Below are 144,179 nucleotides of genomic sequence, written 5' to 3'. Positions count from 1 at the left end.
TGGCTTCAGGACATTCTGTGGGGGAGGGTGAACAGCGAGCTGTTGTGTGCACATAGGCACCAATGATATAGGTAAAAAATGGGATGAGATCCTACAAGCTGATTTCAGAGAGTTAGGAGTTAAACTAAAAATAGGACCTCAAAGGTAGTAATCTCAGGATTGCTACCAGTACCATGAGCTAGTCCGAGTAGGAATGTCAGGATAGATAGGATGAATGCGTGGTTCGAGAGATGGTGCAAGAGGGAGGGATGCAAATTCCTGGGGCATTGGAACCAGTTCTGGGGGAGGTGGGACCAGTACAAACCGAATGGTCTGCACCTGGGCGGGACTGGAACCGCTGTCCTAGGGGGAGTGCTAGTGCTGTGGGGGAGGGTTTAAACTAATATGGTAGGGAGATGGGAACCGATGCAGGAAGTTGGAGGGAAGTAAAACAGGGCCAGAAACAAAAAGCAGTAAGGGGGAATGTGTAAGGCAGAGAAGCCATAGTCAAAAATCAAAAAGGGCCACTGTACAGGGTATAGTGACTGAGGAGAGTGTGAAAAGGGAGGTGGCCAATGCAGGATTGAGGATGCTGTACCTAAATGCGCGCAGTATACGGAACAAGGTAAATGAGCTTGTTGCGTACATTGAAATTGGCCGGTACAATGATGTGGGCATCACAGAGTTGTGGCTGCAAGGGGATCAGGACTGGTATCTAAATATCCAAGGATATATGTCCTACCGAAAGGACAGGCAGATGGGCAAAGGGGGCGGGGTTGCATTGTTAGTAAGGAATGAAGTTTAATCGATAGCAAGTAGCAATATAGGATCAGAAGGCATAGAATCTCTGTGGGCAAAGTTGAGGAATCATGAAGGTAAAATGACCCTGATGGGAGTTATGTACAGGCCCACTAGCAGTAGTCAGGATGTGGGGCAGAAGATAAATCAGGAGATAGAAAAGGCATGTAAAAAAGGCAATATTGCAATAATCATGGGGGACTTCAATATGCAGGTGGACTGGGAAAATCAGGTTCGTAGTGGATCCCAAGAAAAGGAATTTGTGGAATGCCTAAGAGATGGTTTTTCGGAGCAGCTTGTGACAGAGCCTACTCGGGAACGGACAATTCTGGATTTGGTGATGTGTAATGAGGCAGTCTTGATGAGGGAATTTAAGGTGAAGGAACCCTTAAGGAGCAGTGACCACAATATGATAGGATTTACCCTGCAGTTTGAGAGGGAGAAGCTGCAATCAGATGTGACGGTATTACAATTAAATAAGGGTAACTACAATGAGGGAGGAGCTGGCCAGAATTGATTGGAAAAGGAGCCGAGCAGGAAAGACGGTGGAACAGCAATGGCAGGAGTTGTTGGGGGTTATTAGGGAGACACAACAGAAATTCATCCCAAGGAGGAGGAAACATGCTAAGAGGAGGACAAGGCATCCATGGTTGATGAGGGAAGTCAAGGACAGCATAAAGGCTAAAGAAAAAGGCATACAAAATGGCGAGGATTAGTGGGAAACCAGAAGATTGGAAGCCTTTAAAAGCGAGCAGAGGACAACTAAAAAAGCAATAAGGGGGAAGAAGATGAAGTATGAAAATGAAATGAAAATCGCTTATTGTCACAAGTAGGCTTCAAATGAAGCTACTGTGAAAAGCCCCTAGTCACCACATTCCGGCGCCTGTTCGGGGAGGCTGTTACGGGAAGCCAGCTAGTAATATAAAGGAAGATAGGAAGAGATTTTTTTCAACATATAAAAGGCAAGAGAGAGGCAAAAATAGACATTGGACCACTAGAAAATGTGGCTGGAGAAGTAATAATAGGAAACAAATAAATGGCAGACGAACTGAATAGTTACTTTGCATCAGTCTTCACGGTGGAAGATACCATTGGAATGCCAGAGCTCCAGGAGAATCAGGGGGCAGAGGTGAGTGCAGTGACCATTACTAAGGAGAAGGCTCTTGGGAAACTGAAAGGTCAGAAGGTGGATACGTCACCTGGACCGGATGGACTACACCCCAGTGTCCTAAAAGAGACAGCTGAGGAAATTGTGGAGGCATTGGAAATGATCTTTCAGGAATCTCTGGAGGCAGGAAGGGTCCCAGAGGACTGGAAGGCGGCTCATGTAACACCACTGTTTAAGAAGGGAGGGAGGCAGAAGACGAGAAATTATAGGCCGGTTAACCTGACTTGGATCATTGGTAAGATTTTATAGTCTGTTATTAAAGATGAGATCGCGAAGTACGTGGAAGTGCATGGTAAAATAGGACTGAGTCAACACGGCTTTGTCAAAGGGAGGTCGTGTCTGACAAATCTGTCAGAGTTCTTTGAGGAGGTAACAAGGAAGTTAGACAAAGGAGAACCAGTGGACGTGATTTATTTAGATTTCCAGAAGGCCTTTGACAAGGTGCTGCATAGGAGACTCTTAATTAAGTTAAGAGCTCATGGTGTTCAGGGTAAGATTCTGGCATGGATAGAGGATTGGCTGATTGGTAGAAGACAGAGAGTGGGGATAAAGGGGTCTTTTTCAGGATGGCAGCCGGTGACTAGTGGTGTGCCTCGGGGGTCTTTTTACAAGATACATTAATGATCTGGAAGAAGGTACTGAAGACACTGTTGCTATGTTTGCAGATTATACAAAAATTTGTCGAGGGACAGCTAGTATTGAGGAAGCAAGGGGGCTACAGAAAGATTTGGACAAGCTAGAAGAGTGGGCAATGAAGTGGCAAATTAAATACAATGTGGGAAAGTGTGATGTTATGCACTTTGGAAGGAGGAATCTAGGCATAGACTATTTTCTAAATGGGGAAATGCTTCGGAAATCAGAAGCACAAAGGGACTTGGGAGTCCTTGTTCACAATTCTCTTCAGGGTAATGTGCAGGTTCAGTCAGCAGTTAAGAATGCAAATGCAATGTTAGCATTTATGTCATGAGGATTAGAATACAAGACCAGGGATGTACTTCTGAGGCTGTATAAGGCTCTGATCATACCCCATTTCGAGTATTGTGAGCAGTTTTGGGCCCCGTATCTAAAGAAGGATGTGCTGGCAGTGGTCAGTCCTATTCATTGGTGGTGAATCTGTGGAACACTTTGCCGCAGAAGGCTGTGGAGGCCAAATCATTGAGTGTCTTTAAGTCAGAGATAGATAGGATCTTGATTAATAAGGGGGTTCAAGAGCTATGGGGAGAAGGCAGGAAAATGGGGATGAGAAAATATCAGCCCTTATTGAATGGCGGAGCGGACTTGATGGGCCAAGTGGCCTAATTCTGCTCTTATGTCTTATGGTCTTATGGTCCCCTCTGAACAACCCCTGCTCATGCAACCTGAGTGCATCATCCAGGGTTGAAGCAACCAGGCAGATGCCAACCATACCCAACTGTATTCTGGAATCCACTATTTGCAGGGGGTAACTGTGACCTTCAGAGACATTGGCATTGGGTGCCTGATGCACTATCAATTACGACGAGACGAGAGTTGAATGTAATCGAGGCTTTATTACACAGAGATGTGTGGCCTCCTACAGCAGCTGACAAAATGGCTGCTGTTAAGAGAGCACACACATTTATACTCCACCTACTGGGCGGAGCCAGTAGGCAGGGATCTACCCCCGTAGCTGTAGTACAGGGGCCTTACTGTAAAACCCATACATATAATATAATACACACCAGGGACTACAGACAGATGTAACAGCCACAGCATCACTAGAGGGCAGCATCAGAGGCGGGTATAAAGGGTCCAGCCCAAGGGATGATCCGCCTGTTTCAGAAGCACGGGGCTAGTGAGCAGCAGCAGACAGAGACAGCTCAGCATAGGCAGCTTACCTTAGCTTCACTGGTCACACCTCTTGACTGTATTATATCTGGTTAAGCTCTGGAAACAGAACAAACCCATTGAATAAAGTATTTGTGTTAACTGGAAGTCTACAATCTTTATTCAGACTTAGAGAATAACATAAGTACCACATTCACCCCCTGATAAAAATGAGTCCAGCGGGGTTGGTGGAAACTCTATACATACAGATTGGCTTTTAAAAATTACAGAGAAGGTTACAAATTTAGACGATCCGACGCCTTGATCTGTTGTCGAGAGCGCCGCAGTGCTGGTGCGACTCAGGCATCGGCTGGGTCTTCGGTGACTCCGAAAGCGTGTCAAATTCCTCTTCATCCCCGGGTGGGAGCAAGGGGAGGACTGATTATCCTGGAGCAGGGGCTGCGGTGGGGTGCGCCGGGTAAGGGAGGGTGGCGCCGTGGCATGGGGGGATTGTGTGTGGGGAACCAGCTGGTGCCAGGTCCCTGAGGGAGACTGTGTTTTGGCGGCCGTCAGGGTACGCTACGTAGGCGCATTGCAGGTTGGCGTGGAGTAGCTGTACCCTCTCAACCAACGGGTCTGCCTTGTGGAGTCGCACGTGTTTACGGAGGAGAACGGGTCCTGGAGCTGGCAGCCACATTGGGAGCGAAACCCCGGAGGTGGACTTCCTGGGGAAGGCAAAGAGACGTTCATGGTGGGTTTCGTTAGTCGCAGTGCACAGGAGCGACCGAATGGAGTGAAGTGCGTTGGGGAGGACCTCCTGCCAGCGGGAGGCCGGGAGATTTCTGGACCGTAGGGCCAGCTGGACGGCCTTCCAGACCGTCCCATTCTCCCGCTCCACCTGCCCGTTTACCCTGGGGTTGTAGCTGGTCGTCCTGCTCGAGGCAATGCCCCTGCTGAGCAGGTATTGGCGCAGCTCATCGCTCATAAATGAGGATCCCCGGTTGCTGTGGACGTAGGCGGGGAAACCGAACAAGGTCAAGATGGTGTTGAGGGCTTTGATGATGGTGGCAGACGTCATATCGGGGCATGGGAGGGCAAAGGGGAATCGGGAATATTCATCGACCACACTGTGAAAGTACGTGTTGCGGTCGGTGGAGGGGAGGGCCCTTTGAAGTCCATGCTGAGGACTTCAAAGTGGCGGGAGGCCTTCACCAGGCACGCACGGTCTGGCCGGTAGAAGTGCGGTTTACACTCCGCGCAGACCTGGCAGTCTCTGGTGATAGCCCTGACTTCCTCGATGGAGTAGGGCAGATTGTGGGCCTTAATGAAGTGGTACGAAAGGGTGACTCCTCGGTGACAGAGATTGTCGTGCAGGGTCCGGAGTCGGTCCACTTGTGCACTGGTGCATGAACCTCGGGACAGGGCATTGGGGGGCTCGTTGAGTTTACCGAGGCGATACAAAGTCTCATAATTGTAGGTGGAGAGCTCGATCCTCCACCTCAAGATTTTATCATTTTCGATCTTACCCCACTGTGTGTTGTTAAACATGAAGGCAACCAACCGTTGGTCAGTGAGGAGAGTGAATCTCCTGCCGGCCAGGTAATGCCTCCAATATCGCACAGCTTCAACAATCGCTTGGGCCTCCTTTTCGATGGAGGAGTGCCGAATTTTGGAGGCATGGAGGGTGCGGAAAAAGAATGCCACGGGCCTGCCTACCTGGTTGAAGGTGGCAGCCAGAGCGACGTCTGATGCATCGCTCTCAACTTGGAAGGGGAGCGTCTCGTCGACCGCGTGCATCATGGTCTTGGCGATGTCGGCCTTGATATAGTTGAAGGCCTGGTGAGCCTCGGCCGTCAGTGGGAAAACGGTGGATTGAATGAGTGGGCGGGCCTTGTCCGTATAGTTTGGGACCCACTGGGTGTAATACGAAAAGAACCCCAGGCATCCTTTGAGGGCCTTGGGCAGTGGGGGAGGGGGAGCTCCATGAGGGGACGCATGCGATCGGGGTCGGGCCCTAGAACTCGGTTCTGAATCATGTAGCTGTGGATGGCTAATCGGTTCGTACTGAACACACACTTCTCCTTGTTGTAAGTGAGATTGAGGAGAGTGGCGGTTTGGAGAAATTTGGAAAGGTTAGCGTCGTGCTCCAGCTGGTCGTGGCCGCAGATGGTGACGTTGTTCAGGTACGGGAAAGTGGCCCGCAGTCCATACCAGTCAACCATTCGGTCCATCTCCCATTGGAAGTCCGAGACCCCGTTGGTGACGCCAAAGGGAACCCCAAGAAAGTGGTAAAGGCAGCCGTTTGCTTCAAACGCAGTGTATGGGTGGTCCACCTTATGGATGGGGAGCTGGTGGTAGGTGGATTTCAGGGCCACTGTCGAGAAGACCCGGTACTATGCAATCTGATTGACCATATCAGATATGCGTGGGAGGGGATACGCGTCGAACTGCGTGTACCGATTGATGGTCTGACTGTAGTCAATGACCATCCTGATTTTCTCCCCGGTTTTCACCACTACCACTTGGGCTCTCCAGAGGCTGTTGCTGGCCTCGATAATACCTTCCCGCAGCAGCGCTGTACCATCTGCTCCTGGTGGCGACGGGTTTGCAATCTGGGGTTAGGTTTGCAAAAAGGGAAGGCGGGTTAACCTTAAGGGTTGCGAGGCCGCAAACAGTAAGGATTGGTAGGGGCCCGCCATATTTCAGGGTTAGGCTCTGGAGGTTGCACTGGAAGTCCAGGCCAAGTAGCAAGGCAGTGCAGAGGTTGGGGAGGACAGAGAGCCACTGAACTCTACGCCCTGAACGGTGAGGGTGGTGATGTAGTGCCCCCCCCGGATCGCCACGAAGTGGGATCCGGAGACCAGGGAGATTCTTTGGTTAGCGGGGTGTACCGCAAGGGAGCAGCACCTTACTGTATCAGGGTGGATGCAGCTCTCAGTGCTCCCAGAGTCCAGTAGGCAGGATATCTCGTGCCCATTGACTTCACCGTTGTCGAAGTGCTCGCTGATTGTTCGAGCGTGACCGAAACGAGACGCGGCTGGTCGTCGGCGGTTGCAGGTGATGAGCAGCCTGCTGAGGTGCCCGACGGGCAGGGGTCCTGAGGCAGATAAGATGGCGGCGCCCACGGGCCGCACGTGTCCTGGGGCAGGCAAAATGGTGGCGCCCATTGGTTCTGAGGCAGGCAAGATGGTGGCGCCCACGGGCCACACGTGGTCTGAGGAGGGGAAGATGGCGGTGCCCACTGACTGCACGTGGGGGGTGCCGGGTGCCAGGACAAAAAGCAGCGATTGAGCGGGCCTGGCACACTGCACCGAAATGTCCATTCTTGCAACAGGTCTTGCAGAGCGCGCTCCGCACCTGGCAGTGCTGCCGGGGGAGTTTTGTCTGTCCGCAGAAGTAGCATTTGGGTCCCCCGGGGTTGGTTTTCTGCCGCGCGGCGCAGGCGTGGGGTTGGCTGAGGGCGGTCGCTGATGGGGTCCACAATGGGGTGGCCGCCGGTGGGGTCCACGATGCACGGGGGGGGGGGCATGCGGTCGGGGGCATAAGCCTGTACGTTGCGTGAGGCGACCGTAAGTGAGAGCATTAGTTTCTTGGTCGCCACGAGGTCAAGCGTGGCCCCTTCCCAGATGCGCTGGCGGATGTAGTCAGACCCTATGCCCGTAAAGAATGCATCTCTCATCAGCAGGTTCAAATGTTCAGTGGCCGAAACGGTCACAGTCTCTCACCAGGGCGTGTAGGGTATGCCAGAAATCTTCTACGGACTCACCGGGAAGTTGGTGGCGCGTGGATAGGAGATGCCTGGCGTAGATCTTGTTGGTCCGCTGAGCGTAATTCTCCTTTTGTAACGCATTGGCTTCTGCGTAAGTCGGCGCTTCCTGGACGAAGGGAAAAATGTTGGACCTCAGCCGTGTGTACAGAATCTGGAGCTTCTGTGCTTCTGGGATTGGGTCTGGCGCAGACCCGATGTATGCTTCAAAACAGGCTAGCCAATGTTTGAAGTCTTTTTTTGGTGTTGTCTGCTTGAGGATGCAGCTGCAGGCGATCCGGCTTGATGCAGAAGTCAATCTCTGAAAAATCTCTGTGTAATAAATTGATGCACTATCAGTTACGACAAGACGAGAGTAGAATGTAATTGAGGCTTTATTGCACAGAGACGTGTGGCCTCCGACAGCAGCTGATGAAATTGCTGCAGTATGGAGAGCACACACATTTATACTCCACCTACTGGGCAGAGTCAGCAGGCAGGGATCTACCCCCGTACCTGTAGTACAGGGGCCTTACCGTAAAACCCATATATACAATATAATACACAGTGGTGACTACCACAGTGCCCACCAATTCAGTTGGAGGTGATCTCTGGCCCAATCATGTGGCATAATGATTTAATGGTTAATTAGAGACGTGGAGCTGGATTCTCCATTGGCTGATGCCGGAATCCCGAACCACGATCAGGTGGTGAATACGACGTCAGCCAATAATCTATGTCAGCGCCGGGAACCCAGTGAAATGCCATGCTCCAGTGCCTTGATAGCTGGTTGAATGCTTTCCATGCCTCGTGCTGGAGTGGGTAGCAAATTGTGCAGTAAGGGCAGCCAAAGGAAAAGATATAAGGATATGCTTGAGGCCACCTGAGAGCCTGGAGATATTGACACTGACAGGGAGGACCACTCAACATTGCTCCACCTGGCCCATCAAAGAGCAAGCTGCATCGAGTCTCAGTGAGGCACAACGGCAGTGGAAGGAGAGGCAAGCCAACCCGAGGCTGGAAAGTCCACTCCCCTGTGCAATAATATTCCCTCACTGTGGAAGAACGTGTTGATCCAGAATCAGGCTCCATATGAAGACTCACCAAGTCTGACAGATCCTATCCTGATATCGAGGGGCCATTCCCACCTACGTCAATCCTACCCATTACTTACCTTCTCCCCGGCTTCTCGGAGTGGCTGGGACCTTTAAACTTACCAGCTTTATGCCATAAAAAGGGGACAGGTCTTTCTTTCCTCTGACTCTGCTGAACTCAACTGAGCATCAGGCCAACAACAAGGCCCAACTTCTGCTCCATTGCTCTCTTCGGTCTCCATACAGGCTAAACGGCGCATACCAAACATGGGCAAGCCAAGACCAGAGGAGGAATGGCCCCCAATGAATTCAAGGAGGTTCCTGCAGAGCTAGCCAGTGAGGACAGGATTGCTCCTGGGGCAACACAGAGCTTGGCCTCTCACAACAACCTAGGACAGATCTCAGCTCCATCACTTCACCCAATCCTGCAATTCACACGGAGTGCTCTGAGCTCTGAATCAGCTTCAGCTCATCCACTAAAACTGTCCTTTTGTCTGTTGCTGGAAGAAGCAGATCACAGCCAATTAGTCAGCCCAGCATCTCTCCGAGCCTGCGAAGCATGTCTAAGGATAAGGGGATCAGGAAGAACCATCACAGAGCTCACTGGCACCTCTATTTTAGGAACAAAGATACTTGCTGAGTGTTTCACCATCCGCTTGCTCAGAACAGGTATATCCTTCCTAATTATGGTAGTACGATGGTTAGCACTGTTGCTTCACTGTGTCAGGAGCTTGCCTTCGATTCCCGGCTTGGGCCACTATCTGTCACGTTCTCCCTTTGTCTGTGTGGGTTTCCTCCGGGTGCTCCGGCTTCCCCCCCAGAAGTCCCGAAAGACATGCTTGTTCGATGAATTGGACATTCTGAATTCTCCCTCAGAGTACCCGAACAGGCGCCGGAGTGTGGCGACTAGGGGACTTCCACAGTAACTTCATTGCAGTTTTAACGTAAGCCTACTTGTGACACTGATACAGATTATTATTATTTTGCGTGCTGTTGCTTACCACAACTCCACCATTTGTTCAACCCCAGTCACCTAGAAGCCAAGCAATAAAATAGATAAAAATTCAACCTTTACATTTTTTAGCTTTAATTGCTGTTTACAACATGAAATGAAGGTTACAGCTCCTAAAATATTGACTTGCACATGGTAAATATGTCAGTGTGTTTGAAATTGCAAAGGCACAATAGTTCTCATTCCAGCTTTGACCAATAAGCATGTGTATTTGAATTGACCGGCCAAATATTGGTCATGCCATGTTCCAGGTAATTGAATGTATCTCAGAAGGAAAAATAGTCGGAACACTCATGGATGCAAAAACAAATATAGTGACCTTCTCCGAATGATAATAGAATGGGGTGGCAGCAGCCTTGAGGAAATCCTTGGCCTATACTGAGCCAATTTAAGAAAAGCAATAAAAACTCATTTTAAATGTTCTAGTTAACTAAAGCAGGAAGTGATGTTTCGGAACAGATTTATCCACCCTTCTGCTTTGCACTGCCCTGAGGGTTGCAGCATTTTCTATTTTTATTTCATATTTTCAATCTGAATTGTTTATTTATTCTCTCATTCTCTGAGTTTACAGTTGGCACAGATTCTGGCTATATTGGCAGACAATTGACTCGAACAATACAGATTTCCATTCTGGTAAACTCGATCTTCAATCCTGGAATTGTGACCGATGTAGTTATATATTTAGTCATTTCATTGTGACTAATGTAGTTATATATTTAGTCATTTCATGACCATCTTTATAGTTGCAGGAGCCATCATAGGCTGGAAACATTAAAGGAGAAAGAATACGCTGGGGTGTATTTCCACAGTAAAATCCCTCCACCCCTCCAAACCCCCCCCCCCACCCCCCAACACACATTTCGATAACGTGAAGATCATTTTGAAATCTCCTAACCTGCAGGGGATTTTAAAATATTCATTGTTCCTATTCTCCACATGAGAGCACCTCATTCTACAGGTTTCTGTTCTTTCAAGGAGCCTCTAAGTTGGCAATAAAAGGTTCCACTGACAAGTGGGTATGTGGCACAATTGGTGTTGAATCTCTCCATGAAGACACTAACATGGGAATGCCAGCTTATTACCTCCTTCCACAGAGCAGGCAGATCAAAAATGCTGGGTCGCTGAACAGTGAAAATACAAGTCTTTTCCAGAATGTGATGATTTGTTCATAGTGACTGGATATAAAAACACATTAAAATAACAAGCTGCAATTTCCCTTTTGTTCATATTTTTGAGCTCCTCTGTTTCAGAATACTGGAGTGGAAGATGGTTTAGCAGATACACTGTTGTCATATTGCTGTACGAAGACATTCTAACTGACCGACCACCCAGGATTGTAAACAATTTTGGACGAACCAAAGCATCATATTATTGACATTCATAAAATTACTATTTGATCCTTCAGATGGAAACAACAGATACTTGTTTGAAAAACCTATTGGAAATATTGGCTTCCCAGGTACTCCGGACCAGCAATGTGGGAAACATCAATTGGCATCAACGTGTACCTCCAAAGCCTGATCCAAAATTTCACTAGGTTTCTTTGATTTCTTCCCACTTTGCTCCCAAACCAGACATATTAAACTTTATGATAACTCCAAACTCGTTGCCACTGAATTATGTCCTTATTAGCAAAGGAGAACATTTCCTTGCAGATATTTCTTCTTTTTCAGCCTTTTTCTAATTCTCACATTATATCTGTGTGTTAGAGGTATAGCTTTTAAGTTTTGTAAATTGAACTGTAAGCCTAAATTCAGTAGGAATATCCCTGGTGAACATTTAGAGGTTGGCAGACCACACAGACCTAGGATAATTGTAATTCAATATGTAACTTGTGTTTACTGAATAAAGTTAATGTAAAAGGGTGTGAGTCATGAAATGGCAGATGGTCTTACTTGGCTGAACACTGGAGACATGACATTTGCAAGTAATCCGGTAAAAGGTAAATTATTCATGTGGTTTTCCAGAATTAAGGAAACCTTTGCCAATAAAAGATAGTTAATTTGCATTTCTACCTGTGAGAAGGCTGGTTGTGTCACATTACCATGGAGATAGGTGGAGCTTAGTGTGATTCTTTGTTGTGAGTTTATTTTTGTCACTTCAGTTAGTTTATCAAGCCAATAAATACTGGTTGAGAGAAACAGCTGGAAATTTGGGCAGTTGGAGCTCAGTGATAAGATAGACAAAAAACAATGGGTGTTAGCCAGATCAGTAACCTGGCTGAGAAAATATGAAAGGTGTTTATTGTGTTTTACAATTCCCCACCCTCCTGATAGTGCTGCCCCCTCCCCCACCCATAGATATTTTTCCGGAGAATCCCGCCCTAAGTGTCCTAATTAACGTTAGATACTAGTGACAGCCGTCGGAAAACACCCGGCAATTCCTGCTCGCTACCTCACTGAGAAGCTTTTCCGTTAGATCGTGTCCTATGCCCCTTCAAGCAAGCGATCTGACAGGAAGTAAAGCAAAATAACTGAAAAACGTAACCTCAAAATGCCATTAAGACACTTGAGCGTGATCTTCCGGCCTCGTTATGCTCTCGTTCAAGCGAAACGAGGCCTGTGAACAGTGGGAAAGGCCGAAATCGAGAACTGTACAAGGCGCCAAACTGTTTGCGATGCAACTGGCCCATTTCCGTAGGCGAAATCGGGATCTCGCCACAGTGCGACGAGAAACCAATTATCACCACTTAAGCCCAATTTCCATACAATCAGCGGGAGCCACTCCATATCCAACAGCCTCCTATCATTCAGCGGCCTCCCCAGCAAGTGGTCACACTGGCGCTGATTAGTACTACGTAATTAGTATGGGCAGCACGGTAGCACAGTGGTTACCACAGTTGCTTCACAGTGCCAGGGTCCAAGGTTCGATTCCCGGCTTGGGTCACTGTCTGTGCAGAGTCTGCATGTTCTCCCCTTGCCTGCGTGGGTTTCCTCTAGGTGCTCCAGTTTCCTCCAACTGCCCACAGATGTGCAGGTTGGATGGATTGACCATGATAAATTGCCCTTAGTGTCCAAAAAGGTTGGATGGGGTTACTAGGTTACGGGGCTAGAATGGAGGTGTGGGCCTAAGTGGAGTGCTCTTTCCAAGTGCTGGTGCAGACTCGATGGGCTGATTGGCCTCCTTCTGCACTATAAATTCTATGATTCTATGATACTCCTTTTGAAAATTGTGAACAGGTCAGAAGTGCGTCTGTGGTTAACCAAGGAGGTGAGTAGTCATCTTTGCTCATAGGCCAAGAACCTGGGGTTACTGTGCTCGGTGGGTGGTGGGGGACTCTCGGCTGGGGATGGGGTGCCCTCAGCAGCTTTGGGCTGCCAAAGGAGGGATGGAGGCGCACGGTGGGGCAACTGGGGGGCAACCGCCCGCGGCACCAGCATGCCAACCCCTGGATCGTTTACCCATTCCGGCGGCAACCCTTGTCCTTGCCCATTTTCCCCACCGACCACCCAAAACCCGCCACCTCTCACCCCCCCCCCCCCACCCCCCGCCCCCTCCAACCCCCCCTCCCACTGACTGCCGAGACCTTTGGGCCATACAGCTAGAGGCTATTGCGAATCGTGGTTCGGTAATCACTGCACTGGATTACTCCCCATGTCTGCGTGGGTTTAGCCCCCACGACCCAAAGATGTGCAGGGTAAGTGGATTGGTCACGCTAAATTGCCCTTGATTGGAAAAAATAAATTGGGTATTCTAAATTTATTTTGAAAAAGTGAGCACTGCACACAAACCAAGTGGATTCTTAAGTCCGGCCCCCCTCCCGATGGTTATGGGGAGCTTTTCCTGAGGAGACATGGGTGGGGCATCGTTAGCCACACGCATGGTACGTAGTGGTGGGGAGGGGAGTGTGAAGGGAGAGTTGGGGGGGGGGGTGTTGAAAGGGGAGGGGGTGGTGAAGGCCAGTCGTCCTGGTTACATTCCCCGAGCTTCCAGCTGCCGCCACCTCATTCCAGGCTGGCTTGTGGCTGATTCTCCAGGGCCCTCAGGGGAACAGGACATCCCTTCTGGCCTCCACAACATTTAGCAGCCACCCCAGGTCAGTGTCACCGAATCTTGGTGCTGGTCTCCTCCATGCCATTGTTGCGAGCTGGCTGTTGTTAGCTGAGCAAATGCAGCTCAAGTGCTGCTCGACCTTGTTAGTGGGAGATTGGCGAATGCGGACCCTGCAAATCAGCTGGCGAGCCTTCATTTGGCGAAAAGCTCGTGAGTCCTCATTAAGTGGACCAATTTACATTGAATTATGTTGCCGGTCTCACTGGGCCGAGCGCCGGGAAGCTTGCGGCATTTCCTGCTCACTACCACACTGAGAAATTGTTTTGGAGAATCATGCCCTTGGGGCGTAATCCATCGGTCACATTGCGCTCTCACTTGAGCGTGGTGCGGCTGGTGAAACCCGGGAGAGCCCTCTCGCAGGCTTCCAAACACTCTTCACAGCTTGTGGGATTCACCCAAGTCCCATGAGACACGGATTCCCGCCCACAAGGAGCAGGACCAGACGGCATCGCCAAAGCTAGTATTAAACTGACTTTGGCGAACCTACCCGGTATCCATTACGCAATCCACCGGCCTCCCCAGTGAGGCCGCAGCCGCACCAACGTGGGCCATGCAGAACGGCACCCAGATGATGTGTTAGGCAGGCTGGGTGGACGTGTACTGCACTTGATGCAGTGTAGCGAGAGACAGACCTCCAACACTTGATAAGGTGCAACACGATTTTATTTAACGTCTTAACTACTATACATGTTCAACTGTGGGTTAAAACTCTACTGACTTGACTGGAGACCTAGTACTAGCCTGACCAGACTTACTAGCTACCGCGTGGTGTTTGAACTGGCTAGCTCACGAACTCTGACTGTCTCAGTGGCTGGGTCCCGACAGAGCGGGAAACCTAGTGCCCTCTGGCTTTATAGTGGTAGTGTCCTGTCTGGTGATTGGCTGCTCTGTTCTGTGTGCTCACTGGTCATCCTGTATGTCAATCACTGCCTGTCTGCACTCCATCATGTATAGATGTATATTATGACATCTTCCCCCCTTTTTTTTTAGATAATAAATATTAAGGTGCGTGTGCGTATGTATATGTGCGTGACTATATACAGAATGTGCTAAAATTAACTTATATACCTAGGAAGGTGTCGCTAGTGCAGATATAGGGCAGATGAAACGGTAAAACGATATTTACAGAGGTCAAAACGATGAGGTAACAAGATGCACAAAAGTTCAGTCTATAAATTTAGTCTTTGTGGTGGGCGACGAATTCTGGTTGACCGCCTCAAGGGTGGATCAGGGGCCACCTGCACTTGGATAGGCAGGACTGCCGCCAATGCGGTGGTCGCATGGATCGGCAGGATTGCTGGTAGATTGGTGGCCTCATTGTAGGGCACGTTCAGAAGAAACGTTGTGGGTGGCGGGGCATTTTGGTCAGATGGCAGGCGTGGAACTCTACGCAGTGCCCGTCTGTTGCGCCGTAGCAAGGAGCCATCAGCCATGCGGACGAGGAACGATCTCGGGGCCACTTGCTTGACCACCACAGCTGTGGCTGACCAGCCCCCGTCAGGCACGATCAGTTGGGACCAGCTCGGGTCGATCCGTGGCATGAGCGTCATATGCTGATTTCTGTTGGGCCCGAGACTGCTGCATTTTCTGTATGACCGTGGGGTGGTCAAGGTCTGGAACATGGATGGCTGGAACCGTGGTTCTCAGAGTGCGATTCATGAGCATCTGCGCTGCAGACAACCCAGTGGACAGCGGGGTTGCCCTGTATGCCAACATTGCCAGGTTGAAGTTGGAGCCTGAGTCTGCAGCCTTGCATAGCAACCTCTTAACAATATGGACCCCTTTTTCAGTCTTCCCGTTTGTCTGCGGGTAGTGGGGGCTGGAGGTTACGTGACGGAAGTTGTATGACCGTGCAAAATCAGACCATTCCTGACTGTAAAAACAGGGACGGTTGTCACTCATCACCGTAAGGGTGTGGGGGACTGGGTGGGGGATGGACCATTGGGAGAGTGGTGGCATATATTGATTAATAAACACCTTTCTGCACAACCAGTAGGAAACCTCTGTCACTTTCTTTCGCAATGCATTGCCGCGTGCAGGTGATGGGTGTGAGTGAGCACTCAGCAGACAGGCAAGGGTCAGACTATGGCATAGATTGCAGGCTTTGATCACTGCCTTCGACGTGAGGTCGGACAGTTACACCACTTCTGGGTAACTGGAGAAGTAATCGACCAGGAGGACATAGTCACGCCCCTTGGCGTGTAAAAGGTCGACACCGACTTTGGACCATGGGGAGGTCACTAGCTCACGTTGCTGCAAAGTTTCTTTGGGTTGCGCTGGCTGAAATTTCTGACATTTAGGGCAGTTGGGGACTGTGTTGGAAACGTCCTGGCTGATGCCCGGCCAATAGACTGCCTCCCGAGCTCTGTGTCGGCATTTCTCGACCCCCAGGTGACCTTCATGGAGTTGGCCGATCACCATAGCTCGCATGCTCTGCGGGATCACGATTTTGTCGAGCTTCATGAGGATGCCGTCCACCACCGTCAGGTTGTCCTTCACGTTGTAGGACTGGGGACATTGTCCCTTCTGCCAGCCATTTGTAAGGTGCTGCATCACACGCTGTAGCAGAGGATCCTTGGCCGTCTCCTCACGAATTTGGATGACCCTCTCATCAGAGGCCGGAAGGTTGGAGGCACACAGTTGCGCCTGCGCATGGCTTTGGCAGACAAAGTCAGTTTGCTCACACGGTGTGGTGATAGACCTGCAAAGGGCATCTGCAACAATGAGTTCTTTGCCTGGCATGTAGACAAGTTCAAAGTCATAGCGGCGTAGCTTGAGAAGGATTCGCTGTAACCGAGGCGTCATGTCATTTAAATCCTTCTGGATTATGTGGACTAGTGGCATGTGGCCCGTCACTACCGTGAATTTTGGCAGGCAATAAACATAGTCGTGAAACTTGTCAATTCCCGTTAGGAGGCCCAGGCATTCCTTCTCAATCTGAGCATACCGTTGCTCAGTGGGCATCATGGCTCTGGAAGCATACGCAACTGGAGCCCAGGACGAGGAGTCATCCCGTTGGAGAAGCACCACCCCAATACCGTCCTGGCTTGCGTCAGTGGATATCTTGGTTGGGTCGAAGAACGCCAGAACCGGGGCTGTGGTGAGCTTTGCCCTCAGCTCACGCCATTCTTTTTCATGAGCGGGCAGCCACTGGAATTCCGTCGACTTTTTGACAAGATGGCGGAGGGCTGTGGTGTGGGACGCAATATTGGGAATGAATTTCCCGAGGAAGTTGACCATCCCTAGAAAGCGGAGGACCGCCTTTTATCCTCTGGGGTCTTCATGGCGTTGACCGCCGAAACCTTGTCAGTATCTGGCCGCACGCCTTGCTGCGAGATGTGGTCACCCAGGAATTTGATGTCTGATTGACCGAACAAGCACTTGGCCCTGTTGAGCTGGAGACCATGCTCATGGATTCTATTGAATACCTGCTTGAGGCAAGCGATGTGTTCTTGGGGAGTTGTGGACCAGATGATGACATCGTCAACGTACACTCGCACCCCTTCGATGCCTTCCATCATCTGTTCCATTATGCGGTGAAATGCCTCTGAGGCAGAGATGATGCCAAAAGGCATCCGGTTGTAGCAGTAGCAACCGAACAGGGTATTGAATGTGCACAGCTTGCGGCTGGACGCGTCCAGCTGTATTTGCCAGATCCCCTTGGAGGCGTCAAACTTCGTGAAGAATTTGGCATGAGCCATCTCGCTGGTCAACTCTTCTTGTTTTGGTATCAGGTAATGCTCCCGCATGATGTTGCGGTTTAGATCCTTGGGGTCGATGCAGATCCGAAGCTCTCCTCTCTTGATGCAGACCATGGAGCTGACCCAGTCCGTGGGTTCTGTGACCTTTGATATGATGCCCTGGTACTGGAGGTCCTGTAATTGCTGCTTGATGCGATCCTTGAAGGGCGCCGGCACCCGACGTGGTGCATGAATTACAGGGGTGGCGTTTGGTTTGAGCAGGATTTTGTATCGGTATGGGAGCGTGCCCATTCCGTCGAACATGCTGTGGTACTGCGTGATGATGTCATCAACTTCAGCCTGGAAGTTTTCATCAGGTGAGGCCGTTGCATGCGACGATGACATGGTGTGGACTTGCTGAACCAGGTTTAGGAGTTTGCAGGCCCGAGCACCAAGCAGGGATGTTCTGCCAGGTCCTACGATCTCAAACCGCAGCGTCACTTTAATTGACTTATTGGACACTCCGAGTTGCCACGAGCCACTGGCATCTATGGCATTGCCATTGTAGGCAAGGAGCTGGAAGGCCGGCGGAAGAATACTTGGTCCAACGAGGATGGTGTCGAGATCTGATTTCAAGATGAGGTGCGCCGGTGTCCAGTTTGAACCGGATGCGAGCCTTGTTAACTGTGAGGACAGCACAGCACTCGTCGTCGGGATCCACGTCGAGGATCGAGAGGTGCTTCACTATCTTGGAGAAAGGCAGTGCATGCTTCATAATGATGCCCACCCGGTGTGGGGATTTGAGGCACTCAGCATCATGATCTGTTGGGCTGTTGGGGTTGGAGTCTGGCATGGCCTGCTGTATGGAACGGACACAATCTGTGCCTTGGCTGGGGTCGCTGGCTGCTGGGCAGTGGAGCAGATCTGCAAAGGGCTGCGTAGTGGCCAAGCTTGCCACAATGTAGACACCATCGTAATTTTGCCGGACATTGCAGCTTTGAATGGGCGGAGCCACAATTCGGACACGTCATGACGCCAACGCAGCACGTCCCGTGCACCATCGCACATGCGCAGTGCGGTCGAACGACGTATGCACCTGTGCAGTCTGGTCGTCGGTCTCGCCGTCCCTCGGTCATGGCGCGCATGCGCAAGAGCCCGGGAAAAGTCCGCGAAATGGCCACTCTCGTCGATGCTGAGGCCCTGCATTAAATTTGTGCAATAGCCTGCACCCGTTCCGCCTCGTGGGAGGCTAGTTTTGCATTCTCCGCCGCCCTGATGAGGGAGTACCGATTGTTAGCATGATCGTGGACAACGCACGTTTCGATGGCGATGGTGAGGGTGAACTGCTTGATTTTCAAAGCTCTCATTCACCTCAATGTCGCAGTGGCTGTCGAACTTCAGCAGGACTGTTAAATTTCGTCTTGTCTTTGCCTTCAGCGAATGTAAGGGAGTTGTAGATGTGGATGCTGTGGTCCCCAGCTGTGGAGAGGAATAGTGCGATCTTCCTGGCGTCCGATGCGGCCTCGAGGTCGGTGGCTTCGAGATAGAGTTGGAACTTTTGTTTGAAGATCTTCCAATTTGCACCGAGGTTGCCGGCGATGCGGAGCTGCGGAGGAGGGCGGACGTTTTCCATGTCACCGGATGGCTGCTTGCTGGTCAACGCTGATTCACTCAAGGTTGGTCGGTCAAATTGCAGTATCACTCACTTGTACCATGATGTGTTAGGCAGGCTGGGTCGACGTGTACTGCACTTGATGCAGTGTAGCGAGAGACAGACCTCCAACACTTGATAAGATGCAACACGATTTTATTTAATGTCTTAACTACTATACATGTTCAACTGTGGGTTGACACTCTACTGACTTGACTGGAGACCTAGTACTAGCCTGACCAGACTTACTAGCTACCGCATGGTGTTTGCACTGGCTAGCTCACGAACTCTGACTGTCTCAGAGGCAGGATCCCGAGAGAGCGGGAAACCTAGTGCCCTCTGGCTTTATAGTGGTAGTGTCCTGTCTGGTGATTGGCTGCTGTGTTCTGTGTGCTTACTGGTCATTCTGTGTGTCAATCACTGCCTGTCTGCACTCCATTATATACATAGATGTATATTATGACACCAGGGAGTCTCCCGGGCCATCGGAGACCCCTGAATCAGTGCAGAGTGGCTCTCTGAGCCTCCCCCTAGAAAGCAGGCACCTAGGCACTGCCGAGATGACACCTTGGCAGCGCAACCCTGGCACTGCCAAGCTGCTTGGATGGCACTGCCAAGCCTGGGTGCCATGTTGGCAGTTCAAAGTTGCCCCGGTACCAGGGTGGCACTGCCAAGGGTCAGGGCCAGTGGGGGATCATACGCTTAGAATTAAGGTGGAATGTGGGTTTGAAGGGTGGGGTTATGCAAGGCAGGTAAGCAGGGGGCTCTGGAAGGTTAGAGGGGGTGATGCGTGGAGATCCTGGAAGAGGGGGGTGTTTCAATGGGGCTTGTGGGGGCCTGATGTGAGGGGGACCCATAGCGGGGTGTCCTCATTTGGGGAGTGTGGGATAGTGCCCATGTGTGGGGTGGGGGGTGTGGCTGACCCACAAGCTCATTTAGAGATCTGGGCACTGATGTGTTGGGTACTCTAGATCTGTGGAGACTGTGTTTACCTTAGCAGTGACATAGACAGGCTACCAACACTTGTAATAGTACAACATATTTTATTAAGCTAGGAACTGTTGAACATACTTTCACTGTGGGTCGACCCTATGTTAGATTAAACTGAAGACCTATTCCTATCCTGACCAGTCTAAACTGTTAGCACATGGTGAAGGTCTGTGCTACAAGCTGCGAGCTCTGTCCTTCTCAGAGGCTGCATCCCGAATGAGCGGGAAAATGAAATGAAAATCGCTTATTGTCACGAGTAGGCTTCAAATGAAGTTACTGTGAAAAGCCCCTCGTCGCCACATTCCGGCGCCACATTCCGGAGGCTGTTACAGGAATCGAACCGTGCTGCTGGCCTGCTTGATCTGCTTTCAAAGCCAGCGATTTAGCCCTGTGCTAAACAGCCCCTAACTAGTGCCTAACTAGCCCCTAACTAACTAGGAAAACTAGTGCCCTCTGGCTTTATAGTGAGCGTGCCCTAACTGGTGATTGACTGCTGTGTTGTGTGTGTTATCCCCAAGGTAAGATTCATTAAAACCTGTTTCACACTAATGAGTTTCTGATGACCGTGGCACTTCAAGGAGGAGATTTAAAAGTGCCTCTTATTACCAGATATAAGGCAAAATTGGCTTCAATTGTTCATGATGAAAGGCTTTTTGTTATCTTGTAACAACATTAATGCATTGGGACCGAAGGAAATCCTGCTTGAAAACTATTTTTATGGAACAAAAGTGATGTCATGATACTTCTGGCAAAGTAACATGGGTGAAGCAGAACAGTTCTGGGGAACTTCCTTGTTTTATTTCCAATCTGTCCTTTAAGCTGGAACTGCACACGAAAAGTGAAATTGATGAAATGAGAACCAAAAAGTTCTTATTCAGATAAGCAGTGCTCTCCAACATCTTTGCAGTATTACAGAAAGAGAAGCAGGATTTTACCAAAAGAATTGTGTTTTACTACTAAGGCACAATAAATACCATGGAGAAAACAAACTTGCGCGAGTGTTAATTTGGCTGAAAGCGGCAGGATATTTAATAATAACCTGACCTGGTATAATGGTGAATTACTGGGTTTAACTGGCTGATTCAGTATTCTGCCCCCAAACCAGTTGCACAGTATGACTGTGGGACATGGGTTTGCATCAGAAATGGATACTACCGGTAGTTTGTGCTATTAATATGATATAATTGGATATTCTGAATTCCCCCTCTGTATACCCGAACAGGCACCGGAATGTGGCGACAAAGGGCTTTTCACAGTAACTTAATTGCAGTGTTAATGTAAGCCCACTTGTGACAATAAAGATAATCAATTAATATAACATCCACAGTTCTGCTGAGTCCTGCTCTGTGTCGAGCCTACATTAAGATGGAGGGAAGCGGTAGGCTGGGGATAAACTTTACAGAACCCATGAGAACGGGAAACCTGGCATGCCTTAAACATGACCTTGCTGGCGGGGTGCAAAATTTCAATTTCCTGGCAGCGGCTTGAGATGCCAAATAAAAGACAGGTGCGGGTTCGCAAAATGTTGGGCAAGTGGTTCACCCTGCTGCCTCACACCGCCAGGGACCCGGGTTCATTTGCGGCCTTGGCTGACTGTCTGTGTAGACTTTGCACTTTCTCCCCTTGTCTGGGTGGGTTTCCTCCGGGTGCTCCTGTTTCCTCCTACAGTCCAAAGATGTGCAGGTTAGGTGGATTGGCCGTGCTAAATTGCCCCTTAGTATCCAAAAGGCTTTCCTGGGTTACCGAGATAGGGTGGGGTTGTGAGCCACGGTCGGTTGCTATTTCCAAGGGTCGGTGCAGACTTGATGGGCCAAATGGCCTTCTTATGCATCTATGGGCGTGATCTTCTGGCCTTGTTACACTGCGCTCAAGCATAACGAGGACAGTGAATAGCGGAAGAGACCACAAACGTGACTTGTTGGCGATGCAACTGGCCTGCTCCAGTAGGCGAAATTGGAATCTCACCCTAGCATGGCGAGAAACCAATTACATTTATTAAGGCCCATTTACATACAACTAATGAGGGCCACCTGTCATCCAACGGCCTCCTCTCATTCACCGGCCTCACCAGCAAATGCTCACGCTGGCGCAGATTAATATCCTTTTTACAAACATAAATCTGACAGAAGGGCTTCCGTGACGAGCCGAGGAGGGGAGTACCATCTTTTCTCACAGGCAGAGACCCGAAGTGCTGGCCTTGCCACCCCATTGCTCAGTGGGGATCCTCAGCTGGGGTGGCGGACGCTCCGCAGGGGTGGGCTGCCATGGAAGGGTGGGGGAGAGGCGCTGGGGGTCAACTGGGGGGGCAATCACTTGCCGCACCGCCATGCCAATCCTTGGATCCCAACCCCATGCCGGGGCCACCCCACCCCCTGCCCATCTGCCCCACCAATCACCCATAATCCACACCGACAGCTGAGGCCTCTGGCTGTGCAGCTGAAGGCAAGCACGAATAGGGAATTGGCAATTGTTGTTCAGTGAGCACTTGACACATGCCAAGTGGATTCCCGTGGGTAGGCAGGCCATGTAGCATGTGGGAGTCATTGCACAGGATTCCAGTCAAACCTTGATGCCTGGAAACTGTATGGGAGTCAAAACCACACACGCAGCAGCCAACATCAGAACACCCAAGGGATGGGACACACTCCCGGGAGATGACCACGGCCGAAGAGCATGTGTGTGCCACGGGGATGGGGTGTTGCCAGGCAAAGGGTTCAGGGTTCAGCCCACATTGCGGAAGAAAGTGACAGAGGCATTATGTTTGTGCAAAGAGGTATCTAAGGTGCAGTACAATACCTCATTTCTGAAAATGCTGCCCCCTCAACCTCCCCAACCATCAACCCCACCCGTCCCCACCTCTTACCAAACCCCTCCCCCTACCCCAGTGCCCTCAGTGATCTACCACTACGGCTTGGTGTTTCCCAGAATGCACATCTGATGTCGGGGCAGCCAGCTGCTTACCTCATCCCGTGGCCTTCGATGCCCCTGGTGGAGTCATCTGGGGGCGCTGAGGACGGAGGGCCCTGGCTCGATTGTCGGCCGCACATGCACAGCCATGCCGCCCTGTCCCATGTGCTGACCCCAAGATGCAGCCGCATCAAACGGGTGGAACCTGGAAGTGCTGACGGCCACCCATGCCGCCCCATGAGACGGGTCACGGTTGGTACTCTGAGGCCCCTCCTCCCGGTTGGTGCCCATAGGACCCTGTGGTTCACCTTGGGATTGATCTGCTGGAGTGATGCTGACATCTCCCTCTGAACCTTATGGCCGCTCACTGTTGCCCCATCAACTCCAGGAAACTCTGTGTCAAGGGTGCAGCATCAGGCTGGGACTTAGCTGGCTCCAGTAATCCAGCAGACATCTGACTGCTGTCTTGCCTGGGGGTTCCTGCCTCCACCTGATGTACATCAGCAGCTGTGTGGTGTTCACCAGATTATGCCCCAGAAGCCTGACCACTAACATTTCCCACCGAGGTGTGTATATCTGCGTTGGTGGAGGGTGGGGATGACAGCTGTGCTGAGAAAAGAACAGCTGCATCCTCGGAGCTCTCCTACGAGAAGTTCTCCTGGGAGGATGGAGAGGGGGCCGTCCGGGAAGGGCAGGCAACGTCAGCTGGAGGAGCTGCAGTAAAATAGACATGTGGTCAGTGGGAGGGATGGGTCAGACAGTAAGGCAATCAGTACTAAAGTTTGACAGGTCCTCCAGTGGGGCCCGGTGGTTCCTCACCTCTGCGGCCTCCGCCAGCCTCCGCATGGGTGACCGCCTTGTCCTCAACCAAACAGGTCACCTCCAGAGAACCGTGCCCTATGATTATGTCAACCTGTGGCAGGTTTCTACTTTTCATACGTTTGTATGCCCTGAATACTCATTTGTGTGAAACAGGTTTATTAACAAATCTTTTACCGAAGAGATAAAGTTAGTCCCACACAAAAATCTAGTGACACCAGTGATGCACGATTAATGACTCCAGATGCGAGATTGGATGACAATTGAAGGCTTTATTGTACTAGATGTTTCCCCCAGCAGCGCAGGTACAGAATGCAGCTGCTAGGGAGACACAGGCTCTTATACTCCGCCTTACTGGGTGGAACCAGCAGGCCGGCTTCACCAATGATATTGCTGTCTCAGGTACCTCCCACACCAGTGGTCTTACAGCATCAACCTGGGTACGTAATACCCCTAATACCGACTACCACCCTGTTAAAAAGAGTCCGGCGGGGGTGGTGGTCTTGCGTTACACAGTGATAGAGGTTGAGGTTATGGTGGTACCCGGTATACATTAGTACAGTGTTTTGCCTCGTTACATGTCGCAACTATTTACAGTATTTATTTACATTCAAAATGAAGCAATTAGTCGATCGGGGACCCTGGTCGTCCCTTGCGATCATTGCAGTTTCGGCGGTGATGCTGGCACCTGCTTGGGCATCCGTGGCTCCCGGAACATGGCTTTGGCTTCTTCGGCAGCTTCATCACCCCTAGATGGGACTGGTGGGAGAACCGATCCGCCTGGGAAGGGGACGGCTGTGGGGTGCGCCGGTGGGAGGGAGGGTGGTGGGGGTGTGGGTGGGGATCCAGCGGGCGGCAGGTCCTGAAGGGAGCTGTATCCTGTCGGCCGTCGGGGTATGCCACGTAGGCATATTGAGGGTTAGCGTGAAGGAGGTGGACCCTCTCGACCAATGGGTCCGACTTGTGCGCCCGCATGTGTTTGCGGAGCAGAATTGATCTAAGAACTGCCAGCCAGGTTGGGAGCGAGGTCCCGGAGGAGGACTTCCTAGGGAAGACCAGGAGACGTTCGTGAGGTGTTTGGTTGGTCGTGGTACACAGCAGTGATCAGATGGAGTGGAGAGCATCAGGAAGGACCTCCTGCCAGCGGGAGACTGTGAGACTCCTGGACCGTAGGGCCAGTAGGACGGTCTTCCAGACCGTTCCATTCTCCCTCTCCACCTGTCCGTTTCCCCGGGGGTTGTAACTGGTCGTCCTGCTCGAGGCAATCCCCTTGCTGAGCAGGAATTGACGCAGTTCGTCGCTCATAAAGAAGGATCCCCTATCGCTGTATCGAACAGTGTAAAGATACTGTGGAGGGATTTTACGACGGTGGCTGCGGTCATGTCGGGGCAGGGGATGGCGAATGGGAACCGGGAGTACTCGTCAATCACGTTCAGGAAGTACATGTTGCAGTCGGTCGAGGGGAGGGGCCCTTTGAAGTCCATACTGAGGCGTTCAAAGGGACGGGAAGCCTTTATCAAGTGCGTTTCTCTGGCCTGTAGAAGTGCGGCTTGCACTCCGCGCAGATTTGGCAGTTACTGGTGGCGGTCCTGACCTCCTCGATGGAGCAGGGCAGGTTGCGGGTCTTGATGAAATGGAAGAATCGAGTGACCCCCGGTTGGCAGAGGTCCTTGTTGAGAGCCCGGAGTCGGTCCACTTGTGCGTTGGCACATGTGCCGCGGGATAGGGCATCAGGAGGCTCGTTTAGCTTCTCGAGATGATACAAGATCTCATAGTTGTAGGTGGAGAGCTCGATCCTCCGCCGTAAGATATTATCGTTCTTTATCTTGCCCCGCTGTGCATTAACGAACATGAAAGCAATCGACTGATGGTCAGTGAGGAGAGTGAATCTCCTGCCGGCCAGGTAATGCCTCCAGTGCCACACAGCTTCTACTATGGTTGTGCCTCCTTTTCAACTGAGGAACGGCGGATTTCTGAAGCGTAGAGGGTGCGTGAGAAGAAGGCCACGGGTCTACCCGCTTGGTTGAGGGTGGCCGCCAGAGCTACGACGGACACGTCGCTCTCGACTTGGAAGGGAAGGGATTCATCGATTGCGTGCATCGTGGCCTTTGCAATGTCCGCTTTGATGCGGCTGAAGGCCTGGCGGACCTCTGCCGACAGGGAAAACACCGTGGATTGAATTAGTGGGCGGGCCTTGTCCGCATAGTTGGGGACCCACTGGGCATAATAAGAGAAAAATCCCAGGCAGCTTTTCAGGACTTTGGAGCAGTGTGGGAGGGGAAACTCCATGAGGGGGCGCATGCATTCGGGATCTGGGCCTATAAATCCATCATGCACTACGTAGCCAAGGATGGCTAGACGGTCGGTGCTGAACACACATTTATCCTTGTTGTAAGTAAGGTTAAGGATTTTTGCGGTATGGAGGAATTTACGGAGGCTGGTGTCGTGGTCCTGCTGGCCGTGGCCGCAGATGGTGACGTTATCGAGGTACGGAAACGTGGCCCTTAAACCGAACCGGTCAACCATTCAGTCCATCTCCCGTTGGAAGACTGAGACTCCATTTGTGACACCGAAGGGAACCCTTAGGAACTGGTAGAGCCGCCCATCTGCTTTGAATGCAGTGTATTTGCGGTCGCTAGGGTGGATGGAGAGCTGATGGTAGGTGGACATTAGGTCCACCGTGGAAAAGACCTTGTATTGTGCAATCTGATTGACCAGATCAGATATGCGGGGGAGGGGGTACGCGTCGAGCTGCGTAAACCTGTTGATGGTCTGACTATAATCAATGACCATCCTATGCTTCTCCCCGGTCTTTACAACCACGACTTGAGCTCTCCAGGGGCTGCTGCTGGCCTCGGAAATACCTTCCTTCAGTAACCGCTGGACTTCCGACCTTATGAAGGTCCTGTCCTGGGCACTGTACTGTCTGCTCCTAGTGGCGAAGGGTTTGCAATTCGCGGTGAGGTTCGCAAAAAGGGAAGGCGGCTCGACCTTGAGGACGCGAGGCTGCAGACAGTGAGGGGGGGTGGTCTAGGGCCGCCAAATTTAAAAGTTAAACTTTGGAGGTTACATTGGAAATCTAACCCAAGGAGCGTGGCCTTGGTGTCGTGGTTCCCTCACAGAGGTGAGGGAAGACGTTGATGCATTATCAATGACCACAGAAATGAGGATGTAGTCCGAATTGAAGGCTTTAATCAACAAGATGTTTCCCCAGCAGCTCAAGTACAGAAAAGGAAGCTGCAGGGGAACCACGGGTTCTTATACCCTGCCTCAATGGGCGGAGCGACCTTACATTCTGACCAATGGGTTACAAACCAATGGTGGCTCAGCACGCCCAGGGACCGTAGTACCTCTAGTCATACTACCACAGACGTAGAGGAGGAACCTTTTAAATTCCCTTCCCTGGACTGTGAGGTTCTCTATGCAGAACCCTGTGATCTCTACAGAGTGAGATCCAGAGGCCAGGGAGATTCGTTGATTAACTGGGTGGATGGGAAGAGAACAGCGCCTTACTGTGTTGGGGTGTATGCAGCTCACTGTGCTCCCGGAGTCGATCAGGCAGGATGATTTATGCCCATTGATGAGCACGGTCATCGTCGCAGTCGAGAGCGTTCGGGGTCGAAACTGGTCCAGGGTCACCGAGGCAAGTCGTGGCAAAAGCTGGAGGTTTTCTTCGGGCAATGTGTGGTTATCCGAATCGGGGTCCTGAGACTCCAGCCAAGATGGCGGCGCCCACTGGTCGCACATGGCCAGGGGTGTGCAAGATGGCGGTGCCCATCCGTAGCTCATGGTCCCTGGAGGACAAGATGGCGGCGCCCGGGGCCCGCACGTGACTCGGGAAAAGGAAGATGGCGGCGCCCGCTGGCCGCAAGTGGCTCGTGGAGAGGGTTGGGGTGGTGGTCCCGGTTCGCCCCCGGAGACCACAGCGACCGCCCGGGCCTGGCATACCGCCACGAAATGGCCCTTTTTGCCGTACCCTTTGCAGGTGGAGGAGCGGGCCAGGCAGCGCTGCCAGGGGTGCTTGGCTTGCCCGCAAAAATAGCAGCGGGGCCCCCCGGGGTTGCCTGGTAGTCGCGCAGCACAAGCTTGTGGGGGGATAGGGGATGCATCGGGCTCGGCCGTGGGGGGGTTCCACGCTGCCCAAGGGGCTGCCGCGCGGTTGGGGACGTACACGTGGGCGTTTCGGGAGACCACATCCAGGGAGCTAGCAAGGGCCCGTGCCTCCTTGAGGCCTAGTGTCTCTTTCTCCAGCAACCTCTGGCGGATTTGGGAGGACAGCATACCTGCAATGAATGCGTCCCGGATCAAATGTTCTGTGTGGTCGCTGGCTGAAACTTGCGGGCAGTCACAGTTCCTACCTAACACCAGGAGCGCACGGTAGAATTCTTCCACGGAGGGATTTTTTGCCTCGTCGTTAGCAGATGTCGGGCGTAGACCTGGTTTACTGGGCGGATATAGTGTCCTTTCAGCAGGACCATTGCGGCCTTGAAATCGTCCGCATCCTCGGTGAGGGTGTAGATCTCTGGGCTCACCCTCGAGTGGAGAACTTACATCTTCTGGTCCTCTGTGGGTGTAGTTGTGGCCATCCTGAGGTACCCGTTGAAGCATGCCAGCCAATGTTTGAAGGTCGCTGCTGAGTTTGCCGCGTAGGGACTGAGTTGCAGACACTCCGGCTTGATTCGGAGCTCCATTCTTTAAAAACTAGTCCAATAAATTGATGCTCAATCAATGAATCCAGAAGTGAGATTGGATGACAATTGAAGGCTTTATTGGACTAGGTGTTTCCCCAGCAGCGCAGGTACAGAATGCTGCTTCTGGGGAAACACAGGCTCTTATACTCCGTCTTACTGGGCGGAACCAGCAGCCAGGCTTCACCAATGATATTGCTGTCTCAGGTACCTCCCACACCAATGGTCTTACAGCATCAACCTGGGTACCGTATTACCCCTAATAACGACTACCAGAACCAGGTTCATGGTCGGTGAAAGGCAGAGTGCACCAGTAGCTTTGGTGCAGTTGTGTTTGGGTTAAATGGATAAATGGTTATCACATTGAACTTTGTTGTACAAGTGGGGAGAGGTGTGGTAAGATGTGTGAGAATGCTGGGACGTTCCGAGGCGGGAAGGGCTTCGCGTCCTGGGGGTGGTGGTCCTATAAGCAGGTGGGGAGTTGTCATTCAGGCAAGGATGGTAAGATGGTGAAGAATCATACAAAATGAAAACATTCATGGCAAGAATCTCCAGAACAGTTTCCAAGTGCCGAAGCGAGCGGGAATTGCCGGCAACACTGTTCAATGTTAATTGGTCCACTTAACGAGGCCTCACGGGCTTCCTGCCCCAAATGCCAGCTCGCCTGCTGATTCACCGGGACTGTGCTCCCCAGATCCCCCCCCCCCCCCCCCCCCCCCCCCGCTCACAAGTTCGAGCCGCACTTAGGCTGCACTTGCTCAGCCAACCCCAGCCAACCCCAGCCAACTCGCAACAATGGCGCCGAGGAGACCGGCCCCAAGATTCAAGGATGCTGACCTGGGGTGGCTCCTGGACATGGTGGAGGCCGGGGGGGGGGGGGGATGTGCTGTTTCCCCGAGGGTTCCGGATGGTGAGCCACAAGGCAATTTGTGCTGCCTGGCATGAGACGGCTGTCAGCTCGGGCAGTGTGACCAAGAGGACTGGCCTCCAGTGTCGGAAGAAGGTCAACGTCTACACCGGGCAGCCAGAGTGAGTAGACACCAACGTCCCTCTGACAACCCCCCCCCCCCCAAGGGAGCATCCCCCCAAGCAACCCCCAACCCTCCCACAATCCCCCTCCCCCTTCCGCACTCCCTCCACCCACCCCAACCCTTCCTTCACATCCCCCCCCGCCACAACTGTGAACCACACATGTGGCTAGCGATGCCCTCTGTGTGTCCCCTCAGGAAAAGCTCTCCCATAATCAGCAGGGGAGGCCCTAGACTGGCGGTGTGGTGCTGGCCTTGAGAATCCTCACTTCCTTCGTGGAGCCCTGGAAGTGTCCGATGTGGGTGAGGACAGGGTGGTGACCCACGCGGAGGCTGGTGAACGCCACAGAGGTGAGGAACCACCAGGCTCCACCCGGCGGGTCTGTTAAACGTGAGTACTGATTGCCTCACTGATTGACCTATCCCACCCACTGACCACATATCCATTCTCCCATAGGTCCTCCAGCCAACGGTGCCAGCCCATCCCAGGCAGCTCCCTCCCCTGACCCCGAGGTGAACACCTTGGAGGAGAGCTCCAAGGTTGCCACTGTTATAGTCGCAGCACAGCTGTCATCTCCACCCTCCACCAGCTCAGATACACTCACCTCGGTGGGGTATGTTAGTGGACAGGCTTCTGGGGCACAATCTTGTGAGCACCACACTCCTGCTGATTGACAAAGAACAAAGGTAGCACGGTGGTTAGTACAATTGCTTCACAGCTCCAGGGTCCCAGGTTTGATTCCCGGTTTGGGTCACTGTCAGTGCGGAGTCTGCACGATCCCCTCTTGTCTACATGGGTTTCCTCCGGGTGCTCCGGTTTCCTCCCCCAGTCTAAAGATGTGCAGGTTAGGTGGATTGGCCATGCTAAATTGTCCTTAGTGTCCAAAATTGCCCTTAGTGTTGGGTGGGGTTACTGGGTTATGGGGATGGGGTGGAGGTGTGGGCTTGGGTAAGGTGCTTGTTCCAGGGGCCGGTGCAGACTCGATGGGCCGAATGGCCCCCTTCTGCACTGCAAGTTCTATGAAAATAGCACAGGATCAGGTCCTTTGGCCCTCCAAGCCTGCACCGACCATGGTACCTGCCTAAACTAAAGCCGTATGCACTTACGGAGTCCGTATCCTTCCATTCCCACCCTATTCATATATTTGTCTAGATGACCCTTAAATTCTGCTATTGTACCTGCTCCCACCACCTCCTCAGCAGCACGCTCGATATAGTTACCACCCTCTGTGTAAAAAACTTGCCTCGCACATCAATTCTAAAATTTTCCCCATGCACTTTAAACCTATGTCCCCTCGTACTTTACTCCTACGCTAGGAAAGAGCATCTGACTATCCACTCTGTCCAGGCCACCCATAATCCTGTAGACCTCTATCACGTCGCCTCTCAGCATCCGTCGTTCCAGTGAGAAGAGACCAAGTATCTAACCTCTCCTCATAGCTCATGCCCTTCATACCAGGCAACATCCTAGTAAACTGCTTCTGTACCCTCTCCAAAGCATCCACATCTTTCTGGCAGTGTGGCGACCAGATCATTCCAAATAAGGCCTAACTAAGGTCCTGCAAAGCTGCAACATATCTTGTCAATTTTTATATTCAATGCCCCGACTGATGAAGGCCAGCATGCCGTATGCCTTCTTGACCACCTGATCCACATGCGTTGCCACTTTCAGTGATCGGTGGACATGCACGCCTCGATCTCTCTGCCTGTCAATACTCGCAAGAGTTCTACCATTTATTGTGTAATTCCTATTTGCATTGGACCTTCCAAAATGCATTACCTCACACTTGTCCAGTCCAAAGATGTGCGGGTTAGGTGGATTGGCCATGCTAAATTGCCCGTAGTGTGCTAATAAAAGTAAAGTTAAGGGGGGGGGGTTGTTGGGTTACGGGTATAGGGTGGATACGTGGGTTTGAGTAGGGTGATCATGGCTCGGCACAACATTGAGGGCCGAAGGGCCTGTTCTGTGCTGTACTGTTCTATGTTCTATGTTCTAACCTCCATCTGCCATTTCTCCGCCCAAGACACTAACTAGTTTATATCCTGCGGTATCTTCTGACAATCCTCTTCACTATCCTCAACTCCAGTTGTATGCGAACTTACTAATCAGACCAGCTAAATTTTCTTCCAAATCATTTATATACACCATAAACATCAATGGCCCCAGAACTAATCTCGGTGGAATGCCGCTAGTCACAGCCTTCTATTCAGAAAAGCACACTTCTACTGGTACTCTCTGCCTTCTGCGCCCAAGCCAGATCTGTATCCAACTTGCCAACTCTCTGATCCCATGTGACTTCACCTTTTGTACCAGTCTACCATAAGGTACCTTGTCAAAGGCTTTAAGGAAGTCCATGTAAACAACATCTACAGTCTTTCCCTCATCTATCATCTTTGTCACTTCCTCGAAAAACTCGATCAAATTAGTGAGATACAACCTCCCCTGTCACTAATAAGTCCATTTGTTTCTAAATGTGAGTAAATCCTATCTCTAAGAATCTTTTCCAATAATTTCCCTACCACTGATGTAAGGCTCACTGGCCTATAATTTCCTGGATTATCCCTGCTGCCCTTCTTAAACAATGGAACAACATTGGCTACTCTCCAGTCCTCTGAAACTTCACCTGTAGCCAATGAGGATACAAAGATTACTGTCAAGGCCCCTCCTTTGCCTCACTCAGTATTCTGGGATAGATCCCATCAGGCCCTGGGGACTTACCTACTTTAATGCTTTTTAAGATGCCCAACACTTTCTCTTTATTGATATCAACATGACTCAGAATGTCTACACACTCTACCCTATACTCCTCATTCACCAAGTCCTTCTCTTTGGTGAATACCGTGGCAAAGTATTCATTTAGTATCTCTCCCATTTCCTCTGGTTCCATACATAGATTTCCTCCAATATCCTTGAATGGGCCAACCCATTTGCTGGCTACCCTCTTGCTTTTTACATATGTATAAAACACCTTCGGATTTTCCTTAATCCTGTTTGCCAACGACATTTCATGACCCCCATTAGGCTTCCAAACTTCCTACGTGCTTTATATTCTTCACGGGCTTCATCTGTCCGAAGCCTTTTAGACCTTCAATGCTTCATTTTTCTTTTTGACAATGTTCATAATATCCCTCGTTATCCAGGGTTTCCTATACTTGCCGCCCTTATCTTTCGTCAAGGGCCTGGATTCTCTGCACCTCGACGCCGAAATCGCGTTTGGCGACGGGGTTGAGAATCCGTTTTGGCGCACAAAATTGGGAGTGGCGTTGTTTCTTCAATACTCCGAAAATCGCCATACTTATGGAGTACGCCGCACCAGGTATCCAATCCAAAGACGTGCAGGTTAGGTGGATTGGCCATGAGAAATTGCCCTTAGTGACCAAAAAGGTTAGGAGGCGTTATTGGGTTGCGGGGATGGGGTGGAAGTGAGGGCTTAAGTGGGTCGGTGCAGACTCGATGGGCCGAATGGCCTCCTTCTGTACTGTATGTTCTATTGCCTGTATCTGCAGCAAAAGCTGCGAGCTTCCCGATAGGTCACTGCTAGCCCCCTGCAGGGTTGTGAATATGTGGCCCTTTCACACCAGTTTTTCTGTTGTGAAAGGCCACAGTTTTCACAATGGCGTGGGGACTTAGTCCCAAATACGGAGAATCCAGCCCCACAGTTTTCACAATGGCATGGGGACTTAGTCCCAAATACGGAGAATCCAGCCCCACAGTTTTCACAATGACGTGGGGACTTAGTCCCAAAAACGGAGAATCCAGCCCCACAGTTTTCACAATGGCGTGGGGACTTAGTCCCAAATACGGAGAATCCAGCCCTATAATTCTAATCAACTGAATTGAAAGCCTCCCACATGCTTGATGTTGATGTTCCCTCAAACAGCCTTGCCCAGTCAACACTTTCCAGATCCTGCCTCATGCTGTTGTAATGAGCCTTCCCCCAGTCTAACACCTTCACCTGAGAGGCAGCACGGTGGCACAAGTGGATAGCACTGTGGTTTTACAGCGCCAGGGTCCCAGGTTCGATTCCCTGCTGGGTCACTGTCTGTGCAGAGTCTGCACGTTCTCCCTGTCCCTGCTTGTCACGGTCGCAGATGGGCATGGTTGAGGCATTGCAGAGCATGGCCAGGTCACTGGGGGATGTGTCTCAGTCACTGAGGGGCATCGCCAAGGGCGTCGACACGATGGTGCAGACTATAGGGAACCATCAGGCCTGGCAAGCCAGTTGATGCAGGGGTAGCTGGGCACAAATCAGCTGCCCCTGCATCCCAAGGTGAACCCCAGGGCCCTAAGGGCTCCGACCGGGAGTAGGGGGCGCTGATGCCAACCCAGGCCCACCACATGGGGCGGCGAGGATGGCCACCAGCATTCCTGAGTTCTACCCCTCTGATGAGGCCGTGTCTCAGGGTCAGCACATGGGACAGGGCGGCACGGCTGTGCATGTGCTAATGACAAAAAAGCCGGGGCCCTCCAGCCCCAGAGGCCACCCACTAGGGGCATCAAAGGCCACGGGACAAGGTAAGCAGCTGGCTGCCCCCACCTCAGATGTGCATTCTGGGGAAACACCTAGACGTAGTGATAGAGCTTGGAGGTCCAAGCACATTGAGCGTCACTGAGGGCACTGGGATAGGGGGTGAGAAGGGGGTGGGGTTGGGAGCCGGATGGGGGGGGGGGTGGCACTATCAGAAATGGGGTATTGTACAGCACATTAAACAACTCTTTGAACAAAAATTATGCTGCCTCTGTCACTTTCTTCCACGATACAGGATGACCCCCAGACCCTTTGCCTGTCTCTCCAGGCAACCCCTGCTCTTCGCAGCTCTAACCCACCCTCCGGCCATGGTCATGTCCCAGGAGACGTTGCCAGCGCCAGCCCTAGGGTTGCTGGCGCCCCGGGCAAGCTGAACTTCGGCGCCCTCGGGGGGGGGGGGGGGGGGGGGGGGGGGGGGGGTGGGTGGGGGGGGGGGGGGGTGTCGGGGTGTGGTGTCGGGGGGGTGGTGTCGGGGGGGGTGTCGGCGGGGGGGGTGTCGGCGGGGGGGAGTGTCGGGGGGTTGTCGGGGGGGGTCGGGTAGGGGGCGGGGGGGGGGTCGGGGCGGGGGCGGGGGGGTCGGGGCAGGGGGGGTCGGGGCGGGGGCAGGGGGGGGGTCGGGTCGGGTCGGGGGGGGGGGTGCCAGAGATGGCTCCTCCCCTCCTCAGCTTGCCACAGAAGCCCTTCCGTCAAGTTCATGTTTTTAAAAAGGAGTACCAATCGACACCAGTGTGAGCACTTGGCGGAGAGTCCAGTGAGTGACAGGAGGCCTTTGGATGACGGATGGCTCTCATTATTAATTGTATGGAAATGGGCCTTAAGTGATGATAATTGGTTTCTTGCCACGCTACGGCAGGATTCCGAATTTGCCTACAGTACTGGGCCGGCTGCATTGCAAATTGTTTGGCACTTGGCATGGTACCCGTTTTTGGCCACTCCAGCTATTCACTGCGAGCGTCACGAGGCTGCAAAATTGCTCCCTAGCTCTGCTTTTCTCTGTCTACAGATGCTGTCATTCCTGTTGAGTTTTTCCAGTATTTTCTGTTTTTATTTATGGTAAGATGGAGGATAGGCCAAAAAGGAAGAGTTGGTGCTGCTAATATTTGGATCTTGTGGGTCGAATTAAGGGTGCTGGACAGTGAGGAAAGAGCTACAGACAAAGGAGAGGGTGGGATTAGATACCAGAGCAGGTCCAATGTCAGAGCTTGGTGAGGTGTCATGGAATGGGTCACAGGAGCAGAAGAAAGCATTGAGGGGGACAACAGGAGGGTTTATGGGTCAGAGTGGACATTGGGATGGGTAAGTCTGTATGCACAGAGAGAATGATGGAATGTACATGGAAAAGATAATAGGATCCAAGGTAGTGGCAGAGGTTCAAGGGTCACAGAGGGGAGGTGAAAGGTTATGGTGTGTGGGTCAAGGGTAATAGTGACAAAGATGAGGATGACAGGAAAAGTGTGGAAGGAGAGAAACAATTTGAAAGATCACATGCATCATAGTTTGTGTCCGGCAGCTTCTCTGAATATTACCTTGATTGAAGTGGAAGGAGAATCATTTTGGGTGGGTAGAATTCATGTTGAACGCAATTTATCAATTAAAGGACCTCTCTAATAATTAGTTAAATAAATGATAACCATGGACGATCATGTTCTCACATGTATGTCTGCTCTCTTCACATAACCATGGGTCACATTCACCCCATATTGCTGTCACCTTGGGAATAGGAAGAGGGAATGTGAAGGAGAGCTCATGCTGTTCAACAACAGAGACCACAAGGACAACAACAACACCAGAGGGGGAGCCTAGTCCACACACAGACATCCAGGACAGGTACTGGTGAAAACGCACACTGGTGTGTCAACTCAGCCAGAGGACACTTTGCGACACAGCGGCACAGTGGTTAGCACTGTTACCTCACAGAGCCAGTAATCTGGGTTTAGTTCCGGCCTTGGGTGGCTGTCTGTTGTAGTTTGTACATTCTCCCCATGTCTGGTGGGTTTCCCCCAGGTGCTCCGGTTTCTCTCACAGTTTAAAGGTTTGCAGGTTAGGTGGATTGGCCATGCTAAATTGCCCCTAAGTGGCCAAAAGGTTAGATGGGTTTACTGGGTTACAGAGATAGGGTGGGATTGTGGACCTGGTTAGGGTGCTCTTTCCAATAGTCGGTGCAGACTCGATGTGCCAAATGGCTTCCTTCCACACTGTAAGGATTCTATGATGACATCAATCTGTGGCAGGTCTCCACTTTTCAATATTTGCATTCCCTGAATGCTCATTTGTGAAACAGGTTTTAATAGTCTAGCCACCGAAGTTGGCCATTCCCTAAATACAAAATGGAGGAACGCAAAGCATACAGGTTAAAATGGACAATGTTTGCAGCACCAGCAGGCTGCACCAAGCAAATGTGGATTCTGTCTGCTAAGAGAGCAGACAGCACCGAAACGAACATTCCACATACTAATGAGGCAATCTCCGGGATAGTTAACATAGTAATGGAACAATCCCAGAGACAATGGACACAAATGGGAAAGTAACTGCAACATTGTATAGGATACCAGACACCCCAGCAGGGTCCGAAAAAAAGCACCTGAAAGCCCGCCCAGTAGCCAAGGAACCGCCTCAGTATTGGGGGGATTCAAACATATCGATTGGGAAGGGACCCAATCGATTCCCAGCAGGAAAAGGGTCCGCCCAAAGGGGCGTGGATCCCTGGGACCTATAAAAGACAGGTCCCACACTTAGTTCGTTCTTCTGAACCAGCCCTCCTCTCTGGACCAGCATTTCGACCAGTTTTGCCAAGAAGACCTTGAACGAGAGAGAGGAGAGGTTTGAGGACAGCAGCCGCCAGCAAGTAAGTGTCTCACAACGATCTCTACCAGAGATAGACACTCCTGACCCCTTTTTAACCTGTACCAACCTGAAGTCTGCAGACCAGAGCAGAGCAAGAGGCCTTGCCCCCTGATCCGGCAGTTCCTTCGAGATAAGTATTTGTTTATTTAGCGGTAGGAATAGTTTAATCCTCTTAGCGTGTGCATGGGTAGTTTTATAATTGTATTATAATAAACTCAGCCTTTGAACTTGCTAATTGGTGTATGCTTTTATTGCTTTGAACTTCACCTTGAAACTTATGGCGGTATCTTAACGATACCTGGCTAAGTAACGAAACAGAGCCAAATTGAGTGCACTCACACTCACCCAGAATGAGCAACAATAGCTCTTGCCCAAGGAATAAAGTTAGGGCCGCACAAGAATCATGTGACACCAGGTTCATGGTCGCTGAAAGGTGGAGTGTGCCAGTAGCTTTGGTGCAGTTGTGCCCAAGCTAAATGGATAAATAGTTATCACATTGAACTCTGTGGTACAAGTGGGGGGAGGTGTGGTAAGATGTGTGAGAATGCTGGGACGTTCAAAGGCGTACAGGGCTTAGCGTCCTGGGGGAGGTGGTCCTGTAAGCAGGTGGGCAGTTGTCATTCAGGCAAGGATGGTAAGATGGAGAAGAATCATACAAACTCAAAACATTAACTCTGCTTTTCTCGCTCCACAGATGCTGTCAAACCTGCCGGAGTCTTTCCAGTATTTTCTTTTTTTTTTGTTTCAATTATTTTTATTCTTCTCCTTTTTCACATTTTCTCCCAAATTTGCACCCACCAAAAGGGCACGAAAGAGACAAAGGATAAAAATCCCTGCGCACGAGAGATTGGTCTCTTTTGGACCAGCCTGTGTGCGACCAATTACAGCATATCAACTTGCCAAGTTCAAGGATAAGGCCAGCTGAGACAAAACTGAAGACTTCCAACCGACCACGTGGACCCAGGTAAAAGCCTTATCTCACACAGTGCTGGTCACTCGAAGTTAAGTAAAGGTCATCTTAGTTGTTAGGTGTAGTTTAGTACGGAGCCGCGTGTGTTATTGCATAGAGATACAAGTCTTGTGTTATAAATAAACTGTGTTTTTGAACTAACATACTGGTTGTGTGGTCATTTAGTCAATATAAGAAACAGTTTCTGGTTCACATAAAGGGTAAAAAGGCAACATTTATTGGCGACTCTGATGGGAGTCAGTAAATGTTACGCCGAGAGATCCCACAACTTTGAATTAAATTGGAGAAAACAAAAACAAACCACAAGAGTAAGTTTCATGGGCAGTGGGTGGCGCAGTGGGTTAACCTTGCTGCCTCACGGCACCAACGTCCCAGGTTTGATCCCGGCTCTGGGTCACTGTCTGTGTGGAGTTTGCACACTCTCCCCGTGTTTGGGTGGTTTTTGCCCCCACAACCCAAAAGATGTGCAAGGTTGGTGGACTGAACACGCTAAATTGCCCCTTAAATGGAAAAAAAGTTAATTGGGTACACAAATTTTTTTTTAAAAGAGTAAGTTTCATATCGACCAAATGACCAAATTTCGGAAGTGTGCACTAACCGCATGCGTAACTAACAGGGAAGGAGGGTAAGGTAAATTCGTCAGACTTGCATGCAAATCTAGAGGGATTGTGAACCGGAATATAGCCGTAAGCCGTACCCGTTGTTCGATCGACTCCTTATTTCCCCCCGTTCCAAATTTTAAGTAGAGAAGAGATGGCAGCGCAGATGATAGAGAGAATGATGAATCCACAGCAGCAACCCAAGGTTACAGTAGTTGATAAGTCACAGCAGTGCCCCATATGGGAGGATGTGTTGAGAAAGTATTTGAAGGGGAAAGGATGGCCCCTTTCGTCGAATTTTTGTGCAAACACTGAGACAGGTCCAGGAAAGATAGGACAAACTTGGTGGGAGGATTCATGTAAGATATGTAATAAAAATGCAGTAAAGTTTAGAAAGCCAGTGACAATAGCGTGCTGCTTGGTACAGTTGCGAGGCCCGAGGAGGTCATCGAGATGCTCCGCAGACAGTTAGTAGAGAAGGAGGAAGAGAATGAGAAACAGTAAAGAAAGTGAAAACATTATTGAGGAACTCCGGGAGAAGTTAGCCGCTAAAGACAGGGAAATCGCTGATGTTAAACGCGACCATCAGTCTTGCATAGTACACCTTAGCAGCTTCCAAACCCAGTATGACAAGGCCTATCAAGACACACAGCGCGCAGTCTTGATAAGAGTGGATACTGAACATCAGGTCACCCAATTAACAAAGAAATGAACCGATTTACAGGCAGCTTTAAGAGCGCTCCACCACTCCACTAAAGAACAAAGACAGAGCACCGTTGACCACGCTAAATGCCAGCAAAATATAGATAAGCTCCAGTTATTACTTTCTGTTCAGAATGGTTTTATGTGCACCTTCAGGACAAAAGAGACAGATAAGGAACAGATGGCAGATTGGGAAGAGTTAACTGAAAGCGCGCCAATGTATGTTAAAGGAGTGGAAAGTCAAAAGCAGCCGCCACGCATCCCAAAAAAGAAAGGCACCGTTGCACAGGTCGCACCAACCCCCACAGCTGCCCCGACACCCATGAATCCGATAACCGCAGAGAGAATGATTAGAAACCAAGTAGGTCCAGATATCACCTACACCACCCCACTTTCGGTAACCCAGTTAAGGGACGCTTGCGGTAAAATTACTCATTTCAGCCAACCGGAGACCCACATAGTTTCTTCGAGGAGGTGCGCCAGCAAAAGGTTATGTACAGATTAGATGAGAGGGAGGAAGTTAAATTGATAGTAATGAGTCTCAGCCAGTCAGTACGATCAGCTTTGCCAGACCCCCAAAACGTAGGAGGAGGAACCTAGAGGAAATGAAGACCGCAATATTAGATGCTATCAGATACAACAAAGGGGATCCAGTAGAGGGTTTGACCAAATGCAGGCAAAAGAAAGGGGCACATCCGACTGCCTTTGCCGGTCGTCTCTGGATACATTTCAAGGCAGTATACGGAAATTTAAACCGCGCTCACCTAGATGAGGAAGACACCACTAAATGGTCCCGTATTTTAGTTTTGCATGCCACAGAAACAGGTAAAAGGACTTTCATAAATTATGACCCGGCAGATACCACGCATAATGAGATTTGGGTACTCAGACACCTATCCAGGGCATGGGAACAGTCACTTCAGGATCAGATGGACCAGAACAGATTAGAAACCACAATGTACCCAGTCAGAACTAGCCAGGAACACGCATGGATAAATGAGGGCAGAAGAGAGGAACATTACCCCCAACAGTACCCCAGAGCACAAGCCCCAGCCCACGCACCACGAGGTTCATGTTACAATTGTGGACAAGTAGGACATTTTTCCCGCGATTTCACACAAAACCCCCCACACCACCAACGACCCCAACAGCCCAACCCCCAACCCAGAAACAATAGGCCAGATCACGATCACCAGCCGCGACAGCTAGAAGGCAACGTTCGTCCCATGCAAAACACCCAATCAGATAACCTCGCTTATAACGCCCGAGATTGACGGTGTCCAGAGTCTCCAACATGGGTCTGTGACACGTGCTGGGACAACGTCGGAAGTCCGGTAGTCACAGGCACAGCCCGGGGACAAGCAGTTGATTTTCTTTGGGACACGGGATTATCCCGAACCACACTAAACTCCGCAAACCTATTCCAAAAAACATCACAGATACCATCACAATTAGTGGATTCACAGGACACATGCAAGAAGGATACATCACAGCCCCTATATCCGTCCAAATAGGAAACATAGCCACGACCCACCCTGTTGTTCTGGTAGACCTACCTCTGACTGCAGAACACATCCTAGGCATAAACTTTATAAACTCCATAACCTCTCCTTCGACCCCGTAAACAAGTGTGTCTGGCAAATGTCCAAGACAGCTGGAGCCCCCGCCACGCTCTCAGTAGGAGATTACGAAAACAGGATTTGCTCAGTAGGGGACTATTGATTTAACACTTCAGCAATTAGCACAGACAATACCATTAGATGGGTATTAGCCACACACAGAGGTGTGTTTGCTCAACACAAGCACGACTGTGGGCACATTCCAGGTACAATTATGATCTCAGGTCCCAGCCCCAAACCACAGAAACGGTACTGATTGCCACAACAGGCTGAGGGCAAAATTGTAAAGGTAATTAACAGTCTGTTAAAACAAGGAGTGATTCGACCCGTAGTTTCACTCATAATGCCCTGATTTATCCCGTAAAGAAACAGACGGTTCATGGCGACTCACTATTGACTACCGCGAACTAAACAAAGTTACCCTTTTAACAGCCCCTACCGTCCAATTATCTATATGTTCGCCATTGTCATGAAATGCAGACACGCACATAATGAGATACAGGCAGGCAGCTAATGAACACAGAGAACAGGACATAACCAACCAGCAGGCAGAACACTTGCAGGTGGCTTCCCACTATAAAAGGCACAAGGCACTCACACTCCACTTCTTTCCTCTAGGGACATCTACAGAGTGTATATATCACGTAATGCATAGAGCACATGGCGAAGACCTAGTCTGGTTCAGTCAGACAGAGAGATCACACTTCGGTTAGCAGAGAGCCGAACTCACAGAGAACTGTGCTAACTGTGTGACAGGTTCAATAAATCAAATTTAACTAACTTCAGGGTCTGGAGTCTATTTCAGTCATAGCTGCATCCAGTTGCAGCCCGTGGTATCTCAGTGTGCTTAACACGACACCATTCTCTGACGATTTGGAGCTCAGAGTGCGTCGCAGAGCGGGTTGTCATCATCCTCCATGGGATGGACCACACCCGCTTTCACAAGCAACCGTGTGAGTCCAGCCCGTAGTGCCACAGGTGGATGTCTAATGGAAGGGTGGTGTGCATGCGGTGGTGTGGGAGCTAAGGGTGGTGGGTAGTGGGGGAGGTGCTTCTCATGGGTGTTGTGGGAGGTGGGGGTGGTGGGTGGTGAGGTGGTGCAGTACAGTGGTGTCAGTGCCCCTGCTCAGTGAGCCCCTACCCCCCTAGTTGGTGAAACGTGCAGCGATCAATGCCTCCTGTGCTCGCTGGCACTGCCAGTGGTGCCGTGCAGACTGCCGTCCGTATCCAGCCCCCATGTCGCATCGATTGCCCCCCCCCCGCCCCATCCTCCTCATCTGAAGAGGCATGCCCTTCCTCGTGCTCCTCCTGCCCCTCTGCCTTCCCCTCCTCCTCCTCGTCCGCCAGCACATCGCACCTCGGCTGGGCTATATTGTGGAGGACACAGCAGACCACAACGATGCGGCCGACACTCTCCGACGGGTACTGGAGGGCCCCCCCAGAGCGGTCCAGGCACCTGAAGCGCACTTTAGCAGGCCAAAACACCGCTCAACTGCACCCCTGGTCGCAGAATGGGCATTATTGCAGCGGGTCTCCGCATCAGTCTGTGGCCTCCGTATCGGCGTCATCAGCCACGACCGCAACGGGTAACCTCTGTCGCCCAGCAACCAGTCCCTCGGACATGGCGGGGATGAACGATTGTGCCAGGATAAATGAGTCATGCACATTGCCCGGGTAACAGGCGCAGACGTGCAGGATCTTCATCTTGTGGTCACAGACCACCTGAATGTTCATGGAGTAGGTCCCCTTCCTGTTTATGAACATGGCTCTGTTATCCGCTGGTGGACGCATGGCGACGTGCACCCCATCGATCGCCCCCTGTACCATGGGTATCCTGGCCACAACAGTGGCTCCCGCTGCCCGGGCATCCTAGTGGGCGCGGCCCACAGTGAGCTGGATGTAGCGCGCCGTGATGTAATACAGGGCGTCCGTCACTGCACGGATACACCGGTGCACCGATGCCTGGAAGATGCCGGACTGGTCCCCACTCGGCAACTGGAACAACCCCGTTGCGTAAAAGTTCAGGGCCACCGTAACCTTGATGGCCACGGGGAGAGGGTGTCCTCCCCCACTTCCACATGGTGCCAGGTGTGCCATCAGGTAGGAGATATGGCCGACGGTTTCCCGGCTCATCCTGAGTCTCCTCCTGCATGCCCTGTCCGGGAAATCCTGGAAGGACTTGTGGTGACGGTAGACATGAGGCCTCATTGGGCACCTCCGGTGCCGTGGCACTGCCACCACCTCCTCCTCTTCCTCCTCCCCCCTCAGTCCCTCCTCCACCTCATCGGTATTGTCATCCTGTATCTCGCCCTCGTCGTGGTCCTCCTCCTCCTGCGCCTGTCAGGCGGGTGGGCCTCCAACCTGACCGGCTGCCACCTGGCCATCTTCAGCCCGTCCCTCTGCTGCAGCCTCCGCCACCTGTCTGAGCCGCCTGCACCGACGCTGCCACAGGACTGCATGCAGTGCAGTGGCCTCTGCCACGCCAGCCAACATCGCTGGCTGGTGACCAAACATTTTGATCTGCAGGGTGTGAGGGGTAGACAACAGGTTTAACCACGCCGTATGACCCCCTCCACAACCAGATGCCATGGGCTACATGGCCGCCCTTTTTGGCAGCTTGCGCCCCAACCACGCATGCCCCCCACCCCTGCCCACACCCTCGGTGCCCCGGCTCCTGTTGCGCCTCCGTTGAATGGCATTGCTCTCACTGGGGTCTGCCGTGGGCGCTGCCCTGGACCTACCCGCCGGTGGGTGCCGCCAGGTGGGAGTGCCGCCCCCTGTGGTGGTCCGCACGCCCCTCCTCCCCCCCCGGCCCCCAGCCATGGCCGTGCCCGTCCTGCCAGCCCTAGGTTTTCCCCCACGCCGACCCCCACCTCCTGCTGCCTCATCGTCAGCCGCCACAACTGGCTGATGATTTTTAAAAGCAGGTTAGAACCGCGCCGGCGTGACCTTGGGTCCTGTTGGAACTGGACTTCCAGTGCAACCTCAGTAGCCTGACCCTGAAGTTCGACCCCCTCGCACCGCATGCAGCCTCGGGACCCCAAAGGTCGACACTCCCCCACTCTTCGCGAACCTCACCGCTGACTGTAAACCCATCGCCACCAGGAGCAGGCGATACACTGCCCAGGACAGGACTATTATCAAGTCAGAGGTCCAGCGGCTCTTGAGGGAAGGGATCATCGAGGCCAGTAATAGCCCCTGGAGAGCCCAAGTGGTGGTCATCAGGACCGGGGAAAAGAACCGGATGGTTGTAGACTACAGCCAAACCATAAACTGGTACACGCAACTCGATGCGTACCCCCTTCCCCGGATAGCAGACATGGTGAATCAGATTGCACACTACCGGGTGTTCTCCATCGTAGATCTGAAGTCTACGTACCATCAGCTCCCAATCCGCACAGAGGACCGCTACACAGCCTTTGAGGCAGACGGCTGCCACTTCCACTTCCTCTGGGTCCCCTTCGGCGTCACCAACGGGGTCTCGGTCTTCCAAAGAACGATGGACCGAATGGTGGACCAGTACGGGCTGAGGGCCACATTTCCATACTTGGACAACGTCACTATCTGCGGCCATGATCAGCAGGACTACGACGCCAACCTTCAGAAGTTTCTCCAGACCACCCAAGCCCTCAACCTCACTTATAACAAGGAGAAATGGGTTTTCCACACAACCCGACTGGCCATCCTTGGCTATGTCGTGGAAAATGGAGTCCTAGTGTCCAACCGCAACCGCATGTGCCCCCTCCTGCAAAACCCCCTTCCCCACTGCCCCAAGGCCCTGAAAAGATGCCTTGGGTTCTTTTCCTATTACGCCCAGTGGGTCCCCAACTATGCGGACAAAGCCCGCCCACTGATCAAAGCCACCATCTTCCAACTGACGGCTGAGGTCCGCCAGGCCTTCAGCCGCATCAAGGCAGATATTGCCAAAGCCGCGATGTGCACGTTGGATAAGTCAGAGGTCACCCTCACCGCTACCCTTAATCAGGCAGGCAGACCCATAGCCTTTTTCTCCCGTACCCTCAACGCCTCAGAGATTCGACACTCTTCAGTCGAAAAAGAAGCTCAAGCTATTTTGGAAGCTGTACGGCACTGGAGGCACTACCTCACTGGTAGGAGGTTCACCCTCGTCACCACCAACAGTCGGTAGCCTTCATGTTCGACAACACACAGCGGAGAAAGATGAAGAATGATAAAATCTTGAGGTGGAGGATAGAACTCTCCACCTATAATTACGATATCGTGTATCGTCCTGGGAAGATCAATGAGCCCCCAGATGCCTAGTCCCGCGGCACATGCGCCAGCGCACATGATGACTGACTCAGGGCCATCCATAACGACTTCTGGCCCTTCAAGCACCTCAGCATCGACGTCAAAGGGACCCTCCCCTCTACCAACTGCAACGCGTATCTTCTCAATGTCGTTGACGAGTACTCCCGCTTCCCCTTTGCAAACCCGTGCCCCGACATGACCGCGGCCACTGTCATTAAGGCCCGGCATAGTATCTTCACTTTGTTTGGTTTCCCCACTTAGGTCCAAAGTGACCGCAGCTCCTCGTTTATGAGCGACGAGTTGCGCCAGTACCTGCTCGGTAAGGGCATCGCCTCGAGCAGGACTACCAGTTACAACCCCCGGAGAAACAGACAGGTGGAGAGGGAAAACGCGACGGTATGGAAGGCCGTCCTCCTGGCCCTACGGTCTAGGAGTCTCCCAGTTTCCTGTTGGCAGGAGGTCCTCCCCGACACGCTCCACTCCATTAGGTCACTCCTTTGCACAGCCATGAATGAGACCCCTCATGATCGCCTATTTGTTTTCCCTTGGAAATCCACCTCCGGGGTCTCGCTTCCAGCCTGGCTGACGACCAGGGGGCCTGTACTCCTCTGAAAACACGTGAGGAGCCATAAGTCCGACCCCCTGGTCGAGAGGGTCCAGCTCCATCTCACCAACCCCCAGTATGCCTACGTGGCGCACCACGACAGCCTACAAGATACAGTCTCCCTCCGGGACCTGGCACCTGCAGGTTCCCCTACGACCATCACCGTCCTACACCGACATCGCCTCCGCCCCTGCATGGCCTACACACCCCTCCGACACCCCTTCCCCCCATCGCAGAGCTACGGAGTGAAGCTCCAGAAGACATGCTCCCGGAGTCAACACCCGTGCCCGCAGCGATGAGTTCAACACCCGTGCCCGCAGCGAAACCAGAGCTCGGGCGATCGCAGCACATGATCAAGGCACCAGACAGACTCAACCTGTGAGCCACTTCACCCCAGCTGGACTTCAATTTTTTTAATAGGGGGTGAATGTGGTGAATGTAATATGGCAATCATTCACCACTGTATTACATTACATTACATTGTACGACGTTGATGCCCTTGTGGGCTCCACCCCCTGGCTCCGCCCCCTCGGGGGAGGTATATAGATCTGCTGCCTGTAGGCGGCTCTCAGTAGAGAGCACTTGCAGGCAGACACAGTTCTAGCTGATTACAACCACTGTTCACTTCAACTCTCCGTCTCGTGTGAATTGATGGTCGCATCAGGCGCGTCACAAGTAAATTGTAACTTCAGCTTGGGATTGTGGTGAACCAACAGCTCTGACTTCCGTATAGCCTATTTTAGCTCATTGTGTGCATGCTCGCATTTTCTGACCAGAGCCATACATATTTGGCACATTATAAAGTGTGTAAAGGCTTCAATTGTGTTGCATCCATTCAGATGGGCCGAATGGCCTCCTTCTGCACTGTAACTTCTATGATTCTATGATGATCCTCCAAGTTCAGCACAAACTGAGATATGCAAATTTTTGGCTTCACTGATACTTATTTTGCAACCCACATTTTTGTCTTATTGAGATTTGAACTTAGCCCTTCCCCACAACAGTAGCACAATCTCAACCTGATCTTGCCACTCAAACCCCTGACGTCTCACATACTCAGGTCAACTTTGGGAACATTATGGCATTACTCTTTCTCGATATTGGGCGCAATTTAGCGGAAATTAAACAGAGTCCGGTGTCGAACGCATTTAGTCAGCAGCGCCGAGAATGACCCACTATTGAACAGAAGTCTGCTTCATTTTTGGGCTTCGGTGAGGAACACACTGCCGAGGCTGCACTCATTCCCATTAACCAGTTTTGAATGCCGCCCCGATCTCAAGACCCCCCCCACCACGGCTTCCGGATCCTCCCCCCCCCAACTCACCTATAAGAGGGTCATCGTGCCCCCCACAGCCCACCTTATAAGGACAGGCCAACCCCGGGCCCAATCCCGGATGCAGATAAAATGCCTCCCAGGCACCTTGGCACTGCCAACCTGGCACCACCTCTGCAGTGCCACCTGCGCATCTTGGCAGTGGTGCTAGGCTGGATAGCGGGGCAGGTAAATCTCACCAGTCGGGCGTGGCACGGCTGTTAGGTTATTACCCTACAGGAGGCCCAGGGGTCTGCAACTTCAAAGTGCCTGTGGCCTCACCTGAGTATGATTTATCCAGATGAGGGGGGTGGGGCTACCCCCTTTTTCCTCGCACTGCTGGGACATAAATACCCCGACCCAGATGTGAGCTGGGCATAGGAGACCCTTCTGGGAGGGAGTAGGAGGGAGGCAGTGGCATAGTGGTATTGTCACAAGACTAGTAATCCAGAGATCCTGGGTAATAATCTGTGGTCCTGGGTTTGAATCCTGTCATGGCAGATGCTGAAATTTGAATTCAATAAAAAATTTGGAATAAAAAGTCGAATGATAACGTGAAACATTGCCGATTGTCGGAAAAACCCATCTGTTCATTAATGTCCTTCAGGGAAGGAAATCTGCCGTCCTTACCCAGTCCGGCCTACATATGACTCCAGACCCACACAGCGATGTGGTTGATTCTTAACTGTCCCCCTCTGAAATGGCCTAGTAAGCCACTCAGTTCAAGGGCAATTAGAGATGGGTAACTAATGCTGGCATAGCCAGCAACACCCGCACTCTAAGAATGAATTTTTCAAAAAAGTGTAAATAGTAAGGAGAATAAATCAAAAACTTTCTGCAGTCATTGCTTCCGAGTGGTCACTTTCCTGAGACTTTACATCGCCTATCATCATTATGGTGGAAAAGCAGCAATAGCTTAACTTGGAAGGGAATTGACTAAAGCAGTGCAGCAGAATACACCACATAGCGCTACAACCGGTCCACAGCAGACACTCATTCCTGGAGCACCTCGGCATCAAGGATTCCTACGTCAGACTCCTATTCATTGACAGCAGCTCCACCTTCAACACCATAATCCCAGCCAAGCTCATATCAAAACTCCAAAACCTAGGACTTGGCTCCTCCCTCTGCAACTGGATCCTCGACTCCTGACTCATAGACCACTATCAGTAAGGATAAACAACGACACCTCCTGCATAATACTCCTCAATACCGGAACCCCGCAAGGCTGCATAATTAGTCCACTACGATACTCCCTGTACACACACGACTGCGTGGCAAATTTTGGCTCCAACTCGATCTGCAAGTTTGCTGATGACATGACCGGAATGTGTCGGATTTCAATTAACGATCAGTCAGAGTACAGGAGGGAGTTAAAGAACCTAGTGGAGTGGTGTAACAACAACAACCTCTCCCTCAATGCCAGCAAAGCTAAAGAGCTGGTCATTGACTTCAGGAAGCAAAGTACAGTAGTCCCCCGTTATACCGCGCTCCGCAATACCGCGGTTCGCGATATATGGCGGGGAGGCTTATGGACCCCAACTGTCAGCTTCCCTCTCCGGATCAAAGTGAGCCGGCCGCTGAAATTGACACTGCCGGCTGATTGGAGGGAGAGAGCAGCCGGCAGTGTCAATTTCAGCGGCCGGCTCACTTTGATCCGGAGAGGGAAGCTGCTCTCTCACTGAAACAATCAGCCGGCCGCTGAAATTGACACTGCCGGCTGCTCTCTCCCTCCAATCCAACTTTTAAGTTTTAATGTTTCTGATTGGAGGGAGAGAACAGCCGGCAGTGTCAATTTCAGCGGCCGGCTGATTGTTTCAGTGAGAGAGCAGCTTCCCTCTCCGGATCAAAGTGAGCCGGCCACTGAAATTGACACTGCCGGCTGCTCTCTCCCTCCAATCCAACTTTTAAGTTGTTAAAAATGCAGCAGTGCTTGTTTTAATTAGATCCACGATGGGGGTTTTTAATTTATTTTAAAAATCTATGCTAGCGCTTCCCATTGTGAGTCTACGGGGGTCTGACCTCTCCCCCCGCCCCCCGTAGACTCACAATGGCAAGCGCTAGCATAGATTTTTAAATAAATTTAAAACCCCCATCGTGGATATCCGCGGCTTGGATGCAACGCGGGTGGCTGTCTTGGACCCCAACACCCGCGTTATAAAGGGGGACTACTGTATCGTATACATACCTGTCAGCATCAACGGGGCCGAGGTGGAGATGGTTGACAGCTTCAAATTCCTAGGTGTACACACCATCAACAATCTGCCCTGGTCCATCCACATCGGCGCCACCACCAAGAAAGCACAACAGTGCCTATACTTCCTCAGAAAACTAAGGAAATTCAGCATGTCCTCATTGACTGTTACCAATTTTTACAGATGCACCATAGAAAGCATCCTATCTGACTGCATCACTGCCTGGAACTGCTCGGCCCAAGACAATAAGAAACTACAGAGAGTCATTAATACAGACCAGTCCATCACGCAAACCCGCTTCCCATCCATTGACTCCGTCTACAACTTCCGCCGCCTTGGAAAAGTGGGTAGCATAATCAAAGGCCACTCCGACCCGAGTTCTTCTCTCATCCAATCTCTTCCATCGGGCAGGAGATACAAAAGTCTAAGAACACGCACCAACAGATTCAAAAATAGCTTCTTCCCTGGTGTTACCAGACTCCTGAATGGCCCTCTTATGGACTGCATTGATCTCTCCACATATCTTCTCTATTGAGTAGCACGACACTGCAAATGCTTAACCCAATGTCTAGGTCTATATATTTACATTGCGAATGTATTGTATGTCCTATGCTATTTCATGCATGGAACAATCTGTCTGGACTGTAGGAAGAACAATACTTTTCGCTGTACCTTGGTACACATGATAATAAATCTAAATCCAATTAAATCACTGACTGGTTCATCAGGTGTAACCCTCCACAGCATGTTCATAGGCAGCACAGGTCCTTCGTGGACCTGTCAGAGGAACATCAGCCTGGGAGCAGTCAGGGCTGCCCTTTGATAGGTTGAGGACATACTTCTCAATAGAGCATTCAGACATTGATAACATTGGCATCATACTCAGGCTACAGAGGGTTAAAGCCATGGAGTTTAACCACATTCCTGGATTCCCAGGGTACAGAGTAACACATGTGACACTCATCCCTTGAAGGTACCAGCAGAACAGCTACTAACATACAGAAACAGGACAGGTTCCCATTCACTGTGAAGTCAAACGGAAATCCTGCATGTGAATGCCAGGCATATAGGCAACTGCCACATGCAGCCAGCAACAGGCAATAAACTTTTCAGGGGCCAATGGAGAGCATTCTTTCTCATGGCGCACCGGAATTTGTGGAGTAGCCTGTAGCTGCCTGTTTAACAACTCCTGGTTATGTGATTATGTACCCAATAACAGGCTTAAACGTCTGCAACATGTATGTAAATCAGGCTCTTTTCTGTTCAGATGGGAATACGAGCTGGCAATTTCAAGACCAGGATGCAAATTGGATCAATTAGGCAATGGGCGGAAGCGTTATTTAATAAAATCTCCTTTGCCTATCGCTCCAGTTATTACCATGAACAAAACAGTGTAGGTGGCACGGTGGCGCAGTTCTTAGCCCTGCTGCCTCACAACAAGGACTCAGGTTCGATCCCAGCCCCGAGTCACTGTCCGTGTGGAATTTGCACATTCTCCCCATATCTGTGTGGATCTCACCCCCACAACCCAAAGATGTACAGAGTATGTGGATTGGCCACGCTAAATTGCTCCTTCCTTTACTGGAAAAATATTGCTAAAAAATTAACAAAGCAGTGTGCAGTTGAAAATTAAACCAATATATCTTCCATTACAGTTTTCTTTAACTGTAATTTATCACAAACATGTATCAAAACAGGTTACAACAAATGAACACCCCGGGAAACATACTTACCAGCAATCAACTTATACAGTCTGTACATAATTGTTCCCCTTTCTCACCCCCCTCCGACTGCCCCCCATCCCCCCACCCCCGCAACAAACAGCTCCTCAAACACAGTCATAAACACCCCTCACCTTTTCTCAAAACCCTTCTGCAGAGCCCCTTTACTCATACTTTATCTTCTCCAACCACAGGAAGTTGTATAGGTCACCCATCCAAAGCGTTACCCCCGGTGGCAATGCGGACCACCGCTCAAGCAAAATTTGCCGCCATGCAATCAGAGAGGCAAAGGCCATGACATCGGCTTCCTCCTCTCCATGAGCTCCGGCTTCTCTGATACCCCGAATATCACCAGCAAAGGATCTGGGTCCACCTCCTCCTCCACTAACCTGACTACGACTGCGAACACTCCCGCCTAGAATCTTCCCAATTTTTCGCAACTCCAAAATATGTGCGAGTGATTCGCTGGCTCCCCGCCCACACCTCTCACATTCATCTGCTACCCCCTGAAAGAACCCACTCATTCTCGCCCGAGTCATATGCACCCTGTGCAGCACCTTAAACTGTATCAAGCTCATCCTTGTGCAGAAGGAGGTCACATCACCCTACGCAATGCCTCACTCCATACTCCCCAATTGATCTCCCCTCCCAACTCCCCTTCCCATTTTCCATTTTGGTTTTATCGACTTGTTCTTCCACCTTTTTTGACTGCAATGTCAAATGCATGCTGGGGTTCCTAGTTTATTTTTTCAATCTGTCTGTACTTTTCACAGAAAATTACAACATCCTGAACATTTGCAAACCAACAAATGAATTCCCCTTTTGAGTAAAGAGCACTTCCTCACCCCCAACCTTAAACTTCCACTTGTATACTATTTATATTAATGTAAGAACAGTTTCTAAATACAGGCAATTGTACAGACTCACACACAGCGCGATGGCAGTCCTATGTTGCTGTTGCACTTTCAGCAATCCTGCAAATACTAATTCCAGCTTGGAGGATGAGAAAAGTATAAGACCAGAAGGTTTGATGAGCCAGGCCGCAAGTGAATGCTCTGGAATTACAGTGCTTACTCACAAAGCACCAAGGCCACTGGATGACACTGTTCAACAGAGGGCACAAAGCTCAAGTTGTGTTTCAGCAAAGCCAAACATGAACAGGGAAGACAAAGAAATGTGCAAGAGTGAAGTACCACATTCCTCAGAGATCTATGTAGTTCAGTTTGATTACATGGCCAGGACCCAAGAGGAGCTGAGCGTGGGAAAAGGAGAGCGTCTGGAAATCCTCCGCAAAGAAGGGGACTGGTGGCTTGCTCAGAAATCTTGCGAAGGATCATACAAGCACAAGAAATACTGCTCTGGGTTTGTGCCTGTCGAAATACTAGCAAAAGAGAAGAGTTTGGAGGGAGAACCGTGAGTACTAACCCAAATGAAAAAAGATAGTTGGAGTTTTTTTAGAATTTACAGTGCCCAAGGAGGCCATTCAGCCCATCGAGTCTGCACCGGCTCTTGGAAAGAGCACCCTACCCAAAGTCAACAACTCCACCCTATCCCCATAACCCAGTAACCCCATCCAACACTAAGGGCAATTTTGCAAACTAAGGGCAATTTATCACGGCCAATCCACCTAACCTGCACATCTTTGGACTGTGGGAGGAAACCGGAGCACCTGGAGGAAACCCACGCACACACGGGGAGGATGTGCAGACTCCGCACAGACAGTGACCCAAGCCAGAATCGAACCTGGGACCCTGGAGCTGTGAAGCGATTGTGCTATCCACAATGCTACCGTGCTGCCCAGGATGTGATCATGGATGTGATCATGTGATCAAGTGGAAGGGTGCAGACGGAGATGCCGCTGCCTTCCTGCCTCCTTCCAATTATGTCCAGGGTTGGAGGACTGATGGGTGACCTTCCTGCCCAGATGTCAATTGAAGCCCTAGAGGACCATTTAAGGACCTCAGTCCACCACCACTGATATTCAACCAGCAGCGGGGAAAATACTCTCATTCACCTGATGGGTTTACCAGTGGCCAACCATCCCTCATTCACGATTGAGGGTCCTGGCATGGCAAAGGGAGCTCCGCAGGAAGCTACACTCCCATGCCCTTGCTTCCCACCCTCCTGCTGGTGACCCCTCTGCATGACTCCCAGGCCACCACTGCTCATCTGCATCTAGGGATCCATCACCATTCCCTGAAAACCCCACCGTAGCACCGGCAGCAGCTACCACTCCTGAAGGCACTGCCGTACTGTAGAGCTATCAGCTTCTGATTGGTCAGCAGTTCTTAGGGGCAGAATTTCCAATCTACAGGGGACTTAATTGGACATGAGGCATGATGCAGCCCAGATAAGTGTCTGATTGGAATTAAATATTAGTGTGGCCTCCCAGACAAAAGTGACATGGAGCTGCGCCACCATTACTCAAACTAGTGAGTGAGACCCCCATCACCATCATTAAATTCCAGTCAATATCCCATCTGCTGCATTTGAACTATGAATTGGTATTAATTGAGTACAAGAATAAAAGGTTTGGCTTTTAAAAGCAATTTGAATTACCAGTAACCAACCTATCACATAATAAGATACCTTCTTTTCCGACTTTTATTGCGATAAATAAACTAATGCCACAATTACTGAATATTCTTTTGGTAGGCAACTTAAACTTTAAATTACAGAGGAGAACATTCATTCCCTTTTAACATTTAACATGACCAAAAGAGTCTCCCATGGTCGGACTTTACATTGTCTCTCAAGTAGGCATTCATTTCTCCTGGCACCAGTCCAAAATTATTCTTAACGTTTAAGGGTTTACTTTTACTTTCCCACTCTGGTACCGTTTGACCCCAGAACTGTCTTTCATGGCAAAGGTATTCCTGATGATCCTTCCTTTATTTCAAGCTAAGTGAATCATCCAATCTCATTTTAAATCCTCCTGAATTTCGTTTTTTCAATCCGAGTGTGAACACCCACCCACATTCCTGCTGGGATGAACCACAGACCCTTGCTGCCTCTACCTCCCTCTCTCAGTGTCGGATCAAAGAGTCATAAAATCATAGAGGTCTACATCTTCGGCCCATTACTTCTGCACCATCCGAATACAACCACCTAACTATTCTAATCCCTTTTTCCAGCACTTGGCCCATAACCTTGTATGCTTTGGCAATGCAAGTGCACATCTAAATGTTATGAAGGTCTCTGCCCCCACAATTATGAGAGGCATCTATAGAGTAGACAGGAAGATATTTTTCCCCTTGATGGAGGGATCAAAGACCAGGGGGCATAGATTTAAGGTAAGGGATTTAGAGTGAATGTGAGGAAAAAGCTTTCCACCCAGAGGATGGTGCGAACAAGTTCAGTATAATCTTCCTGCTCTTACACTCTATGCTCCGGCTAATAATGGCAAATATACCATCTGCCTTCTTATTTTTGTTTGTTTTTTAAATTTTTTTTGAAATTTAGAGGACCCAATTCTTTTTTTTCCACCTAAGGAGCAGTTTAGCATGATCAATCCACCTACTCTGCACATCTTTGGGTTATGGGGGTGAAACCCACGCAGACATGGGGAGAATGTGCAAACTCCACATGGTCAGTGACCCGGGGCCAGGATCGAACCCAGGTCCTTGGCACCGTGAAGCAGCAGTGCTAACCACTGCGTCGCCGTGCCACCCAACCATATGACTTCTTAATTACTGTATCCACCTGCTCTGTTACCTTAAGGACAATGTATATGCACACCAAAGTCCCTCTGATCCTCGGTGCTTCCCAGGATCCTGCCATTTATTATGTATTCCCTTGTCTTCTTTTTCCTGCCCAAGGGCATTGCCTCACACTTATCCAGATCAAATTCCATTTGTCACTGATCAGTCCATCTGACCAGCCCTTGTACATCCTCCTGTAATCGAAGGCTCTTCTCCTCATTATTTACCACCCCACCAATTTCCGTATCATCTGCAAACTTACTGATTAGCCCTACGACATTCATATCTAAATTATTTATATAAAACATAAATAGCAAGGCCCCAACACTGATCCCCGCGGGATCCAACACTAATCTCTGCGGGACCCCACAGAACTCACACTTCCATTCGGAAAAACATGCCTCGGCCATCACCCTCTTGTTGCTCGTTCTACTGTTAGTGTGATTAACACGCCTCCATAAAGGACATGTGCTTAACACTGGTTTGGCTCTCTATCTGTATCTATGCTCTGGAGTCGCCAGGTGCCGTAAGAGACACCGTCACAAGTTATCAAGGTCAAGTTCAAAGCAATAAATCTAAACACCGATCAGTAAGTCCAAAACAATTAGTGTTTATTATAACAAATATAATAAATACTCATGCACACACTAAAGACTAATACTTATTCCTACTATCAAATGACTAAATACTTATCTAGACAGGGACAGGCAAGGTCAGGAGGGGCAAGGCCTTCTCCCGTTCTTGGTCTGCAACTTCTGGTTATTAAAGTCGGCAAGAGTATAAGCAATGCCTGGGTCACGTAGCGATCGTTGTTTTGGCACTTACGGATAGATGGCTGATGCTCAACGGCCGGTGATGAAAGACAGGATCTGGGGGCTGGAGTCGGAGGTCGGAGTCAGGATGCAACAGCCTAGGCCGGAGTCAGGAAGCAACAGACCGAATCATGTGCGGGACCTTCTTTTTATAGGTCCCAGGAGGTTTAGGCCCCCTTGGGGCGGTTCCCTCATCGATTGGGTCTTTCCCGATTGATACGTTTTGAACTCCCCTTTCCTGGGGTCATTTCTCGATGGCTGGGGCGGTCCCTAGGGCTCATTGTCCTGGTTTCTCTGGCGCCATCCTGGCTGGGTAGCTATAGAAAAGTATCGATTGATACTTAAAATGTTTCTATTGTATCTGGGACTGGGCCGGTATCATCTCATTAGTATGCAGATCGCTTTCCTATTTGCACCTTTGGCTGGGTTTCTGCAACTGCCTTGAAACCGGTTTTGTACGTGCAAAAATGCTACTGCAAGCTGTGTGTCCTTACTATGGCTGTTTTTCCCTGTATTCTTTGCGGTTCTCCATTTTGTAGACTGGTGTCCATCTTAGATGGCTACACTCTTCTTCCTGCCACTCAGCCAATTCTGGATCCAATTTGCTAAATTTCCTTGGTTCCCATGGGCTCTTAACTTTGCCATCAGTCTTCCACGTGGGACCTAATCAAAAGCCTGGTTGAAGTCCAAGTCAACTACGTCAAATGCATTTCCAAATGCAGATTAATTGAGTCTCTCAGAATTGCTTCCAATAGCTTCCCCACCACTGAGGTTAGACTGACAGGCCTGTACTTTCCTACTTTATCCCTTCTAACCTTCCTGAATAGTGGTACGACATTGGCTATCCTCCAGTCCCCCGGCATCTCTCCTGCAGCCAGAGAGAATAGAAAATTATTGCCAGCATCCCTGCTTTTTCCTCGCCTGCCTCACTCAAGAGCCAGGGATATATTTCATCTTGCCTCGGAGATTTGTCTAATTTTAAGCCTGCCAGATGACTCAGAACCTCCTCTCTGTCGATGTAATTCTCTTTCATTTTATTACCATCCTTCTCCCTGATGTCTATCCCCACACTCTCCCTCTCACGGGTGAACACTGGCACAAAATATTCATTTAGAACCCTACCTACATCCTCCGGTTCCACACACAAATTACCACTGTGGTCCTTAATGGGCCGAACTCTTTCCCTAGTTATCATTTTACACTTAATGTAGCTGTAAAACAAAGAACAAAGAACAATACAGCACAGGAACAGGCCCTTCGGCCCTCCTAGCCTGTACCGGTCATGATACCATCCTTGGCCAAAATCCTCAGCACTTCCTCGTGCCATATTCCTCTATACCCATCCTATCTATGTATTTATTGAGATGCTTTTTGAATGCCATTAATGTATCTGCATCCACAACCTCCCCTGGCAACTTGTTCCAGGCACTCACCATCCTTTATGCAGAAAGCCTGCCCCGCACATCTCCTCTAAACTTTTCTCCATGGACTTTAAACTTATGCCCCCTGGTGACTAACCCCTCCATCCCTCCACCTTATTGGCACAGTAGTACAGTGGCTTGCACAGTTGCCTCACAGTTCCAGGGTCCCAGGCTCGATTCCTGGCTTGGGTCACTGTCTGTGTCCAGTCTGCACGTTCTCCCTGTGTCTGCGTGGGTTTCCTCTGGGTGCTCCGGTTCCCTCCCACAAGTCCTAGAAGATGTGGGGCGCGATTCTCCGTGAGAGCGGAGAATCGCGAAGGCTGTCGTGAAAGCGGCCAACTTTCACGACGGCCTCAGAGCCCGCTCCCGGCACCTAATTCACCCCCACCCGGGGGGCTAGGAGCGGGGCTCCGTACTTATCGGCGGCAGGCCGAGAATGACACGCGGCCGGCACCTATATGACGTCAGCCGCGCATGCGCAGGTTAGCCGGCTTCAACCCGCGCATGCGCGGATGATGTCATGACGCAGACGGCACGAAGCCCGCGCATGCGCGGTGGCCGTCTTTCCCCTCAGCCGCCCCGCAAGACGTAACGGCTTGATCTTGCAGAGGTGAAATAGTGCATACGATTTGGGCGCTGGCCCAACATTCGGTGGGCACCGATCGCGGGCCTGTCCCCTCCCGAGCACAGTCGTGGTGCTCTTGCCGCAAAAGGCCCCCTAGAAGCCCCAAACGGGCATCTGCCGCCCGTTTCACGACGGCAGCGTCCAGGTGTGTTTGCCGCTATCGTGAAACGGTCGCGTACGGCAGGCCGCTCGGCCCATCGGGGTCGGAGAATCGCCGTTCGCCGTGAAAAACGGCGAGTGCCGATTCTTCCGAGTGGGGGGGGGGGGGAGGGGGGGGGAATCGCGGGGGGCACCAGGGGGGCATGAAAAATGTCGGGGGGACCTCCCGCGATTCTCCCACGCCTCGTGGGGAGTGGAGAATCGCTCCCGTGCTGTTAGGTAATTTGGACATTCTGAATTCTCCCTCTGTGTATCCGAACAGGTGCCGGAATGTTGCGACTTGCAGCTTTTCACAGTAACTTCATTACAGTGTCAGTGTAAGCCTACTTGTGACAATAAAAATTATTATAAAAGAATGAGTGCCTGCTCATCCACTCTATCCATGCCCCCATAATTTTGTAGACCTCTATCAGGTCACCCCTCAACATCCATCGATCTAATGAAAACAGTCAGAGTCTATTCAGCCTCTCCGCATAGCTAACACCCTCCAGACCAGGTAATATCCTGGTAAACCTCTTATTCACCCTCCCGAAAGTCTTCACATCCTTCTGGGAGTGTGGGACCAGAATTGTGCGCAATATTCAAAGTGCTGCCTTCCCAAGATTCTATATACCTGCAGCATGATTTGCCGATTTTTATACTCGATGGCCCGTCCAGTGAAGGCAAGCATTCTGTTGGACGGGGCATCGAGTATAAAAACTGGCAAGTCATGCTACAGTTGTATAGAACCTTGTTAAGGCCGCACTTGGAATATTGCACACAATTTATGATTTTCCTTTATTTTACCTGCCAGTAACCTTTCATGTCCCTGTTTTGCTCTCCTAATTTTCTTTTTAAGTTCCCTTTTGCACATTCTGTACACCTCTAGAGCTTCTGCTGTTTGTAGCATTGATATCTGCCCGAAGCCTCCCTTTTTTTCCTTATCTAATGCTGTATAGCCCTTGATATCCATGGTCACACCCATTGTCTTGATCGGAACATGTTGTCCGTGTAATCACCCTATTTCATTCTTGAATGTGTCCCACTGTACTGTCACAGATTTACCGAAAAGTGTCTGCTCCCAGTCCACTCTGGCCAAATTTACACCTGATCTTATTAAAATCAGCTTTCTCCCAGTTTAGAACTTTGATCTAAGGTACATCCTTGTCCTTTTCCATAACAATCAGAGTTATGGTAACTGTCCTCAAAATACTCCTACACTGATGCTTCAACCACTTACCTGGCTTTGTTACCTAAAATTAAGTTCAGGACCTCCCGCTCTCTTGTAGGATCCTGGAAAATGGACCTGTCACTGAAATTCAGGGATATCTTTCAAAATAAATTAGTAATTCAATCCTCTGTTGGCTTCCCATGCACCCTTCCCCTCTCAAAACGCACCTCCATGTACCTTGTATAAAGGGGTTGAAGAGATGGTTGCCAAATTTGCTGATGACACAAAGATAGATTGGAAAGTAAGTTGCAAAGAGAACATAAGGAGGCCATAAAAGATATAGATAGGTTAAGGTACGGAGCAAACATCTGGCAAATACAGTATAATGTGGGAAAAAGTGAAATTGTCCTTTTTGGCAGGAAGAAGAACAAAGCATACTATCTAAATAGTGAGAGATTGCAAAGCTTTGAGGTGCAGAGAGAGCTGGGTGTCCTGGTGCATGAATCACAAAAGGCTCCGTATGGAAGTGCAGAAAGTAAAATTCGGAAAGCTAATAGAACATTATCATTTATTGCAAAGGGAAATTGAATACAAAGTAGGGAGGTGGAAACACGTTTGGAGAGTACTGTGTACAATATTGGCCACCTTATTTAAGGGAGGAGATAAATGTGTAGGAAGCAGTTCAGAGAAGATTTACCAAACTAATACCAGGAATTGGTGGGTTGCTTTAAGAGGAAAGTTTAGACAGCCTGGGCTGAGGGGTCTAGACATGGTTGATGTGGAGAGGATGTTTCCCCTTGTGGGAGAATCTAGAACTGGGGATCACTGGTTGAAAATAAGGGGCATCCATTTTAAACAGAGATTATGTGAATTTTTTTTCACTCAAATGGTCTTGAATCTTTGGATTCTCTTCCTGAAAAGATGGTGGAAGAGGGTAGATTCTTTGTAAACAAGGGAAATAAGTTAGTGGGGATTAGCAAACAAAGAAACAAAGAACAGTGAAGCGCAGGAACAGGCTCTTCAGCCCTCCAAGCCTGAGCCGACCATGCTGCCCATCTAACCTAAAGCTTTCTACACTTCCAGGGTCCATATCCCTCTATTCCCATCCTATTGATGTATTTGTCAAGATGCCCCTTAAACGTCACTATCCATCACCTCCTCCAGCAGTTAGTTCCAGGCACCCATTTTGTGTCAAAAACTGTGCAAAAAACTTCCCTCTCACATCTCCTCTCAACTTTGCCCTTCGCACTTGAAAGCTATGTCCCCTAATAATTGACTCTTCCACCCTGGGAAAAAGCTTCTGACTTCTTCATGCCCCCCATAATTTTGTAGACATATATCAGGTCGCCCCAACCTCTGTCCTTCCAATGAGAACAAACCGAGTTTATTCAACCTCTCCTCATAGCTAATGCCCCCCATACCAGGAAACATCCTGGTAAACCTCTTCTGTACCCTCTCCAAAGCCTCCACATCCTGCTGGTAGTGTGGCAACCAGAATTGAACACTATGGGCGGGATTCTCCCCTACCCGGCATGACGGAGGGTCCCGGTGTAGGGGAGTGGCGCCAACCACTCAGGGGTCGGGCCTCCCCAAAGGTGGGGAATTCTCCCCACCTTTGGGGCACACCCCCGCGCCGGAGCGGTTGGCACCAGAAGACTGGCGCAAAAAACCGGCGCCCCCGGCAGCGGGGCTGGCCGAAAGGCTTTCGCCGGTCGGCGCATGCGCCCGCGGTGACGTCAGCGGCCAGCTGCCGCTGACGTCACCACCGGCGCATGCGCAATGTGGGTTTCTCTTCCGCTTCCGCCATGGCAGAGGCCGTGGCGGCCGCGGAATAGAAATAGTGCACCCAGGGCACTGGCCCGGAGTCTGAGCGGGGGGCTCCGATTGCGGGCCTGGCCACCGTGGGGGCACCCCCCCGGGGTCCGATCGCCCCCCGCCCCCCCCCCCCCAGGACCTCGGGGGGTCCGCTTGCGCCGCTGATCCCGCCGTTACAGAGGTGGTTCAAACCTCGGTGGTGGGAGAGGCCTCCCAGCGTCGGGACTTCGGCCCATTCGGGCCGGAGAATCACCGCAGGGGCCTCGCCGATCGGAGTGGCGAGATTCAGCCGCCGCTACCTCCCGGGTGGCGGAGAATCTCTGCCTCCGCGGGGGCCGGATTTTCGGCGGCCCCAGGCGATTCTCCGACCCTGCTGGGGGTCGGAGAATTTCGCCCTATATTCCAAGAGTGGCCCAACTAAAGAATAGCTAATCAACACTAACAGCCTAACTCTATACAGCTGCAGCATGACTTGACAATTTTTATATTCAACGCCCCAGCCAATGAAGGCAAGCATGCCGTATGCCTTCTTGACTACCTTCTCCACCTGCCTTGCCACTTTCAGTGACCTGTGGATCTGTACACCCAGATCCCTCCGCCTATCAATACTCTTAAGGGTTATGCCATTCACTGTATATTTCCCATTTGTATTAGACCTTCCAAATTGCATTACCTCACATTTGTCTGATTACACTCCATCTACCATCTCTCTGCCCAAGTCTCCAACCGATCTATATCCTGTTGTACCCTCTGACAGTCCTCATCACTATCCGCAATTCCACCAACCTTTGTGTCATCCACACAGTTACTAATCAGACCAGTTACATTTTCCTCCAAATCATTCATACTGCAAACAGCAAAGGTTCCAGCACTGATCCCTGAGGAACACTACTAGTCACAGCTCTCCATTAAGAAAAAACACCCTTCCACTGCTACACTCTGTCTTCTATGACTGAGTCAGTTCTGTATACATCTTGCCAGCTCACCTCTGATTCCGTGTGACTTCACCTTCTGTACCAGTCTGCCATGGGGGACCTTGTCAAAAGCCTTACTAATGTCCATGTAGAAAATCTCCACTGTCTTACCTTCATCAATCATCTTCGTCACTTCCTCGGAAAACTTGATCAAGTTAGTGAGACACGATCTCGCTTTCACAAAACCATGCTGCCTCTCGCTAATACATCCATTTGCTTCTTGAAGAATTCTCTCTAATAATTTCCCTACCACTGATGTTAGGGTCACCGGCATGTAATTTATTGGATTATCCTTGCTACCCTTTTTAAAGAAAGAAACAACATTAGCAATTCTCAAGTCCTCTGGGACCTCACCTGTAGCCAGTGAGGATACAAAAATTTCTCTCAAGATCCCAGAAATTTCCTCCCTTGCCTCCCTCAGTATTCTGGGGTAGATCTCATCAGGCCCTGGGGACTTATCTACCTTAATGTTTTTCAAGATTCCCAACCCCTCCTCCTTTTTGAGCTCAATGTGACTCAGACTATCTACACATCCTTGCCCAGAATCACCATCCATCAAGTCCTTCACTTTGGTGAATACTGATGCCAAGTAATCATTCAATACCTCGCCCATTTCCTCTGGCTCCACACATAGATTCCCTCCCCTGTCCTTGAGTAGGCCAACCCACAGCCTTCTGCGGCAAAGAGTTCCACAGATTCACCACCTCTGGCTGAAGAAATTCCTCCTCATCTCTGTTTTAAAGGATCGTCCCATTAGTCTGAGGTTGTGTCCTCTGCTTCTGGTTTTTGCTACAAGTGGAAACATCCTCTCCACATCTACTCTATCCAGGCCTCACAGTATCCTGTAAGTTTCAATAAGATTCCCCCCTCATCCTTCTAAATCCAACGAGTACAGACCCAGAGTCCTCAACCGTTCCTCATACAACAAGCTCTTCATTCCAGGGATCATTCTTGTGAACCTTTTCTGGACCATTTCCAAGGCCAGCACATCCTTCCTTAGATACATGGATATGAACTAATGGCTCATTTAAATATGGTGAGCTGGATCACGCCCAGCAAAGGCGTGATCCAGATCATACCGTACAGAACCAGTCAGGTGAATCATGCGAGGGGTCACACCTGGAGTGGAGCCCAATTTGGCACCCTTGCACAATTCACCCGTTGCACCCGGATCCATGCTGGGTGCAATTGGAATTGGAATGGTTTATTGTCACATGTACCGAGGTACAGTGAAAAGTATTTTTCTGCGTGCAGCTCAAACAGATCATTTCGTACATGGAAAGAAAAGAAAATACGTAATCGGGCAACACAAGGTGCGCAATGTAAATACATAGACACTGGCATCGGGTGGAGCATACAGGAATGTAGTATTAATCAGGTAATTTAGGAGTCTGGTAACAGTGGGGAAGAAGCTGTGTTTGAATCTGTTTGTGCCTGTTCTCAGACTTTTGTATCTCCTGTCCGATGGAAGAAGTTGGAAGAGTGAGGAAGCCGGGTGGGAGGGGTCTTTGATTATGTGACGTGGTTACTGAATCACATCCTTTATAAAACCCCATATTTATAACACTTCCCCCTGAAAGAGAAAAGTCATCATGGTAGTGGGAAGTTTTCAAAACCACTATCCAAAATATAACAACTATAAAATTCTACACTTCCAACAACTAATTTCTGACACACAATACATGCAATATTCTTCCCCTCACTCCCGTGCTGTTACATTTTGCCATAAAACAGTCCACATTGACAGCATCACACTGTTTAACGTGTATCAACGAAATGTATGTAACAGTTCAGAGTTCAAGTCCACTTCACATAGATTTTCTTAAAGTTTTTTCTCTCATACGAAGGAGGGTTCGTTTTGCTGCTCGTAGCTGCACTCTCCATTAGGCGTAAATTTCACAGCATTTTCATGTCCCTGGTAAAACGATGGCAGAACCGATTCAGTCTGATTCAAGATTGTTACTTGCAGCCAATCCCTGTGACCTTCGATTTCCATTAGGTGTAAGCTGTAAATTGAGATGGAATACTCTGTCAGAACTCTTTGTTTCATGTGACTTTAATATGTCCTTTTGTCTTTCTTTAGAAGACTGTGGTTCACATGGTCCAAGTTTTAATTCCGGATATCCATTCTTATCGGTTTTATTGTCCAGGTCAAAAATGATCACAGCTAGTCACACAATAGAATTAACCTTCTCCTGTTTAAATGCTAGAATATAGCTTTCTTTTTCTGCTTTCATGTCAATGATCAGTTACAAAAATCCTGATTCTTTGTGTCGGTAATTCTTGGATATCTTTAAATTCATTCCCCCAGTTAGCACCAGTTTTGCTCAACTGTTCTCTCACAAGAACAATGGTTTAGTTCTTCCAAACTCTTACGGTCAACTTTGCGCCCGCCACTGCCGTCAACGCAATCAGTAACACGGACACAAATTCTTGCGAGATTCAGGGAGCAAGATTCTCGCCGGCGAGTTCTCAATTCCTGATTTTAATATTTTAATAGATTTAATAGAACCACATTTTTATAGATTTACATACATTTTAATCTCATTACCAAGCCCTTCCACCACATGATCCTCTCCTCACTCAATATTGCAACCCTCCGGACATGATATTGGGATTGTGCCTGGGGGAGGGGGGAGGATTATTTTCTGTTCTGTTGGGATGGCTTTTTTAAAGGGTGGCTGATCTCTGTGGAGCCGGCCTTGCCGGGTCTGTCAGGCCCCGCTCCATCACAATGGCGGTGTAAACCAAGACCCCTGAATTTTGTTTTTCAAAGTGACTCAAAATCTGGACTAAAATCTCAGCTATGCAGTTGGAGAGCTACACACTGGGTTTCATTCAGAGTCTGATGCTGAAAAAAAGTATGGGAAATTTTGCCCTTAACTTAAGCGGACAACTTCAATGTGCTGTAGCTTCTGAGCTCCGGGGCAGTGTATCTGAGGGGGTACCCCAAAGACTGGTGCTGGGGAACCCCCAGGTAATTACCAGGCAAGGATTGCATGGCAATTTCCCGGGAACATCAGACTTCCTTTGGGCAATTGCTCGGCTCTGAGGACCATCCAAAAATGCAGTTTAAGTCGCAATCTTTAGATGATTTCAACTGTCTTGCAGAAAAACGGAGAAGAATTAAAACCACATCTAGATTCCAGGTGGTTATTATACTGACTTTTGTCGACCTCCCCCAGCCGTTAGTAACCGCCAAAGGGAAACCCCCCACACTCCGAATACCCTCTTCTACTGACCTGACCAACACCCAGGACGTATAAGCCACCAGGGGAGTGGGGGGTTATGTAGGGACGTGGGGAGGGTAGTGAGGGTTAGGGAATGGGGGCAGCACCATCGGGAGAATGGGTGTTTGGACTTTGGCTGCTGCTTGTGTGGTGTTTCGTTCCGCAGTGTTCAAGCACAGTGTCCAGGAATCAAGGTGTGATTGAGACGCTAGGCAATGGCTTCCACATGCGACATGGCCCGCCCAGCCATGGAAACCACTTGGGATGTGTGAAGTGCTCACTTAACCACAATTGCCAATTCCCCATTAGCGATAGCCTTCAGCTGCACTGCCAGAGACTTCAGCAGTCGGCGTGGGTTATGGGTGGTCAGTGGGGCAGATGGGCAGGGACAATTGTTGGCCCTGGAATGGGTAAATGATCCAAGGGGTTGGAATTGTGGTGCCGCGCAGGCCCCGCCGGTTGCCTCCCCCCAGCACTTCCCCTCCCCCCTTCCATGGCGGCCAACCCCTGCGGAGCGTCCCCCACCCCCAGCTGAGAGCCCCCACCTCCCACAGAGCACAGGGGTGGCAATCTCAGCATCCGCAGGTTCCTTGCCTGTAAATAAAGATGACTACTCATCTCCTCAATTTCCCACAGTAACCCTACTGCCAGGCTCACATTTTTCAAAAGGAGTACTAATCAGCGCCAGCGTGACCAGTTGCTAGGGAGGCTACTGAATGACAGGAGGCCATTGGATAAGGGGTGGCTCCCGTTAATTGTATAGAAATTGGGCTTAACTGGTGATAATTGGTTTCTCGCCCGCTACGGCGAGATCCCAATTTCACCACGGGAGCGGGCCGGTTGTATCACAAACTGTTTGCCGCCTGGCGCAATTCTCCCACTATTCACCAGCCTCATTTCACTTGTGCAGGAGCGTAAAGAGGCCAGCAAATCGCGTCCCTAATCTCTCAGACAGCTGTTACAAGTGTCAAAGGCTTCCTAGAAAGCGCACAACACACTTGAATACATCTTAAGTACCTGCTTTGATGCCTACCACAATATTATTACTATTATTATTTATAACCACAATTGCTACGATTGACAGCAACTTTCCACATCAAAAGCAGCTAAATGCTTTCTGCTATGAGAAAAGAGGTGTTAGCGGTTCAGGTATTCCGGACCTGAAGTGAGTATCTTTCAAGAGTATATCAGGCTCAGCCACCGGAAGAGGGAAATCTGTTTCTCTGTGAAGACGCCGAATAGCTCTCACGAGAGGAGGTTACTTTTCTGTGTCTTAAACAGTTAAACAGGATTTCAGTTATGTCCTAATGAGTGATATTTGGATACATCACTCATGACTAAACCTCCTAACTCTGTGAATCCATGTCATTTAAGACTTCCTAAATGAGTGTCTAGGATCTAAAACGTATTGAGAATACGACAGCACAGTTCATTTCTAGTCGTATTTTACTATGAAATACTCTCAATTTATACATACAGAATTGCAGAGTTAAAAATATGAATTGATTAACAGTGTTTGATTTCTGTTAAAAATATAAATCAGTACACAGTCCTTTGTTATCTGCTACCAAACTAACGTCTGTAAGAGAAGGATACATCTAAACATGGAAAATCCTAAAGTACTTCATTTCAATTTCTAATACATTTCTGAGAAGTTTAATAAAGACATGCTTACATAAACCACCATGGTCTTTTGTTGACAAAGCAGGTTGAGGAACGGAACTTTGGCTGTACTCTGAGCAGGAGAAAGAGTGAGCACTGATTCTGTGAACCTTGCCTGTTTTTTTATACATTTCTTCCTATTTAGTGTATGTCCTTTCCTGTGTCTTATCTCCCTAGATGGGCAATTTCCTAAAGCAAAATGGCCAGGTTTGTGGTTTATCAACAATATGTGATTTAATTTCTTAGTGTTAGCTTGAATGTCAGGTGTTTAAGATATATGATTGGACAGGGAGTTGTTTGAGACACATCTCTAGTTTTGTCTATTTCTAATGTGTCAACTTTCTTAAATACATAGATGTTCAGATAGCCACTATTACGAATGCCATTATCTCAAGTGTCAAAAGTTATACAGCTGAGAAGGAAGTTTGCTAAATTTATTCTACTTGCTATCTCTATATTCCTCCCCGTGCTCTGGCTTGTGGTTATAATTGCAGGGAGGTAATTTGAAGAATTTATGGGCTGCCAATCTCAAGGATCTTCCTTAAACCCTGCTCTTATCTGAAGCGATTTGATGATCCTAGGGGTCAGCTGAAGTTTTTGCAGTTGGTACTAACTTTTGAAAGACCTTTCTTCCAAAGTGGTTTTATTCCACTTTGAATCAAAACACTTTGTGTATTGATTTCTACTGCTTATAAATGTCCTTATTCTAAACCTAATGTTGCGGACAGTGTGATATCCATCACAAAGGAAGTTAAACCACCTAACCCCTGTGATGTCGTGAGAGCTGTCAATCATAGCATGAGTGTTTATAAACATTGTGGTTAGTATCAAAGCATGGTACTTCAGATGCATTCAAGTGTGTTGTGGGATTTCTAGGATGCTTTTGACACTTGTAACAGCTGTCTGAGAGACCTGTCTCACCATTTTCAGTTGCAGTGCAAATCCGGGTATGCCATGGAATGGCACGGAAAACTCGATATGCAAAAAATTGTTTTCCAAGTGCCATGGAATGGCACAACGGGGGCGCTCCGACCACCAGAGGCGACTAGTCCTGATAATCCGCTGGCGGGAGCACTTAGATTCCAACATGGAGCATATCGGCCTTTATAATAAAATTGTCAATTCTTTTTGCTTACCATTCTAACTTTGTAGCAATTTTCTCAAATGATACAAAGTATGTTTCAACTCCTTCCTGACTGCATATAGTCACAAGGCAAATATTCCTTGCCAAATCAAAACCTGTAGTTAAATCTGTCCCATTGCCTGCTACTCCCTGTTCACATAATCAAAACTTTTCTCTATCTAATTCAAAATTTCTGGCTTTCCTCTCTCTTTAAAATTCTAAGTCAAGATGTTGCATGTCCCTTTCTTTTTCTTTTTCCTCTCTTTCATGAAATGTTTCAGCAGTAGACAGCCATTTTAACATTTCAATGAATGCAGCAAAGGTATTTTGTTCATTCGTCTCCATTTAAACTATCGCAAATTCCAATATACACATCACAGTCTATGGATCTGAAATCCCGCAACAGCCCCCAATTTGTTACAAGCTCCATAGGGACCAATAATTTTTCAAAATAAATTTGAATTCCCAGTGATCAACTTAAAGGATCACATGACAAGACTTCATGTTTTGAAACTTTTACTGAAATACATAAACTAAAGGCGACATAATTTTCATTTATGCAACTTATTAAGCAACTTATGCTTTAAACTTCAGAATAAAATGTTCCTCTTTTAATGTTTCAAATGACTAAAACTCGCCTGTTCCATGGTTATACTTTACTCAGTCCCTTAAGTAAGCATTCAATTCTTCTGGAACCAGTCCAAAGTTATTCTTAGTTCCTAAAGGTTTACTTCAATGATTGCCCTTTCTCACTCTGCTTGCTTTTAACCCCAGACCTGCCATTCATAGTAAGGGTTTTTTTGGAGATTCTCCCTCTAGTTCATAACAGTGCTCAATGCCTCCACTGCAGCTGGGAATATTGCTGTGGGGACAGACGGGTAGGTGGTTGGATGACGCCAATGACATGGCACCCATTTTTACTCCTCACCACCTGTGATTGCAGCCAGGAGGCCATAGAATTCAACTCGAAGACAGATAAATTAATAACAGAACAGATGGTCCAAAGCTTGTCCATTAACTATTAATGATGTGGAGATGCCGGCGTTGGACTGGGGTGAGCACAGTAAGAAGTCTTACAACACCAGGTTAAAGTCCAACAGGTTCACCTGAGGAAGGAGCTGCGCTCCGAAAGCTCGTGTTTGAAACAAACCTGTTGGACTTTAACCTGGTGCTGTAAGACGTCTTACCATTAACTATTAAGGCATGTCTTAAAGGAGGAAAGAGTGATATAGACACAGAGTGATTTCGGGAGGGAGTTCTAGAGCTTTGGCAGATTAATTCATGGCTACTTGAGATAGTGCAATTAAAATTGGTGATGCTGTAAGAGGCCGGAATTAGAGGAGTTGATGTCTCACAAGGTGCAGGGAAGGAGGAGATTAACAGGTAGGGTGAAGAGAGAGCTCACTGAGGGATTTGAAAGGCATTTCTTCACAGGGAGACAATGTAGATCAGTGCAGACACGGGTGATCGGACTGTGAAAGCACTATGTCACAACAGGTAGGGTTTTGAAAGACTTCAGAGTTTCAAGGGGAAGAACTTGTGAGGCTGGCCAGGAGGGCATTAGAATAGTCACATCTTGAGGTGACAAAGGCATGAGGCATGACAAGGCAGAATTAAAGTTTCAGCAGCAGATGAATTGAGGCAGTCATTGTGTCAATGGAAGTAAAAATCAAGGACTATATAAAATGAACTGCCAACTTGCTATCAGCCATTCCCACTGTCACATAAAGTTACAATATACCTCCAACATGGCTTGTTCTTCTGAGTAGATAGTGGAATTTAAAATCCTGCAGTATTTTAAGTCACATATACAATTACAGGGGAAACTGTAATTCTTTCCGAATGAATGAGTTAGATATCAATTGAACGGTCTTTCTGATTTGTATTCATCATTTGACCTCATGAGTTAGCATTAAGGGTGAATTGTGGAGTTAGGTGTCAAGTTCAATTATTATATTAGGCTAGATTTTCAAAGCCCCATTGGGACCAAGTGGAGGTGAGACCTGAAAAAAAAAGCTGATGAGCAGAATGGCCAAAGTTCCATTTTGTGGCTGACTTTGGCCATGTTCAGAAGGGCAGCAGGAGAAGACCCTGTCATAATATACACATCAGTATATGATGGTGCATAGACACACACTGACTGACACACTGTAAGACCAATCAACACACACAACACAGCAGCCAATCACCAGTTAGGGCACGGTCACTATAAAGCCAGAGGGCACTAGTTTTCCCGCTCATTCGGGATGCAGCCTCTGAGACAGACAGAGCCCGCAGTCAGTAGCACAAACATCTACCATGTGCTAGCAGTATAGGCTGCTCAGGTTAGGCATAGGTCTTCAGTCAATCTAACATAGTGTCGATCCACAGTGCAAGTATGTTTAACAGCTCATAGTTAAATAAAATAGAGTTGTACTTCTACAAGTGTTGGTAGCCTGTCTATGTTACTGCTAAGGTAAACGCAGTCTCCACAGATCCAGAGTACCCAACACATCAGACCCCTGAACCGGCCTGTTCCTATGACTGATGAAACTCACTTTTCTGTAGTCTCAGTGACAGTCCATCTTACATAAGTGTTTTTAAATTTTCGCGGAGGCTTCTGTAATTGGCGAGCTTTACCCTAGCCACATGGAGACATGAATCATGGACTAGAATTGGGAAGTGTTTAATAGGTCAGTTTAGTACTGTCACAACTATCAGCATTGCAAGGGTTGATGTAGTGTTGAGAGTAGCCACTAGAGGGAGCTACAGTTACAACTATATAAGGCAGTGATGCTAGACATTAGGGGAGGAGTGTATGTCGGAGTTAGCTAGTGAAGGTCAGAAGAGAAGATAGTGTGAGTACAGATCATAGTTTAAACCAACAGTGAGATGAACTATAGATGAGTGTAGTGTATGTATTATTAATCAACTGTGAATTCTTAAGGCATATGTGTCGAATCCAAGTTGGTAGTGTTAATAAATTAGAGCTTTGTTTAAGTTAAAGCTATTTTGTGGTCTTTGTGAACTCTATGCCAACCATCCTGAAATAAGCAACACAAGAACACCGCAGCCAGGGGCAGGATTCTCCGTTTCAGAAACAGGAGGTGGGATTCTCTGCCCTTCGCATCCGTTTTCAGGTACCCCCTGCCATCTTGCTGTCTGGGATGAGTGTGCGGGGAGTGGAGTGCCAATATGCGGCTGTAGCTTGTCAGTCTCTTGAGTGGCAATCCTGACCCTGGCAAATCAGACACCGTTTTTCATTGGAAGCGATGGAAATCCATCACCAGTGCTAGCCCATTAACGGATTGTGATTTGCTCTGGGAACGGTGTCAATTTAGTTGTTACAGAAGTGCACCGGTGAAGGTATAAACTCCTGTGGGTGGAGGTGGGGGGAACAGCCGGAAGACAGCCCGACTCCCGGAACTAGCTGATGTCCAGACGGATCTTGGTCTTCTGGAAAAGGTGGTACATACACAGAACCGTGGACTACATGAGGGGCTATCAGCAACCAACCACTATCTGCAGGTGCACTTGGAGGAGTCCAATTGCCTGGTAGGCAGGAGGCGGTGCCGACCATGCATGCCACCTAGGCCAACACCACACAATGGGGGTCTGTGCCACAGGCCTTGAGGCAGAAGGTAATAGCCATGGATCAGGATTTCCAAGGCCTGGAGTACTCTGTGCGGACCGTGGCCAAGGCACAGGACAGGGTTGCCCTGCCACAGGCACAGCCATAGGGCCACCTTGACATTGCAGCAGCACTACCGAGCTTGGCCCAGTCACAACGGGTTATAGCTGAGGACATTGAGGGCATTGCCAGGATGCCGTCTGACCAGAGACAATCCCAGAAGGAGCTGGCATAGTCACTGAGTGATGTTCCACAATCCCAGAAGGAGGTGGCCCAGTTCCTGTGCTCCATGGCCAAGGGCACGAGACCCTGGTCGAGCAGAGAATGGGCCTCCAGGACTGGCTGCGTCAGGTGATGGGGGAGCGCCAGGAATTTGCTCCGGTCGCACCCCCATCCCAAAGAGTCGCCCTCGGGCCAGCGGCACCCTGAGGGAGGAGGAGATGAAATGAAATTAAAATGAATGAAAATTGCTTATTGTCACAAGTAGGCTTCAAATGAAGTTACTGTGCAAAGCCCCTAGTTGCCACATTCCGGCGCCTGTTCGGGGAGGCTGGTACGGGAATTGAACCGTGCTGCTGGCCTGCCTTGGTCTGCTTTCACAGCCAGCGATTTAGCCCTGTGTTAAAACAGCCCCTGATGGTGGGGCCCCTGCCGGTGACTCCAACAGGGGAGGTGCTGGAACACCGCAGCCTCCCAGACTCCATCCCACCCACCCTGGCGCTGGTGCATCTAATAGGCAGTGGGCACAACAGGATGCACCACGTCATCTGAGACACCCGAGCAACTGCCGGTCGACACCAGTTAATTTGACATGGTGCAGGACACAGGATAGCGTTAGGGGCTAGGGCACAAACCGTTATACAGATGTTCAGCTGTTTTGTTCAGCACAAACGCCTGTGCACAAAAGTTCCAAACTGCCTCTGTGCTCTTTCAGAAGTGTGTGAGGGATGGGCTGGGCTGGGCTTGCTGCGGATGAGGGGGGAGGGGGGGATTGATGGTGCAGGGATAGTTCCTCTATCTCCCGCTGGCTGTTGGGAGGCCTGTAGTAAACCCGCAACATTGTGACTGCACCCTTCTTATTCCTGATCTCTGCCCAGAGAGCCTCGCGGCCCTCTGAGGTGTCCTCCCGCAGTACAGCTATGATATTCTCCCTAACCAGTAGCGCAACTCCTCTACCCCTTATACATGCCCCTCTATCCCGCCTGAAACATCTAAATACTGGAACGTTTAGCTGCCAATCCTGTCCTTCCCTCAACCAGGTCTCTGTAATGGCAACAACATCATAGTTCCAAGTACTAATTCAAGCTCTAAGTTTATCTGTCTTACCTGTTATACTTCTTGCATTAAAACATATATGCACTTCAGGCCACCAGTCCTGCTGTTTTCAGCAACATCTCCCTGTCTGCTCTTCCTCAGAGCCATACTGGCCCTATTTCCTAGTTCTCCCTCAATTTTTTCACCTTCTGACCTATTGCTCCGGTACCCACCCCCCTGCCATACTAGTTTAAACTCTCCCGTGTGACACTAGCAAACCTCGCGGCCAGGATATTTATGCATCTCTAGCCTTCTTATACAGGTCACATCTGCCCAGAAGAATTCTTAGTGGTCCAGATAACTGAAACCCTCCCTCCTACACCAGCTGTATAGCCACATGTTTAGCCTCACTGGTACGTGGCACAGGGAGTAATCCCGAGATTACAACCCTTGAGGTCCTGTCTTTTAACTTACTGCCCAGCTCCCTGAACCCCTGCTGCAGGACCTCATCCACCTTCCTGCCTATCTCGTTAGTCCCAATATCTACCACAACCTCTGCCTGCTTGCCCTCCCCCTTCAGGATGCCCGCTACTTGTTCTGAGACATCCTGGACCCTGGCACCAGGGAGTCTCTTTCCCATCCACAGAGGCACCTATCTGTGGCCTAACTATCGAGTCCCCTATGACTATTGATTTTCTGCGCTTTGACCCTCCCTGCTGAACATCAGAGCCAGCCGTGGTGCCACTGCTCTGGCTGCTGCTGTTTTCCCTGATAGGCCATTCCCCCTGACAGTATCCAAAGGGGTATACTTGTTCGAGAGGGGGCAACTGTTTTGAAAATAAATACCTGACCATAGCTGATGGTCGGCTGAGGCCAGAGGGCACCCAGGGGGGGGTGGCCTGAGGGCACATCTATAAGACCTGTGGCCCGAGGCTCACAGGGGGTTGTCAGTAATGTGCACAGCTGCATGGCCGCCTTGCCGGCTGCTGCAATGGTGTTCCATGCCCGTCCACCCCGACTCCACAGCCCACCTCCTGGCCACCTCTTGCTACGCCCCCTCCCCCCCAGCTCTGGCAGAAGCCCGCCAGCCAGCGGCACAACTGTCAGCAAAGTATGGCGATGTTGGACACTTTCCATACCCCTTCTCTCACCCTTAACAGCCACCACGCTGGTTTAGCGATTTGTAAAAGCACAAGTGAACCGCACCATCAGAAACTCGGCCCATCGGAGGCGGAGGCCCCGGAGAATACTGGGTCAGGCCCGCTAGTGGTATGCAAACGGTGTCCACTGTGCGTGTGTTCTGGTACACATTGACGCGCTGTCAAATCGGCGTCCGCTGTGATTTTGGCGTCAGTAACTATTCTCCACCAAATCGCGTTTCGTGATTTCGCCGTCAGCCAACAGAGAATCCCGCCCGAGGGGGTTCGTTTTGTGAAGAGAGATTGAGCAGTTTAGGCCGATACTCTCTCGGGTTTAGAAGAACAAGAGGAGGTTTACATGAGGTATATAAGATGATAAAAGGTATTGACAAAGTAGACGCAGCGCCAATGCTTCCTCTAGTAGGGCAATCTAGAACGGGACACCATAGTTTCAGGATGAGGGGTAGCAGATTTAAAACAGATATGAGGAGAAATTCCTTCTCTCAAAAAGTCATGAATCTGTGGAATTCACCACCCCAGAGTGCAGTGCATGCAGGGAAATTGAGTAAATTTAAGGAGATAGACAAATTTTTAATTAGTTATGTGTTGAAGGGTTATGGAATATGGACAGGAAAGTGGAGCTGAGGCCAATTTGAGATCAGCCATGATCGTACTGAATGGCGGAGTGGGCTCGAGGGTCTAAACTGCCTATTCCTGGTTCTAGTTCTTACGTTCTTATGTTGTGTAAATGAACTGAAATATCTATATTAATAAAATTGCAAAAGCATCACATTTTCTGGACACCTCTCATTTTACTTTACAAGATGTAATTTGTTGTAGATTTCATTAGTGTATTGAAAATTAGCAAATTATGCACAGGGCCAAAATATCAATGAATAATCCATTTGTACTGTGGGACAGTGGTTAGAACTGTTGCTTCACAGCACCAGGGACCTGTTTCGATTCCCGGCTTGGGTCACTGTTTGTACGGAGTCTGCACGTTTTCCCCATGTCTGCGTAAGTTTCCTCCCACAAGTCCTGAAAGACGTGCTTATTAGGTGAATTGGACATTCTGAATTCTCCCTCAGTACCCGAACAGGTGCCATAGTGTGGTGACTAGGGGATTCTCACAGTAACTTCATTGCAGTGTTAATGTCAGCCTACTTGTGACACTAATAAAGATTATTATTATTATGTACATAGGAAACCATTGCATTGCAAAGTAGTAAGTCATCTCTCGTATGGCTTATCCAATATCATACTCATTTCAATTACAGGTGGTATTGTGGAAAAATGACCCGATTTGAGACAGAAAACCATCTCCTTTCTTCAAGTCAGGATGTTGGTTTGTTTCTTGTCCGCAAAAGTGAAACGGTACAGGATACGTATGTATTATCAGGTAAGAAATCTACAACAAAGTATAAAATGGAGTAAAAATGAGCGATGTATCATTAAAACAGGATCCACCAGACAGACACTGGACTTCTCCCTGCAACTTAAAAGACAGTAACACAATCAGTGAGTTTAGTGTGTGGTCTGGACGCTTACAGAGGAATATCTATCAAAATGACAGATGACAAACACATTGGCTTCTTTATGGACTTTTAGGTGCCCAATTTTATGCCAGTACCATAGGCAAAGTGTAATCCAATTACTAAATCAATGGCTGGTTGGGATTTCCACCCCATTTCCAATAGCGTTACAATGATTTGAAAGAAGCAGCTTCAAGAAAATTCTTGGTCAATATTGAAAAGGGAGCTTTACTTTGCATTTAACCCACTGGAAAAATTTATGACAGCATGAAGTGGAAATTATGTAAAACCAGGGGTGATTTTTGACTTTTGAATGTTCAACAACACATTTTCAAAATAGTGCAGGCTCCTTTCTTGGCGAATGGTAAGCCTGCTTGTTTAATGCTATTACAGTGTCATTATTGTCAGGCAATAAAAGTGAAAATTTGCAGTGTTTCTCCAGCACTAATATTCTTCATAATAAGAATTGTAAAACTCACAGTAATCAATATAAATATGAAATGTGGTGATTGATTATTGATAGGATTTTTGTTTCAGCTAAAGATGGAGATTTGATCATTCATATCAGGATTTTAGAAAAAGAAAATGGTCGATTTCACATAACGGAACATCCGGATTTCGACACTATTGCTGAACTGGTTGAACATTATAAGTATAATGCAATCCATTATGGTATTAAATTAAATAGGCCAAGCAGAAAGGTAAGTTCAAAAGCCGAATATATTCAAATAATTTGTATAGAATCTTAAAATGCTATTCTTCAATTCTCTCAGGACAGTGAAGAAATAAGAGTTTGCACATTCTCCCCGTGTTTGCGTTGGTTTCGCCCCCACAACCCAAAATATCTGCAGGGTAGGTGCTAAATTGCCCCTTAATTGAAAAAAATGAATGGGGTACTCAAAATTAATTTTTTTTAAATCTGGGGAGGGCCTCAGGTGGCACGCTCCTCGATGAAGCCGCTTTGGAGGGGGCGGAGCATCCGAAAACAGACGCGCCTCCAATTCCGTCCTAAAAAGGGATTCTCTGTCCGATCGCCGATTACGATTTCGGCATCGGGGAACAGAGAATCCCGCCAATGGGCCTGAATTGGTGCAAGTATTTACAAGAGGGGACTGGGCATTGTCTTGTTATGCTCTTGGCGTAGCATAAGCTGCTTCCTTGATGTTCACTCTAACAAAGGAAGGTTCAGACGTAGAGATAACTTCAACACGTTTATTAAACTATTTACAATTCTCCTACTTGGATTCGCCACTACAGTTAATCCTTCTATAGCTACTCAGACTGACGAACCAGTCTGCTACAATCCAGCTGGTGGGTGTGATGTTGAATCAACCCTGTGTCTGTACTCACTGAGTGTCTCCACTGGAAAGAGAAAGATCATGTGTGCTGTGTCTTTTATATATGGGTTGGTGTAATGCCCCCCTGTGGTAGTGTCACCTCTGTGTGTATCATGAATGCCCATTGGTCGTGTCCTATCTTACTGACCTATTGGTTGAGTGTCTGTGTGTCATATCTCTGGTGCTCCCTCTAGTGTCTAGCCAGTCTACATGTACTTACATTAACCCCTTGTGTATCTACAGTGATGCATATCACCACAGGCATCATGGCTGTTAAGGGGAGCATGAAGACAAGGAACCCTCAAAAACTCTCCGAAATTGTCGGGTTTGCTGTGGGGTGGCTGATTGCACTGGAGGAGTAGCGGGAAACAATTCAGTGCCAAGTCCGTGCACTAAGTGGGCTGGATTCTCCATCCCGCCGTGCCAGATTTCTGGTTCAGCACGCCTGTGGGATGCTCCATTTCACCGGCTGGTCAATGGGGTTTCCCATTGTGGGGCAGCCCCACGTCGTCGGGAAACCCCCGGGCTGCAGGCAAAATGGAGCACCCTGCCGGCGGAGAATCCAGCCCCACCCAGAATCGGGGTGGTCTGACTTAGATTGTCATTGCTGCAGTATGTGTTTTAAACTCACCCCTAAGGTGCTACTTACAGGCCCCTGGCTGTTCTCACAGCTGACTGTAAATTTTCAGAGAGCCTCTGGTCATCTGGGATTCCACCCAGACTGCCCCACTGGAACCACTCAGACCCTAGTTAGCTCATCAATGGGATGGGTGTGGCCAAGCTCAATCAGTGGCCCACCAGGTGCTGCCAAACCTCAGTGAACCCATCAGAAGCACAGCCCCAATGCAGGGAAAACAGGGGGACAGCAGAGCACACCCCAAAGGATACATGCACCATGGCCTTTGGCATCCTCCCTGTCACACTGCCCCAACAGGGCAGAGGCCTCACTAGTGACACCACCAGCTAGCCCACCCCTCAGGAGGGGTGTCTGTCCACCGCTCGCCTGCTCCCACCAATCTTGCTCCTGGACAGGTTGTCACAACTTGTGTGTCACACCCAGGGCCCACATCACACTGCAGCTAAGCTCCCTGCCGATGCACAATTCCCTCACTCGCCCCCATCTGTAGGACCAGCCTGCACACAAGCCTCTGTATGGATCTGATTGGTGGCACACGGTGACCTTCTCCATCGCACAACCAGTTGCCATCCTGCTGGCAGGGTAACACGTGGCCCACCCAATGATGAAACCCACAGTAGACCCCACTGGGGGAAACAGGACAGGGGCCATACAGCCTTTCAGTGACATGGGTTGCTGCAGCCATCGGTACCCCTGTTGACAGGGACGGGTGGCAAGGTTTGAGGCTCCATATATTGAAGGTCCAGGCCACTGACATGGTGACAGGGGTGCAACACATCGAAGGGGCTGGATGGGGGTGGGGTGGAGGGGCCATGGTGATGATGGCGCAGCAGTACAACATAGGGTGACCATGTAACCTGATGGCTTTGGATGGGCAAAGGAATACCCATCTTGCGAAAGCTTCCGTCTCTTATTCCCCCCTGCAGAGGATGAATTTCAGAGTCCAGCCAGCTATTCTTGCTATTTACCTGGTTGCAGCGACTACTGCGGATGCATTGAGGCTGGAGGAGCAGGGCCAGCTCAGTGAGGATCCTGCCCAGAAGAGCAGGGACCAGCTGGTGAGGCTCAACATGCCGAGGAGGAGGTGCGAAGGAGGCACCACATCACCCGCATTTATATCGTCGGTGCCTGCCCTTCGAGGAACTGCCAGACCGCCTGTGTCACGAAAAGCTTTAGCTTACCAGTGAGCCCATGAGCCACCTGTCACAGTGAGGGTTTGGAGAAGGACACCTACTCCCAGTGGTTGTTAAGGGCAGCATGGTCGCATAGTGGTTAGCACAGTAGCTCCACAGCACCAGGGTCCCAGGTTCAATTCCCAGCTTGGGTCACTGTCTGCGGAGTCTGCACATTCCCCCCGTGCTTGCGTGTGTTTCCTCCGGGTGCTCCAGTTTCCTCCCACAGTCCTAAGATGGGCCGGTTAGGTGGATTGGTCATGATAAATTGCCCTTCGTGTCCAAAAAGATTGGATGGGGTTACTGGGTTCCGGGATAGGATAGAGGTATGGGCTTGGGTGGGGTGCTGTTTCCAAGAGCCGGTGCAGATTCGATGGGCTGAATGCCTCCTTCTGCACTGTAAATTCTATGATTCTATGATTCTAACGTGATGGTCATCCTGATATTTTTTGCCTTTGGATCATTCCAGGGCTCGAGCGGGAACCTGTGTGGGATTTCACAGATGTCCTCACAGACGTGCGTGTGATGGATGCCCTATGTGCCCAGGCATTGGACAATATCACCTTCAATCTGGACCAGACTGACCAGGATGCCCGCCATTTCTGGCATACCCCAGGTCCAGGTGCTGACTGATTGAATGCATGTTCCTTTCCAAACACCAGTTCATCAGGGGATGACCGTCATCAATAGGAAGGGGTTCCATTCCCTGAATGTGTAGTTGGTGTGTGACCACCAGCTGCACATCATGCACACCTGCACCCAATACCCAATCAGCATGCAGGATGCTTACTTCCTGCAACACTCTGAGGTTCCTGGCACCTTTGAGGCTCTCCCTCAGGTGAATGGTTGGTTCTTGGGTGACAAAGGTTACCCACTGAGATCATGGTTGATGATACCTGTGCGGAGGACCCAGACCGATGTGGAGACCTGTTACAAGGCACCCATGCAGCAACCAGGACTCTTAAGTGCTGAAAACCCATTGTTTACAAACATCAACCACACCAAAGAGCACTAAGTGCATTGCAATGACCTACCTGAGTGATTAGAATGCACTTAGTGGTTGGAATGCACTTATATCTTTTTGATGTGGTTGATGTTTGTAAACATTGGGGTTTCAGCGCTTAGTCACTCATCCAAGAAGAGAGATTAATGAATCAAGGCTGCAGCTGTTTTGTGGATGCTGCCAATCGCAGCCCACTATTGGAAGTGAACGAATGGCTTGCAGCTAGTGGATCTAAGGGGATAAACACGTGCCGCAGCTGTTCTCTTTCTGGGAATGGACAAGTGAGCGTTATAGGTGTAATTTTTTTCACTGTCCCTGTCTAAGCTGCTCTTTAGCTTCCAGACAGGGGTATCTTTTCTCACATTTGGTGAGACCTGCAGTAATCACTGTCTACGTGACTTGCAGCCCAGGGGACCAGAGAATCATGGAGGGCTGGAGAATAGGTCCCGCACCCCAATCCCGCTGCCAGCGGGTGGATCGTGCATCGCGTTCAGATTTGCACCCGCTGACGCCCCCGTCAATCCTGTTTTATTTGATTCTCCACTGCATTTGGGACCAGCTACCAGCGGTGGGCAGTGTAGAATCCAGGCCTTCATCTTCCAAATGGAGAATTCTGGCTGATATGTTTGAATCTGCAGCCACATGTAAGGATTTCCTTACACACCTTAATATGTTGCATCTATGTTCAAATTCATTTGTGGGATGGAGCGGCCAAACATGTTCCTTTCCCTCAACGGTGAGAAATCCACATATGTGTTCTCCACTGCTGCCTGGGCCCATGTCCTCCCCCTCACCCGTATCCTATTCGTCGGACGAGGCCTGCCCTTCCTCCTCTTCCTCATCCTCCAGCACATCGCCCATCTGCTGCGCGATGTTGTGGAGAATGCAGCAGTCCGCTACGATGCGGGCGACTCGCACACCATCATACTGGAGGCTTCCTCCAGAGCGGTCCAGGCACCAGAACCGCATCTTCAGGAGGCCGATGCTCCACTCAGCCACACTCCTGGTGGCTGCATGGCATCATTGTAGCGATCGTCCTCGTCGGTTTGTGGCCTCCGGATAGGTACCATCAGCAACGGCCGCACCCAGGAATTAACCCCTCAGCCTTGGGGGGGGGGGTTGCCGAGTGTGCCAGGATGAAGGAATTGTGCACACTGCCCAGGTATCGGGCACAGAGGTGTACGATGCGCAGCTGATGGTCACAGACCAGCTGAACGTTCATTAGTGGTACCCCTTTCGGTTATTGTACAGCATGCTGGTATCTGCAGTAGGTACCCATAGGGCAACATACATCCCATCTATCGCCCCCTGGACCCGGGGCTTCCGGGGGATGGTGGCGAACCCCGCTGCCCCAGCATGCTAGTGGGCTCGGTCCACATTGAAATGGATGTATTGATCTGCCTGGGCATATAGGACCTCCGTGATGGCATGGATGCACCTGTGCGCTGAGGTCTGTGAGATCTCGGACAGGACCCACTCGGCGACTAGAAGGATCCCATCGCGTAGAAGCTCAGGGCAACCGTCACCTTGACGGCCATTGGGGATGGGTGTACTCCCCCATACCCTTGTGGTGCCAGGTGTGCCATCATATGGCAGATGTGTTGCACTGTCTCTCTGCTCAGTCGGAGTCTCTGATGGCATGCCGGGTCCGGCAGGTCCTCGAATGATAGGCACTGCCGGTACATGAGGCCTCATGCGACACCTCCTCAGCATCTCCTCCTCCTCGGCCTGTTGGAAGGATGGCACCATCATGTCTGACTGCCACCTACCCCTGTGCAGCCCGTTCCTCTGCAGCCCATTCCACTGCTTGCCGCTCTGCTGCTTCCCGCTCCCCTGCTGCGGTTCCCTCCTCCTCTTCAAGTGGCTCCTGGTCACATGCTCGCAGAGCTGCGACCATCACCAGGGCAGCCACCATTGCTGGTCGAACACCAAATGCCATTGTCTGCAGGGGGTGAAAGGCCAATATGTTAGCGTGGTGCATACTCCCGTGCCCTACCAGGTTCGATGGTTACACGATGGCCCTGGTTGGCAGTGCGGGATCCGCCCCCACATATCCTTCCCCCACCCTCTCACCCCTGCCCTGTTGGTGTCCGGCACCATGGTGGCCCCTGGTTCTAGAGCCCGTTCCTGCTGCCAGAGGAACTGTTGACTGGCACTACCCTCACTGGGGGCTGCCGTGGGTGTGGCCCTAGGTGGTACCCCGGTAAGTGACGTCCGGTTGGGTGCTGGGCGGTTGGGCGGGGTGTTTGGGACCGGGTGGGGCACGCTGTGGTGGGGAGATGGGGTGTGAGGGTGGGCACACCCATACAGCTGATGCCACTGTGTAGAAACAGGGGCCAAGATGGTTAGTCAGTAGGTGCGCAGCAAGGTGGCCGGCGTTATTGCAGTCTGTGCCTAGGCACTGCCCCAGTCCTGTGGGGGGGCACCCCGGCTGCTCGGCCTGTTCCCTCCCGTCCCCCTGCCTTGGCTGGGGGGGGGCCCTCATCCAGCCAGTACGGCCAGTGTCCGGGCCGGCAGCCCGCATTCACTCCACTTCAAGTCCTACCTCCTCTCTCTCGCTCAGCACAAGTGAACCACGCCGTCGGGGATAAAGCCCATTTGAGTCGATGAGTCACAGAAGCTCCAGAGAATGGGGGGGGTCAGGCCCGCTAATGATGTGCCAACAGTACTTAAACGCCATGCAACGACCAATGCATTTATGCCATTTTCGGGTGCTGGAGCATCCCAATTTGGCGTCAAACTGGCGCCTACCCCGATTTTGGCGTCGGAGGCTATTCTCCACCTAATAGCATTTCACGTTTTTGGCAAACGGACAATCCTGCCCAGGGTAAATTGAGAGCAATTGGCCGGATTATCTGGTCATTGCAATTCTCTTTTCCCGCCAGCAATAGCCGGCGGGTTTCCTGGTGGCGTGAGGTGATTACAATGGGAGAGTCAAGCGGCAGGAAGATAGAATCCTGCCGCCAGTGAATGGCGTGCAGCCGGGAAACTGACAGCTAGTTAGGAGAATCCAGCCCATTATCTCTGCTGGGTGAGGGGGTCTATACCTTTGAGTTAGATTTTACAGAAATGAAATTAGGAAACACTTCTTCACACAAAGTGTGAAAAGTTTGGAATTCTCTTCAGCAAATAGCAATTGATGTTAGATCAAATGTTAATTATAAAATTGAAATTAATTTTTGTGAATCAAAGGTGTTGAGGAATATAGGAAAAGCCAGGGTTGTGAAGTCAGCTCTCTGATTAGCCATCTTATTCAATGTGGGGTGCAGGCTTGAATGGTCTTTTCCTGCTTTTACATGTTGAAGGTAAGTTGTGATCGCCTAAATGGATAGAACAAAGAACAAAGAAAATTACAGCACAGGAACAGGCCCTTCGGCCCTCCCAGCCTGCGCCGATCCAGATCATTTATCTAAACCTGTCTCATATTTTCCAAGGTCCACTTCCCTCTGTTCCCGCCCATTCATATACCTGTCTAGATGCCTCTTAAATGATGCTATCGTGCCCGCCTCTACCACCTCCGCTGGTAAAGCGTTCCAGGCACCCACCACCCTCTGCATAAAAAACTTTCCGCGCACATCTCCCTTAAACTTTCCCCCTCTCACCTTGAAATCGTGACCCCTTGTAACTGACACCCCCACTCTTGGTAAAAGCTTGTTGCTATCCACCCTGTCCATACCCCTCAGAATTTTGTAGACCTCAATCAGGTCCCCCCTCAACCTCCGTCTTTCCAATGAAAACAATCCTAATCTACTCAACCTTTCTTCATAGCTAGCACCCTCCATACCAGGCAACATCCTGATGAACCTCCTCTGCACCCTCTCCAAGGCATCCACATCCTTCTGGTAATGTGGCGACCAGAACTGCACGCAGTATTCCAAATGTGGCCGAACCAAAGTCCTATACAACTGTAACATGACCTGCCAACTCTTGTACTCAATACCCCGTCCGATGAAGGCAAGCATGCTGTATGCCTTCTTTACCACTCTATCAACCTGCGTTGCCACCCTCAGGGTACAATGGACCTAAACTCCCAGATCTCTCTGCATATCAAATTTCCCTAAGACCCTTCCATTGACCATATAGTCCGCTCTTGAATTTGATCTTCCAAAATGCATCACCTCGCATTTGCCTGGATTGAACTCCATCTGCCATTTCTCTGCCCAACTCTCCAATCTATCTATATTTTGTTGTATTCTCTGACAGTCCTCCTCACTATCTGCAACTCCACCAATCTTAGTATCATCTGCCAACTTGCTAATCAGACCACCTATACCTTCCTCCAGGTCATTTATGTAGATCACAAACAACAGTGGTCCGAGCACGGATCCCTGTGGAACACCACTAGTCACCCTTCTCCATTTTGAGACACTCCCTTCCACCACTACTCTCTGTCTCCTGTTCCCCAGCCAGTTCTTTATCCATCTAGCTAGTACACCCTGAACCCCATACGACTTCACTTTTTCCATCAACCTGCCATGGGAAACCTTATCAAACGCCTTACTAAAGTCCATGTATACGACATCTACAACCCTTCCCTCATCAATTCACTTTGTCACTTCCTCAAAGAATTCTATTAGGTTTGTAAGACATGACCTTCCCTGCACAAAACCATGCTGCCTATCACTGATAAGTCTATTTTCTTCCAGATGTGAATAGATCCTATCCCTCAGTATCTTCTCCAACAGTTTGCCTACCACTGATGTCAAGCTCACAGGTCTATAATTCCCTGGATTGTCCCTGCTACCCTTCTTAAACAAAGGGACAACATTAGCAATTCTCCAGTCCTCTGGGACCTCACCCGTGCTCAAGGATGCTGCAAAGATATCTGTTAAGGCCCCAGCTATTTCGACCCTCGCTTCCCTCAGCAACCTGGGATAGATCCCATCCGGTCCTGGGGACTTGTCCACCTTAATGTCTTTCAGAATACATAAAACTTCCCCCTTCCGTATGACAACTTGACCGAGAGTATTTAAACATCCATCCCTAGCCTCAACATCCATCTTGTCCCTCTCCTTTATGAATACCGATGCAAAGTACTCATTAAGAATCTCACCCATTTCCTTTGAGTCCACGCATAAATTCCCTCTTTTGTCTTAAAGTGGGCCAATCCTTTCTCTAGTTACCCTCTTGCTCCTTACATACGAATAAAATGCTTTGGGATTTTCCTGAACCCTGTTAGCCAAAGATATTTCATGACCCCTTTTAGCATTCTTTATTGCGCGTTTGAGATTCGTCCTACTTTCCCGATATTCCTCCAAAGCTTCATCAGTTTTGAGTTGCCTCGATCCTATGTATGCTTCCTTTTTCATCTTAGCTAGTCTCACAATTTCACTCATCATCCATGGTTCCCTAATCTTGCCATTTCTATCTTTCATTTTCACAGGAACATGTCTGTCCTGCACTCTAATCAACCTTTCCTTAAAAGACTTCCACATTTCAAATGTGGATTTACCCTTAAATAGCTGCTTCCAATCCACATTCCCTAGCTCCTGCCGAATTTTGTTATACTCTGCCTTTCGGACCCCTCTTGTCCTTGTCCATGAGTATTCTAAAACTTACAGAATTGTGATCGCTATTCCCAAAGTAATCACCGACTGAAACATCAACCACCTGGCCGGGATCATTCTCCAATACCAGGTCCAGTATGGCCCCTTCCCGAGTTGGACTATTTACATACTGCTCTAAAAAACTCCCCTGGATGCTCCTTACAAATTCTGCTCCATCTATGCCCCCAACACTACACGAATCCCATTCAATGTTGGGGAAGTTAAAATCTCCCATCACAACCACCCTATTGCTCCTACATTTTTCTATAATCTGTCTGCATATTTGTACCTCTACTTCATGCTCGCTTTTGGGAGGCCTGTAGTAAAGTCCCAACAATGTTACTGCACCCTTCCTATGTCTCAGCTCCACCCATATTACCTCAGTGCTCAAATCCTCCATCGTGCCCTCCTTAATCACAGCTGTGCTATCATCTCTGATGAGTAATGCAACTCCTCCACCCCTTCTACCTCGCTCTCTATCCCTCCTGAAGCATCTATACCCTGGGATATTCAGTTGCCAGTCCCGCCCTTCCCTCAACCAAGTCTCAGTAATACCAATAACATCATATTCCCAGGTACTGATCCAAGCCCTAAATTCATCTGCCTTACCTGCTACACTTCTCGCATTAAAACAAATGCACCTCAGACCACCTTTGCGTTCATAATCTCTTCCCTGTCTACTCTTCCCCTTAGTGACCTTGAGTTTATTGTCTCGTACCTTACTGGCTTTAGTTGCTGCTTCTTTACTGACCTCTAACTTCCTAATCTGGTTCCCATCCCCCTGCCACATTAGTTTAAAACCTCCCCAACAGTGTTAGCAAAAGCACCCCCTAGGACATTGGTTCCAGTCCTGCCCAGGTGTAGACCATCCAGTTTGTAATGGTCCCTCCTCCCCCAGAACCGGTTCCAATGTCCCAAAAATCTGAACCCCTCCCTCCTGCACCATCTCTCAAGCCACGTATTCATTCTGACTATTCTTGAATTTCTACTCTGACTGTTCTGTGGCACTGGTAGCAATCCTGAGATTACTACCTTTGAGGTCCTACTTTTTAACTTATCTCCTAGCTCCCTAAATTCTGATTGTAGGACCTCATCCCTTTTTTTTACCTATATCGTTGGTACTTATATGCACCACGACAACTGGCTGTTCACCCTCCCCCTTCAGTATGTCCTGAAGCCGATCGGAGACATCCCTGACCCGAGCATCCGGGAGGCAACATACCATTCGGGAGTCTCGTTTACGACCACAGAAACGCCTGTCTACTCCCCTTACAACTGAATCCCCTATGACTATAGCCCTACCAGTCTTTTTCCCGCCCTTCTGTGCAGCAGAGCTAGCCACGGTGCCATGAGCCTGGCTACTACTGCCTTCCCCTGGTGAGTCATCTCCCCCAACAGTATCCAAAACGGTATACCTGTTTTGGAGGGAGATGACCACAGGGGACACCTGCCCTGCCTTCCTGCTCTTTCTCTGCCTTTTGGTCACCCATTCCCTGTCTCCGTCACCAATCCTAATCTGCGGTGTGACCAACTCACTGAACGTGCTATCCACGACCTCCTCAGCATCGCGGATGCTCCAAAGTGAGTCCATCCGCAGCTCCAGAGCCGTCATGCGGTCTAACAGGAGCTGCAGCTGGACACACTTCCCGCACATGAAGAAGTCAGGGGCATCGGCCGCGTCCCTGAACTCCCATGTTGCGCACGAGGAGCATAACATGGGTCTGGGATCTCCTGCCATTTTTACCCTTTACCTTAACTGATTACAAATATAGTATCATATAATTATTACGTGAAATGAATAAAGATTTTACTTACCAATCACAATACTCACCAACACACGAAGAGTTAAATTTCTCCCAGCAACTGCTAATTGGAGCACTTTCCTTGCCAGCCAATCAGGTCACTGCTTTGCTGTGATGTCACCCTTCAAGGTAAGTTTTTAAAGAGATAAACTTACCTTCCCGACAACCACGGTTGTTTTTTTTTGGTTAGAGGAGGGGATAGGGAGGGAAACACTGAGGAAGTGTTTCGGGTTTAATTGTCACTTGACAACAGCCCCTTCACAAACCACCTTCAAATTAAGCTGACCGCACTGCACGTATGCAAATCTCCCCGGAACAGGCAATCAGTAGCTCCGCTCTGCTGCCCTCTGCTGGATAGGATTTTGTTTCCCCAAATTGGCCAGGACCTTTACCTGTATTGTTATCCACCTGGTTTGGGTGGATGCACGATGTATTGCAATTGTGTGGATCAGAGGAATCTTTACCTGCCCAATATTGCCTTATATCCTTTATCTCATTCTGACTAGTGTCTGACTGAAGTTACATGTTCTTCTTAAGTCAGTAATTGTTCATCAACAGAAAAAACCATCTCTCCGTCACTTATCATATAAAACAGTGGACAAATGGGAAAGACCAAAAGAAGAATTCACTTTAGTAAAGTGCATAGGATCTGGTCATTATGGAGAAGTGTGGAAAGCCATCTGGAATGACAATGTACCTGTTGCGATTAAAATGTTGAAAAAAGGTAACTATACTTTAAAAATTCATTTATTGCCATTAATTTAAATTATAATGAATTAAAAGTGGGTGGTCTTATGTTCAAAGTGGTTAAGAACTGGTGCGAATCTTGGCAAATTGGTTGTGTGCGACTAACATGCAAGTTTCCAAGGCTAAATCAGTACCGCGAGTATTCACATCTCTGAATAGAAGTATGGGTAAGTACAAAGAGGTAATCTAGCACCAGAGTTGCTCGCCGGCCGTGCTGTTGGGAACCCACCATAGGGATTATCTATGGCAGGATCCGAAGGTGCCACTGGCAGAAAGGGCTGGAACATCTCACCCATCAGGTGAAATATAATATAGGCCATGGGAGTCTCGCATGCTGCTGGACGTAGATGAGAGCCCTACGTTGGCTCTTTATGGAAAGGTCCACTATATAAAGTGCCAATCAGGCATTGAATTGGACAGGGTGTGTCCTCCAGGGAACTCAATACCAAAGGTGCTCCCAGAAATGGCCATGGCAGTGTGGTAACTGGCTCTCCAGCCAGTAGAAGAACCCACTGCCTTGACCATCGAATTCCTCCCATACTGTGGCACCTACCTTCCATATGGAGACATGTGTGTTCTTGGCCTCAGTACAATAGTTGACACACTAAAAGATGCTGGAAGTGCTTTCCACAATATTCCACAATGCTAGGGAAAGAAATTGTCCACAGGAGTTGGGAAGTGCAGCAGGTGGTGGTGCGGCTCTTGCTTAATACTTGGAGGAAATAAGTACACAATAAACAGGAATAGGAGTAGGACATTTGGCCCTTCAGCCTGCTCGGCAATTCAATAAGATCATTGTTGATCTGATGAGGCCTCAACTCCACTTTCAAGTCCTTGACTCCCTTTTCAGTCAAATATCTGTATAACGTAGGCTTCAGTATTTTCAATGACCCAACCCCCACCACTCTCTGAGAACAAGACTAATAATTCTCTGAGAGAACAAAATTCTCCGAACCTCCATCGTAAATGGGAGACCTCCTAGAGGGGAAACATCCTCGTTGCATCTACTTTTGTCAAGTCCCCTCAGAATCTTCTCTGTTAAGATTATATTAAGATCACCTCTTATTCTTCTAAACTACAATGTGTATTGGCCGAATCTGATCAACTTTTCCTCATAAGTCAACCGTTTCATTCCAGAAATCACCCTAGTGAATCTTCTCTGAATTGTTCCAATGCAAGTATATTCCTCCTTAGTAAGATGACCAACATTCCAAGTGTGCTCTTATCAATGCCTTTCACAGTTGTAGAACAACTTCCCTACTTTTATACTCCCTCACCCTCACAATAAAGACCAATATTAATTTGCCTTCTTAGTTACTTGCTGCACCTGCATGCTGACATTTTGTGAATCAGGTACAATGACAAACACATACCATAGCATTCTACAATCCCTCTCTGTTTAAACAATACTCTACTTTTCCATTCTTCCTGCCAAGGTGGAGAAACTCGCACTTTCCCACATTGTGCACCACCTTTCAAATTGTTGCCCACTCATTTAACACATCTGTATCCCTTTGCAGACCTTTGTATCTTCTTCACAATTTGCTTTCCTACCTATCTTTGTATCATCAGCAAATTTGTCTACAATACAGTTGGCTCCTTCATCCAAGTCATTGACATAAATCATAAGTAGTTGAGAGCCACTGCCTTAAGCAACAGTGGATGACAAACTAGGAGATGTCGCAAATATTGCCAGCTCCAGCTTGGATGGATCTAGACGAATAAAAGTTTATTGCGATGGTCGTCTTTACTACCAATGACAATATCATCCTCTGAGACTGTAGTTGTGGCTGCAGAAGGTGGTAGATTTCAGTGAGGATATATTAAGTGCAACAAATATATCTCCAAATATTTTTCTCAGTGGGGTTGAGTTTGAAGAATTGCTCTTTGAACATGTTGACAGATATACTCACGAACTGAGAGTCCATCTTCCCTTCCTCTTCATTCTTCAAGCAGCTTGTCCTACTCTGTGTCACATCTGTTCATTATTCTTGTCACGCTAAAGGCTAAGAGTGATGCATACCACCGCACCAATATCTGGGAGCAACTTTGTGGAGAAATCTAAAGTTTGAATAAAGTACCACTGTATGTGACACATCACTCCATGTAGACTATAGCAACTTTAACCAATTCCAGAAATTATGAAAAGCTTCTATAGTCACAGAAAAATCGATCAGTAACTAACCTTAAAGTAGCTGAGCATCTTTTTAAACATCACTGGAGTGAGTGGGTGAAGGGGGGAAGGATTACTTTCTGTGACCAAGTGCACGTTCAGCTCTTCAAGGTTAAGAGAGGAAGTTGGCTGGAGCGCTGAGGTTCAAAAAGGGTCTGCTGGTGTTGAATCTTCACAATCTGCTTGCACTGCATAACTCTAGCAGATACCCACTGCACACATGCTAATACCATCATCTAAATGGTGTGTGCAGGTAAAACTGCACTTGTAGCCCTGAAATTATGTAAGCTACGGAGCCAAATTTTACTGCTTATAATTTCTGAGCTACTGCCCTCATTCCATTGCCTCCCCCAATTTAGTATCATCTACAAATTTGACCAGTTTCCATTGGATTGCTAATTCCAGGTCATTGGTGTTCAATTCTAAGGCCATGAGCACGTTACTTAATTCTCCCACCCTACCCTGATATATTAACATGATAATTTGTATCCCATCATCCACAGTGCTCATAAATCTTGTCTGACAATAAATATACTCAATATATACCAATGATGATCGAACGGGCTTATTTCCGTACTTGTGTTCTGTGCCATTCCCTTTTGAGCCATCTTTTCCCTGATCTGGTGCTCATTCCTTAGGTTATCTCAGTGGGAAAAGCAAGTATAGTGGCACATTACTGCTTCCTAAAGGGATTTTGTACCACACCTGTTGGAATTACCCTCTCAATCCCAATACCCACCCACTTCCTGCCAGGCCATGAAATGGCTCTATTACCATTTTTAGTACTTTTTGTTCCATGTCAACTGGTTGTTCCTAGAGTTTTCTAAGGTGGCCTACTCAGTTGGTTCGATAGGTCATCACCTTGAGCAGCAGTGTTTCACTTGTATTTGCAAATGCTGCTGCTGAATCAAACTGTAATTTATGTATTTACAGATATTACAGATTCGAGCAATTTTCTGAAAGAAGCACAAATTATGAAGCACTTCCACCACGAGAACCTGATCCCTCTGTATGCCGTATGCACCAGAAAACAACCTTTCTTCATTGTCACTGAATTGATGAAACATGGAGATCTCTTGAAATATTTAAGGAGTGAGAATCTAGAATATTTGCAAGCTAAACAGATTTTCAGATCATTCTGACCAGGAACTAATGGCCAGAATTCTCCAGCTGTTGCGATTCACTTTTCCAGTCGGCAGCGCACCCCCATCCATGGATTTCCCAGCGGCGTGCAGTGGTTTTAATGGGAAATGCCATTGACAAACGGCGGGAATATAGAATCCTGCCGCCAGCGAACAGCGCACCGCTGTGAAACACGCGACTGGGGAAGCGGAGAATCCAGTGTTATGAGAACACATTCAAATGCTTGGTGTGGTAAGATTAACAATTATCATATCTCTTTTTAGGATCAGAAGGCTGTTTTACAATTGCGCAATTAATAGACATTTCAGCCCAGATTGCGACGGGAATGTCATACCTTGAATCCAACTATTACGTTCATCTGGATTTAGCAGCAAGAAATATTCTTGTCGGAGACAATATGATTTGCAAAATTTCAGACTTTGGACTTACTAAATTGTTAAAGGTAAGCATGGAATATATTTGATGATAAAAGAATTTGGAAGAACTTGATGATGTTTTAAGCTCATTTGCTCGCTATCAGCTTCCATTAATATTGTAGCGTGAATGACTTAAGTAATTTTTTAAACAATATTTTTATTGAACTTTTAACATTTTATATAAAAAAGTTTACAAAACACAACAGAACAAACACATATATCAGAAAGTTCAAGCAACAACGGTAACAAGAACCCCACTAACAGATATGCAACTCAGAACAACCTCTCCCGCCTCAACTGTACCCCATTTACCTCCACTAACAGCTAACAGTGACCAAAATAAACAGCTGCCAACTATGATAGAACCCACCGATCAACCCCTCACTGTGAACTTGGCCTTCTCGAGATACAATAATTCCATCAAATCACCCAACTATGCTTCAGCATTGGGTGGTGTTGCATGCCTCCAGCCAGCAATATTCACCCCTGCCCTGTCCTCAACTCTGTTTGGTCCAAAACCCCAAATACAGCGACTAATGGACAGCGCTCTAAGTCAACATTCAGAATCGCTGATATGGTACGGAAAAAGAACCCCCATAACTCACCAGCTTGGGACAGGACCAGAACATGTGCATATAGTGAGCAGGCTCTCTCAAGCACTGCTCACACTTATCCTCAACCCTGTCAAAAACTTGACTCATCCTGGCCCTGGTGTGGTGTGCCCCAAACACCACGTTCAGCTGTATCAAGCTCAACCTTGTGCAGGATGACGTAGCATTCACCTACCCAGGGACTCACTCCACATCTCTTCCTCCAAAATGGGTCCTAACTCCTTCTCCCACCTTGCTTTCACCTCCTCCACAGAAAACTGTTCTTCACCCATGATCCGCCCATATATCCCAGATATTATGCTCTCCTCTGACCCCACATGGGAGTATCCCTTCCAGCAAGGTAGACAGCGGTGCCTCCAGGAAAGTCAGAAATGTCCACCGAACAAAGTCTCGCACCTGGGAATATCTGAACCTGTCGAATCCCCCAAGCTCCGCTTTCTCCTTCAACTCCTCCCAACTCGCAAAGCGCCTCTCCAGAAACAAATCCCTCATCCTTTTCAGTCTCTTTTCTTTCCATCCCTGAATGTAACATCCAATATTGCTGGCTCAGACAAGAGGCTCCTGCAGATTGGGGCCCATCTTGACACCACCCTCAGCCTAAAATGCTGACGGAGTTGCTGAAATATTTTTGGCGTGGACTACCACTGGATTCACAGAATATTTTCTTGGCGAGATTGGCAGGGCCTCCAGGCCCGTCCCTCTACATGACCCCAACTCCATCTGTACCCAACTTCCTGATCCCCAAACTACCCCAACACCTTCTCCATGTTGGTCGCCCAGTAATAATACGTCAAGTTTGGCAGCGACAACCCCCCCTACCTGCCTCTCTCACTGTAGGATCCCTCTCCAAATCTGAGATTTTCTCCATGCCATATAAAGCACATTGTGAGTTGCTCCATCTCCTGAAAAATGACTGGCAGAAAGACTGGGAGGCATTGAAATAAGAACACAAATGGTGGCAAAATGTTAATCTTCACAGATTGAACTCGGCCCACCAGCGACTGTGGAAGGCTGTCACACCTCTGCAAGTTGGAGTGTGTGACTGACCCAACACCAGATCTCTTGGCACATAGGAAGAAGCTGCAAATGCAGTTTGACCTATTGTACACCGGCGGGGTGGTGCGACAGCTGCAGCTCTTAAAGGGGCTGGTATATGAGTTTGGGGAGAAGGTTAACCGATTGTTTGGGCATCAGTTCAGGCAGCAAGAGGCTCCCAAGGAGATTGTGCAGCTGTGAGAACCTGGGGGTAGGTTGGTCTCCACCCCAGAGAATGTTAATGTCATGTTGCGTCCCATGTCCCTTCTATGAGGGACTTTACAGTTCAGAGCCGGCAGAGGATGAGAAGGAGAAGATTGAGTTTTTGGAAGGCTTGGAGTTGGGTTGGAAGGAGTCAGTTGGGGGGATGAGATGCAGGAGGCATTGAAGACACTGGTGGGGCTAGATGAGGTCCGCAGGGCTCTGGGTAAAATGCAGGTGGGGAATGTGCAGGGACTTGATGGGTTCCCAGTAGAATTTTACAAGATGTTCGCAGACCAGCTGGCTCCATTGGTGCTGATGATCTTTAATGACTAATTGGTGCAGAGTTCCCTTCAGGAGACATTGAGGCAGACGTCCATCTCCCTTCTTCTGAAGAAGGACAATGACCCCACAGAGTGTGGGTCATACCAGCCAATCTCTCTGCTCATTGTGGATGTAAACGTTTGGCTAAAATCCTAGCGTTGAGGATTGAGCCCCGCCTCCCAGAGGTTGTGAGGGAAGACCTGAGGGGGTTGCTGATGGACAGAAAACAGTCGTCCAAGTTGTGGTGGATAGTTAATATACAAAGAACAAAGAACAATACAGCACAGGAACAGACCTTCCGGCCCTCCAAGCCTGGACCGGTCATGATACCAACCTTTGTCAAAACCTTCAGCACTTCCTTGTGCCATTTTCCTCTATACTCATCCTATCCATGTGTTTGTCAAGATGCTTTTTGAGCTCCGTTAATGTATTTGCTTCCACAACCTCTCTTGGCAACGCATTCCAGGCACTCAATACCCTTTGCGTAAAAAACCTGCCTTGCACATCTCCTCTAAACTTTGCCCCACGGACCTTAAACCTATGCCCCCTGGTGACTGACCCCTCCACTCTGGGAAAGAGTGCCTACCCATCCACTCTATCCATGCCCCTCATAATCTTGTAGACCTCCATCAGGTCACACCTCAACCTCCGAATTTCTAATGAAAACAGTCTATTCAGCCTTTCCACATAGCTAACACCCTTCATACCAGGCAACATCCTGGTAAACCTCCTCTGTACCCTCTCCAAGCCTCCACATCCTTCTGGTAGTGTGGCAACCAGAATTTAGTACCTCACCCATTTCCTCTTGCTCAATACATAGATTCCCCCCAATATCCTTAAGTGGTCCAATCCTTTCCCTGGCCACCGTTTGCTTTCTACATATAAATAAAAAGCTTTGGGATTCACCTTAATCCTACTTGCCAAGGACTTTTCATGACTCCTCCTAGCCCTCCTAATTTCCCGCTTCAGTTCCTTCCGACTTTCTTTATACTCCTCAAGGGTTTTGGCTGTTCCCACCCTTCTAGACCGTACAAAAGTCTCCTTTCTCCGAAGTTGATTTATTATCCAGCAGCCGCACCCAGTCCAAATTCTTCAATTCCTGTCTAATGTTATCATAATTTGCCTATTCGCAGTTTAGCACCTTAACACAAGGACTACAACAATCCCTGGCCAAAAGTACCCTAAAACATACGGAATTGCGGTCACTACTCCCAAAACATAGTTCTTACAGTGGAGGTGGGACCAGAACCGGAGATTACAATGTATCTGGACATTGAAAAAGTATTCAATAGGGTTGAATAGAGCGACTTGTTCACAGTTCTGGAGAAGTTTGGGATTGTCCGGGTTTGCATCATGGTGCGCCGGCTGCTAGTGTTCAATTTCACTCATTTAAAACTGCATTTGAACCTTATAACAATATTATATTTCAATTGGTGGTGGCTGGATTATAAATTTGCTTATGTTTTTGCTTCAGTATCTGGTTTATAATTTATCTTTCCTTAATTTATATTTGTTTGTTCATCAGCTAGAGAATGGAGCATTTGTCACATCTTTAGCCCCAACCTCCAAGTACTCCCGGTGTAACTACAGCCAATAGTTGGCAAAATAACGTTTACTATACATTGTCAGGTTGTTAGTGTAAATTAGAAACAACAGTAGTTTCTATACTAAGCCCTGGGGCACTGCATTTAGTTCTCCCACCCTATCTTGAAATGTTCACACTATCTCTGACATCCCATCACTCACAATATTCGTATGTCCTGTCTGACAATAAATATACACAGTACATATCAATGACGATGGAAGCAGTTTATTTCCTGAACTGAGCCTGTGCCACTCCCCATTGCTGGACATTGATGAAAGTATGATGGTGATGGTCTGGCATGCACTGCCTGGGAGGGTGGCAGAGACATCCTTTATAAAGTACCTGGATGATTACTTGGCACGTCATAACATTCAAGGCTATGGGCTAAGTAACTGGCAACAGGGTAGGCAGGTCAGGTGTTTATCATGCATTGGTGCAGATTCAAAGTGCCTCTTCCCCACTGTATTATTCTGTGGTTCTGTGATAGCAGGGCTGGTTTAGCACAGTGGGCTAAGACAGCTGGCTTATAATGCAGAACAAGACCAGAGGCGGGGGTTCAATTCCCGTTCCAGCCTACCTGAACAGGTGCCAGAATGTGGTGACTAGGGGCTTTTCACAGTAACTTAATTGAAGCCTACTTGTGACAATAAGCGATTATTATTAGTTGGTGAGTTATCTCTGCCGTAATCTGGTGCTCATTCCTTGAGTTACCTCAATCGGAGAGGCAAGTATAGAATCACATTGCAGCTTCCTAAAGGGAATTTGTACCACACCAACCCTCAGAAGTGCACCCTCAACATTTTGAATTTCTTCCCTTTACAATAGCTAACATTATGACCTCTACGCTGAGAGGTTGTTCCCCCGGACTGGAGAGCTTAGAACTCGGGATCATAATCTCATGATAAAGAGTTAGATGTTTAGGATACAGGTGAGAGAAATTCTTTCATTCAGAGGGCTTGAAACTCTCTGCCCAAGAGCGATGTGGATGTTCTATCACTGAGATATTCAAGACTGAAATCCGTAGATTTGTAGACTTTAAGAGAACTAAGCGGCATGGAAATACGGCTGGAAAATTGATTTGAGGTGGGAATTCAGTCATGATCTTATTAAATGACAGAACAAGCATGCTCCTGCTGCAGTTTTTTACATTCGTATGTGCTTTTGACAATGAAATCTGCAATTGAATTGCAATGGTGTCAAATGAAGGATAATGTTTAAGAAGCAAACCCAATTTTACACTTCCACTTTGAACCTCACCTCTTGCCAGTGTTTGTTAGAACATTGAGTGCACAAGGTATATAGGTTTCCAACTACTTAAAACAAACAGACTTAGGGATAAGTGACCATAATATGACAGAATTCTTTATCAAGGTGGATAGTGAGTTAGTTGATTCTGAGACCAGGGTGATGAATCTCAGTAAAGGTAACTATAATCGAATGAGACATGAGTTGGCTATGGTGGACTGGGAAACATTACTGAAAGGAAGGACAGTGGACAGACAATGGCAGGCATTCAAGGAACAAATAGATGAACGCCAAAAGTTGTTTAACCCTATTTGGCGCAAGTGTAGAAAGGGAACTGTAGCCAAACCGCAATTATAAGGGAAATTAAAAGTCGTATTAGATTCAAAAAAGAGGCATTCAAGTCAGCAAGAAAAAGCAATAGACATGAGAATCGGGAACAGTTTAAAATTCAGCAAAGGCAGACCAAGGAATTAATTATGGAGGGGAAAATTACAATATGAAAGTAAGCTAGTGAGGGACAAAAAAACTGAATGTAAATGTTTCGGGAAGGTATGTAAAGAGAAAAAGATTGATAAAAATGAATGTAGGCGCCTTACAGTCAGAAATGGGGGAATTCATAGCTAGAAACAATGAAATGGGTGAGGAACTAAATTCGAACTTTGCTTCTGTCTGTCATAATATACACACAAGTATATGATGGTGCACAGACAGGCAGTGATTGACACACAGAATGACCAATGAACACACAGAACACAGCAGCCAATCACCAGACAGGACAGGACCACTATAAAGCCAGAGGGCACTAGTTTTCCCGCTCTCTTGGGATCCAGCCTCTGAGACAGTCTGAGCCCGTGAGCCAGAACTAGAACATACACCATGTGGGAGTAAGATAGTCAGGTTAGCCTCAAGGCTCCAGTCAACTCAGCATCGTGTCAACCCACAGTTAAAGTATGTATGATAGTTAAGTGTTCAATAAAATCGAGTTGCATTTCTTCAAGTGTTGGAAGCCTGTCTCTGTCACTGCTGCAGTAAACGCATCCTCGCAGACCCAGTTTACCCAACACATCATGATACCAGTGAGTCATGCTCGAGTTTGACGGACTTACCTTGAGATTGTCTGCCTTTGACCAGCGATCAGCCATCCGGTAACATGGACAGCGTCCACCCTCCCCTGCAGCTCCGCATCACTGGCAACCTCGGTGCAAACTGGAAGATTTTCAAGCAAAAGTTCCAGCTGTATCTTGAAGCCACTGACCTTGAAGCCGCATCAGATGCCAGGAAGATTGCTCTCTTCCTCTCTACAACCGGGGACCATGCTGTCCAAATCTTTAACTCCCTCATCTTTGCTGAAGGCAAGGACAAGACAAAGTTTAAAACAGTCCTGCTGATGTTCGACAGCCACCGTGACATCGAAGTCAACGAGAGCTTTGAACGTCATGTGTTCCAGCAGAGGCTTCAGGGCAAGAATGAACCTTTTCAGTCCTTCTTAACCCATCTCCGTATCCTTGCGCAGTCCTGCAACTACGGCTCCACTTCCGACTACATGATCCGCGACCAAATCGTTTTCGGGGTCCACTCCAATCCCCTTCACAAGCAGCTCCTTAAAGTTAAGCAGCTCACCCTTACGATCGCCATCAAAACCTGCGTCCTACACGAGCACGCTAACAACCGGTACTCCCATGTCAAGTCGGCAGAGACGCGCAGCAAGGCCCGCACGATGCGGAGTGGGTTCAGGTCGTAAAACAGCTCCAGGACCTGAGTCTGGATGAGGGCTGACGTTTTGCGCACTTTTCCTGGGCCCCTGCGCATGCACGCCACGACCAAGGGACCAACGACAGCGGCAAGGCCAATGACCGAACTGCACAGGTGAGCATATCGTTCGACCGCACCGCGCATTGCGGCGGCGCAAGGAGCGTCCTGACGTCGGCGCCATGACGTGCAACAACTGTGGCTCCGCCCATTTAAAGCGGCAATGTCCCGCGAAATCTCGACGCTGTCTCTAGTGTGCAAGCTTGGCCACTATGCAGCCCTCTGCAGATCTGCTCAACTGCCCAACACACAGCGATCCCAGCCGCAGCGCAGGAACGTCCGGACAGTACAGCAACCCATTGCAGACTCCGACATGGTTCCAGATCCTGACACCGTGGGCCTCACATCACCATTCCGGGTGGGCATCATCACCAAGCATACGATGCTTTCAGCCAAGAAGGTGAAACTCCCAGTAATGAGCATTGATGCAGACGACAAGTGGTGTGCCACGCTTACGGTCAACAAGGCTCGCATACACTTCAGGTTGGACACTTCAGCGAACCTCATTTCAAAGTCTGACCTTGACACCATTCACGTCAAGCCAAGCATTCTTCCGCCGGCCTGCCAGATCCTCGACTACAATGGCAATGCCATTGCTGCCAGTGACTCATGCCAGCTTGCGGTATCCCATCTTTCTTCAAAAGCAACCCTGCATTTTGAAATTGTAGAAACCACAGAGCTTCCTTGCTCGGTGCTCAGGCCTGCAAAATCTTGAATCTTGTGCAGCGGGTTCACACCATGTTGTCCGCAGAGGCAATGGCCTCGCCAGATGTCAACTTCCAAACCCAATTAGATGACATCATAGCACAATACCACAGCATTTTTAAAGGTATGGGCACACACCCCTACCGATACAAGATACTACTGAAGCCGAATGCCACACCTGTGGTTAATGCACCGCGTCGGGTGCCGGCACCCCTGAAGGACCGCCTCAAGCAGCAGCTGCAAGACCTCCAGGACCAGGGCGTCATTTCTAAGGTCACAGAACCCACAGACTGGGTTAGCTCCATGGTTTGTGTCAAAAAACCATCAGGGGAACTCAGCATTTGTATTGACCCCAAAGATTTGAACCGTAACATCATGAGGGAACACTACCCTATACCTAAACGAGAAGAGCTCACCAGCGAAATGGCTCACGCCAAGTTTTTCATGAAGCTGGATGTCTCCAAGGGGTTTTGCCAAATACACCTGGACACGTCCAGTCGAAAGCTGTGCACATTTAACACCCTGTTCGGTCGTTACTGTTACAACCGGATGCCCTTTGGCATCATCTCTGCCTCGGAGGTGTTCCACCAAATAATGGAGCAAATGATGGAGGGCATCAAGGGGGTGCGAGTGTACGGCGATGATATCATTATCTGGTCCACAACTCCTCAGGAGCACATCCATCGTCTCAAACGAGTGTTCCATAGGATCCACAAGCATGGCCTCCAATGCAATAGAGCCAAATGCTCGTTCGGTCAACCAGAATTTGTCGCCCGCCATAGAGACTGAATTTCTAGACTGAATGTTGCATTACCTTGTGATCCGTTCACACATCTGTACATATTGTTTCTTCCTAATTTGTTAGCTGCCCTCTATCTGCACTAGACACCTTCCCATGTAAATACGTTCACATACTTTATATATACTCAGTCTCCTACACACACACACACACACAAACTTACTATTTATTGACCTATACGCATATTTTAAAAGTAAAAAAAAGGCTGGAATAAAGGAGTCTTTTTCCAATTGGCAGGCAGTGACTAATGGAGTACCACAGGGGTCTGTGCTAGGACCTCAACTGTTCACAGTATATATTAATGATTTGGACAAGGGAACTAAATGTATTATCTCCAAATTTGTAGATGATGCAAAATTGGATGGGAGGGTGAGCTGTGAGGAGGACACAGAGATGCTTCAGCGGGATTTGGACAGGCTGAGTGAGTGGACATATGCATGGCGGATGCAGTATAATGTGGATAAATGTGAGGTTATCTGCTTCGGTAGCAGAAATAGGAAAGCAGATTATTATTTCAATGGGTGTAAATTTAGAGAGGTAATACTCAGCAAGACCTTGGTGTTCTTGTGCATCTATCAATGTAAGTAAGGGTGCAGGTACAGCAAGCAGTAAAGAAGGCAAATGGTATCTTGGCCTTCATAACGGGAGGATATGAATACAGGAATAGGGATGTTTTACTGCAATTATACAGGGTATTAGTGAGGCCTGGAGTATTGTGTGCAATTTTGGTGTCCTTATCTGAGGAAAGACGTTCTTGCTATGGATTGAGTGCAGCAAAGGTTTACCAGGCTGATTCCTGAGATGGTGGGATTGTCTTATTAGGAGAGACTAAATTGGTTAGGATTATGTTCATTGGAGTTTAGAAGAGTGAGAGGGAACCTTATAAAAACGTAGAAAATTCGATCAGGATTAGAAAGGGTGGATTCAGAAAGAATGTTCCTGATGGTGTGCAAGTCCAAGACTAAGGGTCATAGATTGAGGATAAGGGGTAAACCTTTCCGGACTAAGGAGAGGGGAAATGTCTTCACCAGAGAGTGGTGAATCTGTGGAATTCACTACCACAGAAAATAGTTGATGCTAAAAAGTTATGTAATTTCAAAAAACTGTCAAATATAGCATCTTGGGGCTAAAGAGATAAAGGGATATGAGGGTGAAAGGCTGGATCAGGGTATTGAACTGATGATCAGCCATGATCATAATGAATGGCGGTGCAGGTTCAAAGGGCCAAATGACCTCCTCTTGTTGCTCGTTCTGGGTGAGTGTGCTTACTCAATTTGGCTCTGTTTCGTTACTTAGCTCTGGAGTCGCCAGGTATCGTTAAGATACCGCCACAAGTTTCAAGGTCAAGTTCAAAGCAATAAAACCATACACCAATTAGTAAGTTCAAACAACTGAGTTTATTATAATACAATTATAATACTACCCATGCACACGCTAAGAGGATTAAGCTATTCCTACCGCTAAATAAACCAATACTTATCTCAAGGGAACTGCTGGATCAGGGGACAAGGCCTCTTGCTCTGCTCTGGTCTGCAGACTTCAGGTTGGTACGGGTTAAAAAGGCGTCAGGGGTGTCTATCTCTGGTAGCGATCGTTGTGAGACTTACTTGCTGGCGGCTGCTGTCCCAAACCTCTCCTCTCTCTCGTTCAAGGTCTTCTTTGGCAAAAGCTGGTCAAAATGCTGGTCCAGAGAGGAGGGCTGGTTAAGAAGAACGAACTAAGTGTGGGACCTGTCTTTTATAGGTCCCAGGGCTTCACGCCCTTTTGGGCGGACCCTTTTCCTGCTGGGAATCGATTGGGTCTCTTCCCAATCGATATGTTTGAATCCCCCCAATACTGAGGCTGATCCTTGGTTACTGGGCGGGCCTTCAGGTGCTTTGTTTTCGAACCCCGCTGGTGCCGGGGTGTCTGGTTTCCCATACACTGTTGCAATCACTTCCCCATTTGTGTCCATTGTCCCTGGGATCGTTCCATTACTATGTTAACTATCCTGGAAATTTCCTCATTAGTATGCGGAATGTTCGTTTCGGTGCTGTCTGCTCTCTTAGCATTGTCCATTTTAACCTGCAAGCTTTGCGTTCCTCCATTTTGTATTTAGGGAATGGCCAACTTCGGTGGCTACACTCTGCTTCTATTTTCGACATATATTTATTTCTATGTAAGCTACATTAAAATAATGGATGTGTTACAGATATGGTAAGCATTTCTTCACTGTTATAATCAAAAGTTATTTTAAGTTAATATTTTGATCTTAGATAAGTTATAAAAATATTTAAATGTGGTTATGTAATTAATGTATTATAGTTGCATGCTCTCACAACAGGATGTCAGCACTGCCAACATACCTAATTGTCAACTTCCCATTAAATGGACTGCTCCAGAAGTGGCATTAATGAATGAAGTTTCAATGAAATCTGATGTGTGGTCCTTTGGCATTGTTCTGTTTGAGATCACTACATATGGGATGATACCATATTCTGGTAAGCTTATATATTTATATCCATATATATATATATCACTTTATTGCCTTATATTTTTTACTTCAGTCGTGAATGAAATTTTCTGAAATTGCAGGAATGCCAAATAAATTGGTCTTATCCGAACTGCTCCAAGGCTACAGGATGCCATGTCCTACTGGCTGTCCACAACCCATCTACAACATTATGAGAGAATGCTGGAATGATATTCCATCTGAAAGGCCATCATTTAGCACGTTAAAACTACAACTGGAAGACTTCATCATAAACAATTACAGCTGTCTGTATTAACCATCTTTGAAATTAGCGAAAATGTACTTTAAGTTACCAACAAAACAAAAGAGGCTTCAAAATGAATATCGTACTTGATTTTGCACTAGGGTGGGCAGTGAGGCTAATGGCACTGATGAGTGCCATGGAAATTGGACGACAGCTTCTGCTAACTGCATATGTGCAGTTAAACATGAAAGTCAGTACATTTCTGTCTGAGGTATTTTATCCCTTCAAAATTTGCACTCTGTCACCGAGAGACTCACCTTTTAAATAATTTGAACTGCAAGAAGCTACAGTCCTTCCCGGCAATATATGAACTAAATTCACCAGATTATTGGCTGACAGGAATTTCCAAGGGCCAAACCCATAGGAAGTCCATGGGCAGGTATGCGCCGGATGAATGATACACTGCTGACTGCAAAATCTGACCTACTGTGTTTTAACAATGCACATTCAAATTATTTTACTATGGCACGGGCTTTGCATAAATATTGTACAAAACCACAATGCTGTCACTTTTGATGTGACAACCAAAATTCTGTCACATGCCACAAAAAAGTGAATAAATGCAACAAGGTTCGTACAGCTTTTCAGCATATTTGGATCAAAACTAGTGATTTTATTTCATCTGGCTATGTTGGTAATTGTACAGTTAAGGGAAGTGTCAAAATGTTTGCAGGTATGCCTGTTGTTAGTGGCTGTGCAATGTCCATTAAAAAATTATCTTTGTGCTGTATTTGCAAAGTCATGGCATTACAAATGCATACTTTTCAATGCTTTCACTTTTGCATCTAATAGCACATGAACAGCATAATCCAGGCCATTGCTGGAGCTTTATAATTTTGTGTTTTGGGTACTTATTGTGCTGATATGCATCACTGAAAATACACAAGGGGATAATGTAAATTCATGTAGACTAGCTAGACACTAGAGGGAGCACCAGAGGCATGACACACAGACACTCAACCAATAGGTCAGTTAGATAGGACACGACCAATGGGCATTCACAATACATACAGAGGTGACAATGCCACAGGAGGGCATTACACCAACCCATATATAAAGGACACAACACACATGATCTTCCTCTTTCCAGTGGAGACACTCAGTGAGTAGAGACACAGGGTTGATTCAAGATCACACCCACCACGTGGATTGTAGAAGACTGGTTAGTCAGTCTGAGAATCTATAGAACGATTAACAGTAGTGGCGAACCCGAGTAGGAGAATTGTAAATAGTTTAATAAACGTGGTGTAGTTATCTCCACGTCTGAACCTTCCTTTGTCAAGTGCACATCAAGGAAGCCGCTTATGCTACGCTAAGAGCATAACAAGACATGGTACCAGAGTGAACTGTTTCAATCCATATAGCCATAACTCAGTGTACAGTGACAACCAGCAACAAAACCCAGGCAAGATATTCGAGATCCCGGTTCCGCAGCGGCTCCAGTGCCACGGCAATCTCCGCGAAAACTGGCGGGCATTCCGGCAAAGGTTTGAGATCTTCCGGGTAGCAGCCGACCTACAAGACGTGGCCGATGCTGAAAAGACAGAACTGCTGCTCACCATCACTGGTGCCAGAGCAGAAGATATCTTTTAAAAATTCAAGTTCTCCAAAGGACAAAGAGCGACTTCCAGGCAGCCCTGGACAAATTCGGCAAATACTGTGAGGAAAACACACTCCAACCAGCAGAAAACGGTAAGAGAAGCGGCAGTACTCACCACGAGGCCGAGATCCCGGAGCAGAGATACAAGTCTGCCACGCTCACGTAAACAACAGCAAGACTATGACAGTCTACCACGCTCCAGTGAACAGCAGGACGACTATGAGAGTCTATCATGCTCCAGTGAAGAACAAAGCGACCATGACAGTCCACCCACATTGTTTGAGCCACAAGAAGAAGACTCTGACAGTCTACCCAGCCCAAATGAACAACAAGAAGCTACTGAGGCTCTACCCACTGTATGTAAGACAGGTGGCGACAGCATCCCACGTCCCATACAAGATGTGCAATGTGACAGACCTCAGCTAGTGTGTACAGAGGCACTCGACGATCACTGTGAGACCACTGGTGATTCCGGTGACACCACGTTACTTCAAACCTCATTTGCTCAAGCCTCTCCACAAGTAAATGCATTCCTGCATGTTTTGACTCCAGATGTGGAGCCTCAAGTAATCTCAGCTGACTCCAGTGAACGTGCAAAGACTCCGGACGGGGAGCATTGACAAACCACACTGACTCAGGTGAAACAGACCAGACTCCAGATGGGGAGCAACCAAATGCCAAAGCTGATTCACGTAAGCCGGACTTTACTCCAGACAGGGAGTGCCGCAAACGCAGTGACAGCACGCTCAGGGTGACAGCAGATTCCACGATGCACACTGACACGAGTAACTATGTGAAGGACTTGTACAATCCACAGCGTGTGGTCCTTGAGCGCAGCGAACACAACAACAGCACCAGCAAACTCAACATCCCAACCTATAAACACCATCTCACAGACAATGGCACGACGCGTACCAATGACAAAGACTACACCAATGGAATTGCGACTGATACGACATGATACAACTCTGCCCATGAGGGACACTGTTACTGCTCAGCTCAGTACAATGACATACCATGGCAGGGTGATGCATTTTCCCAACTCACGTGTGCTGCACTACCAACAGGCAACCTGGCTTTCAGGACAGATGCCATCCAACATCGCTATCACAAGCATCGATAAAAAAGACTTCAAATCAGACAGCGAAGTGATTTGACCACTTCTTGGTTCCTGATTCACAGGGACACTGATAGCGTTCACAAGGACATGCCACTATCAAACTCACCACCCCACCAAGAGAGACATTTGACCATGATGATTGATGGGTTTTGGACTCACACATATGATTTGGACTTATTGTTTAATCACTGTTCTCATGACTTGTACATACAATCACTTATCTACCTATTTTTCTTCGATTTTCTTTAAGTGTACAGAAAATATGTAACATGAAAAAAGGGGGGAATGTGGTGATATGCATCACTGTAAATACACAAGGCGGTAATGTAAGTACATGTAGACTAGATAGACACTAGAGGGAGCACCAGAGACATGACACACAGACATTCAACCAGTAGGTCAGTAAGATAGGACACGACCAATGGGCATTCACGATACACACAGAGGTGACACTACCACAGGAGGGCATTACACCAACCCATATACAAAGGACACAACACACATGATCCTCCATTTTCCAGTGGAGACAGTCAGTGAGTAGAGACACAGGGTTGATTCAATCTCACACCCACCACGTAGATTGTAGCAGACTGGTTAGTCAGTCTGAGTAGCTATAGAAGGACCAACAATAGTGGCGAACCCGAGTAGGAGAATTGTAAATAGTTTAATAAACGTGTTGAAGTTATCTCCACGTCTGAACCTTCCTTTGTCAAGTGCACATCGAGGAATCAGCTTATGCTACGCTAAGACCATAACAAGACACTTATTTCTCCATATTAGATTTGTGTCAGCTTTCAAATAAACTGGAGTGTTCAAGTGCACTTGCACTGCAGCAGCAGGACTCCAGGTCCTGTGGCATAAAGAAAAACAAGGAGAGATGACAAAAGCATCAAAAAGGCTGGCACCAACCCCAAAACTCTGATGTATGAAAAGCAATCCCAATTATATACATAAACATAAGCTGTTCGACTGAAAATGTACCATGACATGGGATGGCATTCAGGTATATCCAACATTCTGCCATTTTTATTGCAGTTCAGCAGAACATTGTCAGCAGCTGTGGAGATTTAGAAATGAGTGAAGAGAGCTGTGAATGGTGAAGAATCCCTCAGTGTACTTTGATATTTGGCACCTGACTTGGTGGGCAGGCGTCTCTGATCCTGAGGCTAAGTGTTGACACTGTCGTTTCTCGACAGCGTCAACATGGCCTCAGGATAAGCAATTCTGACCCCTACAGGGGCCCAGCATGGCACTGGAGTGACCCAAGCCGTTCCAACTGCTGATCCTGGTGTCAACTGGGCGCTGCGGGGTCCGCGCATGCGCAGTGGCTCCATTCTCCGTGCCAGGCCCGACGCAACATGGCGTCCCCCCGAGGACTCCAGTAGACGGCCTATCAGCCAATTCCCGCCGTGTGGGATCACATCCATTTTATGCCGGCTACCTCCAGCCAGCAGCAATTGCACCTTTTGGCAAATGCATTATTACGCTGAGTGCATTGCTAAAGGCAGGTAATGAGCATTGGATCAAGAACATAAATAAAGACCTGCAACAGTTGAGTGTGGGGAAGCAGGAAGAGGCTGCTGTTTTGCTGAGCTGTTATGAGGAGAAACTTTCTTAAGGTGAAATATTAGCTTCAGACTGATTCCTTCACCAGGTACAATTGTTGGGGTTAATAGAAGATGAGGAGAGGTGAAAGAAGATTGGAGGTGTCCAGTTCTATGATCTGATCCTGGGATGCAGCATGTGGTCCATTTTCAGGGTCATGGAGAGGGGAGAGGGGGGGAAGGGGGGTCCGACCCCGGGGGGGGGGGGGGGGTGCGCCGGCCCCTGTAGCCCTACGCCGTGTTGCGTCGGGGCTGGTGCGGAGAAGGGAGCCATGCGCGCAATCGCACTCCACATACGCACGTTGGCGCCAGTTACACTGCGCATGCGCAGACCCGCAGCGGCATTTGACGCCAGTATTGGCAGCTGGAGCAGTCTGGGTCACTCCAGTGCCATACCAGCCCCTGTAGGGGTCAGAATCACTGTTCCTGAAGGCATGTTGACACCGCCATGAAACAGGACAACCCCATATTTCAAACGGTGAATATAAATGAGGTGCACAGTCTCATCATCATATGAAAGTGCCAATACACCACCTGGAGTGAGTTGTTCATCCAACCTGGGCTCCCCTGTCCAACCACCAGGGGTGGATGGTTTGGGGTAAGGTTCAGATTTCTAACACTTTAATCCCACCACTGTCCAATCCAAACCTGCCTGTTTTGGGAGTTAATACCCCCCAATAGATCTGAAAGCTGATAGTTGTCACATATGATTATGAATGCTGGACCTGAGACTAATTCAACAATCAATATGCACAGCACGGAATAAACCATGGCCCATGTGCTGTCACATGTTGAGCCTGTGCGTTAACTATGAATGCATCGCATGATCACTTCAGATTTTATTCCACTTAAAGACACAGCCCAATAACACGACTGAGGAATCTGATAAGTGTTCACAATGTTTAGTCTCCATTTCCAGCAGGTGATTCAACCAAGGTCAGTCTGAAAATATTACCCTTTCCCCCTGATAGCCTGTTCCATCTCATAGAGTGACTTGTCATTGCTGATTCTCTCTTTGGCTGTGTGAGATCATCTTACTCCAAGCAATTGTACCCATAAACTGGCACAGTTGTGTAATACCTAATAATCTTTCCCAGTGTTTCCAGCACATCTGGCGCCAAATACTGGGATGACATCATTTAATTTTAGTTTTCTGACCTTGCATTCTGAGATGGCAGTGAATTCCGATCTAAAAATTAAGGCCTCAAAATTATTCAAGGATGCTCCTGTGATCTGATGTGTTAAGAACCCCGCTGATGTTACCTGCAAGTGTCTCAAAACCCTGCAGGATAACCTGAAACACCGAACAGGTGCCAGAATGTGGCTACCAGGGGCTTTTCACAGTAACTTCATTGCAGTGTTAAAGTAAGCCTACTTGTGACAAGAAATATTAATATTAATATATTAGTGGCGTATTTTTGGTTAGAATAATGTGAGGAGCCATGTACAACCCAGTGAGAAACCAGTCCAGTTGTGTAAACAATTAATAAAATATATTCATGAAAGTAAAATAAAAGAAAAAACAAATGACAAAAGACTAATTATCACATTATCACACTTGCGTATATGAATAACTAAACAGACCATTTTATCTGAAGTTACCTCTTGTTTTGAAAATATGTCCACATTAACTGAACTCACTGAGACACCCTTTTTCCCAAGCAACATCCAATTTCAGTAACTCTATAGGTTTCTGATATTCCCCTCTGTGGATTCTGCTGTCTACTTTTCTCAAACTCCTTGCCTTTAGAAGTTATTATTTGTATAGCCCCGTTGATCTCTGGTAAAAAAAAATGTCTGATATGACCATTTGCACCTCAATGTCTTGAGACTCCTTTTAAAATGTTTTAATCATTCAAATTCTGTTAGGGCAAATTGCATATAATTATTCCTCTAGATGTCTGCTAGTCTTGTTACTTGTCTTTTATTTTATTTTCATCTCAGATTCACTGTTAATGGCACAGCACCTTCAGGTGCTAATTTCCACCTACTGACTTGTACAGCACTTTCCTGCACTGGACAACACACTTTTCAGTTCTACTCATTCCTCTCTCCGCAGACATCTTCCATCCCCATCTGAGCAGCCAACACTTACACCTACCCTCAGAATATTGTCCCCTTACCCCCATGCCTCACAGTCACCATACACAAATGTTATCCTTCACTCTCACCAATCTGAGCATTTATAGCTCTCTCTCTCTCTCTTCCCCCTTGCAAGAGAAGAGAGCACAAAATTGGTGAGATTCAGAGGTGCCAGATTGTGGGTGTGGCAGGGATGGTGGACATCCAGTGACAGGCACTTTGTCAGCTACTGAGAACACATAACTGCCTGATCCACTGGGAATGGGGCTTTGCCTGTTGGGAAAGGGAATTTGTGTGGAAAATCCTTTGCAATTGCTTCCTTAGTAACTTCAGCATGGAAGTTCTCAACCTCTCCACTAACTACCCCTGAGAAAGATAGAAGGAGGCAAGAGCACATCAGGATACTGGCCTGACTGTTTTTTTAAAAATAAATTTAGATTACCCAGTTAATTTTTTTCCAATTAAGGGGCAATTTAGCGTGGCCAATTCACCTATCCTTGCACATCTTTGGGTTATGGGGGTGAAACCCACGCAAAAATGGGGAGAATGTGCAAACTCCAGACGGACAGTGACCCGGAGCCGGGATCGAACCTGGCACCTCGGCACCGTAAGGCAGCAGGGCTAACCCACTGCACCACCGTACTGCCTCTGACTGTTTTTTAAAAAGTTTCCCACCACCTCCACTTCCAAACCCACTTTCACTGGCCTGGGATAATGCCCGCTTTGATTTTATGACCCATCTTTGTAACTACATGCCAAGCAACTGAGTCTTTCAAAAAGTTGGTTACATATCTGCTCCTCTGCTCTTTTTCTTTTGAAATCTTGAGCCGTTCTTGGCTTTACCTGAAATTTCCAGCCGCCCCAGCCTGCACAGTACCTCCCTGTTACACAGGAGTTACATCAGCCAAGATGTGGCCCATAATACTGGAGTGGATCAGCAGGTGGAAGCGCTGCCCTTGCAGTGTAAATGGCCCCTAGAATTTTGAGTCCTTAATATTTGCAAATGGATATGCCCTCAGAAAAAGTCCAACTATATCATCAGCTCACAGACTTTGGAATCAGTTCTCAAAAATGCCTTGTTTACAAAATCTGACTATGTTGGGTCAAAGTTCTGAAATGTTGTCCTTGTCCTTTATCTACACAGTTGATTTTTGCTTGCAAATATTTTGCAAATCAGCGGGACCGTGTAAATAGCTCAGCATTTGAGCCTAGAAATAGCTGTGTGTGTAAAGTTTAAGCCAAACGTAACTCAAGGCAATGAGGCAGTGAAATCGGTAACATGACTTTATCACTGCTTCTGTGTGCTGATGGTAAATTCTACCCCAGAAGGATCAGACTGGCTGGAGTGAGAAATTGGGAAATTTTGAGTGCTTCCCTGAATGATTTCACAATACTGCCAGATATGGCCATTTTCTTGTGCTGACATCCTTTGCCTTAAGCAAAACAGAAACAAAGCTGGGGACATTTTTTCTATACAAAATTGGATTTTTTTTCTACGCATGCTTTCCCATCACCTAAAGGCATTCCTAAAGTATTCCTAAACCCCCGGTAGCACTGCCCGGCCCTTAACGCGAACTGCAGCAGCTTCGGGAGAAAAGGACATTTTGCCAAAGTTTGCCTGGCCAGGTCCAAGAACTTTAACTCACATACTTTACTGCTATCTGTATTTTCCCAACTTCCCTTTTCCTGCGCAGTATTGTTCTTTGTTCTTTAGGGTTTTGGCAAAGGGTGGTATCATGACTGTTACAGTCTTGGATGGTCACAGGGCCTGTTCCTGTGCTGTATTGTTCTTTGTTCATGCACTCTGTTATCATGGGGCAGTTCCACAGCTTCCACTGCAGCTTCTCCTTCTGTAAAATCCACTCCATTTATACTGCTTGACATGCAAGATTTGAAAACTACAAATAATGTCTACTGCTACATCACCTGATCAGTATTGACGTGTTGAGGGACAATATACTAACGGTATAAGTTGATACTGCACCATCTACAGAATGAAGTCTTGCTCATCACACTTGTCCATAGAGCTACACCTTTCTAAGGCACCTCATCTAAAAGGCAGGGACAGATACGTGAGATCAAAGATGAAGCTAGTTGCACTATCTCAAGCTATATCTGGACACATGTCACAATGTTTGCTGTTACCACTTCCAGTTATAGAACTCTAATGAACCTCAGGAATTGAGGAATGTCAAAAAGGTAAACAAGGGAGAGTTTAGTGGTGATCAGATGAATGGGTCGAAATGTTTCACAAAAGACAGGATGGATTAATTAGGTTCGGCAGTTGGTAAACAATGCAAGAAAGAAATGAGTTGTTGCCCTGAAATTCTGGTGGGATTGCACTGCCAGGGGAGAATGATGCAACCTGAATGTACCTTCGTGGAAAATCCAGGCTCAATCCCAAATTACTGGGCCAAGGGACATTTTGCACATGGGCGTCAGTGACTTGGCATTAGTGAGGACCATCCTAATGGACGTCCGCAGGGGCAGCATCATGCCACTTAGACAGAGGAGAGATGGTCCGATTAGGGCTGATGGAACCAACAATTCTACGGACATGTGCTTATACGATTAGAATAGCGGTTTTAATATACTCACAACAGAGCCAGCCTGTTAGCCATTGAACTTTCGGTGAACTGGCCGGCTGACCATGTGGCACTGATCTTTATACAGCAGCTCCAGGGGGAGGAGTCTTGGGCGGAGCCAAGGGAGAAGCCCAGTACAATTCTCGAGCATTCCCAGAGCTACTCCCCCTGGTGGTCAGGTAGTGCAACTGCACTTACAATAGGGGCTGGTTTAGCTCACTGAGCTAAATCGCTGGCTTTTATAGCAGACCAAGCAGGCCAGCAGCATGGTTCGATTCCCGTACCAGCCTCCCCGGACAGGCGCCGGAATGTGGCGACTAGGGGCTTTTCACAGTAACTTCATTGAAGCCTACTCGTGACAATAAGCGATTTTCATTTCATTTTTTTTCAATATAGGCACATGTATATACAGATTATAATCCGGTGTGAATCACATTCATCACATTCACCCCTTGTGAAAAAAATTGAGTCCAGCGGGGGTGGTGGCTCACAGAGTTAGTCTGTCCGGTGGACGAATTGTTCGTTTCGATCTGCGGAGCACCGGGGTTGCAGCCTCTTGCGCTGGCTGGGTAGGTGTTGAGAGCTGGGGTACGATGGCAGACTCCAAGGCGGGTCTCGTCCGAACTGTATACACCTCTGTCTCGATCGGAGACTGGGGGCGCTGGAGGCGGGCTGGTTCTGGCGCATGGAACCGGTGGGGTGAGCTTGCGGAATCGGGGGAGTGAGGGGGCGGCAGCATAGGGAACGGGGTAAGGGGTTCCTCAGTGGGGGTAGGGGGGTGGGCTGAATCCAGCAGGTGCCAGGTCCCAAAGGGATACTGTGTCCTGGCGACCGTCCGGGAACTCCACAAATGCATACTGGGGTTTGGAATGGAGGAGGCGCACCTTTTCAACAAGGGGGTCAGTTTTGTTCCCCCTGACGTGCTTCCTCAGGAGGACCGGGCCTGGTGTCCTCAGCCACACCGGAAGTGAGACTCCCGTGGTAGTGCCCCTAGAAAAATTGAAGAGTCGCTCTGAGGGGTTTGATTTGTAGCTGTACAGAGGAGGGATCTGATTGCGTGGAGCGTGTCTGGGAGGACTTCTTGCCATTGGGAGACTTGGAGTTTTCTAGACCGGAGGGTCAGTAGGACGGCCTTCCAGACCGTCACGTTCTCTCTCTCCACCTGTTCGTTCCCCCTGGGGTTGTAGCTGGTAGTCCTGCTCGAGGCGATTCCCTTGTCGAGCAGGTACTGACGCAGCTCATCGCTCATAAAGGACGAACCCCGGTCGCTGTGCACGTAGCTGGGGAAACCGAACAGGGTGAAGACACTATGCAGGCCCCTAATGACTGTTTGGGAGGTCATATCAGGGCATGGAATGGCAAAAGGGAATCGGGAGAACTCGTCGATGATGTTGAGGAAATAAATGTTCTTGTTAGTGGAGGGGAGTGGCCCTTTGAAATCGATCGCAAAGCGTTCAAAGGGCCTAGAAGTCTTGACCAGGTGGGCCATGTCTGGTCTATAGAAGTGCGGTTTGCACTCCGCACAGATCGGGCAGTCCCTGGTGACCGCTTTTACCTCCTCGTTGGAGAAAGGCAGGTTTCAGGCTCTGATGTAGTAGGCGAGCCGGGTGACCCCTGGATGGCAGAGGTCCACGTGGATGGCTTTCAGACGGCGGATCTGCACGCTGGCGCATGTCCCGCGGGATAGGGCATCCGAGGGCTCATTGAGCTTCCCCGGTCGATATTTAATATCGTAACTATAGGTGGAGAGTTCGATCCTCCACCGAAGGATTTTATCATTTTTTATTTTGCCCCTTTGCGAGTTGTCAAACATAAAGGCAACCGATCGTTGGTCGGTGATGAGGGTGAACCTCCTACCTGCGAGGTAGTGCCTCCAGTGACGAACAGCCTCCACGATGGCTTGTGCTTCCTTCTCGACTGAGGAATGTCGGAGTTCTGAAGCAGATAGGGTACGGGAGAAAAATGCAACGGGCCTCCCTGCCTGATTTAAAGTGGCTGCTACAGCTACCTCTGAGGCGTCGCTCTCAACCTGAAAGGGAGTGGATTCATCCACCGCCCGCATGGCTGCTTTGGCGATGTCCTCCTTGATGCCGTCGAAGGCCTGGCGTGCCTCGGCTGACAGAGGAAATCGTGTGGCCTTAAAGAGTGGACGGGCTTTGTCCGCATATTGAGGGACCCACTGGGCATAGTATGAGAAGAACCCCAAGCACCGTTTGAGGGCCTTGGGGCAATGAGGGAGGGGGAGTTCTAAGAGGAGTTCTAACATGCGGTCCGGGTCTGGGCCCAGGACTCCGTTCTCCACAACGTAGCCAAGGATGGCCAGTCTGTTTGTGCGGAAAACGCATTTCTCCTTGTTATAAGTAAGATTTAATTTCTGTGCCGGTTGGAGAAAACGGTGGAGGTTGGCGTCGTGGTCCTGCTGGTCATAGCCGCAGATGGTAACATTGTCCAGATACGGAAACGTGGCCCGCAGCCCGTACTGGTCTACCATTCGGTCCATTGCTCGTTGGAACACCGAAACCCCGTTAGTGACGCCGAAAGGGACCTGGAGGAAATAGAAGAGGCGGCCATCGGCCTCGAATGCCATGTAGTGGCGGTCCTCCGGGCGGATTGGGAGCTGGTGGTATGCAGACTTCAGATCCACCGTGGAAAATAGCCGATATTGGGCGATCTGATTAACCATGTCTGCAATTCTGGGGAGGGGATACGCGTCTAGGAGCGTAAAGCAATTTATGGTCTGGCTATAGTCGACAACCATGCAAAATTTTTCCCCGGTCTTGACGACCACCATCTGAGCTCTCCAGGGACTATTACTGGCCTCTATGAACCCTCACTAAGCAGCCGTCGGTCCTCCGATCGGATAAAGACCCTGGGCGCGATTCTCCGCTGCCCACGACGGGTCGGAGAATAGCGGGAGGGCCTTCCCGACAATTTTCCCGCCCTCCCACTATTCCCCCCCCCCCCCCCCCCCACCACGGCCGCCCCACGACACGAATTGCTGCTCGCCGTTTTTTACGGCGAACAGCGATTCTCCCCAGGCCGATGGGCCGAGTTCCCAGGCCTTTACGGCCGTTTTCATGAACGCAATCACACCTGCTCTCACCGTTCGTGAAAACGGCCGCAAAGTGCCGTCCCGGACAACCATGGCACCGATTGGCACGGCCGCACCACGGCCTGGCCAAGGGTGGCATGGTCCTGAAATCGGTGGGCACCGTTCGCGGGCAGCGGGTCCGATACCCGCGCACTATTTGTTCTTCCGCCGCCCCGCAGGATCAGTCCGCGGGGCGGCTGAGGGGCATGATGGCCTGAGCATGCGCGGTTTTGACGCGTCTGCGTGATGACGTCATCCACGCATGCGCGGGTTGGAGCCGCCCAACCCGCGCATGCGCGGCTGACGTCATTGTGCGCGTCAGCCGCCGTGACGCTTGGCGCGCGGACTTAGCGACGGTCGCTAAGCCCGCGATGCCGTGCTTCACGGGGCCGTGCTGCTAGCCCCGCCCAGGGGGGAGAATCGGGTCCTGGGAGGGGGCGCGGAGGCTGCCGTGAAACACGGCCAGTTTCACGGCAGCCTTTACGACTCGCCGCATTTGCGGAGAATCGCGCCCCCTATCCTGTAGGCTGTATCGCCTGCTGCGAGTAGCTACTGGCTTGCAATCTGGAGTGAGATTGGCGAAGAGCGGAGGGGGGAGATGCGCAGCGTGGTTAGGCTGCAGATAGTGAGTGGGGGCAGGGGCCCGCCGAAGCTGAGGGTGAGGCTCTTGAGGTTGCACTGGAAATCCAGGCCTAATAAGAGTGGCGCGCAGAGGTCGGGCAGGACATAAAGTTTAAATTTAGAATAACTAGCGACTCGAATTGTGAGCGTAGCAATGGTGCGTCCTTGGATTTGGACTGAGTGGGAGCCCGAAGCGAGGGCAATAGTTTGGCTCACCGGAAAAATAGAAAGCGAACAGCATCTTACCAGCTCTGGATGTATAAAGCTCTCGGTGCTCCCGGAGTCAAAGAGGCATGGCGTGCTGTACCTGTTGATCTGGACCTCCGCCATCGAACTTCGTAGGTGCTTGGGGCGGGATTGATCCAGGGCGACTGCGCTGAGTTGCGGGTAGTCGGCGGCTCGATCAGCTGTGCTGGAGTGGCCCCGTGATGACTGCCCTCTGAGTTCGTTGTCGTTGAGGTGAGTTGCAGAGTTTGAAGGGGATGGATCCCAAGATGGCCGCCCCCATGAGTCGCACATGGCCGGCCGCATGGAGGAGGATTGCCAAGATGGCTGCCCCCATGAGTCGCACATGGCCGGCCGCATGGAGGAGGATTGCCAAGATGGCCGCCCCCATGAGTCGCACATGTCGGGTGGGGGCGGAGTCGGCATACAGGCTGCAGCATTTCGGGGCCTGCAGGCCTGTGAATTCAGGGAACGAGTGCTTTGAGCCGTGGGAGGGTTAGAGGCTGGGGCTTTCTTCGCCAGACACACTCTGGCATAGTGTCCTTTTCGCCCGCAGCTGCTGCAGGTCGCGGATCGGGCTGGGCAGTGCTGCCGCGGGTGCTGGCTTTGGCCACAGAAATGGCAGGCTGGGGCAGCTGAGTAGCTGGCTGGGGCAGCAGAGTAACTGGCTTTGGCAGCGCGGTAGCTGGGGGGCCGTGCGGCACAGGCTTGGGGGGACTGTTGGTCGGGGGTCCATGATGAGGTCGCGGGGTCCGCGGGAAACGAGGTGAGGCTGCGGAAGGAGACTTCCATAGTGGTAGCAGCCTCCACAGTAGTGTCTAAGTCCTGGGCCCCCTTTTCTAGCAGTCTTTGGCGCACATAGTTAGACCTAAGGCCCGCCACGAAAACGTCCCGCACAGCAAGCTCCCTATGTTCAGCCGCGGTAACGGCTTGATAATTACAGTCATTGGAAAGATTGTTCAATTCCCTTACAAACTCGGCTAGCGTTTCTGTAGGCTGCTGACGGCGAGTCGTAAACACGTGGCGTGCATAAACCTTGTTAATGGGCCTAACGTACATTTTGTCCAGTATTGCCAGTGCTGCGGTGTAAGAACCGGCCGGATTCAGCTGTGTGGAGATTCTGTGGCTTACCCTCGCATGCAGTAGGCTGAGTTTTTGTTCCTCCGTTGTTCCAGCGGTGCTGGCTTCTGCCAGGTAGGCTTTAAAACATCTCAGCCAGTGGGAAAAAATTTCCTTAGCCTCTGCATCCTGTGGGTCGAGTTCTAGGCATCCGGGCTTGAGGGCTGCTTCCATGATTTCTTCGACTGTTTCCTGAGTATATTAAATTGTTGGAACCAACAATTCTACAGACACGTGCTTGTAGGATTAGAATAGCGGTTTTAATATACTCACAACAGAGCCAGCCGGTTAGCCATTGAACTTTCGGTGAACTGGCCGGCTGACCATGTGGCACTGATCTTTATATAGCAGCTCCAGGGGGAGGAGTCCTGGGCGGAGCCAAGGGAGAAGTCCAGTACAATTCTCGAGCATTCCCGGAGCTACTCCCCCTGGTGGTCAGGTAGTGCAACTGCACTTACAATATAGACACATGTATATACAGATTATAATCCGGTGTGAATCACATTCACCACAAGGGCCAAACAGAATATTTATAAATGTACATCTTCACCATTCAGAGGGTTTTCATGGACATTTTCTCCATGATCTATTATGCACATGTTCTGTGATCACAAACTTTGAAAGGTGCATGAATAAATGAGACTGGAGGGAGAGAGACTGGACTAGAAATTTGATTGTGCTTGTAATTGTTCACATTTTTTAAAACTATGCTGTTTCCCACCATTTGCTTTTCACTGTAGATTATTTACAAAAAGATAAATGGTCTGGCACTGAACCCCAGCTGTAGGTGCCACAAATAAAACACCAGCTACTAACTTTGTTGCAACTTTGGACTTTTTCGATCGCAAGCTCTTGAAAAATAAATAAAGTTCCAAAAATACTCATGATTTTCCACAAGTTTGGCAGAATGTTAAAATCATCCAAAGTTCAATGAATGATCCAGAATACCACATAGAAGAAAACAGGAAATAGCCACATTTAAGAAAGAAAAATGCAATATTCAAAACGCTCATTTAGAAGTTTCATAACCAAATTGCCTCATAAACGTAATTGAAACAGGTTTTTAGCCTGCTTGATTTGTTTATTTTCTCTTTTTATATGAAACCCAATGGCTTGGACACTGCGTCCACCCGCGAGAAGCAGGCTTTGTGGTCGGCCGCAGAATAGCACGTTTGGGCCAAAATCAGGATTCATGCCAGGCAGCAGACCCGTCGTGGGCCTCTGTGCCCACCTCACCAGCTGTAGTGGGTTTCCTGATGTCCCAGCCGGGCTTCCTGCCCTAACTTGGCAGGACCATGCAAATAGCTCATTAGAGCTATCTTAGATCTAATTGATGGATGCAGTGTCCATGAACTAGCTGGGATGCTCTGCACCACCTCCGACCACACACACACACACACACACACACACACACGCCCCCCCCCCCCCCCCCCCCCAACACCCCTGCCAAGGGTCTTGCTGGCGTGAATTGGTACAAGCGTTCAGGAACTTGGACCAGGTGCCTTATAGTCCGAGGGGTGGCAAGGTGATAAGTACCCTCCCAACAATTGCTGCCAGGGTGCAGAGGGGGCTCCATCATGGGAGATGGGGTTCAGGAAGGCTTGTGCTGGGCTGGAGGGGCTCAGGTCGGGGGTCTTCCCTGGGGTGGGGCTAATTTGGCTGCTCTCCCCACCTGCAGCATTTAAACCAATTAAACTGTTGGTCAGTATGTAAAAATAAAGCTTTCTCATAAGAAAGTGAAAGTGTCCTCATCTGTACCCCTATACATTTTAAACAGAAGTCGGAATTCAGAGACTACTAAATCGAACCTGAATAATTGTTCCTGGAAGGAACTATCTTGGAAGTACTGTCCATCTCAGGATGCTCGCTGGCAGAACATTCACAGGACTTTGAGTTCATCTGAAACATTACAATTATCCCACTGAGAGTGATCTTGGATAATGGCCTTCACTATGGATAGAACAGAAAGCCAGTCAAGCCTGTAAGCTCAGCTATTTCCCCAGAGTGGCGGTACAAAACATAATGATTGAATAAAGAGCAAACATAAAAACACAACATTGATTCTTCCACAATAAAAGAAATGTCCCTACCTCCCTTGTAACTATCAATGTGTGCCAACCATAAAGTGTACCAGTACATTTAGCTCTCTCAGTTATTCTCAACAAATAACGGTGATAATAATGAATAAAGTAAAACAAATGTAACACAAAGTTTACAAGTGAAATATAAGTTTGAAAAGCACCTGTGCCACCTTTGTGTTCTCGATAAGTCTTATTTTAATGGCATTAGAGATGGCAGCAAAGTTGTGGCCATGATGAGAAGCCTCCCTGTTCGTCCAGGCTCTTGGACAGCTGCATTGTCCACTGATGGTGGATTTCACCAATGAAAATTTTCCCCCACATGGTGGCCACATGTGACCCCTGTGCTTGCTGCTGCCACTTTAAATTTTGATTGGAATCACATGGGAACTGGCAACAAAATAAGAGAGCAGAAGTGGTGCCCACTTCTTGATCCCCCGGCGTTAACGATGCATCATGGTTCGAATTCCAAAACAATTTTCCAGTCTGTGGTGAATGTATTATGCCAATAATCCACCATTGTATTTGTATCTGTGCTGTTGCCCTTGTATTTGTATCTGTGCTATGCTGTGGCCCTTGTGGGCTTCTCCTATGGGCCATTGTATGGCATTATCCATAGGGGAACATGTTGCGGCATGTATGGGCTCCGCCCATGGCTCCTCCCCTTGAAGGGAGGTATAAAGAGCAGTCGACCTGTAGGCGGTTCTCAGTATTGGATCAGTCGCAGGCAGGCACTGTTCTAAGTTGATTAAAGCCACGGTTTACTTCTACTCTTGTCTCGAGTGAATTGATGGTCACATCACAGTCTAAACAGCACCCATTCACTCTAAATCTACTTCCTGTCTACAGGCCAATCTTTAATTCATGCTACTACATTTCTTCTAGTGTGAAGCACCTTTTATTTCCAACAAAGACCGCATCAAATACTTAACCAAACACCTTCCAAAATCAATATAATATGACATGTACTGCACTCATTTTACCCTCTTTTATTGGTCACTTCTTGAAAAATGATTGCATTTATCAAAGCAGATCTTGTTCAAACTTTTATGCACGTAGCTATTATTATGCCAGACTGCTATTGGGCGCGATTCTCCGACCCCACGCCGGGTGGGAGAATCACGAGAGTGCCGGGCGAATCACGCCACGCCACCCTCGCACCCGCATGCGATTCTCCCACCCCCCCAAAACACGACATGCCACTCGGAGAATCGCCGCTCCGGTCTAGCGCCGATTCTCCGGCCCGGATGTGCCGAGCGGCCTGCCTATTACGACTGGTTCACGCCGGCGCCAATCACACCTGGGGCAAAATTCTCCGACCCCCAGCAGGGTCGAAGAATTGCCTGAGGCCGCCTAAAATCCCGCCCCCGCCGTGGCAGAGATTCTCCGCCACCCGGGAAGTGGCGGCGGCGGAATCTCGCCACTCCAATCGGAGAGGCCCCTGCGGTGATTCTCCGGCCCGGATGGACCGAAGTCCTGCCGCTGGGAGGCCTCTCCCGCTGCCGAGGTTTGAACCACCTCTGGAACGGTGGGGTCAGCGGCGCGAGCGGGCGCCGGGGTCCTGGGGGGGGCGGGGGGCGATCGAACCCCGGGGGGTGCCCCCACGGTGGCCTGGCCCGCAATCAGGGCCCCCCGCTCAGACTCCGGGCCAGTGCCCTGGGTGCACTATTTCTCCTTCCACAGCCGCCATGGTGGAAGTGGAAGAGAGCCCCACATCGCGCATGCGCCGGCAGTGATGTCAGCGGCCAGCTGCCGCTGACGTCACTGCCGGCGCATGCGCGGACCGGTGAAAGCCTTTCAGCCAGCCACGCTGCCGGGGGCGCCGGTGTTTTGTGCCAGTCTTCTGGTGCCAACCACTCCGGCGCGGGGCTGGCCCCCAAAGGTGGGGAGAATTCCCCACCTTTGGGGAGGCCCGACCCCTGAGGGGTTGGCGCCACTCCCCTACTCCGGGACCCTCCGTCACGCCGGGTAGGGGAGAATGCCGCCCCTGGTCGCTGCCGGCGTGAACAACGCGCGACCGCTGCGTGTGGGGCCTGTGGGGGGGCGGAGGGAGAATCGAGCACCAGAGGGGTGCTCAGGAGGGGTCTGGCCCACGATCGGTGCCCACCGATCGTCTGGCCAGCATCTCTGAAAGACCCACTCTTTTCCCTCCGCCGCCCCGCAAGATCACTCCAACATGTCTTGCGGGGCAGTGGAGGGGAAGACGGCATCTGCGGGTGATGTCATTTAGGCGCCGCCGGCCGCGTCATTCAGGCGGCGGTGCTTTGACGCAAGCGTCAAGGCCCGGCGCCCGAGATTGATGTGCCGCCGCTCCTAGCCCCCTGGGGGTGGGAGAATAAGGGGCGAGGAGCGGCCTCCGACGCCGGAGTGAAACACTCCGGTTTTCACTCCGGCGTTGGCACTCAGTCTCCCTTTGGGAGAATTACGCCCATTGTGTTCAAAGAAATGTTAAATGATCTCTACTTGTTGTCTTCCAGAGAAGAGATATTAACATAGATGCTACATCATCCATGGAGAAAGAGTGCATATACACATGTCACTTGACACCTGCTGATACCAGCAAAGGTAATCTGGTTTTCTGTCAATGTACAACCTGGTTCCTTTATGACCTCAGCCCTGCAGCCACAACCTCTGGGGCTGATAGGCTCAAAGAGCAAAACCCTACATCGCTACACTAGGGTGACTTCTCTCATCTGACTACGACCTGTGGTGATGAGGACAGGGAAAATTTTCCACCGCAGAAGCCAATGGGGTATCATACATGGGCGCGGTTCAGCGGACCAAGGTTAAAGTCTGCTGAACGGCACGTTTAGCAGCGAGTTTCTCGACAGCCATGGCTCCAAGAAATATCCCGCTACCCAGGTGCCGTGGGGAGAACCAGGGTGCCACCCTGCCCTGTCCCCCACCCCCCACCTGGGGGTCTCTAATGGCTGGAGACCCCCCCCCCCCCCGGTTCCGTTACGACTGGGCCACATTTGGGTGGATCAGTACTAAATGGCACTTTGGCGAGGTCTCCCAGGCATGGCTGGTGAGTCATGGATGCCGGGTGAATCCTGAGTCCGGATATTTCAATAAGAATAATGAACCACAAGAAACATTAAAATATTCAGATCTGGATCTCGCCCAGTGAGGGTGCGATCCAGATCGTGTTCACAGAGTGAGTTGGATGACTTGAGCAAGGTTTCGCGCCAGGGATGGAGCCCAATTAGAGACTCACGGGCGATTCATCCGTTGCACCTGGATCCACGTAAGGTACAACGGCGTCACTGAATCACGCCCCAAATCTTCTATCCCAGCATAATTAATTATGCATCTGGGGGGTGTTTGCACCATCATTTGTGGCAGGGCAGGCTTGGTGGTCCCACTGCCATATCTGGGTGCCATATTTCAAAGGCGGCCGACATCACTGACCCACCATTAAAGAAAGACGTTGGACATCCTGAAGAAAGACGATGGACCTATAGGCTCACTCTTAGGCTGGAAAACAGACCTTCTCAATGACAGTGAAGCTGGAAGACCCACCTGATAGTTACTGCCCCACACACAGCTGTGGTTTTCCAGGGTGATGTGACCATCAATTTACTCGAGACACGATAGGAAGTAAACTGTGGTTTTAATAGACTTACAACTGAGCCTGCCTGCGACCAGAAGAACTGAGGGCAGACTCACAAGGCTGCAGCACTTTATACTTCCGGTAGTGGAGGAGCCATGGGCAGAGCCGAGGGTGGAGCCCTGTACAAGCTCCTCATCTCCCTCTGTGGGCAGAGCCGCGCAACGGCTCACAGAGCCCACAAGGACACAATGCTATACAGTGTGAACGCAATACTATACAGTGTGAATTACATGATGTACATTCACCACACAGGGTCGCGAGTGGTTTCTATCCTAAACTTCGAAGGTCGCCCGAGGCTGCCTTCAGATAAATCCCAACCTCTGCACACGGCGTTGGTCCAGACATGTCGCAGAAAATCAGACGTGGGGAGAAGATTCCAATCAGGCCTTCATCTGCATCTCATCAGTGGCTTGCAAAGTGGTTTCCCATCAGCCTCCAGTGGATCCCCGATCTGCCCTGTGATTTCATGCCGGCATGAAACCAATGTCTGGGCCTCCCACTAATTTCTGCACCCCCCCCCCCCCCCCCCCCCCCCCCCCCCCCGCCCCACCCCCACCTGCCATTGCTCCCACCCCTCGGCCATGGGAGAATTCTGCCCTTTATGTTCAACAAGTACCTCATCGCAGCTATGATTGCGCACATTTTCAAAACACTGTCCAGACTGCATTCCCCTATTGCGCCTTTGGACTCCTGCCATGATAGCAATCTTTTACGAGCTGCTGCTATGTCTGGTTTGTGCCTTTTTTGTCCCCATGTGCTGTCCTGGGTCGTTGGCGCTGCAGTCTTTGATAACTGTAATTTACGTTCCAACTGTTTCAGGTTCCCAGTGCTAATTGCAAATCAAAATGTTAAATGTGGTTACTGCTAGCAGCAGTAAACTAAGTAAGAAACTAATTGCCAGCCTGCATTGAATACAAAGCAACAATAATCAGATGAGGTCAGGCTTGGGTTTTGTGAACTTATCTAAGTTTGCACTAGATCCACAAAGCCACTATTTCTGGACTATTTACTCACCCGTACACTTGTTTTGTGTATCTTGCTATGTTTAAAGTGAGTTCAAATAATTAATCCTCTTTTGAAGCCAAGAGCTTGTTGTTAACTGATCATATTGTGAGCAAAGTTCATATCCAAAAGTGTTCATCTACTGAAGATAGTGTTAAAAATAGCCTGCAGAGTAAATTTGTGTGGGCTTTCTTTTTCAATGGGCTAAAACGTCTGGAAACACTATAGATTCTGATTTAACTGAAAACACATTTCTGTTTCATAATATAATAGTTTAACCAAATACGCCATAACATTATTACTTGTTAGGAGATATATAGTCGTTTATCAAACTCTTCCAGCAAAGTAAGACCTACTTACCTCTTTTCTTTGCCTGAAAGAATTTGGCGGGAGGGCAGATTGGGGATGCCACTGGAGGCTGACGTGAAATCGCAAGCCACCAATGAGATGCAGGTAAAGACCTGATTGGAATCTTCTCCCTGCATGATCCGAACGGAGGCCCAGAAATTGGTTTCATGCCAGCATGAAATCACAGGGCAGATTCTCTGCCCCCCTGACCCCAAACACCCCGCTCAACTGCTCACCGCCCACCAGCAGACCACCCAAGGCCACACCCACAGCAGCCCCCAGTGAGGACCATGCCAGCCAACAGTACCCCTGGCAGCAGGGATGGGCGCTGGGACCAGGGGCTCCCATGGTGCTGGCAACTGACAGGGCAGGGGTGAGGGGATAGAGGGGGGGGGGGGACATTCGGGGCCAGAGCCCTCAGTACCAACCGGGGCCACCGTGCAGCCTATGGAACCTTGTTGGGCACGGGAGTATGCACCATGCTAACATGGTGGCCTTTCATGCCCTTCAGACAATGGCGTTTGGAGTTCGACCAACAATGGTGGCTGCACTGATGGTCGTCCTAGCTCTGCGAGATGCCCTGCGGCCGTTTGAGTGGGAGCCACTCAAAGAGGAGGGGGAATCTGCAGAAGTGGAGCGGACAGCAGCAGAGCGGCCAGCTGCGGTACGGGCTGCAGGGGGGCAGGTGGCAGCCGCACAGGCTGGAGGGCCACCCGCCCAACAGGCCGAGGAGGACGAGGTGCCAAGGAGGCGCCACATGATGCCTCGTGTATGCTGTCAGAGATCGCAGCTGAGCAGGGAGACAGTGTGACATATCTGCCATATGATGGCACACCTGGCACCGCAGAGGTATGTGAGGACACCCGCTCCCGGTGACCGTAAAGGTGACAGTCACTCTGAACTTCTATGCGACGGAGTCCTTCCAGTCGCCGAGTGGGGACCTGTCTGGGATCTCACAGACCTCGGTGCACAGGTGCATTTGCGCTATCACGGAGGCCCTGTATACCCAGACGGATCAATACATCCATTTTGATGTGGACCGAGCCCACCAGGATGTTCGCTGCCATCGCCAGGATGCCCCCGGGTCCAGAGGGCGATAGACGGGAAACATGTCACCTTACCGGCACAAACCAAAATGAACGTTCGACCCGGTATTCTCTGGGCAGTGTGCACGATTCCTTCATCCTGGCACATTCGTCGATTCCTGACAGGTTTGAGCAGTTCAGGTGCCTGGACTGTTCTGGAGGGACCCTCCAGTACGAGGCTGAGAGGGTCGCCCGCACCGTGGTGGCCTCCTGCATTCTTCACAACATCGCACAGCAGAGGGGCGATGTGCTGATGGAGGAGAATGAGGAGGAAGGGCAGGCCTCGTCCTATGAGGAGGATGCGGGGGAGGGTGAGTATGGGCAGGACATGGGGCTCGGGCAAGGATGGGAGGCCACACGACATGTGCATCAGGGCCAACATGCATGGGATACTCTGATCGCCTCCAGGTTCACCGACAAGGAGGGGGGGTGGATGCGCTGGTCAGGGGCACGACACCACATCCCAAACCCACAGATCCTCACTTCCCACCCCGCCAAACCACCCGCTTGCACACCCCTCCATTATACATACCTGCAGCTGTACGAGGTGGGGGCCCTGGGTTGGCAGTAACAGCGGGTCTGGTCACATGGGATGGAGGATGATGACAACCCGCTCTGTGATGAGCTCTGGTGCGTTGAATGACAATGTCTGATTCATACCCATGGTAGCACCATTCCATCTCAACGTCGTACCGAATCCCTGGGGTGGGGGTGCTGAGGATGGTCAGGGTACGACGGGGAAGAAGGAGGATGGGGAGCATGGTCCACCCACATGGTCTGCACCAGTCACCACCCACCCCCCCCCTCCCCCTCAGCCAGTCCGGACCAGACCACCTCTACAAAGCACTGATGAAGGTTGTAACGATGGTGGCAGATATTTATTTTGAACAAATACATACAGTCTGTGCCCTAGCCCCTATAACTAAGCTGTGCCCTACACCTGTGCCAACTTAACTGGTGTCTACCTTTCTGGCCTTAGGGGCCCGAACACTATGGCAAGGTGGTTCCCTAGACGGTACCGCAGGATTGGAGGCAGCTTGCTGTGACCCCTGCCCTGCCCTTTGGCGTGAGTCTCCTTAGGCAACCCGGCCAGCATGGGCCCGGTCGCGTGGTGCCACCCTGTTCTGCACGCTGCCCACCAGATGCCCCAGGGACGGGGGGTGGTCACCCGACCTCATGGCCCATCCCCTGGCTGCCCCGCTCCTTCCCCCCCCAACTGGGCCATGGTCGATGCCCCCCTCCCCCTCAGCCAGGCCTGCCAAGGGCAAGACCGGCAACCCACAGTCGTGCCTCTGTGAACGTGACGTGACCTACATCCTATGTTCCTTAACAGCCAGGGCGCCTGTTTCCTGATTTTTAAAACCATAAGTGAGCCTCGCCATCAATAATTCCTCTTGTGGAGGTGGAGCATCGCAGGAGCCCCGGACGGCCCCGTTAATGATATGCGGAGTAGAATGCATTGATGCCACTGTCAAGGCACTGGAGCATTCTGTCTCGTGCTTGGCACTAGCCATGGTTTTCGGATCATGCGTAATTCTCTGCCCAATCGACTTTGTGATTCCGTCGTCGCTGGATGGAGAATCCTGCCCTTTGAATCTTCTCCACATCCGAATGGTAGTAATTGTGTGCAACTGACCCACGTCTCTGGAACCAAAGCATTAACTTTTTTTAAAAATAAATTTAGTGTACTTAATTCATTTTTCCAATTATGGGGCAATTTAGCAGGGAATGTGCAAACTCCACATGGACAGTGACCCAGAGCTGGGATCGAACCTGGGACCTCGGCGCCGTGAGGCAGCAGGGCTAACCCACTGCGCCACCATACTGCCCACCAAAGCATTAACTTCCCTGAAGTGGGTGCTCATATCATTTATTGTACAAAGAGAATGCAGAATTCATGTGGGGAGTTGTAAATTTGCTGCAGTGTCTTAATGTGTGTGATCTTTCAAAGAGGCCACTTTCCTTCCGGAAAATTAATCTGAAAATCATACGGATGAACAAATTTGCAGCTGTGACATACTTGCAGACCAGAATATGATTTCATGAGACTGCAGATCTGTAATACCCATCAACTTCTGATGCTCTGAAATTTACTCAATCAATACTGTGGACAGAATTCAGAGCAAGGAGCAATAAATCTGTGGTGTAGACATAAACATAGACATAGAATTTACAGTGCAGAAAGAGGCCATTTGCCCATCGAGTCTGCACCAGCCCTTGGAAAGAGCACTCTATTTAAGCCCACACTTCCACCCTATCCCAGTAACCCATCAAACCTTTTTGGACACAAAGGGCAATTTAGCATGTCCAATCCACCTAACCTGCACATCTTTGGACTGTGGGAGGAAACCGGAGTACCCAGAGGAAACCCACGCAGACACAGGGAGAATGTGCAAATTCCACACAGTATTGGACCAAGTATGTTGCACAACACGCGATGGACCATGTGCTTGTTTCTCGACACCATTCCTAACATCAGGAAGAGGCAGTATCGGGACCTGCAGTGCTCCTCACCACCAGTGGCAGGAAGCTATTTGCTTCATTAAGATGCCGTCTTATCTCACCAGCAATGGGAAGGATACAAACTGTCCTCAGCATAGGAGTCCTCTTGCCTCTGCCTGTTTTTTTGTGAGCACATGCACTGGGGCTGTCAGCTATGAGGGTGCTGATCGTCCACTCCCACTCTCATGGTCACCAACACCCCAATCGAACCCACCCAGCCCCATTGTCAGCATCTCTTATTGTATTTCGTAAGAGTTGCTCACCCTGCCACTGGAGGCAGTTCTGGTGCCAGGAGGTGGGCACCTAGCAGTATCTGGGGGAACTTCACTGCAGGAATCCCTGTAGAGGCCTCCCTTGCTTGCATAACTACCTGAACATTGCTCTGAAGCCCTGTAAAGGGCACTGCCCAGTGCCCCTGCCCCTACTACAGTGGTGGCCTGGCTGCAAGAACCATTTGTTAAGTTTAGAAAAGTTGGTGAGAAGGAATCTTCATCTTCGAATACAGCCTGCTGTTTCCGTCAATCTGGAAGACCTCTGATTGGTCCCCTTCCACATTGCCACTCATCCATTGCCCTTAATTTGACAGGGACCCTGTCTACATACCAATCTAGGGAGTAACTCCATGAAAATGCCAATGTGTGGCTGGTTCCCCATGAGGGCAGGTTCAGGACCTTGAAGCAATCCCACCTTTTATTTCCTCTCCAGTAGGCAAAATCCACCTCACAGACAAAAGGATATTTCTGAGGAGCTGTGGCTTTGCTGCTGACAGCAATTTACATTTATATAACACCGTTTGCATGGTAAAAAAAAAAAATAGCAATCCACCTTTATAAACCTGAACAGTACCGCCGATACATTCTCCAAAAAGATGGTCATCTTTCCCCATTCCTTGGATACTTTCAGACATCTAGCTCATCCTCAGAGATATGTAGAAACAAAATGAAGCCATGAAAATGTTTCCCTGACAAAAAGTACAGGGTCCTTTTTAAGAAGCACTTTTACCTATGATCCAAAAGGCCAAGGGTTCAGTTTTGATTCCAAAGAGTGAGGAATTGTAAAAGCATCACTTTGATAGAAAACATAATTTTTAAAAGGTGAGGGATGAGTGAGCATTGATATTCAGAAAGATTATGGTATCCTTGAATTCAAATCATAAATATTCTACACTAATCACAAAATGCTGACATGTAGGTGCAGCAAGCATTAAGGAAAGGGCATGTTACTTTTCAAGGGGAGGTGTTGGCACAGTGATATTGTTACTAGATTAGTGATGCAAGGTAATGTTTTGGGACCTAAGTTTGAATCCCACTACACAAGGTGAAATTTGAATTCAACGATAACCTGGAATTGAAAGTCTAATGATGACTATGAATCCATTGTTGTTTCTCCTATATGGTTAACTGATGTCCTTTAGGGAAGGAAATCTGTTATCCGTACCATGTCTGGCCTTTATGTGACTCCAGAGAAAAAAAATTACAAGGGAGTTAGAATGCAAGAGTATTTTCTGGTGAATGGTCATCACCCGGAAACATCCAGCAAGATTTAATGGTCAGGATGGTAACACTGGAGAGCTGGCGACAACCCCCTCATGCCAATTCCCAGGTGCCTTGATGGGGTTTAAACCTAATCAGCTGCATGCTGGCTGCTGTTGGGGTTCCTGGGTTCTGCAGGATGATGTCCCACCTTCAAGACCTGTTGACCAACTGGAGCCTGGTAGCTCTTTAATACCAGCAGCACCACCAAGAGTTGGGTCCACTGACTGTACTGCTGGAAACTGAGAGGAGGAACATTGCTGGAGGCCTTGAAACAGTTAGTTGGTGAGCATGTCAAGGCTAGTCAGGCAGGCCTTGGCGAGAGGGAAAGAGGTGTTGATTTAAAGGATAGTGTTGTTTTTCTACAGCCGGTGGAGTTCCCCATAGTGCACGTAATGTGCAAGCAGCAGGGCCACCCCCATGGCACTCGTGTAATTCTCCCCCCCCCCCTTATTACTTTTGCTTCTTTTGGCAATTATTTTCAATCTGTTCTCTATCGTTCTCAATCCTTTCACGAGCAGGAACTGTTTCTCCCTATCTATTCTATCCAGATTCCTAATAATTTTAAATACCTCTATCAAGTCTCCTCTCAGCCTTCTTTTCTCCAAGGAAAAGGGCTCCACCGTATTTTCATAACTGAATTTCCTCATTCCTGCAACCATTATCATGAATCTTTCCAGCTCTCCCTCCAACACCTTCCCATCCTTCCCAAAGTGCTGCCCTGAACTGGATGCAATACACCAGCTGAGGCTGAACTCGTGCCTAATACAAGTTCAACATAACCTTCTTGCTCTTGTATTAATAAAGCCCAGGCTATGGGGAAGAAGGCAAGGAGTGGATCTAGATGAATTGCTCCTTCTGTGATCCAGCAGAGATAAGACTGGTCAAATGACTTGTGCAGTAGTTATTCTATCATTCTAAGAAACTGAACCAAAGCTATACATATGAGCACACAGACACACATTCTGAAGCAGTGTCCACAGTCTTTTAAGTGGCAATTAGAAAGTTAATGGAAAAAGAATATTGGAAAGTTATGAGGAGTGACGAAAGGAAAAAACCTCTGTAGATTTGAAGGACTGAATTGCTGTTTATATATTGTAGCATTCGACCATTCGATGCCATGGTTTTGAAATAGAGTCATCAAAATGACAGGAAAGGAGTCCAATCATACCACTGAATCGATAATGACTTTTCAACAAAATATAATCTTTGATCCCATTTGAGTAACAAAAGATGGTGAGTCACAGAAGTTGGTAAAAAAAAAACTCATTTATTATTAAAAAAGTATTAAAAATAGTTCCATAATTATTTCAGCAGAGTATCACATCGGTAAGTTTCACGATTAAATGCTCAATAATCTAGGAGCAGTGATCAGCCTGCCATCCACAGGTTTTCCTTTGATTAATTGGGATCAGATCAAACATATTCAAAAGGACAAACAGTTTTGCTGGTACTTTTACATTCTGAGTTTTGAAATCTGGTGTGCCACTATCCAAGAACGTAACTACCTCTTTGAGTTGAAATTACTCCCATCAAAAGAAACACACACACACAAAATTGAATTTTCCACCTTGCATAATCATGCCAACATTTTCACTAAAATTAACAGAAAGAATTGCATATCCCATGGTGGCTTGTGGCGTAAAAGCATTGCAATAATTGTCATGTTACTTAGTTTCCACCACATGGTAAAACAAAACAAAAACATTTTCTTGTATATCATGAGATATGGTCATCCTCAATCAGTTTCATGTCACTTATTAGACAACTGAAGAACAGTCAATGCTTAATACAGGAACAGTGTGAAGCAAATAAATTAAGAATTAATATCAAATCAAATAATGTGAAAGACATTGCCAGTACATTTCTACATGAAGACATTATACAATGCCTGAAATGATCTCAACATTTGTGTCGACACTACACAGGAATCACCCTGAATTGAGCCAAAATATTGAAAACATATTTCACTTAATCCAAAACACCACAAACTTTTACAGTTTTTGAAATTAGTTTTCCTCTTCTCAAAACCTAAACACAAATGTTTTGAGATTATTGGTGTGCTTCTTGTTAAATCATCTTGGTCAGTTGAAGAATTATTAAATGACAACAGTGTCGATGGAACTTGTTTCTCGAGATGGGCAGGTTATTTCACAGCTGTTCAAAGACTTTCCCCTGTAAATCACTCCCAATTCCCTGAGCCAATTCCAAATATTGTAGATTAAGATCTAATCCACAGAAACCAAATGTTCCAAGAATCATCGCTGCTCAACGATGACCACTGTAAAAAAAAAAGTTAATTTGCTTAAAAGATTTGTTCATTTAATTGTGTTCTATAATAATCTCAATCCCTTATGATTGATTAATATATTTGTGATATTCTCCAGTATAACAGTGAGGAAATATTCAGGGTGCAAGAATTTGTGGGTGTGGGGAATGGATTTTCTTATAATTTAGGAATGACAAGCAGAAGCACGCAATTCAGCCCTTCGAGCCTGCTCTGCCATTCAATCAGATCATGGCTGATCTCTTCCTGGTCTCAAATCCACCTCCCCACTTGCTGCCCATATCTCTTTAACCCGTTTTTTGTTATCAGAAATAACCGTTCCTGTCCGATTAAAATTCTTTCCCCTTGTTTTTGGTATTATTTAACGGAGGTGAAACAGAGCCCCATGTTGAGCATTTTAGCCGGGTGTTTCCCAGTGCTCCCAGCAAAGAACATAAAGAAATCGAATGGGACTCTGCATCATTTCAGGGCCTCGGCAAGGAACACATCACCAAGACCGCATTCAGTCTCATATCCTGCACTAATGAGCAAAATGGCGGCCCGATCTCTGGACCCCCCCCCAACTGCAGCTTCTGAATCCCCTCCCCTATACCTATAAGGGTAGGTAACCCCCGAGATGGCCAAAATGCCACCCGGGTACCTTGGCAATGCTAGCCTGGCAGTGGGCCCATTGTGGGCAGGATCCAGATTGCAATGTCTCACAACATCCCATAACATCTGGCAAGGTCTGGCAAGCCAGGTAAATCTTTGCCGGCCGCGTCACGCAGGGAGTTGGGCATGACACTGTCATTAGATCGTGACCCATGCTAACAAGTATCAGTTATATTGTATTTATTTAGATTCTTGAGATGACTGAGCTCTCAGAAACTGCACTTCCATGACTATAGGTAATAATGATGAGCCACTCATTACACAAATCACTTCGGATTTATACCTTCATCCAAAATCAAAATGCCCTTAAGAGTTTCTTCAATCCTTACCTTCCTGCAGATAACTCAGTGTTAGCAGGGTGATGAGTTGCCTCACAGTTCAGGAAGTTCTTTAACCATAAACATTTCTGCAATGTAAGAAGAACTCCTGAGGACAGAGAAGAAAACAATTATTAGCTAGAATACAGTAGAAGGAAACACTTACAATTCTGTTTTAGCTCTTTTTTTTAAATTACCTTGATGAGATTTTTCATGTTCCATGGTCATTTCCAAACAGCATGAACCATTGGAGGCCACACTTGATGTGGAATTATGCCGGGCTAGAAAGAAACAGGAAAATTACAAATTCTATAAACATAATATTATTTTCAGAAATACAAGATTTGTAAATATTATAAAACTCTCGAATATCTCCATACTCAAAACAACCCAATTTCCCAAAATATATTTCAATGCTACCATTCGGCCTTGTGAAGCCAGAAGTTCTGGATTTGATCCCAATCCCATGACTTTATATGCTTTCATAATATGGCCAAACAGGTTTGAGTATCAACCTGCAAAATCCTTCCAACACATGCCAATAGCAGATGGTAAGAAAAGAATGACCGCTGGTCAGCCATACTTGATGTGGAGTGATGCTCTTCAAACTATAAGCCTCTGGGGACAGGCTGGCGACCTGTTCTTGAAATACCTCGCTATGGGAACAGATGATAGTCTGCCTTGTGCACCACTAGGTGCAGGAAGAGAAACAACAACTCATTAAAAGAACAGGAATATTATTGGCCATTTATGGGCCCCATTTGTACTAAATTCTGAAACTGCGATTTCAGAGGGCCAATATTTCCCTACAGTGCCAATATTCACTGGCTACAAGGTCAATAAATTGAAGGATTATGAGCAGGGCTATGCTATTCGGACACTTGAGCCTGCTCTACCTTTCAGTAAGACCATGGCTGATTCTGAGGAAGAGAATTCCACAAACTGCTGACCTTTTAAAGGACAAAGAAAAGTACAACACAGGAACAGACCCGTCGGTCCTCCAAACCTGTGCCGATCATGATTCCCTAACTAAAAAAAACCCTTCTGCCCTTACTTGATTTGTATCCTTCTTTTCCTCCTTATTCATGTACCCATCCAGATGCCTCTTAAATGTTGGTAATATGCCTGCTTACACCACATTCCCGGCAGTGCGTTCCAGGCACTCACCACTCTGTGAAAAATGTACCCTGCACATCTCCCATAAACCTTCCCCCTCTTACCTTGAACTTGTACCCCCATGTAATTGACACTTCCACCCTTGGAAAAAGCTGCTGACTGCCCTGAAATAAATTCTCCTCATCTCCATCTTCAGAGCAGCATTATATAACTGAAGTGCGATCAACGAATAGGTAACAGGGCTAGCAATCGCAGCAGCAGGAAGAGCACCAGAATCCAGCAAATCAACACCATTATCAATCCAGACGATTAACTCTCAGGTTTCAAGCACTGCACATTAGAGTACCCAATTCTTTTTTTCTCCCCCAATCAAGGAGCAATTTTAGCGTGGCCAATCCACCTACCCTGCACATCTTTTGAGGTTATGGGGGTGAGGCCCACACAGAATGTGCAAACTCCACACGGACAGTGACCCAGGGCCAGGATCAAACATGGGTCCTCAGCGCCATGAGGCAGCAGTGCTAACCACTGTGTCACCAAGCCTCCCTGCGATTCACAAGGATAAACCTCAAGACTAAACTATCAGAAAAATAAAAACACTGGCATCACACATTAGGGAGCTCCATGTCACGTTCAGCTCCCAAGACTGACAGACACCATTTTGATATTCTGGCTAACTGTTGCCATGCCCAAAACAGTTTGTTGTGCTTGTAATTTATTTTACTGGTACACTTAAAGAATAGGAAAAATTGTAGCAAAGTAATACAAGCTACTTGTCTGCTGAGATATTAAACCAGTCTACCTGCTTCTGTGGATCCCTGGTTAGAAAAAAACAGCGGAGTTATTACCAATGTCCTGCCGAAGACTTATCCCTCAATCAACATCACATAAAACATAGAACATAGAACAGTACAGCACAGAACAGGCCCTTCAGCCCTCGATGTTGTGCCGAGCAATGATCACCCTACTTAAACCCACGTAACCCGTATACCCGTAACCCAACAATCCCCCCATTAACCTTACACTACGGGCAATTTTAGCATAGCCAATCCACCTAACCCGCACATCTTTGGACTGTGGGAGGAAACCGGAGCACCCGGAGGAAACCCACGCACACACGGGGAGGACGTGCAGACTCCACACAGACAGTGACCCAGCCGGGAATCGAACCTGGGACCCTGGAGCTGTGAAGCATTGATGCTAACCACCATGCTACCGTGAGGCCCCTACACGTAACCTGATTATTAACATATTGCTGTCTGTGGGAGCTTGATGTGCATAAATTGGCCATTGCCTCTCCCAGATTACAAAGTGACCCCACTTCAAAAATGTTTTCCATTTGCTGGAAAGCGCTTTGAGATGTCTGGTGGTCATGAAAGGTGCGATATAAATACAAGTCTTTGTTTTTGTAATCTCTGTTTCGGTCATCATTGGAAGCTGAGATGAGCTTCATTAACATCCTGTAGTAATTAATTCCATAGAAATAGGAAAATAACTGGTTTGATTTTACCCCTTCAGAAAACCCTGAACTGATGATAACGAAATATGGTGGAAAGTTCAGTGCTGTACCAAATAGTGTTTTATACATTTAAAAAATGTCAGTACAGAGATCTCATTCATCTAACAGTCAGAAAATGTATATGCAAAAATAAAAAAGTATTTACTACTTTTCCATGCCTCCTCCCCACCGCCCCTTCACTTTAGGGGCTGGTTTAGCACACTGGGCTAAATAGCTGGCTTGTAATGCAGAACGAAGCAGCAGCGCGGCTTCAGTTCCCGTACCCGCCTCCCCAAACAGGCGCCGGAATGTGGTGACTAGGGGCTTTTCACAGTAACTTCTTTGAAGCCTACTTGTGACAATAAGCAATTATTATGTAAAACACGAGCACAGCTCTTAGTTATCGTTCCCATACCAAAAGAAAAACTAACATTCAGCTCTACTTGGTGAGCAGTACCTGACAACGAGGAGCAAATTTATTCCAGAGAAAAATATTTTTCATTAAATCAATAGCCACGGTTTGATCGATCAGTATGCCCGTTCGCAAAGTGAATACCAGATAAGAGGTGTGTGTGGGGGGGTGCTAAACACCTACTTCGATAATACTGATTCCGTGCTGCAAGCAAACAGCCAGCTGAAGGAACAGATGCCATGGCGACCCAAGGGTGTAGGACTGAGTCTGAAGGATTCCCTCAGCGATGCGAGTGGTCTGATCCTGAAAAACATCAAACAGAAAACGGTTTAAAAACTACTGAAGCATATTGTAAAACTACCGTGGGCAGCTCAAGCAAACATTAACCACCAGAGAGATGGCAGCAAACAATCAGGATTGAAGTGAGAATGTTTTTTTATGCTTACACTTTATGGGACGGGGGCGCGCACACTGACTGACTGCAGCACCGTCTTTGAGCAGAAAGTTTCCTGACACCAGACCGTGGCAGTGACTGCTTCGGCAGTGTGGAGCTGGCTTTTATAGCTCAACAGCCTCTCTGCATTGGACTGTGTGCAGTGTGGCACGTTAACTGGGCTGAGTTTCAGCCAGCTGGAAGCACAGGGAAGAAACAACCAGTTCAGACCAGAAATAACAGGCTGCGGGACTCCTGCCAAGCATCAAAGTCCAATGAACGCAGAGTCCGGCTCATCAGTGCTCCAGGGGAACGGCGGTAATGAGGTGGGAATCCGAACACTTTGTCCAGTCATCACTGTGCCACTCAATACACATTTAGACTTCCTTGTTTCCCGGCTATGACCCTGGAGCCCCGCAATAAGAATAAACGCTGAGGAAATATTAGCTCAGCCTATGTAAAATATACGTAAACAAAGAGTCTGACTAACAGGAGGAAGGGTGGAAAGCGATTATGTCAGTCTTATCTGATAGAAAGTGACTGGCCACACTGCAATCTCCAGTCAGCTGATGTTTACAGCCGCACTTTTTGCAGTCTAAACTTGGCCCAGTGAAATTTCAGTCTTTTTCTTCTGCAATCACTCCTTAATTCGCATGATTGACACCTAAGAGCTCAGTGTCACTAGTCATGGGTTCTCTGGGTTCTTGTATGGCTGATGAGCCCAATCCCAGAGCCATACCTTTGACTGCACACTTGGCAGGTGTTTCCAGGAGGTGGAATCAGTCCTTGGACTCGAAATCACGGGCATTCTTTCTCAGGCTCCATTTCCGGTCCTCTTTTTTTAAAAATTAATTTTATTCCAAATGTATATGAAAAGTTACAACCACATAAACAATTCAGGAAACAAAATTCCCAACACACAACGATACAACTTGTACATGTTTTCCCCCCTTTTTCACCTTCCCCTTCACTCCCCCCCCCCCCCCCCCCATGATGAACAACCCCTCAAACACGGTCATGAACAGCTCCCACCTCGCCTTCAAACCTTCCGCTGAACCCCTTTTCCAGCCGAAGAAAGTCATATAAGTCACCCAGGCAGCCCGCTACCGCATCGCTGACCGGCACTCCAATAAAATTTGTCGATGGGCAATCAGAGAGGCGGAGGGCACAATATCGGCCTTATTCCCCTCCATCAACTCCGGTTTCTCCAATATCCCAAATATCGCCACCAAAAGGTCCTGCTCAACCTCCTCCCCATGATCCTTGTTCGTGCCGTGAACACTCCCGCCCTGAATCTCTCCAACTTTTCCCAGCCCCAGAATATATGAACATGATTCGCTGGTCCCCGCCCACACTTCTCACACTCATATGCCACCTCCTGAAAGAACCCACTCATTCTTGCCAGAGTCATATGTACCCTGTGTACGACCTTGAACTGTATCAGGCTCATCCTTGCACACAAGGAGGTTGCATTCACCCTTCGTAGCGCCTCTCTCCATACTCCCTAGTTTATCACCCTTCCCAGCTCCCCTTCCCATTTCTCCTTAATCTTCACCACCCGCTCACCTCACTGGTATTCCTGCCACCTGTATGTATCTCTGATCCTGCCCTCCCCTTCCCCATCCGGAAGCAACAATCACTCCAGCAGGGTGTACCTTGGCAACCTGGGGAACTCTTTCCAAACATTCCCCGCAAAGTCCCTTACCTGCAGGTACCTAAACTCACCTCCTCTCGGGAGCTCTGGCCTCTCCTTCAATTCAACTATACTGGCAAACCCTTCTTCCAGATACAAATCTCTCAACTTAACCAGCCACACATCTCTCCACTTCCTATACATGCCATCCATCCTCTCAGCTCAAACCCATGGTTTGCACATAGGAGCATTAATACCGACATCCCCTCTATCCTAAACTGGCTCCTCAGCTGGTTCCAGTGGACTGCACCACAGGACTCTCTGAGTATCTGCTTGGCGCCATTGGCAATGCCGTGGTCACCATAGGCCTTAAGCTGAGCCCCTTCAAGATTCCTCCTCCATCCTATCCCATTCTACCCCATCTCCTTCAAGGGCAGTGTGTCCCACCTCTTGAGATCCTACCTAGCCTCCTCCAACAGTTTTGTTAAATTCCATTTATGAAGCATCACCCATACCTGAACTTCCAGGTATCTAAATCTATCTCTGACCACCTTAAATGGCATCCCCCCTAAATTGCCTCGCCGACCCAACTCATTCACCGGGAACATCTTGCTTTCCCAACATTTAACCTATATCCTGAGAACACCCCAAACTTCCCCAACAAGCCCATGGTCCTCTCCATGCTCTTCAATTGGTCCGAAATATACAATAGTAGGTCATCAGCATAGAGCAACACCGATGCTCTCGTCATCAACTCGTAATCCCTTGCCGACCCCCTAAGAGCCATTGCCAGAAGCTCTATAGCCAGCGCAGACAGCAGCGGCAACAGCGGGCACCCCTGCCTTGTTCCCCTGTGTAGTTCAATGTTCCGTGTACCCATGTCATTGGTCCACACACTTGCCCTCGGTCCCACATATAACAGGCGCACCCATGCCACAGACTTTGGCCCAAACCCAAACGTTCCCAGGACCTCAAAAAGGTACTGCCACTCCACCCGATCTAATGCCTTCTCCGCATCTATGGACACCACTACCTCCAGTATCTGAGCTCCCAACGGGGTCACAATCACATTTATCAGCCTCCTTATATTACTAGAGAGCTGCCTGCCCTTTACGAAGCCTGTTTGGTCCTCTGCAACCACCTCTGGGACACAACCTTCCATCCTTCCCGTCACCAACTTAGCCAGCACTTTTACATCCGTATTTAACAGTGATATGGGCCTATACAACACACATTCTGATGGGTCCTTTGATATTAACGTAATTGTTGCTTGCATCATCATCTCCGGCAGCTCCCCCTCCTCCAATGCCTCATTAAACACCCCCAAGAGATGTGGTGCCAGGTCCGTCGCGAATTCCTTATATAATTCCGCCAAGTAGCCAATTATACTGTCCAATATATCCACTAGCCCCAGGGGCTCGTCTCGCGCCTGCCTCTTCTCTTCCTCCGACTGTGTAAACTCCAGTTCATCTGGGAACCAGATTAGGAAGTTAGAGGTCAGTAAAGAGGCAGCAACTAAAGCCAGTAAGGTTCTAGAAAATAAACTCAATGTGACGAAGGGGAAGAGTAGACAGGGAAGAGATGATGATCGCAAAGGGACAGGTGGTCTGAAGTGCATTTGTTTTAATGCGAGAAGTGGTGGAAGGGAGTGTCTCAAAATGGAGAAAGGTGACTACTGGTGTTCCACAGGGATCCATGCTCGGACCACTGTTGTTTGTGATATACATAAATGATCTGGACGAAGGTATAAGTGGTCTGCTGAGCAAGTTTGCAGATGATACTAAGATTGGTGGAGTTGCAGATAGCGAGGAGGACTGTCAGAGAATACAGCAAAATATAGATAGATTGGAGAGTTGGGCAGAGAAATGGCAGATGGAGTTCAATCCAGGCAAATGCGAGGTGATGCATTTTGGAAAATCGAACACAAGAGCAGACTATATGGTCAATGGAAGGGTCCTGGGGAAAATTGATGTACAGAGAGATCTGGGAGTACAGGTCCATTGTACCCTGAAGGTGGCAATGCAGGTCGAAAGAGTGATCAAGAAGGCATACAGCATGCTTGCCTTTATCGGACGGGGTATTGAGTACAAGAGTCGGCAGGTCATGTTACAGTTGTATAGGACTTTGGTTAGGCCACATTTGGAATACTGCGTGCAGTTCTGGTCGCCACATTACCAGGAGGGTGTGGATGCTCTAGAGAGGGTGCAGAGGAGGTTCACCAGGATGTTGCCTGGTATGGAGAGTGCTAACTATGAAGAAAGGTTGAGTAGATTAGGACTGTTTTTGTTGGAAAGACGGAGGTTGAGGGGGGACCTGATTGAGGTCTACAAAATGATGAGAGGTATGGACAGGGTGGATAGCAACAAGCTTTTTCCAAGAGTGGGGGTGTCAATTACAAGGGGTCACGATTTCAAGGAGAGAGGGGGAAAGTTTAAGGGAGATGTGCCAGGAAAGTATTTTAAGCAGAGGGTGGTGGGTGCCTGGAACGCTTTGCCAGCGGAGGTGGTAGAGGCGGGCACGATAGCATCATTTAAGATGCATCTGAACAGATATATGAACGGGCGGGGAACAGAGAGAAGTAGATCCTTGGAAAATAGGCAACAGGTTTAGATAAAGGATCTGGATCGGCGCAGGCTGGGAGGGACGAAGGGCCTGATCCTGTGCTGTAATTTTCTTTGTTGTTTGTTCTTATCTAAGAACTGTCCCATGTCCCCCTCTTCACCCCCCCCCCCCCCCCCCAACCCGGGTCCGCCCAGTACAGCCCATTATAATAATCCCTAAATGCCTCGTTTATCTTCCCCGACTCTGACACCACATCCCCTTGCCCAGTCCATTTCTTCACTATTTCCCAGGATGCGGCCTGTCTCCGTAGCTAAAGTACTAACATTCAACTCGCCTTCTCCCCATATTTGTACTGCACCTCTCTTGCCCTACATAGCTGTCCTGCTGCTCTCCCCGTTGTCAGCCTCTCAAATTGCCACTGTAATATTTTTCCTCCTCGCCAATCCACCCATGGTGGGCATGCTCAAATACTCCCTATCCACCTCCACTATCTCATTCATTAGTCCTTCATATTCCTCCCTCATTTTCCTATCCACATGTGCCTTGAATGAGATCATCTCCCCTCGGACCACCGTTTTTAGCGCTTCCCAAAATGTGGCCGCCGAAACCTCACCTTTTTGGTTCAATTCTACATAATCTTTAATCACAGCCCGCACTTTGTCACAAAACCCTCTACCTGCCAACAACCGCAAATCGAGCCTCCACCCCGGCCTCTGCTCCTGTCCTGATCTAAGCCGAATCTCCAGCCAGTGGGGCGCATGATCTGAGATTACTATCCCCACGTACTCTGCCCCCTCCACCCCAACCAAAATCTCCCAGCTCACGACAAAAAAGTCAATTCTGAAATATACCCTGTGCACATGCGAAAAGAAGGAATAATTCCTTGCCCCTTGGTTCTTGAAGCACCATGGGTATACACATTCATCAACATCACTGGCGTCCCTTCTAATACCCCACTCACAATCACATACCTCCCACCTGGGTTTCTCACTTCCTTCACGCTCACAAACCCTGTTTTCTTACTCATCAAAAAAATTGTTAAATATTTTTTTATTGGGTTTTTGAACAAAGTATATTTACCGTTATGTACACAGAATAATATATATATATATATAGAACGGAAGGGCACACACAAACATACCAAAAAAATAAAATAAAAAAGAAATAAAAAATAAAATAAAATAACTGGTAAGGTATTATGCACCAGCTCAAAAGCAGCAACTCTGTACAATTGCCAATATTATTTACAACACATAAGTAGGCATCTGTTTGTGGGGGGGGGGGGGGTAGATATACATTTGGGTGCCAGAGAAACTATTATAGAGGGTAATCCGCAAATGGGTCTGGTGTGGGTGTTGTCACTTGCTTCTCCCAGACGGATTTCGCTGTCATCGTCGCCTCGCCTTCACCTCCGCTTCAGCCGTTCGTCCCGTCTTTCGCCTGTTTTCTCCTTGCTCTCTATTCCTGTAGATGCCAATTTTGTTATCGTTTCCCGTGCCCTCCTTCTGGCTATCATTCCCCTGCCTCCCTCTCCCACCTCTCTGGTTCTCCTCTATCGTTCCCTGTCTCTTCACTCTTCCCACCCCTCCCCTTCTGCCCCTTTCCTCCCCCTCCCGTGGTTCACCATTATTTCCTCTTCAGTTTAGCTGTGTGTCGTTCCCCCCCCCCCCCCCCCCCCCCCTCCCCGGTCTAGCTCTCCCTCTCATGCCTTGGCTATTTTCCCCTGATTCATGGCTATTCTTCTGCTTGTTTGTTGGCCACAAACCGGTCCCGGAACAATTGGGTGAATGGCTCCCATGTTCTGTGGAAGCTGTCGTCTGACCCTCGGATGGTGAATTTGATTTTCTCCATTTGGAGAGATTCTGAGAGGTCGTACAGCCAGTCTGCAGCTCTGGGTGGTGCTGCTGACCGCCAGCTGAACAGGATTCTATGGCGGGCGATCAGGGAGGCAATGGCAAGGGCGTCCGCCCTCCTCCCCTGGAATAGATCTGGCTGGTCTTATACCCCGAAAACCGCCACTTTCGGGCATGGCTCCACCCTCAACCCCACCACTTTGGAGATTGCCTCGAAGAAGGCTGTCCAGTACCCCGCAAGTCTGGGGCAAGACCAGAACATGTGGGCGTGGTTGGCCGGGCCTCCTTGGCACCGTTCACATCTATCCTCCACCTTCGGGAAGAAGCTACTCATGCGGGTTCTTGTTAAGTGGGCTCTATGTACCACTTTTGGTTGCATCAGGCTGAGCCTTGCGCACGTGGAGGTGGAGTTGACCCGATGCAGTGCTTCGCTCCAGAGTCCCCACCGTCTCATCGTAATTGATAGTGCATCAATTTATTACGCAGAGATTTTAAATGATGGATCTCCGCATCAAGCCTGATTGCCTGCAGCTGCACCTTCAAGCGGACAACGCCAAGTCGGCTTTCGCACATTGGCTAGCTTGCTTTGAAGCATACATCGGATTTGCGACAGAACCACCCTCAGAATCACAGAAGCTCCAAATCCTTTACACATGGCTGAGCTCCGACATCTTTCCCCTCATCCGGGACGCGCCAACCTACGCTGAGGCCATGGCGCTACTGAAGGAGAATTACGCTCAGCAGACCAACAAAATCTGGGGAAAACAACAGGATGGTCGTTGACTACAGTCAGACCATTAATCGGTACACGCAGCTCGATGCGTACCACCTCCCACACATATTTGATATGGTCAATCAGATTGCACAGGACCGGGTCTTCTCGACAGTGGACCTGAAATCTGCCTCCCACCAGTTCTCCATTCGCAAGGCGGACTGCCAGTACACCGCGTTTGAGGTGAACGGCTGCCTTTACCATTTCCTTTGGGTTCTCTTCGGTGTCACTAACGGGGTCTCGGTCCTCCAACGGGATTCGGAGATGGACCGAATGTTTGACCGGTACGGACTGCGGGCCACTTTCCCATACCTGGATAATGTCACCATCTGCGGCCATGACCAGCAGGACCACGACTCTAACCTTTCCAAATTCCTCCACACCACTAAACTCCTCAACCTAACCTACAACAAGGAGAAGTGCGTGTTCAGCACGGACCGATTAGCCATCCTCAGCTATGTAGTTCAGAACGGAGTTCTAGGGCCCGACCCCGACCGCATGCGCCCCCTCATGGAACTCCCCCTCCCCCACGGCCCCAAAACGATGCCTGGAGTTCTTCTCGTACTACGCCCAGTGGGTCCCTAACTATGTGGACAAGGCCCAACTACTCATCCACTCCACAGTTTTTCCCCTGATGGCCGAGGCTCACCAGGCCTTCAACCGTATCAAGGCTGACATCGCCAAGGCCGCGATGCACGCCGTCAACGAGACGTTCCCCTTCCACGTCGAGAGCGATGCATCAGATGTCGCTCTGGCCGCCACCCTCAACCAGGCAGGCAGGCCCGTGGCATACTTGTCACGCACCCTCCATGCCTCCGAAATCCGGCACTCCTCTGTCGAAAAGTAGGCCCAAGCTATCATTGAAGCTGTGCGGCATTGGAGGCGTTACCTGGCTGGCAGGAGATTCACTCGCCTCACTGACCAATGGTCAGTTGCCTTCATGTTTAACAACAGACAGTGCGATAAGATCAAAAATGATAAAATCTTGAGGTGGAGGATCGAGCTCTCCACCTACAATTACGAGATTTTGTATCGCCCCGGTCAGCTCAACAGGGCCCCCCGATGCCCTATCCCGAGGAACATGTGTCAGCTCACAAGTGGACCGATTCCGCACCCTGCACGATGATCTCTGTGACCCAGGGGTCACCCGCTTTTACCACTTCATAAAGGCCCGCAATCTGCCCTACTCCATCAAGGAAGTCAGGGCTATCACCAGAGACTGTAGGTCTACGCGGAGTATAAACCTCACTTCTACCGACCAGACCGTGCGCACCTGGTGAAGGCCTCTCGCCCCTTTGAACGCCTCAGCGTGGACTTCAAAGGGCCCCTCCCCTCCACCGACCAGAACACATACTTTCTCAATGTGGTCGACGAATATTTGAGATTCCCCTTCGCCATCCTATGCCCCAATATGACGTCTGCCTCCGTCATCATAGCCCTCAACACCATCTTCGCTCTGTTCGGCTTCCCCGCCTAGGACCACAGCGACCAGGGATCCTCATTTATGAGCGATGAACTGCACCAGTACCTGCTCAACAGGGGCATTGCCTCGAGCAGGACGACCAGCTACAACCCCAGGGGAAATGGGCAGGTGAAGCAGGAGAATGGGACGGTCTGGAAAGCCATCCAGCTGGCTCTACGGTCCAGAAAACCCCCGGCCTTCCACTGGCAGGAGGCCCTCCCCGACGCCCTCCACTCGATTCAGTCACTCCTGTGCACTGCGACTAACAAAACTCCCCATGAACGTCTCTTTGCCTTCCCCAGGAAGTCCACCTCCGGGGTTTCGCTCCCAACATGGCTGGTAGCTCCAAAACCTGTTCTCCTCCACAAGCACGTGCGACTCCACAAGGCGGACCCGTTGGTTGAGAGGGTACAGCTACTCCACGTGAACCCGCAGTACACCAACGTAACGTAGCGTACCTCGACGGACGCCAAGACACAGTCTCCCTCAGGGACCTCGTGCCAGCTGGGTCCCCACATACCCCCTCCCCCCTCCGCCAGGCGCCACCCTCCCTCCCCCTGGCGCACCCCACCATAGTCCCCGCTCCAGGACGATCCGCCCTCCCCTTGGTCCCACCCGGGGGTGAAGATGAGGTCGACACACTCCCGGAGTGACCGACGACCGAATCGATGTCTGAATCTCCACCAGAACTGTGGCGCTCGCAACGATGGATCAAGGCGCTCGATCGTCTAAATTTGTAACCACTTTCTTAAATTTTAAACAACCTGTATGTAAATAGTTTTCCACCACCCCCGCTGGACTCTTTTTTAACAGGAGGTGAATGTGGTAGTGACCACTGTTGTATTGTGTATACTGCATACGAGGGTATTATGGTAAGGCTCCTGCACTACAGGTAAGGGGGTAGATCACTGCCTGCTGGCTTCGCCCAGTAGGTGGAGTATAAATGTGTGGGCTCTCCGACC

At 49.0% G+C, this 144,179-nt stretch overlaps 2 protein-coding genes and 1 long non-coding RNA gene across 4 annotated transcripts in view; 2 read left to right on the top strand and 1 right to left on the bottom strand.

Annotated features, from left to right (window-relative positions):
- The window catches only part of LOC119972946, a 15,569-nt gene extending 4,123 nt beyond the window's left edge, over window positions 1–11,446 (top strand). The window contains exon 2 of the long non-coding RNA XR_005462187.1: window positions 10,832–11,446. This is a non-coding gene — a long non-coding RNA (uncharacterized LOC119972946). The remainder of the gene's footprint in view (window positions 1–10,831) is intronic.
- Window positions 11,447–51,650: 40,204 nt separating this feature from the next.
- Window positions 51,651–118,203, top strand: LOC119972505 (tyrosine-protein kinase SRK2-like). Of its 2 annotated transcripts, none has more exons than XM_038809319.1 (8): window positions 51,651–52,174; window positions 74,714–74,835; window positions 75,506–75,669; window positions 87,024–87,189; window positions 90,319–90,477; window positions 90,792–90,970; window positions 101,582–101,738; window positions 117,839–118,203. In XM_038809319.1, the coding sequence occupies exons 1-8, from the start codon at window positions 51,699–51,701 to the stop codon at window positions 117,871–117,873; spliced, it is 1,458 nt and encodes a 485-aa protein (XP_038665247.1). In that variant the 5' UTR covers window positions 51,651–51,698; the 3' UTR covers window positions 117,874–118,203. The 2 variants fall into 2 exon arrangements, with proteins under 2 accessions (XP_038665247.1, XP_038665246.1); XM_038809318.1 differs by lacking the exon at window positions 117,839–118,203 and adding an exon at window positions 101,833–102,744.
- An 11,268-nt stretch (window positions 118,204–129,471) lies between these two features.
- On the bottom strand, window positions 129,472–135,218 carry LOC119972504 (pancreatic progenitor cell differentiation and proliferation factor-like protein). Its single transcript, XM_038809317.1, has 5 exons — window positions 134,949–135,218; window positions 134,686–134,805; window positions 131,674–131,757; window positions 131,489–131,585; window positions 129,472–130,502 (listed from the first exon to the last, which is right to left on the bottom strand). Exons 2-5 carry the CDS (start codon window positions 134,741–134,743, stop codon window positions 130,490–130,492), a joined length of 252 nt encoding a protein of 83 aa, XP_038665245.1. The 5' UTR covers window positions 134,744–134,805; window positions 134,949–135,218; the 3' UTR covers window positions 129,472–130,489.
- Between the last annotated feature and the right edge of the window lie 8,961 nt (window positions 135,219–144,179).

This window comes from Scyliorhinus canicula, chromosome 10 (genome assembly GCF_902713615.1).
Source record: "Scyliorhinus canicula chromosome 10, sScyCan1.1, whole genome shotgun sequence".
Classification (NCBI taxonomy): Eukaryota; Metazoa; Chordata; class Chondrichthyes; order Carcharhiniformes; family Scyliorhinidae; genus Scyliorhinus; species Scyliorhinus canicula.
Note: the sequence above shows the minus strand (reverse complement) of the source record. Positions and strands in the feature narration are given on the sequence as shown.

Coding starts and splice junctions, on each gene's coding strand:
- LOC119972505 (XM_038809318.1), top strand. CDS start 51,699: ATGGCAGTCCTATGTTGCTGTTGCACTTTCAGCAATCCTGCAAATACT. Junction 52,175..74,713: donor AAGAGTTTGGAGGGAGAACC/GTGAGTACTAAC, acceptor TTTCAATTACAG/GTGGTATTGTGGAAAAATGA. Junction 101,739..101,832: donor TGGGATGATACCATATTCTG/GTAAGCTTATAT, acceptor CTGAAATTGCAG/GAATGCCAAATAAATTGGTC.
- LOC119972504 (XM_038809317.1), bottom strand. CDS start 134,743: ATGGCATCTGTTCCTTCAGCTGGCTGTTTGCTTGCAGCACGGAATCAG. Junction 131,758..134,685: donor ACGGAATCAGTATTATCGAA/GTAGGTGTTTAG, acceptor GTTTCTTTCTAG/CCCGGCATAATTCCACATCA. Junction 131,586..131,673: donor ACATGAAAAATCTCATCAAG/GTAATTTAAAAA, acceptor CTCTGTCCTCAG/GAGTTCTTCTTACATTGCAG.